The sequence below is a fragment of the Podarcis muralis genome, chromosome 9 (genome assembly GCF_964188315.1).
Source record: "Podarcis muralis chromosome 9, rPodMur119.hap1.1, whole genome shotgun sequence".
NCBI classification, from domain to species: Eukaryota; Metazoa; Chordata; class Lepidosauria; order Squamata; family Lacertidae; genus Podarcis; species Podarcis muralis.
Window position 1 is genome coordinate 40,536,843 of NC_135663.1, and position 128,657 is coordinate 40,665,499.

Consider the following 128,657-nt stretch of genomic DNA (forward strand, 5'->3'; position numbering starts at 1 on the left):
TATAACTATCCTTCCTGTAAGAGCTTTAAATCAGTGGAGTTATGTGAACTATGAATATGCCCAATTATACTTGCATTTTGAATTAATAGGCACTAGGTGCTAAATAAACTAACTCAATAAAAACAGATTGTATAGCAAATGAACTTTCACTGGAATGCCCACTTAACTACATTAAATTGCACAATTAAAGAATAAGAAATAGCAACCAGTGTGTCATGCTTAGTATTGCCTGGGGAACATGCATTCATGTTCACACACACACACACACACACACACACACACACACATCCTTAGTCCATTTTAAGTAGGGGGGAAAATTCACAAACCGAAGTTTACTTCCCCACTTGCTTTGGGAATGTTATTCAATATTATTATTGGCCTTTTAAAATTGAGATTATCAAAATCCTAAATACAGAAGAAGTTAGGCTTTGTGATCAGAATTGTTAACTGTGCTGACTGTAAGTGACTACTGCTGTGTTAAATTCACTAGGAAGAGATGGGAAGACATCCTTTTGTGAATTTCCAGTGGTTCCAGTATTCTTGAATCACTGGTCAAGAGTGTAAACTACAATGCCATACTTCTGTGACAGGACCAGGAGTGTGTGTTTTGATATGAAATACCGGTAATGCAAGGGCAGCATGTGTAACAATCAATCTGTTCTTCGTAGTTCTGACAAACATTCAAAGAGGAGCCTTCACTTTCCCCATCTTACACACTTCCCACCCCCCTCTGCACCAAGAAAGGAGATGCCCAAGCTGCCATTATACTTGGGAGTTTATTTCACCAAGATGAAAGTTCCACTTGGATTGTTCCAGCGAACTGAAAGCATAAGTGACTCACGTTTCTTGTTTGTTTTATATGATGAAGCTGTTAAAGAATTCCAAGCTCTTGTTCAAAACAATGCACTTCAGGTTCTAAGGTATAAAACTTTAAAACTTGTCTATATTTAAGACCATAAGAGTAGCCCTACTGGGTCATACCAAACACCTATCTCATCTAGTATTGTCTTCTTACATTGGCCAACCAAATGCCCACGCGAAACAAGCAGCAGGACATGGACACCATACCAACATCCATTTGTGGTTCCCAGCAACTGGAATTCAGAGCCATATTGTCACTAATACTGAGGGAAATGTAAAGCTACCATAGCCATTGATTGCCTTATCATCCATGAATTTATATAATTCCCATTTTAATTATCCAAGTTGGTGGTCATCACTGTATCCCGTGGTAACAAATTACCGCGGTTGAACTATGTGCTGTGTGAAGAACTTCCTTTCAGCTCTCCTGAATCTCCTAACATTCGGCTTCATTGAATAAGTTCAAGTTTCTTGAAGGGCAAGGGTTTGTAAAATGGGTGTTCCCAAAAATAACCATTTACCTTGCTCAGACTTTGTCCAGAAGTCACAGTGGGTGTAAAGCCTGATCTGTGTTAGCTTCTGTAGCACATCAGGTGCAATTTGTTTACCAAGACTGTATTGCATATACTCTCTTATATGCAAACACAGAATGGGACAGCAAACCTTAACGCCATTTCCCACACATTGAGAGATTATCATAAAATCTCACAAAGACTAGTCAAATTTTGAAATTACATGTATTTCTGCCAAAATATTTGGGATGTCAAAATACTCTTCCATCGGAAAATAAACAGTTGGACTATAAAAGAAAATCTTATCTACTCATTAGTAAGTCTATAAAGCTAAGATGAAACCAACCTCATGCTTTAGCTTCATCTACATTAGCAGGCTGAGCAACTTTGCTCCCTTTGAAACTGGTTTCAAATTACTTGCAGATGGCTGGAGATAGATGAAAGACTCTATAAAGGTGTTCCTTATTCTATTCTTTGGTCCCCAGACTATTGGACTATGTGCTGACACTTGGATGCTTGTTTTACAATATCGTTTGACATATGGGATTTATGTGTCAAAATTTCAGTTAAAGCCAAGAAAATGTCAACTGGTAAGTATAGCGAAACAGCAAAAAGGCTGTGTGTGTTGTTGTTTTTTCAAACAAGGAAAAAAGGCAGAAGACAGAAGTTGGCGAGTGCCAAGTCTCCTTAACCCAGTACCAAACGCACGCAAATTTGAGTTGACTGCCAGCAAACTTGGATTCCTTTGGTGTGCTCTGCTGAGATTCCATTACTGCCTTTATCATTAAGAAAATATTGTAATAAAAATGGTACCTTTTCTCTTGAATCCATTAATAAGATAAACTTGTTGGTCCAACTCCAAAACCACTGGAGCCACATTTAATTTGCTGCTTTTTATGGATCAAGGTTTTGGTATGCTGAGATGTTCACTAACATAATGGGAAATTGCAGCAGCTTATTTGAAGAGGTTTTGGGATCTGTGAGCCAGTCTTTATAGCCCCACCGTTTTTCATATATTCACAATTAAATGCGATCAAATTATTCTGTAATGGTACACATGGTGGTAGACCATCCTCAGATGAAAATAATGAAAAGAGAATTCAGCTTACCTTTCAGCTTCTTGTATGGTGGGGGGGGGGCAGAGCTCAGTTCTGTATTAAGCCCAGGACACACACCCCTTCCCCAGCCAATGCTGATGTGCTAAGGAATGAGCCCCTGTCGGCTTTTGTGTTTGTTTTTGCTGGGGTTGGAGCACAGCTCCCACCTGAGTGAGAGAAGGTGGAGTTCTGCCAGAGTCTATGTGTGCATTGCTTCATAAAATATTAGGTGACATATTTCTTTATTCAGAGACAAAGAAAAGCAGTGAGCTAAGCAAACATGTGTCTTGCATACTGCAACCCTCACATAGTTGTTCGGAAAGGCAGTTCATTTGTCAGAGTTGTCCTCTGGCTTTTCAGGAGCTTCTCACCAAGAAAAAGAACCTTCAAGGAAGCTCTGCAGCTGTGGGATTTACCTGCCAAATAAGATGGAGCTGAGAGGCTATGAGGACCACCCTGATGGATCTGGCTCCTTATAGTTCAAGATCCACTTTCCAAGAGTGGCCAGAGAGATGCTTCTAGGAAGATCACAGCCCCTTCCCTACTGTTTGCACCCCAGAAACTGTTGCTCAGAGGTTCATTGCCTTTGAAACTGGAAGTTCTGTACAGCCATCACAGCTAAGAGACACAATCTATCTTCTCATGAATTTGTCTCATCTCCTCTTAAAGCCATTTATAAGCTGGTAGCCACCACTGTATCTTATGGCAGTGAATTACATAAGTAGACTATGCATCAACACAAAGAAGCATTTTCTTTTGTTTTTCCTGAAGGTGCTTGCAAGGGTTTGAATGGGGACAGTGGCACTGCTATTCTTGGTCTCAGTGTTGTTCCACCAGTATGTGATCCCAGCAGTCTAAAAATGGGTGTGGTCAAAACAGCAGGGATGAGCTGTGTGTCCAAGCTACAGTGGCTGCCCTATAAATGGCATTGAGGGGACAAGCAGGGGTGTTAAAGAGAGAAAACTGGAAGCCTGTGTTGCAAGGAATGATGTGGATTGAGACAAGTTTTGTTTTTTAGGGACTGGGGGGAGAGTAGGGAACTAGAAGGCAGATTTATTTAGCTGGAAAGGGCCATCATGAAAGCTTTGACCACTGTGATGTGTTTGCCTTTCCTAAAACAAGGTTACTGGGTGGCCTCAGTTGATGGGCAGGGGATGGTGTATCCTGGTGTGTCATCATTAAGTCAGATTACTGACAGTCGTGTGGCTCCATCCACCTGTTAACGTTGGCCCATGGGGGTGAGGGTGGGGATCTGCACTGTATTTCTCTTTAAATAATAGCAATGGTTCCTAAATTTTCTCTTATATAAATTAGCATATGCAAACATGCATATTTATGTCCTTTTGCAACATAGTATTTTTTCTTTTCTGGCAATGCCAGTTTAACCTATCAAAGATTGTGGATGCTGCACAGAAATGTTCCTTACCAACTTTAAGATACTCATGTCTCAAGTATTTAATGACATAACTCTGCTTTATTTCTATGGATTTAGTACAGCAACCTCTGAGATCTCAGATGGAACAAGTGAGGGTCATATTTCTGGGTCTTTTAAGGCCAATAGGGAAAATAGGGACATTAAATTTAGATGCTGTGTCTAGTTCAAACTAAACTTTTGTCCAAAATGTTCTTCCTATATCTATGTCATAAATCAAGGATCCATTCTGGATCTTATATGCCAGAATTTGGTTAAATCATGCAATTTGGCTGCCATTTCTAGTTCTTCTACGATTACTTGATGAATGCCATCTTCTTCTGTTTTAGGAGCTGTTTATAACTACAACAGGCCAACATGAGCTCCTTCTCTTTACCAGAGGACTCTTCTCTTCAGAAGTCTATGCCAGCTTATGTAAATATTTTTGTGCCTTTCCATGCTCCAAATGAAACCCACTCAGGGGTTCTTCTGGCTTTGTCTGTTAGTTTTGTTGCAGCAAAGAAGTCACTTCAGCTTTTGGACTGTACCTCAGAGCTTAGTAAATCTGTCACTGAACACAGCCTCTTAAATAAGATACTACTTGAAGATACCATACAAGAGAACTACTGTCTGTCTTCTCTGCACTTTGATTTAAGTCACTCTGGCTGCAAGCCTAATCCTATCTACTCAGAAATAAGTTTCACTGAATTCAATTGGGCTTTAGGAGAAATTAGGATTGCAGCCTCAATCTATCTTGAAATATACTCCTCTTTGGTTGCATGTTTGACTTTGCGATTGAATATGAACGGTTCCATAACTCAGTTCGTCCACAGTAATTTTGTATATCCATACCACCTATGGAAGTATTTTTTATTTGTTTTGTATCTTTAGATATATGTGAAGGAGCTTCTTCTGCCTGTGGTCAACCCTTGAAGGAAGTGGAAGTGAATCAGGACTGATTCCAGGTCAAAGCCACAAGAGATGTCAACTACCCTGGCACTGTGACCTGTGTTGATGTTGGTTGTTAGCATCTGGTCTTTAGAACAGGGCATTATGAAGTGAAATCTTTCTTATCAGCTGCTGAGCATTTCATATAAAAGACATTAGAACACATGGTGAGGCTTCTTCCAAGTGAGAAAGCTACCATTACAAAGAAGGATGGAGAGAAAAAGAGAAATTTTTTGAAGATTTTTCTCTGAGCACAACTTTATGCCAAAACTAATTTTTTAGGGGAGGTTGAAGTATGCATAACATTTGATGCAACAACAAGAGAAATACTGGAGTCTGTATGTCAGTGTTTGCTGCAAACAAGAAGCCTTTGCCAGAAAGGAAGATCTGACTATGTGTTTCTTGACAAAGATTCAATGGGCCTGCTAAATGTGAAATCATATAAACAATGTGAGCAAATAAAGTGCTATTGATGCCGACTATTTTGCAAAGGGGACAATAAGCATGAAAATCAAGATAATACAATGTATCAGTTTCACGGACACCATATATTAGAAACAGAGAATTGACATGGTGTTTTAATTTGGTGGATAAAATACTTTTGCTTGCCTCAAAGAAACCCAAGTTTATTTTCAATAACACTCAGAACCTATTCATGTTCGCCATCTGAGACGCGTTCCCAAGAAAAAGTAGCAGACCATCTTGCTGCTAAATGGGCTTCCTATGGCATAAGAAGCAATTTTGTTAATATTGGAGATGGTTACAGAAGGTATGCAAAATGCTTTTCCGCACCAAGATCAAATTCACATTTTTCTATCAATTGCTTGCCCTTGGCAAGTAGTCTTGGGAAGCTGCTGATGAAAGAGAAACAGGATACAGAGTCTCCTCTTACTGTCCTTGCCTCTTAGTTCTATTCGTCAAATTTACTGCAAAGAGCCTATCAGCATAGCTTGGAAAAGAAAATGCTTCTGTGGTGACCCTCATCTCTTTACATAGGCCCCAGCCTTGAAGATATCAGTAGGATTTGAAATAAACTGAAGCCTGCCATCAAACTCCATGTAGTTACAGATTCTTGGCAGTTTTTCTTCTTCAGGATGTTTTAACCATCTGTACAAACAACCCAAAACCTGACTGTTAAAGGTCTTGGGGTATTGTTAAACTAGAAAAGAAAGAAAAGAACTCATGGTGTGAAAGTCTGAAAACATGAATTTTATATTAGCCCAATATTTAGAGCCACACAGATCCCTAAGATAGTAATAATAGCTTCTCCATTCCTGTCTATAGAAGGGGCCTCCCAATATGGTTATTTCCTAGAAGTTGTGGAACTTTGCTGTGTACACACAGCTTCCTGTGGCAACAAATGTCCCACTGGCATGCATATTTCTATGGTGCTACCAAATATTTATAGGGCATCTATGCAAATGCTCCATGGAGACATGGCTTGGCAGCAGTAAATGTGAAAATGGTCTAGATATCTTAGTTGATTACAAGCCAGAAGAGATTATGAGCCAGCATTGCAATGCAGCTGCTGGAAAGGCTAATGCAATATTTGGCTGCATGAGCAAAAGCATAGTGTCCAGACCATGAAAAATAATACATCCACTCTATTCTTCACTGGACAAGTCACATATGGAGTACTGTGTCCAGTTCCAGGCAGGTTGTTTTAAGGAAGGCACCGACAAACCAGAACATCCAAAGGAGAAGAACCAGGGTGGTGCAGTTTGATAGAAGATGATAAAGGGCAGATTCGATAGCTCATCAGATATTGTAAGGGCTACCATGGCAAGCAGTACGCTCTCCCTTGCTGGAGCTGTTTTAAGCAAATGCTGAACAGCAGTATGTGTTTTTGTGCATTAATTAAGTAGTATATAAATTGTCAAAATACATCCTATATTGCAGATCCTGTCCAAGGTTGGACTACACGCCTGCCTAGGTCCTTTCCAAATTCCAAGTATCTTCCATGTCCATTTCCAGACACCATCTTAAGCAGAGATCATTGGCCTTTGTCAGCTCAGTGAAACAGACATGAGTAGATTGCATTTTTTCCAGTTATAGCAAATAGATGAGGAACTTGCTTCTGTGGAACCTCTCTCTTTAGTTTGTGTAGCCCTTTGGAACATCTGACCACCTTAGCAAAGTTTTGGAGCTGAATTATTTCTGGGCACCGGCAATTTGTTTTGCTATGCCAAACCAGCCTTCTTCAACCTTGGGTGCCCAGATGTTCTTGAACTACAGCTCCCATAATCCCTGACCACTAGCCATGCTGACAACTCCTTCTTTGTAGCCTGCATAATTCAACACTTGGCTTTGGCAGTCGTTAAACCCTATGCTTAAGGTCTGTGCTTAACACTTATTTCCAGCTATCTTTAATTTACAGAATAGTCTTCCTGAATTTTCTGGCAGTTGACACTACTACCATATTTTTTTTTTACCATTCGGAAGAAGTGTCCCAGGGGTTGATTACTGCAGTGTGGACACATATGGAAATCTGTTTTGCAAAATGAATTATCCCTGGGAGTATATTTCTCAAAATGAAAGCTTTGGAATAAAACAAGCACCATACTTACATGTCCTGAAGCTGTGCTGATGGACCTAGACAGTTTTGTGGACAGAGCCCAGAATTGGCAAGCCATGAATCCCAGGAGTATAGTTTGCCTGTCCATCATGGGTTTTCCCCACCAGAAACCACCAGGTCAACACACTGACTATTTTCCATTGAAGCTATTTTAGCTATCATTCCCCATCTAAGTCAGTTTGAATTACATTTTTAAATAAAAAATACTATTTTCTTAAACAATTTAATAATCTTTACTTCCACCAGGAAAACATTTGCTGCCATATCATCATAGAACAGTTTTGTAGTTTTATGGACAGTGACATTTTTTTGAACTCTTTATAAACTTCTACTGCTCAGCAGTACTGCTCCCGAATCCCAGTCTCAACAAACGTATGGCTGTATAACCTGAGCAGTACTTCTCTCTTCTGCCTATCTCTCTCCTCTCAAATGCATGCTGGCCAAGATCCAGCAGATTATCCTGCCATCCTATGAGGAAGAGACAGATCCCAGTAAGTTTTTTGGGAGATAGAAAGATTATTGGTCTCATATCACAGTCTCATCTTGGGAAATGATGCTAACATATTTTAGCATTCTCCACTTAGCGAAGTCTTTCTAATAACTTGGGTGTTTGTGAACATATTCAGATCTCTAGATCCAACTCAATTACACTTTAAATTTGGTTGGGTAAAGTGGAATTGCAAAGCGGGGGAGGATGACCCCCCCCCCAAAGTCACAAGGTTTTCAATTTGAGTAATTCCAATGTGACGGTGGTTGTCCTCTATGACCAATCAAAGCATGCCTGACCCACATTTCGGCATTTGTATATGCCAAGCAATCAAACTTAAACGATATTTAATTATCATATACGATGATGATGAGATTCCTGATGTAATGAGGAAGCCAATAACAAAAACTGTATGGGATGGACTCTTCAGACTCACATTGAACATGAACTTAATAAACAATGAATGAAATCTTTGTAAATTGTTTGAACTTTGTAAATAGTTATTTGAGTATGTACTCTTTCCTGATTTACTGCTTATCAATTGGTAGTATAATTTTATTGAGCTTTACTACCATTGTGTCCCAGTTTGTGATCAGTTCACCCAATGAAAGGTGAGTAACATATTTATTTATGAAGTAAAAGAAATATACTATTCCCAAAACAATGCTCAATGGGGGGGGGGTACTCCTTGTAAGTGCATTTAAGGCTGCAGCTTTAAATACTAGCACAGAACTTTCAAACTCTTATATTCAGAGTCTTAAGATTTTTCAAAGCATGCAATGCAAATGTTAGAAATGGCAAAGCAGGCAATTTATGTTATTTATTTACTTTATCATATATCTCCCATGTGTGACCACACTCCAGCAATCAGTTATTAACTCAGTCAAGAAGATGCTGAACACTGGAATTCAAGCAAGAAATATATACCTGATTCAGGACTGGTGGGCCTTTCAGAAAAGAATAGCAATCATAGTTCAGTTTTGAATGTATGGGACTCATTTAAAGACTATAATAAGAAGCAAATTACCTCTGTGGCATCAGCTAAAAAGGACAGCTGAATGACAGATTAGAAGAGACAGAAAAGGAAATGAAGGAGTTGGAAGCTAAATAAGCAAGGTCTGAAGACCAAAAAGAAGACGATCAAGTTACTGGAATTAAGAAAAGAATGCAATTTTCCAATTATATATGAAGCAAGACTTTTCTGCATAGTCATAGGGGGATAAGAAATCCAGCAAAATAAAAGCCCACTGAATTACAACGAAGTTGTCTCTATGGCACTTATTCTGATTCCTATAGAATATGCTTTATTGTTAGAAGTCTCATCCAAAGGCCAATAAATCTATGGAAAGACCCCGACACCAACTGCATTTCTGTTCTCACTGCACTGAGGAAAAACCTTTTGATGTTGTGTTTGAAACCTATTTTGAATCAAGGTGGCATGATAAAAGTGCACATGGCTACCATATGCAATTTTATTTTGGGGGGCAAAGGTGGGTTGTTATTATTAGTGGAGACCCTATCCTAGATGACTCCCAGTTGGGCACTTTCTGTATCTGTATACATACAGAGGTCACATCCATGCTATAAATTCAAAGGACTCTTATACCACTTTAACAATCGTGGCTTCCTCCAAAGAATCTTGGAGGGACCTGCAGTTTTGTCAAAGGTGCTTGAAATACAGTGGTACCTCAGGTTACATACGCTTCAGGTTACAGACTCCTCTAACCCAGAAATAGTACCTCGGGTTAAGAACTTTGCTTCAGGATGAGAACAGAAATTGCGCAGCGGTGGCGTGGCAGCAGCGGGAGGCACCATTAGCTAAAGTGGTGCTTCAGGTTAAGAACAGTTTCAGGTTAAGAACAGACCTCCAGAACGAATTAAGTTCTTAACCCAAGGTACCACTGTAGTAGCTCTGTAAGGGGTCTTCTAACAACTCTCAACACTTTTAACCACCTTTCCCATGATTCTTTGGGGGAGCCATGACTGTTAACAGTGGTGTTCAAAATATATGGCACTGGTGCGACCTGGAGAGAGTAGGGATGTGGAACCTGCAGCCCTCCAAATGTTGCTGGATTCCCATCAGCCCCAGCCAGCCTGGCCAATAGTCAAGGATGATGGGATCTGTAGTTCAACATCTGGAGGGTCAGAGGTTCCCCATCCCTACAATAGTAAACAGGGACATAATTTAAATATTAAAGGTCTCTGGTGTATTTAAAATTAGATCGAAATGACAGTTCTTTCCCTCTGAATGTCTGCTTGCATTTGAAAAATGAACCAAGTCCGCTCACCTCTCTTGGTGCGGTGATGTTGCTGGTCAGAAGAGGCTTCACTGGGGCCCTGATGGTGGAATTCAAACGGCAGTGCCCTTCCTGATAGGCGGAGGGGGCATATGCCCCCGCCGCCTATCAGGAGCTGGATCTTAGCTTGCACCATGCACTGGCGAATGGGGATGCAGGCTGGGACATGGGCGGAGCCAGGGGCAGAGCCAATGGAGCAGATGGTGGGCTTCCCTCGGATCCGCCCCCTGCCCATTTAAGGAGCCCACAGCTGGGGCAAGGCATGTGTGTTCCTGCGCTGGGTCCCCCCACCATCTCACCCACCCACAGTTTACACTGATAGGCAATGACTTTGCTGTGGCCACGGTGGTCGTCGTTCTTACGGGGCCAGGTAGGAATTTGCCCACCAGGCTAATTGGCACCGACCTGGTGGTTCTGCTTCCCTCATAGCAATTCCTCACAACTGGTTGAGCATTGGGGCAATCCTTTGTTTTGGATGGAAGGGAGGTTATAGTCCCCGCCTACCCCTCCAAACGCTGGGGATTCCCATTAAAGGGATCATGGGGGAGTGGCCATGTCTGCGTGCCTAGGGGGGCCAGGGCCAAAGGCACTCCCCCAGACAACAGTCCCTGTGGGGGTCACCCTATTTGATGTAAGTCTTTGGAACCCCAGCTTCACTTCTGGCAGGTGGGCCGGGAGTATTTAGATCGCCCCATGCCCAAGCCAAACCTTTTTCATCCGTATTCAATAAAACTGTGGCCTGTTTTTACCCAAAACCCAGTCTGATTGGTCTCTTATTTATATGGGTTTGGATATGAGAAGTCCGATGCCTTATCCTGCAAGAGATTCTAGCTAAATCATAAGAAAATTCACTCCAATCTTGGCATACAAATGTGCACACACACTCACATTTTTCTGTGTTAGATTCCAGGTTCTTGATGTCTCTTCTTCTGAAACACATTCCCTGCTGTTTTATATCCACTACACTGAAGGGAATCATTTCAGTGTTGCCAATTACATCACTGGTACTCTGTTTCTTCCAGGTGCTGCGTATGGGCTGAATCCAAGTCCTCCTGCAGCCTGTTTGTCCTGGCAGGGTTGGTTCAAGCCACAACACTATTCTGTTCTTTGATTTGAATCAATCTTCAAGTTTCTTTGAGAGAAGATTCTGGAGAAATGTGGCCATTTAGCCTTTAAAGATGCAGCAAGTTTAAGTTTAAGAAAGTTTATGTAAAACATATTCTTCTATATTACTTAAAAAAATAAAAATCAGTGAAGACATTTCCTCAAAACAAAAGACAGATTCTTAACTCTGAACAGGCAGAACCCCCTAAACCTGGAGTAAGGAAGCCCAGCCCAGTTCAGAGCATTCTGACAAGGGAAGAGATAATTACTATGAACATTCTGTTACCCAAACTTTTGCAAGGGGAGAAGAAGGATGCAATGCACTCATGTTTTGCAGAACATGAACTTACTAAACAAACCCCTACCAAACAAAACCTAAATGTTTATGGTCAATAAAATATGCACAGGAATAAGTAGTCAGTGAGTGACTATTGCACTAGCAGTTGATTCTACAGCCATCACCTAGAGGGTTGGCACTCTTGGTGTACGACCAGCACAAAATGCTGCTAACAATTCATGTGTCAAGAATGAGTCTGAAGCCTTCTTGTTTTCCTATCTTATCATTAACAGGTGAAATTCAACTAAGTTTTGCTCAGAGTAGATGCATTAAAATTAATGACTAAGTCAGGTCCATTAATTTCAATGGCCCCACTCTGAGTAAAATTTAGTTGAAACACCACCCAACAGATTTATTATTATGGTGTATATTTTTGTGGGGCAGAGCTAATGTATTAGATGCATAAAATATCACCAGAAATAGGTTAATATATTAGAAAGAAGAAAATGAAAAATGTATATTTTTAATTGAAGCCAAAAGGCTAAGCAATGTAAGATAAATAAAAGAAAAGCTGTATGTATGCCAATGTAATACTCATTCAGTTTGGAAACCAATTTGCACATCGGATGAAGTGGGTTCTGGCCCACAAAAGCCTTTGCTGCAATAAATTACTGAGTCTCTAAGTGTCACATGTACATTATACTGCAAGCAACTCTTTGGAAATGACACTGCATTTAAATCTGAAATGCAATAAATGCAGCTAAGTTCTTTATTTGAAGCAGAACACAACTTATTTAGGATTAGAATTTATCCTATATAGGCTATATATAGGGAAATCCCTGTGGTTATTGGCAGTGCTCTAGAAAAGGTTTACCCTACCTATGTCCTTTAGGAATTAACAAAATGTGCAGCACAAGCCTACATAGGCTAACTATGAATTAAAGTTTGGCATACTCACAGGCTCACTTCACTGCCTTAGACATAACCAACTTTCTCTAGATCAGCGATATGTTTTTCTTTGTGCAAAAAAAATATTATGACCAATAGATCACATTTTCTATTCATTTGGCCCTGAATTACACAACTATAATTCACTGGCTGTTAAGCAAGTCAATTCAGAGTGGCAACCCGCCAAAACCCCCAGCAAACCATCTTATTTTATAGTTTTTGCACTTTGGGCTTAATATATTTTTCCACTAACAAATCCTGCTCCTCCATCACTAGTATATACTGATCTTTTCTCTCTCTCTCCACTGATCAGACAATAGACTTTTTCAGGCAAGTGAAAACTAAACTCACAATAACTTAAACAAATTACATTGTTTACACAGAGAATAAAAAAGTGAGGTGAAAAGAGCTGACATATGATTTACTGCAGACTCTTTCCTTGTATATTCACATTTTTCAGTCCAGCCACACATGAGACAGAAATACATCTGCTTAATGTAGTTCACAGTTTTGGACACAGAATTAGTAAATATATATATTAAAAAGGAAAATGAAATAAAAAAAACCTTGACGGAACAAAGTTTCTTAAGTCTGATTATCCCATGCAGAGTGTGGCATATATTTGCTAAAAAGGGGGGGATTGGCTTACAGCTAATGTTTTCAAAAAGGAATGGAACAATGACAACTAGATTCAAAGTCAGGAGGCAGACTGCAAGGGGCACCAATGCCTTGTTGGCTGATACATAAAATGGCCATTTTGTGATGAAAATGACTGGATAAGTCCATTGTTTAGTGTACTATCACCAGCAAATGCTAATCTAGAACATCTACCTGAAAGGGAGAACAATGAACCTTTAGCCTTGTTGTATCAGTTTTCCACCCTATTCTATAAATCAGATTTTTGAGGATCACAGCATGGTGATCCTGGGAAACAAAAAGAGCATGGGTGAAATCACTCACTGATTCCTGACAAACGTGCCTGGATATGACAATGGCATACAATGTTCTATTGACATCTTCTGTATAAAAGAACTGGCTTGTTTCTGGTTTCATCTCATGTGTTCACACGATAGAGAATATCTCGGGGACAGATCGCTGTGCATCCAAACTGGTATTCAGAATGCAAAAAGGGAGACGATGATAGTGGAAAAGAGAGGTGCAAAACCTAAGGTGTCTGGTGAGTTTCTAGCACTTGTCACCACTGACTGTTTGCAGATGGAAGGCTTATTTTATTTTATTATTTATTTCAACAATGTACGTACAGCTGAACAGCTGTGCAGTCTCTAAGCAGTGTACTAACAAGTAACAAAACATTTTTAAAAATTAAAAATATATATGCTGAAAATAACCATGAAAATCAGAGGACCTTACTGAAAATGACTGCTAAAATGAAAAGGTCTTAGGACACCTGGCGCTGCCACCATGGCGAACTGCAGATCCCATGATAGCAGATGCCATCTGTGCAGTTAATTAAGGATAATCTGGGAGTAATTATCCTTGCAAGCCCCCCCCCCCCCCGGGTCGGGGGGGGGGAGAGCTTTCACTAGCATATCGTCCGATGGAATGCGGGGGCAGGGATGCAGAGGGCACACCACTGCATGTATTGGAAACCCCCCAACGTGGTCACCATGAGTGGAGATACTTCTGTTTCTTTTAAGATGGATCTGAATTTGGACTTAAGAAACAGACACGCTCTGAAGGAGAAAGATAACCTGCTAAATGAATCGGACACTTAGTGCCAAGGTTTTGATCTGGAGTGGACTCTTGTAGTAATTGGATTGCTATGTAAGTGAAGGGGGAGCCTTTGTTCTCTTTTTACATTATATTTGCTTTGCTATGATTTGGCAAGCCTTCACTGAAGAATTAATTAATTACTAATGGAATAAAATTACTAATGAATTACAACTATATATAGAATGCAACAGGGATTCAACAAGAACTATAATTTTCTTTATGGAGTACTGGAAAGAATAGACTGCATAAAATACTGTGATGATTTGTGACATTGCCTACTAAAGAGGGCTCTGATTTTTTTACAGTTTTGGCGAAACACCAGCTTATTAGTAGATTGGAAAGGACTAAAGGAGATAAATGCTGGAAGTAAGCCAGGAGTCATGGCCGGATGCTGGAATACTTTCAGTTTTGGAAAGGCAAAATGGAAGCTGTGGCATAATGAGAATTAAGTCCTCGAGGGAGGGGCAATGTTGAAGAGGACTGATCGATTACAACATGAAGGAAAAGAAGAATGTAAACAAATATTTCACACAGAAAAGTACAAGAAATAAATTTCCTTTGCAAGTTAATGGATATGGATTTGCTAAATACGAACAAAAGTCATCACACCAGTGGCTGTTAAAATAAAGGATCAAGATCGGAATTGTTGTATTTGGACTAATTAAGAGAAATGGTGCAGGACCAAGGAATAACATCAACTCCTGATAGCCGGAACATGAAAAGTCATAAAAAAATGTTGAATTCGGAACCGATTAATTGGCCCTTTTGATTGTATTATGATTTGGTTTGATTTGGTATTGTATTAATGTGGCCTCCATTGGATTATTATTAATGAAAAATTAATTAAAAATATTAAAAAATAAAACGAAAAGGTTTCAGCAAGCCTTAGAAGTAATGAGGTCTAGAAGAAATGATCAAAATGCATCAGGCATCTATAAAATGGTTGAATTTAAAAAAATAAATAAATCCATGTCCAAGCACCTAGGTTTCCTCCCCCTTCTCTTTTTTTGGGGTGGTGGTGGTGGTTAGAACATGTCTCTGGAAATCAAATTGCTAAATAATCTACAGACAGTGATTATTTCAGTATGGCACATTCCAGCTGTGCAGAGATTTTCCAATGGTAGCTACTATGTGACCTAAACTACACACACACACACACACACACACACACACACACACACACATATATATATATTAAAAAGAGTAGATAAGCTGTGACTGGAACCAGGCCCTGCTTAGAAATGCAAAATGTGTCAATTCTCTAAAATCAGTTTCCATTCAGGAGAATTCAGGACCATCTTCCTCTCTTACCACAGTCTTCTTCCTCAACTGCTTCCTTTAGTAGGGCTGGGTCAGGAAATGCCCAGAAATCCAAAGCCCTGGGTATCCTTATGGTTTAGTACCTTTTGTACATTAAAACCAAGAAAAATAAAAACTAAGTTTTCACAGTAGAAAAAATATAAAAATTATATTTAAAATACTGTTACATTATTTAGTTATGCAATTATACAAGTCACTGCTGTGACTTTACATTTTTGGTTATACTTTGTTATATACATGTATGTATTTTGCAAATACAGAATTCATAAATTATCATCGCCTATTTCCTTTCTTTTGTTTGGTATGATTTCATATCATGGGAAAATAACTGCTATGTGAGGGAACTAGTGTGGCAGATCCTGATAAGCTTTCATGCTTCCTATAGCAAGTCAAAAGTTAGAGCAAAAGGTCCTGGCTATAATCCAATAAACCACACAAGTAGATAGATCCCACTGTGGGTATGGAAAGCAAAGAACCATGAGTACAAGCCAGTGTATCCCTAAAAGCCAGACAATCCTGGCTGCACTCAGATATCAGATAAATGTCACTCTGTCACTTTTCAAAGAGGTCCAAGGGAATGTAGAATTGCACAGGTCAGGGGCCTGAAAGAAGGCACTCCAGCGACACCGAATACTTCTTTCAGACAATCTCAGTGTAAACTGCATTGGAGATTCACTGAAATCAAAGGCAAAAATACCAGATGCAGTAGTCATTCTACATCCACTAGGAATGTATCTTTGATTTGTTTTGCCATTCTGAATCTCTGTGATTCTACCATTTACTTCCAGTGTTATCTGGAAACAATGTTAATTCTACTTTTTTATTCCTCCAGCCTTTAGTGGTGGCCACTTTTACACAGAAGTAAAGAGGATCAAGATATTTTGAACCTTGAGCACAGTTATTCAGAATAAGCAATCGGTAATGTGAGCCCAGAGGGTCAGTCTAGCAAGCATTTCATTCCATTGCTTGTTCTAGATGAGACTGGGGAGAAACCAAAACTTTTTAGGGCCTCTTTGTATTCACCAAATGCCAATTCTAACTTATCCTGGTTTCATTCAAGGTAATGTAAACGAAGGTGCAAAGACATTTACTTATATACTGAAGCAAAAGAAAGCTGTAAAAATATTGGTAACTATATGCTGATTTGATACAACAAATATGCACACTCCGAAATGTGTGCGTGTCTGTAAATATACTTCTACATGCACTGAATATTACGTAGCACCAACTTTTTTCTTTTCTTTTTTTTACTGCAGCTGAAGTGTGCTTGGCTCAGGTATCAAGAGTAGTTTGGGGGAAGGGACAAAAATTGCAATGCCTGTTGTGCCTTACTAGCAGCACCAGAGCACATGTTAGACCAGCTAAAATAGAAACTCTGTATGCTGCATGGACATCCAGCAAGTTCTACACATCCTCAACTATTCACCTGAGTTTAAGAGTCAGCATTGCGTGAAAGTTCTGTTCCACCAGCAATTTCCCCCTAGATGTCTAGAACATACAGAACACAAACAGCCAATGTAGGTAGGTTCATAATGAATGATCAAGGAGGTCCCTAACAGATCTGAAGTACATCCTGCAGTGAATTAATTAGGCAGGTAAAATGTTTAACTTCTAAAAAATATTTTTCTCCCTCTTACAGATATAGACATGACATGCAATGCTCGTTAAGGAATATGGCAAAAACATTTAGCCAAACGTTCATGTAACACTTTAAGTCAATGATAAATAATCTATACTTGAACTTCTTCATCTGCTGAAAGTTCACACTTTGCCCCACCAGGGCATATCCCCTTCAGGTTAGGATGGGAGGTCACTGGAGATGCTGTAGGGGTCTGCGTGGTAAGCAGAGACAGAGAAGGTGAAAAACTGGGAGTCATAGCAGATGGAGGATACCTCAGGTGATGGATGAGGGGTGAGCGGGGGTATTTCTTAAATGCCTGACCAGGCAACAGATTTGGAATTCGCGGGGGGACTGTCTTTAAACCAGGCTGAGCTACAGAAGTAATTAGAGGAGGAGGAAAGATGAAAGATTTCTTCTCCTTAGGAAAGCTGTGCATTTTTAAGCTTTCATCCTCCAGTTCTGCAATATCACTGAACACGGATGCGAGAGGCTTAAATCTGGGTTCCCAATTAAGCAAGTAATCCCAGTTATAGCTGCCTCTGAGATCCTCATCAGAGTCAACTAGGGTAGCAAGAGATCCATAATGGGAGTTCTGATCATCAGGTATGAAGATATATTCTCTTGTGATGTCTGTCATGATGTCTTTTTCCTTCATCCCCAGGTTGTGAAGTGTTTCAGACAGCATTTTATTGCAAGCGTACTTTGCATCACATTCTCTTCCCTCTCCTCCACTTCCATCTTGGAAAGGGTGGGCAGCCTCTATGCTTTGAGAAATGGCCACAACATCGGTCTCCTCAGACTGACACGAAAGCTGGTCAGAGTCTCTAGGAATTCCTGAGTCGGGTATACGTGAGCCTCGGTCACTTAAAGCTGATCCGGAACCCTTCCTACAGGGATGCTCATTGATCCTCTTTATTTCCTCATCTTCTGCAGTTTCTCCTTCTGCAGAGCCATGGCCGCTGGAGTCTGAATGCCTACAATGGTTGCCCATGTCCCTTCTCTCTCTGATGCCTACCAAACTTAGCCACTCCGCTATGGTGCCTACTGGAAGGTTACCGGTTGCATGGATCTGGGATTTCCGGACGTCTTTAGGAGCACTATTCTCATGGTCTAATTTCAAATCAGCAGATGAGGGACATGGCATCTCTTTCTTCATGCTGGAGTTTGCAGTGTCTTTTCGCCTGAATCTAACAATAAGCACAGCAAGACTGATGGCCAGAAACAGGAATGCTACAGTAGAAGCGGCGATGCTAATGGACACCGTTTCCACCGGCAACATGGAATAAGTCTCTGGAGCTTTAGAAACGTTCACCAGAATTGTGCACGTGCTAGACTTCGAGTCCAGCTTTGGGCTATGAGCTTTTACAAGCAGTTCAAGAGTATCGCCTGCTCTCTTCATGCCGATTCTCTTCCTGTGGAAAGGTCTGGCCAAGTAGAGGGCCCCACTGCTGTGGTTCACAGAAAAGAAGGGTGACTGTTTTAGCAAAGTGTAGTGAACAACACCATCCAATCCTCCATCATAATCTGATGCTGTGACTTTGCCAATCAACTGCCCTGCTTCATTCCTTTCAGGGAAATCAAAAAAATATTGGTCTTGGTTAAAGACAGGGTCAAATTCATCTGCCCCCTTGACCTCCACTTGAACGGTGATAGTGGCTGTTGAATCGCTTCTGTCTTTGGCCTGAGCTATGAAGCAATACTTGTCCTGGTCTTCAAAATCAAGCACTTGCTTGGTGCGGATCTCTCCTGTCAGAGGATCTATGAAAAACATGTCATGATCTCCAGGAGTTCCATGACCAGACAAACATGATGACTGGATGGAATACGAAAGGTGACCGTAGGGGCCGGTATCAAAATCCAGCGCAGAAATTCTGCAGACAAAAGAAAAAACAGGCAGATTTTCATGGATTCTGCAGTCCTGGGTGGGAAATACAAATATTGGGACGTAATTGTTAGCATCAAGGATGCTGATGAAAACTACAGCGAAGGCCACATTTTTTATGCCAACTCCTCCATCAGAAGCTTGAATGGTGAGACTGAAATTCAATGTTTCTTCATAATCCAAAGCTCTGACCAGGTCAAGGGAGCCGGTTTTCCCATCTAAACGGAAGTGCCCCTTGTCATTTCCAGAGGTGATACTGTACGTGACGTCTCCATTAGGTCCAGCATCGCAATCACTAGCTGAGACAGCAGTAACATGACTGCCTACAGGGAAATTTTCCCTGACATGAACTTTATACTCCAAACTGGTAAATATAGGTGGGTTATCATTAATATCCAAAACAGTGATTGACACTGTAGCTGTGGCGTTTAAAGGAGGAGTCCCACGGTCAGATACAAGAATTAACAACTGGTAAGATGAACTGCTCTCGCGATCTAGAATGCTCCTCAACACAAGATTTCCAGTCAGTTTGCTTGGAGATTCTGGCCCAACGATGCATTTTTCCACCTGGAACTTATTACCACCATTACCGCCAATAATGGCATATTCAACATAGGTGCTGTCATGTGTCCTGTCATTGTCAATAGCTGAGAATGTTAGCAGCATCTCTCCAATAGAGACATTTTCACTGATACTGAGATTATACGATGGCACAGTAAATTGAGGGATGTAATTATTCACATCCTGGATCTGTATGAGCACTGAAGCAACAGCAGTCAAAGGAGGATTCCCACTGTCACTGGCTTCTACGTGGAGTCGAATAACTGGATTCTTTTCCTGGTATGTCACTGTCTTAACCAGATATAGTGAGCCTAAAATAAAGTTTTAGAAAAACACATTTCAAAACAGACTTTCAGTAATAGAAGCATAATGGTTCAGTTAAAATCCCCCCTCCAGCATTTCCTAAAAGAAACAGTCATCATTTGAAATGATTTTAAGGCAACAATCCTATACCCAACTGGGAGTAAACCACAAGAGTTTAAAACAATAGCAACATGTCACCTAATTCTGCAAGGCAGAACATTTTCTTTTCCAGTTGGAGCATACCTAGGCTATAGCGTAGTTGTTCCCAAACTTTCTTCCCCGTGGATCTCTTCAAAATTACTGAGGGTCTTGGCAGGCCATTTAATGCTTTTCCTGCTCACTGTAGCAATTGTAATCCACTGTGCTAAGTACTGTATGAATCTGAACTGTACTTTTATTGTTTCTTTTATTTCTTATACTTTTTTATTGTATTACAATTTGAATTTCATAGAAATTCAAGTTGTAATACAATAAAATACAATATAAGAAATAAGAGAAACAATAAAACTACATTTCAAAATCAATATGAATATTTAACGCGATGGACGTGCTGTCTGCCATCTTTAATTACAAATCCACAGACGTGCCAGGGACCAGAGTTTGGGAAACCCTGCTCCAGTGGGCTTCCCAAAAAGTGTGTGTAAATTCTTTTGCAAAATTATTAAATGTGGCAGATCTCTTTATTCTTTATATTTCTGGAAAATCCTGTTTCTACTTGAATGCCTAAAGGTATGCTGTAATTTAATGTTTTTCTCATTTGAACTCTTGAAGTAAGTAATAGCATGGCATGTTCAACAAACAGGTAAATAAACAGACTGCTAGATGCTCATTACATGTCTTCTGTTCATCACTTAAATCTTCCCATCACCTGCTCTCTCAGTGCTGTCAATGCAATTGTATTGCAGATATGGATGACAATTTTGGCTGTGTTTGATGTGTGGATAACAAGAAGCTTCAATAGGCATCCCAGACAAAGCACTTCATATTGTATGTTCCACACTGCAAATTATTAAACATACAACGAACTCACCATTTTGTGGATCAACAGAAAATTCATCAGAGGGGGGAAGAATTCTGTAGGTTAGCTTTCCATTGTACTCTGAATCTCTGTCTGTGGCATAGACAGTCAAAAGAGCAGTAGCTACAGGCCTACGTTCCGGTATCATCACCTGAAAGGGGGTGGGGAAAAGTCCACAGCATCTCAAGGTCACATGAAGAGATGTCTTCACAACAAAAGCTTTAAATTACTTAAAGTTTTTCTTACCTGATATGCATCCTGAGTAAATACTGGTGGGTTATCATTAATATCAGATATAAATATCAGAAGTTGTTCTGTAGTTGCGTGCACAGAATCCGAAACTCTGACCAACAGTTCAAGCTGAGTGATTTCTTCAAAATCTAATGCTTTCACCAATGTGATTGTTCCATGGCATTGGTCAATTGCAAATTTCATTCCAGGATTTCCATTCTCAGCAAAACTGTAGTGAAGGGGTGGTCCTAGGTCCGCATCATCTGCCAATACTTGCATCACCAGGGAGCCAAGTGGAGCATCTACAACCATCATAGTTAAGAGTAAGACTTATTTATCACTGTTGTTCTTGCAAGCCCTCCAGAAATTTTCATCAACAAACTATGTGTACAAAAACACACAGGCATAGTTGCCAGAAATCTTAGGAATATTTTAAGGGTAAGGTGAAAGATAATGTGGATGACAGTACTAAACTGTGTATATGCTGTTAAATCCTCTAGCAAAGTTTTGCAAGAATGCCATCCCCACACTGCAAATAAGAAAACAGATTTGCTCAAGAAATAAAAGGCATAATCTTCCCTGACTTCATAAAATAGCAGTTAAAAGGGTGGCTTATTACCTAAATGTTTATGTTGTGAACTGCCCTGAGATCTATGGATATACAGTGATGTACAGATTTAATAAATAATAATAATAATACATGCTAGCTCTTCCCAGCATTTTTGTATGACTACTCAAAGCTATTCCAGGGCAGGGCACACATCTCTTACCCTTTGCAATCTTGGTCATTGGAAATGAAAAGCCAGACCTTTAACAATATACTGGCAACACAAATACTCCCATGTATGTTTGGTGTTCATATGAGACCACCATTAAAAGGAGGAAAGGGGAACTAGTAGGAATGAAAATGCAAAAAAAGAAGAAGAGGAAGTTAATAGCTTACTGGATGGAACTACTCTCTTCTTATGTCAGGAGTTATTTTGGAAGAATATAATTTTGTCCAGATGTTTCAAAACTGGTCCTTGTTTGACGCCTGAGTACAGTAATGAATATCTGGCATGCAAATTGCAGATTTTAAGGTCTAAAGTTCATCTCCCAGTCGATTGACAATTTTCATCCAGGTGTGTTCTTCAAGGTCAATTTGCCTGAGTGAAACTATAATTCTGGAGGAATAGCTACATAAACCAGATACGGATAAGCCAAGCTATTTCTGGATTATTGGCAACCCCATGTCTGGCTGGTGGGTGGCAAATGCATAAATGTTTTCCACTTCTGGGAGTGACATGCATCACCGCTGTGAGTGAAAAATCAAAACATAGGAAGAAATCTCAAAATGGACTTTATTTTTAATGGCTGATGTGTCATAACTCCTTCTTGTGCTGCTCTTTAAAGGCAGCAGTTCCAAGTCACATGGAAACTGCCCTTCTCTCAGTTCCCCAAAGTGGAGATGCTGGCATGGGGAGCCATAAGGAAGAGCCATTCCATATGACCTCAAACTTGTGGTAGAAAAAGAGGCCCTTGGAATAGCTACTGTGCCACAAAATGTAACATCAGAAGAAGGACGAAGCACTGGAACAAAATTGCTGAACGTTCCAACACAAGCCAACAACTTCAGTTGATTCACTGTGAAGTTACTTAACTTTCATAACACGAGTGCTACTTTAGTCAATAACAATAGAATTGAAAAGTTAACTGTTGGGAACTCTGGCTTAAGAACTGTGTTTCTTTCTCCAAAAGGGAAATAGAAATTGAAAATAAATCTTAGGAATTTGACATCTGAACCTCACTGCAGGGTCTTTTACCAATGTTTTGAGATTTAATGCACCAGACCGCATTCTTTTATATGCTGTTTTTAAGTTGCACACAAATATAAGCTTCCCAGCCAGCAGAAATATGCCACAGAATATGTGCTACTCATAAAAAAAAAAAATCCCATCTGAGAAATTTCCCCCTATTTATTACAAAGGCATAAAAAGACAGTGGCCCCATTTGCACAGAATTCTAAACCATAGCTTGACATGACAAACTGCAATGTGCCCCCAGGATCAAATGCTCCTCCCTCCCATCTCATTCTATGGCATGGCTGCAAGTTCAAATTCTGATTCTAATTTTGGTTGGCCACATCTTGTGATACTTCTGAGCCTTACACTGTGGTTAATTGTAACTATGGTTTGTTGAAACAAGCCACCCTTTAAAACTATGACATGAAGTTGACTTTCAATAAACCATAGCTAAAATTAACTACGTGACATGCTGTGGTTAGTTTAAAACATAAGAGAAAGCCCTTGAATGAGAGGGAGGGGAGGGGAGGGGAAAATGTGTGAGCACAAAGCTCCCTGTGGTTTATTCATGTAAGCATGAGCTAGCATTTTCTAACTAGGTGCCCTACAGATGTTTTGGAGTATGACTCCAATTATTCCTGACCATCCCAGTTGCCTGTAGTCCAAACATCTGAAGGGCACTGGGTTGGGGAAAGCTGCAGTAAACTATGGTTTAGCAGGATTAGGTCCAAACCAGCACAATCTCTTTGCTTGGTGTTTGCCATTCTTACTTTCAGGGAGTTCAACGATGCCGAACGGCTGGAGAGTTGGAGCATTGTCATTGATATCCACAACCTGTATCTCTATTGTGCTTGTAGCAGATAGCCTGGGGGTTCCTCTGTCAGCAGCTTGCACAACTAACCTGTTAAAAAGAGAGAGTCAAAAACATGCTCCGTATTTGTAAACCATGACTTTATATCTAATTAAAAGTTACACCAAAAATGATAAACTATTTCCAAAATTATCCTTCTGCAAATGGGGTGGGGGAGAAACCTTGTAACTTTAATTTTTATCATTTACATGACACTTCAAGTTAACATGTGAGGAAGGGATTCAGTTCAAGAACGACAGAGGGTTAAACGGGAACTAGAGAAAAGGAGCAGGACTCAGGGCTGGCATTAACGCTTCACGGATGTCATGTGTTTTACATATTGTAAATAGGTTTAAATTGGTAAGCAGTATTTTTCTCTATCTCCCTTTGGAAGCATGTATTTTGTAGTGAATGTCATTATAATCCACTTCAAAGCTTGGGAAAGGGCGGAATATACATTTGTTAAATAAATATGCAGAATTCATCTTCTCTTTCATCTCTGACACAATAACTTCCTTTCAAAAGTGACAAACAGCATTGTTTCCCATTATTCACATGACGGCGCTGAACACAAAAAGCTGCAATTGGATATGTGGAGTCTAATGCCATTCATCTACCACACCAGTTCTGCTCTTGAGTTTTTGTGGCTTCAAAATTGTCAGAACACATTACTTGAATTACAGACTTGCATTCAAAGTTTGTAAACATGCATAATTTCATATTTTGTCTAGAACATATATCAAGAAGGTACACATGGAGATATTTACTAAAATAATCGGTTTCTTAAGTTTCAGTTTGCAAACACACACACACACACACACACATATCCACACACACCAACTTTCATAAAAAACCCTCAATGTTATATTCAAGGCATTCAAATTAAGCTTCTGTCAGCAGTTCCCTCTGAAGCTCTTAACATTTAACATTTCCACCCAAGTTTATTGTGTAGGTCAAAGAGGAGATCATTTGAACTTTGAAAAAGCAAAGTTCATAGCCCTATTGAATAATTTCCAAGACAATAACGCACACTCACACTACAAAGAGCTTACAACCCCCTATTCTCAGCAGGTAGGAGCATCATAGCTAGAAACTGGAGGGACTTGTCAGGAGTGAACATGGACCACTGGTACCAAACTGTATGGGACACAGCCTTCTAGAAAAGCTAACCAACAAACAGAAACTAAATTAAAGGAGGACAAATTAAAGGAGGACACCTTCACCCCTGTGTGCTTCCTCTTCATTACATAAACAGCCCAACAAGACAACAAGAACCCACTGACAACATACAAATTGCTATGGCTAACTTGACCCAACAACCCCTTCCTCCCCCCCCCCCAAAAAAAAACTCACACCAGCTATAGATCTTGTATTTGTTAGAAACAAACCTATATGATGGAATGTCTTCACGGTCTAGGATTGCATTTGTTGATATAATTCCTTGTGCTGAATCAATAAGAAATGCTTCATTTGTGTTGCCAGATAAAATGGAATATTCAATTTCTCCGTTAAGTCCAGCGTCATCGTCTGTTGCGTAGATCTGTATGGAGAGAAAACCCATCCTTATGCTAAGGCACCTAGCTCTACATTCTGGAGTAGAAATGGATCTCGGATGCACATGTGGCGCTTGCTGCAGTTTGTTTGTGTTGCAACTTTGCTTCTATTGGCCGAACGTATTATTTTCCCACGTATGTGACAATAGGTGCATGTAGAGTTCAGAAGGTGTTGGATTACAGCCAATGAAACTTATTCTCAGTGTGGGATAATCCATACATGGGTCAATGTCCCCTAATGCTTAAGGCTGCTGCAATGTCACATGCAATAGCTTGCCTTGCATATAGGGAAGGATCTGAATACTCAGAACAGCAGGGAAAATTACAAGTGTTGGTAGTGAGTGTGTGCATGCAGTCCCATGGCTTCCTAAATGCTGGTTCCAGTTTTGAATTCAAGTAAGACCCATGTTTTCTCATATATGTTCAGCATATGCCTTTCTTAATTTTGTAGCGACCACAGTTCTTTTTATTGCTCCTTGTTGCAGATCAGTGCTTAATACTTCAGAACTGAAATGTACATTCATTTTCTCTACATTTCCTCTTTTTGTCCCATCAAGATGAGTGCCCTCTCTCTCTCCTCCTGCCCAAAAAGAGACAGAATATTCAGCCACCAGGGACCCTTGCGAGAAAGGATGCATTAAAAAATTGAGAGGAGTAACCCAAAATAGGTATTTCAAATGGTCCTATCAATCTGGAGAGTTTGGTTAGATAAATTAGCTGGTTGTAATGATGATAGAAGTGGACGAAAAAATACAGTATACATTAAGAAGGGAAACTTCAGACACATATAGTTTAAACACAAGTTTTAGGTTACCTGCATGATGTATGTGTTGTAGACTTGACCTTCCCACACAGATGTTTTGAAATAGTTTTGCTCAAATCGAGGTGCATTATCATTCACATCCTGTATAAATACTGTCACCCCACACACCGCCGAAGTTAAGCCATTTCCAGCTAAGACTGCAAAATGTACCTTTTTCCTCACTTCATAGTCAAGAAATTCAGCTCGTTTTACTGTGATGTCACCTGTTTTGTTTGATGAAAACAAACAGATGACTGTTATATATTCAGAAATATGCATACATAGTTAAAACGGCAGTGCATTCTACATAAAAAAATAAGTAAACAAGGTAAATAAAATTGTAAATGAAAGAGAAGACAACTGTATGCCTGATTATCTATTTTAACCACTTTAAATTGTAGATCTAGAGTTTCTTCCTTCACTTCAATCACTCTCTAAAAAGTGCAGAAAAAAATGAAAACCATAATGGCAATTTGGCAAAAAGTATTTTTTATTTTTTAGAGAATCTTAATAAAAGTAATCTAACCAAGCAATCTACATTAAAGTGGGACTGCATCTGCTTTTTATTAGTCCAATTCAGGATCCACAGCAGCCAAAGAAAGGCTAATGGAAGAGGTCTAGATGAGGGCTGGTGGCACACACTTATCTTGGTGAATTCTTACTACCCCAGAAGCCAACATTTACAAGGCAGGACAATCCTACCCTTCTGCCACAAATATTTGTCTATGCCACTACCAATGCAATGGGTACAGTTTAGAGCTCTCTCTGTGAAGGAGACTGCGTTTCAAAGGCCTAATTAATGACCCACTGCCAGTTTTTCTGATGTCTTATTTTATCATTTGCACATTCCTTTCTATATTACCCTTGCATCAAGGTTGCACAATGGGTATTTGAAGAAAATTCCTTATTTATGTACTGCATTTATTCCAGCATGATATTCAAGGTGGTATACAAAGGACTCCCATCTAGGAAATGGACCAAACCCAGTCCTGCTAAGCTTCTGCAAAACCTGTCATGCTTCCAGTGGTTCTCAACCTGTGGGTCCTCAGATGTTGTTGAACTACAACTCCCATCATCCCTGAGCTCTGACCTTGCTAGCTAGGGGTGATGGGAGTTGTAGTTCAACAACATCTGGGGACCCACAGGTTGAGAAAGGCTGCTTTAGACCATAACCTTGGACCCAGGTATCATACTCTGCAGCTACTGATACAGTGAAAACAATGAGGAGTCTTAACACTTTGTTCTTTTTTTGTATCAATGGTTGGGTCCACAGTTCTCTTCTGCCAGCACCCCCTGAACACAGTTATGTTCCTGGTGCTTGTATGCTGGCATGGGTAGGGAAGGTGGGAAACAATTTTTCCAAAGTCCTCTCTCCTCCTCGGCTAAATGACACTGGGAGCTGCAGAGGAATGGGAGAATTGGCAAGAGTTACTTCCCTCCTCCAACTAGTGGGACTCCTTTCAATGGATGAAATGCCTCCCATGGTTGGAATGACTCTTTCTGTCTGCAGTAGGTGAAGTCTAGATTCAACCATATTAATTTTTTAACTTTTCATAAAAGTATCAAAAACTATGCATTGTTGGAACTTACACAGCATCTGGTTTGCAACTTGCTGACAAGTTTACTTCCTGGAGCAATCAAACAGATAACTGGGGCTGGATAGCTTGATCTTACTCCAATAAGCAGAGGCTTCCTAAAGGAACATCCTAAAAAGGCAGAGTACTTATAAAGAACCCCGATAAACCTTGCCACTAAGTTCTGCCAGCTGAAATGCAAGAATGCACTTAGGATTTCTGTGGCTGTGCCTCTTCTCTCCCACCTGCCCTGAAAAACCACTTGGATGCTGGGGGCTGTTAGAAGCGTCCTACTCTCGTGTAGGACCCTGGTAGAGACACATGCCCAACTGGCATGTTCTCTCCCTCCTGGTCGGTCATTTGGGAGCTTCAAAAGCAAACCCGAACATCACAGCGACTGATGCACACTTATGGATCCGCAGAGTATTCACAGTTTGTGTAACAGAACCGGTAGCACAGCATTTTGGCTAATCTACGTTTATTTACATATAATACACTCGGAGCATTCTGACTTTGCTCCTTCTCATCAGACTTCAGAGAGAGAACAAAGGACAATAGTCCCACTTCACGGAACACAGTAACACAAACATCCTGTCTCTGTCACTTCCCACACTGTGGAATAAAAACATACACTGACATGTGGTAGACAACAATCCCATGACTGCAGACATGGGGAATGAATCTCCAACAGGGGCTTCCCTGTGCTGGATTGCAGGCACAGCAGTATCCTGGTCAAGAAGAATTCAGTTATGTTCCTATAGTACACATGCTGGTACTCTGGTGCCACATGCTAATCAAGGCTTTACTGCACAACAAAGTACAGGATGAGGCTGTGTATGTGTGTAAATAGTGGCACTGAGCACCTATAAGCTCCCTCTCTCTAATCATGCCTCAGAATCATCCCAATGGAAATGGATCTTGGGTTGGCTATGATTATTCTGCCAGCACAAGTAAACATATGTGTACACACACAGAGACAGACATATAGCTTGACTCTCCTCTATTAACAATCCAGTTGTTGAAAACATCTTATGTAAACGTTCCCAAATGCGTACTTGATTGAGATTAAATGAGACAGTCATGTTAATAAAATAATTGATTATTAAAAACATACTTGAGGTTTAACTAAGCAGTAGATCTCTTTCCACAGCCAGAAGGAAGTTCTTTTCAGCTATCAGATGGTATTCATTTAGCACACAGCGACTTTACTCATAAAATCTAGCCAGTGGATGGTTTATGTAAAAATCTTTTAAAAATACATACTTTTATGTTTCAATGGATTTTCCACAAATATACAAAAATGTTTACAGCCCTTTTCACATCCATATTTGAAACACTGTTGAAGTTAAATATGAAATATGTCACATTAAAGCTGGCTAATTAAAATTGATGTGAAGTTTGCAATCACTTTGCCTGATCACAATTGATGTTCGATGAATTTTCTTTCTGATTATTTTAATGAGAAACATAGCAAACCTAAACTGCAACCTCCACCCAGGAAAACAGCTGGTATTATCACAGAACAAGGCCATATTCTAGTCAGGCAAAAACATTTGAGGAGTTGCAGAGCAGGGCCAGTAAGGGATGTAGCTTGGGGAGGGAACATAACCAAGTGAGGATCCTGAGGGTCAGACAGAGGATGCCTGGAGGGCTGCATTTGCCCTGGGCCTGAGGTTTCCTACCCTTGCCTAGGTGATAGAAAGAATGACACCTGAAGGCTAACAACTGGCTGTTACTCCGTATAGTTAAAGCTATGGTTTTCCCAGTAGTGATGTATGGAAGTGAGAGCTGGACCATAAAGGAGGTTGATTGCCGAAGAATTGATGCTTTTGAATTATGGTGCTGGAGGAGACTCTTGAGAGTCCCATGGACTGCAAGAAGATCAAACCTATCCATTCTGAAGGAAATCAGCCCTGAGTGCTCACTGGAAGGACAGATTCTGAAGCTGAGGCTCTAATGCTTTGGCCACCTCATGAGAAGAGAAGACTCCCTGGAAAAGACCCTGATGTTGGGAAAGATGGAAGGCACAAGGAGATGCGGACCGCAGATGGTTGGACGGTGTTCTCGAGGCTACCAGCATGAGTTTGACCAAGCTGCGAGAGGCGGTGAAGGACAGGGGTGCCTGGCATGCTCTGGTCCATGGGGTCACGAAAAGTCGGACATGTGCTACTATTAGCAAAAATAAACCTTGTTTCAGAGGATAACTTTGTGGAAATCTATTCTGATCATTTTCTCACCTAGGGCAAGTAAATAATGTCTCAGATCTCAGTTCCGCTGCTAATATTACCATGGAAGAATGAATCAGGCCCTGAATTTGTTTTGTAGAAAAGCAATCCTAAGAAAGTTTGATTTTAGAAAACACATCTTTGTTAGATTTAAAGGCCAAAAGCCAGCTTCCACTGGCACTTAAATAAACTAACACTAACCACTGAGATAATGTTTATACAAAAGCAATCATAATTCAAGTGTGGAAAATATTTTACAAAAGCCTCAAATGGTTTTAGAACAGATGCAGATAGATAGGCTGATTTACCCATGATGGGATGGATGTAGAAAATATCTCCATGTTCACCGATGATTGTGTGTTTTAAATTCTTTCCCATCAGACTACGGTCATATGCAGCCACAGTGAAAACAGAGGTGCCTAGAAAAACAAGAATATGTTGCAGTGACTAAAACTTGGAAAGATTTTATCTTAACCAGTTATTAATTTATTACATGTGAGGTCGAACTATGAAAGTTTAGCCATCCGTCTCCTATCTGGAGAACTTTTGCACGTTGTTTATATAGTCATATAATAACGACAGGTATTATTCTGTTCTCTAGAACAGCTCTTGTCAGCCTCACCAACCGGTCAAACCTATTCATCACACTAATTCATGAACATTACCAATCCACATTTTGACCGTGTAAGAAAGTGGCCTAAAAACTGCAGAAGACATTGGAGAGCGTCAAATATTGCAAAGGGGTGTGGAACTCATTTATTCTAAGAACAGGACACACGTTATGCTTAAGAACTTAATGAGAGCCAGAGGCCTATCTCATTCAGCACTCTCTTCTCACAGTGGTCAGTCAAGTGGCCACAAGCAGAACATTAGCACAACAGCATGCTTCTACTCATGATCTTCATGAAGTGGTATTCAGAGACGTATGGCATCTGATACTGCGTACAATATAGACACCACGACTAGTAGCCTTTAAAAATCATGAATTTGTCTAACCCCCCTTTAAAGACATCCATGTTGCTGGCTATCCCAACATCCCATAGTTTAACTGTGCGCTGCATGAATCAGGTCTTCACTTTGTCTGTCCTGGGTCTCCCAATGTTAAGTTTCATTGGAAGACCACTGGTTCTTTTACCATGAGAAAAAATGGGGGGGGGGGTCCACACCACGCACAATTTTATAAAGCACTATCATGTTCCCCCTTACCTTTTCCATAAACCTCAAACTTTGTAACCTTTTGTCATATACGTGAGATGCTCTAGGCCCCTTTATCATTTTGGCTGCTCATTCCTGAACCTTTCCCAGTTCTACAATACCCTTTTTGAGGTGCAGCAGCCAAAACTTTAGACAGAAATTTGGACAAGGATGTCATAATAGCATTTTTTTTTTTCAAATTACAGTACATAAGCAGCAGGAATGGATGTATTTCCCTGGATCTATTCCTCTGTTGATCTGTGAGTTCATCTGTCCCTGTATTCTGCTTATCTTCCTTCTTTCCAATTTAAAATAGGGAAATGCTAAAATTAATTCACATCCCCAGTTTGTTGCAGATTTATTTCCTTTCATTTGTCTTTGCCTCCCTTCTCTTTGTGAGTATGTACAAGCATCCTGTGATGAAAGACAGCATGTTGAAACACAAGATTGTAGGGATAGAGGAACACACGAGGGCACAAAACAAAGATTTCCATTTTGTACCATGTTTAATCAATGCATGCGAATGTACCAGTAGAGTAGAGGGAATGTTCCAAAATCAATATGAAAGTATGGCAGTTTCACAATGTACTAGTGATGATCCACAAGCAAGACCAGGTCATTTAGAATAAAAAATATAGAGCAAAATTTGTAGGATGTTCTAAACAACCTGATCTTGCTTGTTTTCTGGTGTCTGCTTCAAATCCAGCTTGTTCTTCATTTCAAAAAGTTACTCACTGTCACCTAATTTGTGCAACAAGTACCTTGCATAACGTCTGCTACAACATTAAGACTAGCTGGTCCTTTTGAAGGAAGCTTGCGGCCCCTGATTTCTTAAGCAGCCCTATGCTTTCTTTCTTAAAAGAAAGAAAATGTTTCTCACAGCACTACTGAGGAAAAGAAACGAAAAACCCAAATAAACAAACAATTAAAAAAAACCAAAATATAGTCATGTTTCAAAGAACCAAACTAAACACATTTACTTAAGTTTCTCCCAAACAGAAGACCCCCACCACCATATACCACATGGCAAATGCCTTTTGAAAATGAGGTATTTCAAAGTCATTTTGTGATACGTTTTGGGTGAAAGGGGTGTTCAAGCTGGTCAAAGGAAAAAGTCAAACATTTCAGTGGGTTACACGTTTTTTAGTGTTGCAAGAATTAGCCTCAGGATGTTTCACAAAGATTTGCACAGTTTGTTATTAACATCAAAGAGAGTATACCGTTGTTCATTGAGATCCCAAATCCAGAAGAGAACTGATCTATCATAGCAAAAGGCATGAAATAAACAACCATTCTGTTTGTAGCAAAAGTAGGAAGAACAAACAAAGCACGAGGCATTATCCTAACCAAACACATCACATCTAACTGTGATTAAGTTTAGAAAACAGTTACCAACATAGGTTTTTGTTGTTAAGGTTTCCTCCAGATCTAACAAGATTAAAGCTATGGGAATTTTAGCCACTTGTGAAACCAATTCTGTAACATGGCAATTGATTTTAATCAGTTGTGATGGATTCAGGTTACTGTATATTGACCTTTTCCAAATGAGATTTTATTATATTACAGGAAACATTCTGTAAATACAAACAGACCCAGGGGTCAGGAACATACCATCTCTATAGTTTGGCTTGATGCTAGTACAAAATTCTCATGTTTGTACTTTACACTGTAATTTCTAAAAACAGGAACAAAGGAAATGTTAACTGCCTTGTTATTTGCTGCCTACCTGGCCACAGAAGCAACAATATCCACGTAGAAACTACACATGATGTTATCGCAAGGGCTCAGCTGCTTCTGGGAAGTTCCAAACAAAGCAGGAATGATTTGAAGTTCTACAGAAGTAAAAAGGTGGAACTGACAGGTATGCAAAAGCCGAAATTAATCATGGGAACAGGCGTTCTGATTGCTGGTCAGTCATCACAACTACATTCTTAGAGTCTTGCACTATCACATAATAGAAACTTTCAGACAAAAATGAAAAAGGGTACATTCAGATGTGGTGATTAATGCATTTTCCTGATAATACTAGTGCTTTTATCCCAGATTCAAATGTTCCTTTTAAGCTGCATCACCTGTTGTGTTGTAAAACAGTGGCTTTTTGATCAATATATCACCACGTCACACTAAATTTAAATGTCATCACATGAAATTACAATGCATGCAATTTTCCCAGGTTAATGGGGTTGCAATGTTTTTTTCTGGAAGCAAATAACCTGCTGGATTCGTCTAGTTTTTATGTTGTGTGAAAGATCACATGTTGGCATCCATCTGTCTTGGGAGACAATGGAGGAGTTGGGAGTGAGGTCCAACTGTTGGAAGGTTGCAGAACCTGCTGTGGCTGTAGACATGTTTTGTTGCAGCTGGGGCAGATGAAGGCATCTGGTTGTGCTGCTGCAGATGCACCATGGCGTTTCTTCTCTCTGGACGCCTCCCAGCAGTCATTCCTCCTTTGGTCACTGCTATGGCTACACGGCCTGACTGTCTGTCTGTCTGTCTGCAGGCACTGCTGTTGTCTGCAAGGGATTCACACATGGCAGGGTAGATGTTGTCACATTTGCAGACATCTTTGTAATACAGAGTTGGTCTGCCAATGGGCCTGGGGATCCTGCCATCTTCCATTCTGTAGACATGACCAAGCCTGAATAGATGTTGCTGAGACAGTTGTGTGAACATGCTGGGCAATACGGCCTTGGGAAAGCACGTATTTGTTTGAAACTCTGCCCTGCCATGTGATACCCAAAATCTTCCTGCCACAGGACATTTGGAAGGCATTGAGGTGCCGTGCCTGATGGCTGTAAGTTGCCTACGGCTCACTTCCATAAAGCAGTGAGCTCAACACGCAAGCCTGGTAGACCTTCATCTTGGTATTGGACATTAGCATCACATTTTCCCATACCCTTCTAGAGAGCTGAGCCATTGCCACAGCTGCCTTGCTGATGCACTTTTCTAGCTCAGCATCAATGGAGATGTTGCAGGTTATGGTGGAGCCCAGGTAAACAAGATCACCTACCGTCTCAAGTGTCTGGCCACTAATGCTGATGCATGGAGTGCTGGCAACACCCTCACCCAGAATGCCAGTCTTTGTCAGGCTGATGGTAAGGCCATTTTCCTAATGTTGCCCTGCCTGAGAATTTCCATGCTGGATATATTTGGGAGAAGAAAAGCCTAAGGAGTAAACCCTACACAAATCCAGAGTGGAGTCTCTAAGATGGTTGGATGGCATCTTGTACGTCTTCTTCTGGCTTCCCCCATGATTAAAGTGGCTTCCCCCATGATTAAAGTTTTGACTAAGGTTCTGGTTTGCTCAGAAAAGCTGTAGGCTCCCCCCCCCCCAATCTCCTCTGCTGCCCACCCAACCTTTTTAATAATAATAATAATAATAATAATAATAATAATAATAATAATAATAATAATAATAATAATAATTTATTTATACCCCGCACATCTGGCTGGGTTTCCCCAGCCACTCTGGGCAGCTTCCAACTGAATATTAAAAACAATACAGCACCAGACATTAAAAACTTCCCTAAACAGTTGTCTTTTAAAAGTAGACTAGTTGTTTATTGCCTTGACATCTGCTGGGAGGGTGTTCCACAGGGCAGGCGCCTCTACCGAGAAGGCCCTCTGCCTGGTTCCCTGTAACCTCACTTCTCGCAGCGAGAGAACTGCCAGAAGACCCTTGGCGCTGGACCTCTGTGCGGGCTGGATAATGCGGGTGGAGACGCTTCCTCCCCGCCACCTCTGCTCTTGGTTTTTGCTTTTTCTTCCCCTCCTTTTGCATCTTTGTTTTTCCTCTCTCACTTGAGCTATGCCTCATCCATCATCTTCCAAAGCTACATTTAAAATCTTGCATTTCTCCACTGATTTCTTATAGGTAGGCCTCACTTCTGTTCCTGGAGAAATTTTAAAATATGTGTACCCAGAAATTACTTCTCTAAACAATGAGATAGTTCTCTTTGCTTTCTTAAAATATCTAATGCATCTCTTTCTCCACCCTCTTTTGCTGTTTCGACTCTCTTCTTTGTGCTTCTTGCCTTTTCTTTCAGCTAGGCTGCTGGCATCTTGAAGATTACCAGGAGGCTGCGACTATGCATCTTGTCCATTCAACTGCTTCCATTCAACTGCCCAATTTCATCTCTCCTTTCTCCTCCAGCAGATGCTCAATGTTCCATAGCTACTAAGCAGCTCAACCCTTATGAGGCTGTTTGTTTGTTTGTTTGTTTGTTTGTTTTACCCTCTCAGGTTCAATTTCTGAACCTGTTCTTCTGCAAGTATCTTTGTTTCCCTCAGGCATGCTGGCTACTTCCTTCTTGTTGCTCAGTGGCCCCATTTGGGATAAAGCTCAGCATTGAAGGAGTGGTGGTAAAAATAAATGAATGCGTGTCGGCCTGGGATGATACTGCCTACCCCACTACACATTCCCATGAACACAGTTTGCCATGTGTGGGAAAAGGTATAAAGAATGATTTTCTTAATTGCTGACTTTCTCCCTTTTGGTTGCCCATATGAATGAGGGCAAACCAAGTTCAAAACAGAGCAAATAAAAAGTCTAAATCTCTTCAGAAGAACTTCCAGATCCTATCCTGCAAACTGTTTCTCTCCAAGAGCCAATTCCCAAGTTAAAGCAGGCAGACTCCCACATTTCCACTCTAAATATTCCCTCAGTGTGCTTTAATCAAAACTATCCAAATTTATTCTTATTTATGTTTATTACTATTTAGCAGCAGGCTGTTTCTATTCTCTTACCACAACGCCTTAGGGAATTTCCATAATGTCAAACTACACCCCTTACAAAGCCATATTTGTAACAGACCATTTCAATAACAGATTATCTCATTGAATTTTAATAATCACATGCATATTTACTAAGAGCCTTGTTTTTAAAAAAAACCATGAAAGATGAAAAAAAAAAATCATTTGTGAGAGAATGCTGCTAGCATTGAGCTTAGGAAAGCACCATACATTTTCGCCACACACATGCACAGAGATTAAAGAACTACAGATCTCTGCAATCAAGAAGTTGGAAATCCCAGTTAACAGCACCTTGTTTCAAAATGAACAAACTCACAGACAATCTGCTGATTCAGGTAGGTAAGGTAATGAAGCAAATATTGTGCTCAACTGATGTATAGAAATGCAAAACAAAATTACTGCATTTAACAGAGAAAGTGAAATATATTTGCAAACTAGAAATCATAAGAAGGGCCTTCAGTGACTACCACTTTTCTAGATGACCAACACTACTAGCTCCAATTAAAGCTGCTTAGACAAGCTGTCAATGGAAAGACACTGAAAAAATAATTTTCCCAAGTGCTAAAATTTACACAGCAAAAGGTATGATAAAAATTGTACCTCCTATCAACTAGGTTATTTAAATAATACAAGATCCCCCCACTTTTTTTGTTCATAGGTACACCTACTGATTACTGATACATAGTAACATTAAACCATAATTGCGTGATCTCAGGCAGTTATGCAGCCTAATTTATTTCTAACCTGGTTTGTATGAACACAACTCCCCCCATGTTCAGTACTTAAAATTGGAGTCTGTGTCTGATGCGACACCTTTCTTCATCTAGAATGAACAGTACACACACACAGAACAGAAAAATGAGATAAGATACCTGAGCAACAACTCAGGCATGATTCCATTCAGACTCAGTCCTCAAGAACATAAAATTCTTATTCATATACCAACAATTAACTCATGACTGCATTTGCTGTAAGATGTTCTTCATGTCCCTTACACAAACCCCCACAATGACACATTTTTGGCTGTAGAACAAAAGCAAAGATCATGACTAGGTACCCACCTATTTCACTATTTTCAGGAACTGCTGCTTCATATTCAGTACGGCTGAACGAAATAATCTCTGCCTGTGCTTCCGAATAGACAGCCAAAAGTGCAGTCGCTGTTCTAGCTGGGACTCCTTGATCAGAAGCCACTATCAGGAGGTGTGAAACGAGGCCTTCATGAGGTACAGGTTCTCGAAGAAAAATTTCTCCCGTGCTTGGGCCCATCTGAAACATGGTTTGTGGTTTCAGGAACCTAAAATTCACAACTCCATTTAGTCCTAGGTCAACATCGCTGGCTCTCACAGTAGCCAATGTCTGATTTATAGGTGTGTGAGAAGATACGTGAACTATGACAGGATTCTGTAGGAAAAAGGGACTATTGTCATTGAGATCCTCAATATGCACAATTACAGTAATACTCGTGCTTCTTGGTCCGAGGATGCCAGAGTCTGTTGCCAAAGCCTTAAATACATACTGAGATTTTAATTCCCGGTCCAGCAGTTTGGTAGTAAATATCACACCAGTAATCCTGTCAATGGTGAAGGCTCCAAGGATGTCCTCTGAGAGAGAGTATGTGACCTCACCATTGGGACCCTCATCTGCATCTGCTGCAAAAAGTTCAAGAACTGCTGACCGTTCTCCGATATCTTCTCTCACTGACACTTGATACTGGTTTCTTGCAAACAAGGGACTGTTGTCATTTTCATCCAGGACTTTGATATGCAGTTGGGTCACCGAGCTTTTTGGTGGACTGCCCAAGTCGAAACACTCAATAACCAGGGTAAAGTTACTGTCACTTTCTCTGTCTAAGCTGCAAGTGGTGAAGAGCTCTCCTGACGTTTTGTGTAATGCAAAGTATCCTCTAACATTTCCACCTTTAAAATGGAGCAAGAAAGAAAAAGAACACATTGGTTGAACATTCTCTTTAAAGGACCACTTTTTAAAAAAAACCACCAATCAAGATAGTAAAATTTTTGCAACTATGGGCCCCAGGTATGCTTTCCTGAGACCTGCATTTCATTTAAATCAGGTCACAGTAGTAGATCCGAAGCACCACCTGAATTTACATAGCAACTGTTCCGTCAAATGGATTCTCTTCCCCTCTGTCCTCCTCAAATCAAACTTGCAAGATCTATTGCTCCTGAGCAAGGTACTCTTTTGCCAACTTCAGTTACACAACGGAACCTACAAAAATTGTTAACCAAAAGGAGTTATTTTGACTTGCTTCTCTACCAAAAGTTTACCTATGGGAAGCAAAGATATTTAGTGTTGTAATATCTATATCTATCGTTTCTTATATTCTGGGTTGTTCCTGTTTATGCTTTGGCTACTAGGGACCCTTATAGTTATTTTTCCTTATCCAGACAAGAAGAACACCACCCCTCCTCATTGCAGGCCTATTTCCCATTTTGTTTAACCATGCCATTGCAAGATAAATACCATGTGTGTGGGGGGGGGATTAAATAATAAAATAAATTAAAACCTCTAAAGAGATCAGAAAATATTACACTGCGACATTTTTAATATTCAGAGTATAAAGCAATTCAGCCTACCAATGATGTGATATTGCACAGTCCCATTACCACCAGCGTCCTTGTCTACAGCCAACACAGTTGATACTGTTGAAGGCTCTTGGTTCTCCATAATTTGGATCTCAGAAACTGGAAGGACGAACTTGGGAGTGTGGTCATTTTCATCCAGTACTCTGAAGATTATTGTCGCTGTACTGGATAAAATGGGAGTTCCACTGTCTTGAACCAGCACTAAATAGAAAAGCACATTTGAAAGCTAGTATACAAAAGCAAGGTACAGTAGACTGCCTGCCAACAACGTGAGAACAACAAACTTTGCATGCTGTTCCTCCTAAGACACAACACAACTTTATGTTTCTGAACACACTGCACTGCTTTTGTTTCATTAAATTTTGTTGCCCTGGTGTAGAGACAATAAGTAACAACTTCTATTAAAATCTCAGTTTTTTAAAAAAAACAACCACTGATTTACTTGCAAAATTTTGTGCAACACCCATTAAACTGAAGTAGATTCTTACCTTTAATAGTAAATTTATCTTGAGCCTCCCTGTCAAGCGAGGTGACTGTTGTAATCTCTCCAGTATCTGGGTTTATTTGAAAAGTTTCATATCCAGGACCTGGTAAAATTTCATACTGGAGTAGAGAATTGATTCCTTAAAATACAATGGGAAAATCAATAAAACATCTAAGTGTATCAAACCTCAGTATTAACAGTTTGTTTGATTGACTGATTGCACTTATTGATTGCAATAAGGAGCTCAAGGTGCTTCTCCCCTCATTTAATCTTGCCCCCTCAATTCCACTACAGATTCAGTCTTTCACCCTACACATGGACCTCAGCATGAAAAGACTGATAACTCTGATCTAGAATGCCCTTGTCATCATCCAGCAAATGCCCAGCCACCTAAAGGAGGTGTGTTTCGCTACTTGAGAACCCCGCCTTCTTGATTGTTATTCGTGCACCTTACTTAAGAATGGGGTAGCTGCAACTACAGTTTATATGGCGTTCTGTAATACTTCGTTACCATGCAAAATCAATACCACTCTCCTCAGTGCTGCGAGAGAAAATGTTGTTTATGAACTTTAGCAGCTGTTTGCTTCTTGCTATAGCTGTATGCCTTCTGTAGTGGGAGCTCTGTTTCCCATTCGCATCCTTTATTGCTTCAGAATAAATTGTTCCCATATTTCTTGTGGTTTCAGTGCTCTCCCGAGGAAAGCATGGCACCATTTTCATAACGTGTTATACAGCAAAATAACTGGTGCTATTAAGTATAATGGATTTAATCCTACATTTTGCAGAGAGGATAACAAGTATGCATCTCAGGTTATTGTATATGACTTGCAGCTAGGTAAAAGTTAAATATTTGTCTGTATTACAGATATAGACAGACAGATTCAGTTTGGGGACCAGCTTGCTGAATGCTACACTGGGTTGGAGGAGGTTTTCCAAGGGAGATACTGAGAAACCCCACCTCTTGCAAAGTACAAAATGGCACAATTAGGCCATTTTAGATTCTGGATTCAATGCAGCTTATTGGTATGGTAGGGGTTCCTCTTTGGAAGTTAATTTCAATTGCCTCACTCAAAAACTGGTAAGTCAGCAATGCTGTGTCTGGAACCTGCCTATTCTTTTAAGTGAGACCCTGGAGACCTGTCCAAAATCTTGCCCTGATGAAACCACCCGAAAATGCATCTCTTTGTACTCAAGCCTCCATCTTTTAAGTAGTCTTGCTTATACTGCTGTAGTTAACAGCAACATTAAAAACAATGCAATACAGTGGTGCCTCGCAAGACGAAATTAATTTGTTCCGCGAGTTTTGTCGTCTTGCGATTTTTTTCCTCTTGCGAAGCACAGTGTCGGGAAAGTTTTGGAAAAGCTTCAAAAATCACCAAAGTCTTTAAAAACCTCAAAAAAGGCTACCACACCGCGTTCTATGAGTTGCTCCTCGAAGTCAAGTCGCAACTGTATTAACAGTGTTAAGAAAAAGGAAACAAACTTGCAAGACGTTTCCGACTTGCGAAGCAAGCCCATAGGGAAAATAGTCTTGCGAAGCAGCTCAAAAAACAAAAAACCCTTTTGTCTAGCGAGTTTTTTGTCTTGCGAGGCATTCGTCTTGCGAGGTACCACTGTATGATGATCTGGAACCACACAGGTCCACCATGTAGCTGTTCCACTTTAAGTTTACTTGTACATAACTTACGATCCAAGTCTATGTATAAAGTTGTGGTGCAAGTTTTTCTGTTATCTCTGCAAGCATACATATGAAAAACATGACTTAGGAACTCTTCATGGGTAGTGCTATTTCATGGAACCCCAAGAGCAAATTCCTAGGTCCTTCCTGGATTCTTGTAATAACATCACCACACAAACATTTTCATGGACCGCTAATTCCAATATAATGTTTTCAGGTGCACGCTTCTGTGGGGGAAATTACAAAAGCATTCTTCAGCAGAAACGGTAATATTAGACATGAAGCTTACCGGACAGGAGAGGAGCAGAGAGGCAAATACCTTCCTCTTTGGCTTGATTTACTCAGGAATTATGAACACCTATAGCCAATTTCCTATCAAGTCCTCTGTCACTCAAGCTTCTTTACAAGACCAGTGGATGCTCTGCCGTCACTGTCATTGCATGCCCAGCTAGGTAAACTTAAATCTCACTAAAATCCATGGAACATTAACAGATGCAACCGATCCTGTACCCTAGAATTTTGGAAGTATTTTTGCTTAGGGAAAATTCCACAGGAGCTGAACCTCTCCTTTTACTTCTAACGTTAGTATTTGGGGAACATTAAAATACAAAGGAAGTGTTTGTGCTGTTACTTTTTATGTTTAGAAAAGGTTTGCTCCTGTAGGTCACAATCTCTTTTTCAGCTATAATGGAGAAAAAAACAGATGCTGGGATTACAGTGCCCCACTCTGGCCAAATGATATTAATGCATGCTTCCAATTTCTATTAAATGTGTCACTTTTTTAAAAAAAAATGCTTTTGAGATAGAAAAAAATAAATGGCCAAGAAGAATGCTCCTCAAAACACTAAATACCCAGTTATGCTCGGAAATTTAGTGTGGCTCACTAGTACTCAACTGCTGGAGGCATTCAATCCATCCAAAGCTTGGGTAGGTAAAGGTAAAGGGACCCCTGACCATTAGGTCCAGTCGTGACTGACTCTGGGGTTGCGGCGCTCATCTCGCTTTATTAGCCAAGGGAGCCGGCATACAGCTTCTGGATCATGTGGCTAGCATGACTAAGCCGCTTCTGGCGAACCAGAACAGCACACGGAAACGCCATTTACCTTCCCACCGGAGCGGTACCTATTTATCTACTTGCACTTTGACGTGCTTTTGAACTGCTAGGTTGGCAGGAGCAGGGACCGAGCAACGGGAGCTCACCCCGTCGTGGGGATTCGTACCGCTGACCTTCTGGTCGGCAAGTCCTAGGCTCTGTGGTTTAACCCACAGCGCCACCCGCGTCCCAATAAAGCTTGGCTACTGGTGGATAAAAGACAAAACCGTCTTCCAGATCATCCCACTCTTCTTCATTTACTCCTTTCCACAAATGCCTGGCCTGTAGTTTAACAACTACAGTCCCTAAAGGATGGGCTGTAGCAAAATGGAAAGCATATTTTGCATGCAGAAGGCTCAATCTTTGATTATTTGCATGACTAGTTAAAAAAGAATCAGACAGCAGGTGATAAGAAAAAACTGAGATCCTTGAGAAGCACTGCTGATCACGGCAGACAATAAATGGGGGGAATCAATCTTCAACTTAGGAGCTTGTGAGCGCATATATCAAAGCACAGGATTGTTGCCGTTGTTTCAGATTCAAAGGTTGATGTCAAAATAATGTGAATTTGTCATTATTATTTTAATTTTTTTGGAGAAAGCAAACTACCTGAATCTTTATCTATGGCTTCAACTTTAATGACAACTGCTCCTGGATCTTCATTTTCACAGATGAAAGATTCATATAGAGATCTGGTAAACACTGGCACTTCGTCATTCACATCGACAACAATTATTGTCAGACTCTGAGTTGCAGACAGAGCTGGGGTACCATTATCAAGGGCCACAATGGTCAGGTTGTAATATTCTTGGTGTTCATGATCCAAAGCAAAGGCAGTAGTTAGCAGTCCTGTTGTGAGAGGGAAAATTGTCGTAAGGATATAAAATTTCTCCCAATGCAGTTGGTGTTTCAGTAAAGCTTTGCTATGGCTCAGTTCAGCTCTCGTGTCAAATTGATGGTTTGTGCAAACTATAGTTCAGATGCCAAACCAAGGTCTGAGTTGCTAAAGTACAGAGAAAACATTACCATAAAGAAGATTTGCCTTCGCCTGCTATATCCACAATGAAAAAGTCCTCTTTAAGGTATCATTTCCATTTTCATCAAAATGACACCCCCCTTCCTTGAGCCACTCATTCTCCACTGCAGCAGAAGAGATATTACATAAGACTTTCTGCCTCAACTTCTCCAGGTCAGCTGGAAAAGCTGGCCTCAAGGGAACAAACACCTATGCCTTATTTTCACACACCCTGTGCGATACGCTAGATAGCTCCCATATCCCTGCTGACCTCCTCCATTTGTAACCTGCTTTTTGTTTGCACAAATCAGAGCTCAAAGCATAGTTTGCAAATGTGCTTCAAACCATTGCTTCCGATTCTGCATTGTGGGCAAGTGCTGCTAAATAAATTACAAGTATGTGCCTTTTCCCTTACAGAGGTGCTTAACTTGCCTGTTTGCTTCTTTCCTTGACACTTTGTCACTGGGGCTGAGACTGACACTCAATTGGACCATGCATTTCTACAGTCCTTTAATATACCATATTTTTCGCTCTATAAGACCACAAGACACAACTAGTTTTTGGAGGAGGAAAACAAGAAAAAAAATATTCTGAATCTCAGAAGCCAGAACACCAAGAGGGATCACTACGCAGTGAAAGCAGCAATCCCTCTTGCTGTTCTGGCTTCTGGGATAGCTGCACAGCCTGCATTCACTCCATAAGACCCACACACATTTCCCCTTACTTTTTAGGAGAGAAAAAGTGAGTCATGGAGCAAAAAATACAGTATGTTAAATTCTGTGGAAGCTGGTGAATGTTTACAAGTTTCCACAACACTTTTGCTCTATGTTCAATCAAAAAGTTGCTTTCAAGAGTTCAATTTTTTAAAAGGAGATGGAAAGAATCCCCAGTGCGACTTCTATGGGGCTAACTTAGCCCTTTTTACCCTTACCTGCAGTTTTATCTATTACAAATGGATGGTCTTCTTTATTCGAGAGAAGATGGTATGTGACTTGTCCATTCCTTCCTTGGTCTAGATCTCGTGCAAGTATGTGATGCACTAATGAGCCTACCTCTGCGTCTTCTCTAATATAGGAAAGGGGAGATGAAACGAAGCTAGGGTGGTTATCGTTGACATCTAAAATGATGACTTTTGCTGTCAATGAACTCTGCCTGCGATCAGTCATGTTTGCAGCCTGATCTGTTGCCGATACTGTCAGGACAACAAATGGAGTCATCTCTCGGTCAAGAGGAACTGCTGTGATTAAGCTACCGTAAGAGGGGTGAATGAGAAATGGATTTTCAGTGAAGTCATTCCCGTGTATAGAATACTGAAGGTTGCTGTTTAGAAAACTTCCATCTCCATCTTTTGCATTAAACGTGTACACCAAGGTGCCAACGGGCACATTCTCCTCTATCCCAATCACAACGAAGTCATCCTGGAAAGATGGTGAGTGGTCGTTTTCATCTTTGACATCAATACTGAGGAAAAAAGTATTATTCTGTGGAGAACTATTAGGGTATTCATTCACAACAACTCTAAGGAAGTAGTGAGATACTGTTTCATAATCAAGTTCCTTGGAAAGAAACAGATCCCCAGTAGCACTGTCGATTTCAAATGGAGCATCAGAATCTTCTTCAAATATGCTAAAATGCTGTTTTCTGTTGGAATATGGGTGCTGATGAGGCAATTTTAGAGAGCCCAGCATTTGCGCAGGCCTAAAATTTTCTGGTAGGACAAAATGTCTGATGTTTGGGGAGGGAACAGATCTCCCTTGTGGAAGTGGGATTACCTGAAACAAAAGGACAAAGTTTGAAAAGCAAACAAGCAAACAGCACTAATACTGCTCTTATTTATTGAAAATATGCTTTACTTTTTCTAGGACATTCATTGTTCACAGCCTGAGCACATGTACTTCAGCTAATGCTAATATACCTCAGGAATTCAACAAGCAGCACAAGTGTTTACACTTAGAAGAGGCTTCTTGTCGACGCCCATTCCTCAGCCACAAATTTATCATTCCCTAATAGCCAAAAGAGTTCCTGTGCTTGTAAGAATACAGCCCACACAAAACACGATAAATGGTTTAATCTATCAATTGATTTTGCAGAAAGGTTATCAAATCACAGCAGGAATTGCTTTGGTGCAAATCTTTCTAACAGTCTCAAGCACTTCCAAGAATCATAACCCAACAGTCGCATAATCAGGAAAAACTACTAGAGGATTCTTTAAAACTAACTAAAGTTACCTTCTTTTTGGCAATGTGCTATGAATCTTATATTTATCTGGCAACAGAGGTCTTGATGAAGGCCCATAATTGAGGAAGGAATATTGGGAAAAGGAGGCTGCACCATTTAAAAAACAAATTAAAAGTGGCAAACTACAAAAGGTGCAAATCTCCTTAATACTATGCAATCTTGTGCATAACTTGCACAGTACTCACTGTGCAAACCACAAATGTTATCTCAACACAGTGTGTGTGTGTGTGTGTGTGTGTGTGTGTGTGTATTACAGTGCTCCTACTAAAAAACTTAAAGGTATTTATTCAAACTTTGTAAGGTATGGTCTTTCTACACAGGAGCCAGCAAGTCTCCTTTACTGAAGCTAATCAGTAAGTATATCCCCTGACAGAATAGCAACTGTGGTTTGAAATGCACCAGGTTAAATCATGCTCAACACTGCCTGCATTTGCACAATTCCAATTTGTCACTTTTGTTTGGTCATAATGGCACAAACCAACAACAGTGATGATAAGTGAGTGTATTCAGAAAAGCAATCTCAGGAGGTTCCCAGGGTTTGGTTCAGAGGACAGTAAGTTCTCTTTAAAAAGTCTCTGATCAGGCCAACAGTGTCAGGCAAAGGAACAATCTGATAAAGACAGAGAGTTGGATCCTGTCTAAATTATTCATAATTAGGTCCCACTGATCACAAGCTGTAATTAATTACAATGAAATTTATTTCACATTGCTTTCAATGGGACCCAAGTGCAACTAACTTAGTTTGCAACCAAGACACACACACACACACACACACGTGTGTGTGTGTGTGTGTGTGTGTGTGTGTGTGTGTGTGTGTTTCAGAGTGTTTGCAAGTTTCTCACTAATTTCTCTTTTTAAAAAAGTGTATTGCCTTTCTCACTCTCGCTGATGGCTTCCCCTTATTGAGGCAGAAATGTTTGGAACAAAATTTGCAGTTCCTATATTTAAAATTGAGTGAAACATTTTCCCTTTCCAGTATTGGCTCAGCAGAGAAATATATGGATTGTGGGGGAGAGGGTGCTCCAGGCATGTTCTAACTGGTTTGTGCTCCAGATACTTCAAGAAAACAATGTCTATTTCAAATCAATACCTCCACAGTGATGACTACTTGTCCTTGAAGAGGAGGGACTCCCTGATCAGCTGCAGTGATTGCCATTTGGTAGCTTGAACGCCAATTGTACAAAAGAGCTTCAGTGGTCCTTAACTCACCACTGCTGCTGTCAATCTGAAAATGGCCTAAACTTTCCCCTGAAAAAGATAACATCACTATTAATATACTTGCACATTAAGAAGTGCTATAGAAACAGCACATCACAGAAGAAACTTAAGTCCTGAGGTGGAATCAACAAAGTAGTCCCATTAGTTTGATTTCTGGCTGCACAGTGGAACTGCCCCTCATATTCCCCTCCATATGCATCCCCTAAACATGTTATGGGAGTTCCCTGAACCAGAGCAGATCTGGGGAGGGGGAGAAAAGTAGCGGGAGAACTATCACAGAACTACTTTGTCTAATACAATCCTGAGTGACTGCAACAGATGACTTCAATAAACATTGGGTGTATACTGAAGATAGAACAGATTGGTTACACTGCATAACTATCAATATAAATGCCCATGTGTATACTTACGGACCATAAAACAAGATGAGAAACAATTTTGGTGAAAAATTGGCACAGAAACTACATAAAAATAGTTTCTGTTGCTTTGGAATTGTCAGGAAAAAAACCTGACAATGGGGATAAAATATAATTTAATGCAACCATTCTGCACTTGACTACATTTTACAACAATTCCCAAATATTGATTTTCATAAATAATCTCCTGTTAAATGCTGAGTTTAGGCTATTGGCATCAACTGACACCTACAACTTTTCTTCAGTCTGCGAAGGAACAATTCTTGTCAGAAAACCTCCACTAAACAAGAGATGGGAGCCAGTAAACCAGTGCAGCATGTTCTGAAAGTTACTGGCTGCAAAAGCTAGAGTGAACTGATCTTCCCCCCAAGAACCTTATGGATGTACAGTACTTCTGTCTCTTGTCCTAATAAGAAGTACATGCACAGTTAAATGGACAAGATGCAAGGATCACAGCTGCAGAACACACATAGAAATGATCCAGAGCAGCTGCAACAAGGTGTGCTTGCATTTGCCCCTGCAAAGGCACTGTAAGAGCCACTCCAAAATACTTGTGTAGCATCCATATGGATTTTAGGCCCTCTGGAAACACAGAGGATGAGGTAACAGCTTTGTTGGCCTTACCAAATATTAAGGGACATGGTCTGAAGAGCAGACAGAATGCCTGAGGGAGGCCTTCATTATAAACTTTTAAGTGCCAGGCAAAAACGTTCCTCTTCAGCCAACCTTTTGGCTAATTAACACCCAATACTCTTTTAAATGTGTTGTGAGTGTGTGTGGGGGGGTATTTGTTTTTGTTTTAATTATGTATTTTGTTTTTTATCTTGAATTTTTTATGCTGTGAACCACCCTGAGATCTATGGATGAAGGCCGGTATACAAATTTAATAAATAATGATAATAATAACATCCTACTGCCCAAGGACTTTGCAACACGTGCCTAAGTCAAAACCATTTTACTCACCTAACCCAGAGTCCAAATCAGAAGGAAAAGTGAATGGTAATTGTCAGTGAGTTAAGTTTATCATGAAGAACAATGGATATTCCCCCCCCCCTTTTTAACCTAAGGGCCAGAGGGATTTCTTGATGCCTGCACCCAAGAACAAAAACAGGAAGAAGAAGGACCAGTATCTGACAGCCCATTCCCTCAGGAGCCAAACAATAATGCTCTGCACCAGCTGTATTCTCTGAACAGTGGTGCTATTTTATAGCATACCCTAACCCTAGCGGTTCAGGAAGGCAATCTCCAACTTCCATGGTTTACTTCCATGGAGAGGCCCAGAAAACGTGTTTCACATATCCAGTTTCTCACAATTAAGAATGAATGAGCTAGTCATTGTGGGGTTAGTGAAGTCTGGATTTCTTGCTTTCCCCCAAGATATCACATGCAGGATGTGAAAGTATGTTAGGCTTCAAGTCTTCCTGGGAGGACTTTAGGAAGTAGTAACTGTTCTTTCTCTGTTAAGGAAAAGAGGTAATTTGGTTTTCATGGTACTTTAGTTTGAGTTCATTCACCAACAAATAATTATGACAAGTATAAGCTGACTCTGGGATGCAAATTGGAGCTATGTTGAAGCATAGCAGTTGAGAAATGTAAAATTCATCTGTATTAAGATTGCATTATTCTCTACCAGTTTTAAATTTAGTGACACGAGTTATTCTCGATTCAAATGGGCTAATAATCACAACTTTGCTGAGGAAAAAAAAGCCAACATTTAAGGATAAATAACAATGATATTTGAATGTGAATAGTGTAAAAAATGGTTGTTTCAAAAATGAAGTTCGGCCATTTGTTTTATGTTGCAAAAGTGAATAGTCATGTTTCAAAGACTACTATTAATGTATCAAGCAGTATTAGAAACTGAGATATGAAAGCTAGGAGCTAAATGGCACCTCAAATCTAAGTTATGGGCACAACAACAGAATGTCTAGGCAAACTTTTTTATAGCAAAAATACAAAGCTGAAAATGAATGAACTGCAGCTAAAATGTTATGTTCATTTTTCACATGGTCTGGTCCTTTCGCTGCCCACCCCCCTAATATTCTTCAGAGTGTCTCTTCTCCAGTCTTCAGAGAGTAGCTGGAAGTGGGGAGGCAGAAAAAGCTCCTCCTTTCCTTCCACTCTGCAGTTTTAATCCAAAATCTTAGGCGTACTAGTGCACTCAGAGCTCAGAAACTGCTCACACTAATGAAATTCCCTGCTGCAAAATGCACCTAGAACAATGAGAGTTTCGAACACTGGTATAAAGGCATGAATTTTAATAGGCTATAGCCTAACTCATAAGACAGCAATAAAATATTGGTCTGTTAGGTTTCCATGGGACTTTTTTCTTTTTAAGCTTCCTCCTTTTGCTCTTTTTAATAAGGACTGTAAAAAGCTGGAGGCTCTGTCACTGTTTTCTGTTCAATGACTCCAGAATAAATGTGCAGTGCATGATCACAAATCGTTAGCACTAGAGAGGGTCATTTTAGACCTGCAATTTTTAATTTTTTATATAAATAAGCCAAAACTAGGACCCAGTAAAAGGAAAGATAAGAACACTTCAGGATTAGACCAGCATACTGCTTTCAGAGTCCAGTGTCCTGTTCTCAAAGTGACCAACCAGAAGACTGTGGGAAGCCAATAAACAGGACATGACTGCAAATACAGTTTTGCTGCAGAATTCTCTCCAGCAAACATTCGACCCAACAAAGGATGAAATAGGATCTACACAAGCCCCCACTGTTTGCTCCCATTATCTTTTGATCCCTGTCCCAGACTGTCATGGTCAATTCCTATAGGAAGAAGATTTCCAGTTAGTCATGGGAAAGGAAAGGTCATTTTCCCACTGGGACGGTGAAAGCATCTGCCTATAACAGATGAAATCCTAAACTATACTGAACATGTTTTACTTAGTATTACCAACTTAATCCTGGGTGTGCTAAGTGAGTGCTTTCGATTAAGAATTATAAACGCAACAAAAACAAGCGTGGAAGGATAAAAAGGTAAAGAGAGCTACTCCCGATATTACAAAGATCATGAATGCATGAAGAGAGACATGTCAATAATAATAAGTTTGAAAATCGGACATTTTTACAACTCTCACATTTAAAACTGAATATACCTCATAATAAACAGGCAGCATGCCACATGTGATGGAGAGACGTGGGAATTCCACTTAATAAACTTGAATCAGTGTTTGATTCAGAAAAGACAAGTTTCCAAGAGCAGCCAAGAACAGATCTTTGCCCTCAGTTTATGTTGTATGGTTACAACTTTGCCCAATGTATCTGGATATCGTGCACTTTCTTATCTGTACTTGAGAAGTAAGGATTTTTTTACCTGAGGACAATGAATATAACACAATCCCACTGTTCCCAGAATCAAGGTCCTTGGCAAACATGGTGGCAACCAGGGTTCCTGCTGGTTGCCCTTCCAAAACCTAATAGCAAGCAGATTGATTAAAATTAGACTTTCCACAGAAGAAAGACCAACTAAATTAATATACATTAAAGAAAAGTTCAAAACTAAAGCGCTAAGAAGGACTGGCAGAGTGCAAAAGGAAAGGCTTTTTAATGGGCATCCAGACCCAAAAAATGGGCTTTTAGAGGGTGGGGGAATGGGCAGCTCAAAAAGAACATTTGGGCAGTTCAAAATTCCAAGTCATGCAGAAGTTGCATTACGTTAGGCAATGTGAAGAACTAATTGATAAAAATGTGAAAAGTAAATTAAGTAGTCTGGGTCCCACAGACCCTGATCAAGCATTCCCATTGTGTGGGATAAGCAGCTGCATATAACCAACATGTCTATGAGCTAGTAGCATGTGCAGTAAATGTAGGCTACAGTAAACTGAAAATTAAGTTTAAACAGATTTTATCTCAGTAGTTTGATATATTAGAATCATGCTTACCCTGATTATGTGCCAACAGTGCTTTTCAGCCGTTTCCCCATATTCTAACCACAAGATGGTGCTCAAAACAAATTTTTAAAAAATTATTGTGTGCTGCAGTAAGACACTATGAGGTTTTAAAGGCCTTTTTGCTTACAAATGGTCTGTAAAACGCAGATTTAACACCTACACTGGTTGGAACATGCGTTTCATTTAAAAACAACTCTTTCAAATTCTGTCACACATTAATAGCATTCATACGCGACACAAAGGTGCTTCTTTAAGTTACACATGGATAAGAAAGAAAGGGATTTCAATCTGTTCAAACCTTGACATGTAGCTCTGCTCCAGACAGAAGCTGCGGGAAGCATGGGTGGTTGTCATTGAGATCGGTAACAGAGATATAGACTGTTATTGTGGCATTATGTTGCGGGACCCCGTGGTCAGTCACCAGAGCAATCAGGTAGTGGTGAGCCTGCTGTTCATAGTCTAATGCAACCCAGTTTATAATTTCACCTGGTGGGGGGTTGGGGGAAACAGTGATAAAAAAAAGAGCATTATGGGCTGCATATAACAGGTTTTAACAAGCTGCGCACGCTTTATAGCACACTCTGCCTTAACCATGTCAGTCACTTGATATGCACACTGCATACTACAGAAAGCCAAGAGAGATCCTGTCACTCAGCATATATTTGTGTACCCTGGGGTCATTATAACTTCGCTGGACTCCAAGTGACTCCACTTCACACAGAAACAGCTAACTTTAAAGCCAGATGGCTGCTCTAAAGAAGCCAAAATATTTCCTTCTTCCAGCCAGCAGAAAAGAGCAAAATTACAGTATTTTAGTTGTTAGCCAGCTGGACGAGACATCATATACCAGGGACTTCTCATCACAGACCCTTTGGGGGGACCAGCAAGCATTTTCTTCACTTTCCTGTAGGGGCTGAGGATATTCTGCAGCCTTGCAGCCCCTTACCACGACCAGCTGGCCTTCTTTATCGCAGGATTTTGGGTGCTTCATAAGAAATCCATTCCTATGGAACTGTGCTATATTTCTTTGATCTCCACACTATCTCTCTAAACCCAGCTATATTAACCATTCTGCTTTTCTCGTTTTCCAGACGGCAAGCAGTGGAGAGTAGTCTCAGATTCCACATCTGTGTAGTACAAGGCCTCTCCCGCCAGCTAGCTCTGTCACTCGTGCCTGACTTTTTATTACACAATCCCTTCTGATTGATTTTCAACGTTTCATTTTATCTTGTTAAAATACCTGTCTTTGTTTATCCTGGGTTTTGGCATTCGAATCATCCAGCGACCTTCACCTCCTCAAATGCTAATCCTACATTTCACATACGAGTTGCGATACAAAATTATTAGACATTTTCACACCAATGTCCTTGAATCGTGTCCAAAGCCGCAAGAGTTCCAGCTACGGATATAGTACAGTGGAAGGGAGCAAGCAGTAGGTATAAATTGAGATCAGGGTAGATCCTTCACCAGGAAGAACAATGGGAAGTCAGCTGATAGCAACACAACAAACTGAAGGCCAGTGGATCAGTTAAAGGAGAAGAGATGTCAGGTATGGTAAGGATGGGATAGTATTAGGAAGAGAAAGACGTAGGCAGGTCCCAGGGCAGGCCTGGGAAGATACAAATGGAAGATTGCAAATGTTTTAAGAAAATGTTTTAAGATTCAGAGATGGGCATGAAAAAAGAATGGAGATATCAGACTGGTAAGTCTGACCAGCATCTGTCCTGGAAGTCATCTGCTCAGACAATATGTAATGTATGTGTGGAATGGTGGAACTGCTTGCCATCCAACTTTGCACTTTTGCAGGGGTTTGAGTGTTGTCCCTGACAGTGATATGTAGTTTTCACAGATACTTGTGATGGCATCAGCAGTACCATGCTCGTTCCTTTGAGCTGCTGATCACTGCTCAATAATAGCTTGAAGGTAAAAGAAAGAAAGAAAGAAAGAAAGAAAGAAAGAAAGAAAGAAAGAAAGAAAGAAAGAAAGAAAGAAAGACGATTATGTGACCTGCAGGTAATATTATTTACATATCTGACTTTTTAATATACTGACAATTCACTTTGCAAAGCCTATCATGAGTTTTGAGTGTATGCAGAAGCTAGATCCACCAGTGGAGAGAATTCAGTTGTTCTCTCTTTTGTCCGCCTGTTACATCCCACTGTTTTCACCCTGAATTTGGACATGCAAATTATATTCATACACACAACACACACACGACAACACACACACGACAAGCACTCTAGTTTAGCAGAAAGCTTAACATGCCGCAAGGAGAACAGGGAAGATTATTAAAACATATTACCTGTATTGGAATTGATTTTAAAATATTTTCCGTCTGATAAGAGGAAATAGGAGAGCTGCGCATTTCTTCCAGAGTCCTTGTCAACTGCGGCTATTGTGCCAACCACACCTTGGGCTAACAAACTCTCCTCCACGTCAAAAAAATAGGCATCACGCAAAAACACGGGAGAATTGTCATTTTCATCCATTACGTTAACTATCACTGATGTACTTGCATTCTGCCCTGACTTATCTGCTGTGCTAGAGACAAAGGCTCTAAAACTATGCATTTGTGTAAGTTCGTAATCTAAAGGATTCCGTAGGTAGATCACACCTGCTTCTGGATCAATTCTAAATGAAGCAGAATCCGTGTTATGCTCCAAGGAGTACACAACATTCCCAGGGGTACGCTGGGGATCTAACTTCCGGGCTTGGATTTGCAGAATTTTGACACCTATGGGTGCTGCTTCACTAACTTCCACCTGATACACCAAATTTTCAAAAGTCAGCATGGGGCGTCCCTTATGCTCGTCGATCACCACTCGTAGGATCAACAGAGAACTCAAGGGAGGACTTCCATGATCTTCTGCTGTAATGTGCACCACCGTGTGTTCATGCTGTCTATCACTATCCAGAGTTCTGGCAAGGTACAGTACCCCAAGAACGGGATCAATGGTAAAAATACTTGATCGATTGCTTACAATGGTGTACCGGACCGCACCATTTAGCCCACTGTCTTTGTCTTCTGCATGAGCGATGTAAAGAGCTGTGCCAGGCACCGTGCTTCGCGATATATTAATCTGGTCAGATTCTGACACAAACACTGGAGGGTTGTCATTGACGTCAATCACGGTTATGTTGACCTGGGCGCTGCTGTAGACAGGGGAGCTTCCCAACTGGGACTGCACTGTGAGAAGGGTGTGATAATGGGCTTCATGGTCGAGCTGCTTCTTAGTGCGGATGATTCCATACTGCGGGTCAATGGAAAACCTTCCGTAGGGATCACCGGAGGAAATTCTGTAGGAAACCGTTTCCAATAAATCTGTAAAGAAGATTAAAAACAAAACACACCCCCGTGTCAAAGAAGAGGCATCCAATTTGTTAGAAGATCCACTTAGCTGAATATGCTCTAGAGCATTTGAGAAATGTATGGCACAGCAGCGTTAAGTGAGTTGAACAGTTTAAACGCCTCTCTGGGTGTTTGTTTCCTAAGTTTTTTTGCGTTTTCTTTCTTTCTTTTTTGCTGTAATCTCTAGGGTGTAGTAGGAAAAAATGGATGCTGTGCAGACTAACTTAAAGGCACGCAGTAAGCCCATTTACGAGATCTGTATTTTCACCCCATAGGTGTGATTAAATTTTATGAAGAAATAAATATCATTTCTCACATTTAAAATTATACAGGAACTCTTTCCAACTAGGTCAGGTTGAACAGATGAATTCCACTCTAAGCAGACACATAAACGTTCCAGTATAGCCTAATTTTAAGACTCTAGTATAACTGTTGTGAGAACTAAGGGTCAAAACCTCAACCCACTGAACAAACCAGGAAGCTGTAACATATAGAGAGCACGCACGGAGTGGGGGAAGGAGAGGCTCTCAAAGCCTAGGGAAATTGACTTTTCCCAGGAAACCATGGAGAGTCAGTATCAAACCTTCCTAGGCCACTGCCAGGCCACATCCTGTAAGGGTTGCAATGTATTAAGTAATTAAAGTGTTTGCTTATATAGAGGAGAATGGCAGAATATGTGAAGCCACAGACGCATCTTTAGTCTCTCACTGTGCTTCTCAATACATATAGCGTTCAAGCTGCTTAAAAAAGAACAAGAGTCTCATGGCACTTTAAATACCCACAAATTTATTGCTAAAAGCTGCCATTTCAGTTCACCTATTCAATTCAGTTTTAACAGGCTTGTTTGAACATAACACTAAGCCGCCGTTTAGCAGCTCAGTCTTTGCCAACCTGGTGTTTTAGACCACAACTCCCATCAACCCTGACCACTAGTCATGCTGGCCTGGGATGATAGTAGTAAAGTCCAAAGCATCTGGAAGGTTCCAGATTGGGGAGTCTGATCCAGGTTTGTTTGAAAGTGTTAACCCAGCCCAGCAGACTAACCATGGTTTGTTTTCTGGCATTAAACCATAGCACAAGCCCACGGTTTGTTTTTTGGCTTATGAACCGTGTAATTTTTAAACTATAGTTTGGTGTTTTGTTTGAAAACAGCCTTGCTTCATCATGGTTTGCTGTGTGACAGAAATTCCTTTAAACATTCAGACTCATTTCCCCCAATTTTCATATATGCCATAAAAGATAAAGGGACCCCTGACCGTTAGGTCTAGTCGCGAACAATTCTGGGGTTGCGGCGCTCATCTCGCTTTATTGGCCTAGGGAGGCAGCGTACAGCTTCCGGGTCATGTGGCCAGCATGACTAAGCCACTTCTGGCGAACCAGAGAAGTGCACGGAAACGCCATTTAGCTTCCCGCCGGAGTGGTACCTATTTATCTAATTGCACTTCGACATGCTTTCAAACTGCTAGGTTGGCAGGAGCAGGGACTGAGCAACGGGAGCTCACCCCGTCGCAGGGATTCGAACCGCCAACCTTCTGATCAGCAAGCCCTGCTAGTATTTGAACACTAACTGTTTCAAGCAACTTTGCCTACGTATAAACAGTACTCATCTTTCACTACCACAATTTCTCCTAGTCCATTTCGGAATACACACATAGGGCACAATCCATTTGCATGCTAGTTACAGAGCTCACACACTGAGGATTCCAATAGAGCCTCCTTCCCTCCCCTCCTAAACCATGCACACATACAGCATGACAGCACATTAGGAAGCATGGAGGAAGGGGGCCTGCAAGCCTCCCCATTTCGACCTAGCAATATCCTACCTTGATATGGCTGCATGACTCTCCATGCGTGCAGGTGAGGAAACAATACATGAGCCAGTGTACCTTGTAAAGTTTAACTGTTATAATGGAAGTACTTATTTTTTAAACATACTGTATGTATGTATGTATGTATGTATGTATGTATGCATGCATGCATGTTTGTTTATATCTCTTTTAATATCATCTCCCAAGAAACCACATGGAAACACTCAAATGTGGGAAAATGCACTAGTTTCTTACTATTACACTACAGTGGTACCTCTGGTTGTGAACGGGATCCATTCTGGAGCCCCATTTGCAAAATAAGCAGAACGCAACCCGCGTCTGCGGGTCACGTTTCGCCACTTCTGCTTATGCGCGTGACATCATTTTGAGCGTTTGCGCATGCGCGAGCGGCGAAACCCAGAAGTAACCCATTCCATTACTTCCAGGTCACCGCAGGACGTATCCTGAAAGAATGTAACCTGAACCAAATGTAACAAGAGGTATGACTGTAATTCAAAACCTAGTTTCACATTTAGTTGTGTGCTTTTCTCCACTGAAAGAGTAAAAATAACATTTAACACAATACTGGCTGCATATGTTTGTAGCCTGTAACAAATCAGGGGGCACTGGAATCTGTCTGAATGTCTTCCAAGGCCACTTACTCAAGGGCTCCCTTGCTTTCACCGTTCCGACCGCACTTCCTTCAGGTGCATCTTCAGGGATGGAAAAAGTGTAACGTGATCTCTCAAAAACGGCAGGAGCCACAGCCGTCTGCAGGATCTTCACAGTCACAACTGCATTAACAGTGGAAGCAAGGCCACCTCCATCCCGAGCAGAAACAGCCAACAGCACACTGGTATGTTCCACGTTACTGAGAGATGCTATCAGGTAGATGATTCCTGTAAAGGAGAAGAAAAGGTGAACAAATGGGACAAGAAAATTATTTCTCCCTGTCATTTCTGAAGTTCAGAAGTGTTAGCCATGGAATTGATGTGTACTTAAAAATAAAAATGTGTTAAGAGCACCACTGCAAGAGTAGAAAAAATGAAAGTTCACCTATATCATGTATATATTTTGGAACACGGTTTCTGTTTGCTATGGATTTGGACACCTCTTGGGATAGCATGACCAAATTTGGCACGATGGTTCCTGAGTTCAAGCATGAGGATAGAATGAGGTGTTTGAGTGTAGAAACAAGCCTATGGTGCAAGAGTAAATTTTACATTCGCTGCTCTGCACACCTTTGCCTCTTGCCCAACCCACTGAAATTGCCCAACCCATCCTGGACTAGAAGAAGGCAATCAAATCTAGCTCTGCTCATGTCTTTAACAATTTTCCTGATTCTTCCAAGCCTCCTAACCATAAAAGAATCTGCAATGCAGTCTATAGCTTCTTTGGAAGGGCAAACCATTATTTCCATTTTGGATATGTGAGAAGTGATTTAAATCCAGTTCCTCCATTTCCCAATACCCTATCCATGGGACAAGGGTGGCGCTGTAGTCTAAACCACTGAGCCTCTTGGGCTTGCCAATCAGAAGGTTGGCGGTTCGAATCCCCGCAATGGGGTGAGCTCCCGTTGCTCAGTCCCACCTCCTGCCAACCCAGCGGTTGGAAAGCATGCCAGTGCAAGTAGATACAGGTACTGCTTTTTATTACTTTTTTATTCTGTCATGGTGTTCTGTTGCACCAGAAGTGGTTTAGTCATGCTGGCCACATGACCTGGAAAGCTGTCTGTGGACAAACGCTGGCTCCCTTGACCTGAAAGCAAGATGAGCGCCGCAACCCCAGAGTCACCTTTGACTGGACTTAACCATCCAGGGGTCCTTTTTTTAACTTTTACTCTATCCATCCACAGGGTCACATGAATGACCCTCATCCCATGCATTCCCTCAGATGGAATAAACCACAAATTAATTTTAGAGAATCCAAGTTTGTGTGTTTGTTTCGTTACAGTCCATTAAGGGATAAAGTTGTTACTAAAAACCTAGATTTCACCCATTTTCATAATCAGGACTATCGACTGCACTTCAGTATCATACCACTCACACAGATACCAAAAGGAATAAACTTCGGGGGGCGGGGAGTGAATGCCAAGTTGGTGGAAACCACAGGAAGGCAGAGTGCTCTTGTGCTTGAATCCTGTTTACAGGATTCCCACAAGCATCTGATTGGCCACTATGAGAGCAGGATGTTGGACTAGATGGGCCACTGGCCCAATCCAGCGGGCTCTTCCTATGTACTTAAGACCACAAGCATATAAAAAGCACTTTACTTTTTCTTCAGGATATCCAATATCTGTCTCATTTTGTTTAAAACATAATCATATACATATGCTTGATTCTAGGTGGTGTGTTTTCTAGCCAAATGCTCTTGCGCGTGTTTTTCACTTAATACGGTTCAAACTAATACACTATTTCTTCTGTTTTGAGCATTATTGCAGAAGATACCATGTTAGGGCTGTTCTGCTAACACTTGCCTAAGACAAAACAAAAAAAAATTCCTTCCAGTAGCACCTTAAAGACCAACTAAGTTAGTTCTTGGTATGAGCTTTCGTGTGCATGCACACTTCTTCAGATACACTGAAACAGAAGTTGCCAGATCCTTCTATATAGTGAGAAGGTGGGGAGGGGTATTACTCAGAAGGGTGGTGGGAATGGGTGATTGGCAGATAGCTGTGATGAGCCTGTATCTGAAGAAGTGTGCATGCACACGAAAGCTCATACCAAGAACTAACTTAGTTGGTCTTTAAGGTGCTACTGGAAGGAATTTTTTTTGTTTTGACTATGGCTACCTATCTGTAACTGGAACTTGCCTAAGAGTTCACCCTGTGCTAGAATAAGCAAGTTCTCACACTTCTGTCTGTGCAAGGGAATGTGCAAGTGGAAGAACATATTTCAGCTAGGCCCTACTTGTGCAAGCAGCCCATCCATGAGTGGGAGATGCCTTCAACATCTGAAAGGGGACTTCGGGAACCAACCTATTACCTTTAATTCTCATCTGTTATAGACTGAGGCACAGGACCAATGACTTCATTTATTAAAGTTTAGTGCAACTCAAGGAGGCAAGATGCTCACAAGTGCTTCTCTTCAATAGCAAAGCACAGCTTTTCAACAGAGAATGTAGGGCAATAGAAGGCATGGAAATTCCATGAAGGATCAGGTGTAATGAAGAGGAGGAAGAGGAGGAGGAGGAGGAGGAGGAGGAGGAGGAGGAGGAGGAGGAAGAAACCACCCTATATGTACTCGCTGGAGATCAAAACCACTTCATAGGCCTCATGCAGTCAGACCATCAGTATTTTCTATACTGACTGACAGCAGTTCCAGCATTTCAGACAGGAGTAGGAAGAATGGTGAATAACAAGATCTGACTTAACAATGTAGAATTGTTTAATCAGCTGAATGACTAATTTGGGATAAAGCGTTAAGGAGGAGAATGGAAAACAGATGAAGCAGATAAATACTTACAGACAACCAAAAGGTGCAGTTCACAAAATTTCCATTTTACACTGCCAGACCACTACAAAAACAAACTGCCTCTTGATCACTTTAAGTGTGTGTGTGTGTGTTTTATAGCAAACACAGAAAACAGCAAATATTGTTTACCCAGCGTGAAAAAACACTGCAGTAATTCAGCAGGGATGGAGTGAAAAACACGGTTACCTTTGCTTTTCCATGCCTTGGAGAGTAGCAGAAAACCCCCTGGGTGGCATGTGCAACAAAGGGAAGGTAAGCTGAAGAGGGACTCTGCACTTTGAGGATAACATCCCACCCCCAATATGGTACCCCCAACCAGTAGGTAATACTACCCAGCTTGGCTTCAATTGATTCTTTCACCTAGTGCACCATCCAAAACTGTAGTGGACGCTACAGTATACATACTGCCAGTGTATTCGTGTCATTCTGCATCTAGTCTACTAAACCATGGAAGAGGCATGTCAGCTAAGGCGCAGGTGTGCCCATAGGCTCTCCTGCTCCTGCTAAGATGTGACCTCAACACCTACAGCCTTTGCTGCTTCTGCCACTCATTTTATAAGGGAATCTCAGAGATCTTCTGCTGCCCTGGTTCCTAAGGTTCCCCTCTCCCCACCCCATCAAGCACTTGAAAATTACTGAGCATCTTGGTGGAGCACTTAACTATTTTTCAGCCTGTTGCAGCAACAATAGTAATGCACTGTGTCAGATGCTGTATGATTTTTTTATTGCATTTGTATTGCTTCTTTTATTTCTTATATATTGCATTTCATTGTCCTCCTTGGAATTCAAACACCAATAAAATAAAATACATAAAACGAGCAACTAAAATCAGTCTATTGAATGCAATGGATGTGCTGTCTCCCATCTTCAACTACAAATCCACAGACAGTGAACCACCTCGATGAAGCTCACAGACCACTGGTGGCCCATGAACCAAAGCGTGGCACACCCTGCTCTACTGAGACTTCCACATTCATTTCAGGAGCAGAAGAACTTCCATTCTGAAGGTAAGGAGAAAGCTGTGGCATATAAATAGCTCCATTTGCACACTGGTGCTACTGAGCACATCTGTCTTGTTCATGAGGATGTTTGAAGGTGAGGGGTTTTCTTGAGCGTATAATATTGAAGGAATTAGATCTGTTAAACAAGATCTACATAGATCTTTCACTCAAAATGGGAAACTTATACTCATATTTCATATTCAGCTGCAAGTAATCAGAGAAACCCTATACTAATAATAGGATTACTCTCAGTGCGCATACACACACACACACACACACACACACACACATATATATATATATATATTTGCAGCACCTGCTGCACAGAAAATAAGATTTTACCCTATGGTACATGCACAGCCCCCAGTGTGTTTCTTTCTGGTTTAAACTGTAGGGTGGATTAGAACAAATCAACGGAATTACCTGTAGCCTTTGTTAGGCATAGGCTTGCATTTACCTGGATACAAATCGGCTTACCTCCAGGTAAATAACATGTTGATTGCTATACTAAGTTAAGTACTGGTAACCTGACCTTTGGGCAAATGCGGAAACCACAGCCCACATTTCCCAGCATGAGGCAAGCTGACAGATGGCTTCTACTTTGCCACCAGCAATTAATACAATGAAGGGCACAGATCACCTCAGTTGTGAGCAGGCAACTCATCAGTTCCTTCCTGGTACAGAAACCAAGAATAAACTATGAGGTACAGGTACACCCAAGCCATAACTGGGGAAGATTCTTCAGGTGCTTGACTGGTGGGTGAGACTCTCAGCTGGCTCACAGGGAAGGCAGATTAGCGATCCAGCACACCCACCAGATCCCACCCCTTGTGTAGAGCTTTGATTCATTCTTGCTGTTCCAGAAGAAACTAATTTACAGCATCCTCTGGCCAGCAGCCCTGTGGCTGGCTGGAAACCAAACTTACTGCAAACCTCAAATTCATCTGTGCCTGCTCTGCCACCACCCTGCATCACGTAGCATTGCATTCTGGGCATTCGAGATTTGCTTTCAATCAGCTGCATGGTGCAAAACAGTGGCCATCTGCCTACAGCTTCTAATTGGTTGACTTGGTTTTTCTGGCAATTCATTTAACATTTCTGATACACAGCTCTTTAACTGCAGGTAACTAAAGCGTGTGTGAAGTATGCATTTGTTAGTAGTCAACAGCAGCAGGTAGAATGAAGCAGATCATTCAAATGGACTGGTTTACTTCTAACCATTTAAAGGTATAATTTTCCAGATTTCTAGGCTCTTTCAATTAGTAATCACCTGCAGTAGAGCAAACCTGCACTGAGAGTGTTGTTTTGAGGGGGGGGGGGTTGTGTGTGTGTTTTTGAAAAAATAAGCTATTAAGAGGAAAAATATAGATTAACTATACCCAGATGGCTTCCAACTAATACGATGTGACAGCCAACTCAGACAGCAGGCAGATGGCTAAAAAGGTATGCACAGTTCGTCACCCAAACTCACCTTCAAATCTGGCAGCTGAACCAACTTAACACTCAGGCAGGTCAATGCTGATTTCCAGTGACCTATTCAGAATGAATTTTTCTCCAACCTGCCTATTTGTCTGATCTATGAACTAAGAATTAAGTACAAAAACTTCAGTCTCTTGAGAAACATGAGTCAGCGGTGCACAAAGCCTTTAATCCTGTCCTGTTATTATGCTGCTTTGCTATACTGTTTTTTAGCATTGCAATTTATTAATGTTTTAATTACTGATTGTATATTTTATGTTGTACATCACCGGAAGGGCAGCTTATCTTGGTTTACTGGATTTTTGCTTCCTGTTACCTTTAGGACCTTATGCTCTGGATTGACTAAGGCCACTTTTCCTGATGGTAACCACAGCAACACATAGAAAAAGGCTGGACAAAGAATACAGAACAGAAGCTTTACCTCTCTTTCTTATGGCAGACACAACCCAGTAAGATAGTTCCGTTCAGACAACAAGCCAAACTCATGGTTAAGGAAGCTCATCTACATATTAGCATAATGGTTTGCACACCATAAATAGGAGTTCTCAGTTGGTAAATTATGGTTTATGTTAACTATAGTTTGACTGATGTCTGAACTGGCAGACCAAGGGGATCCACAGCTTACTGATCATGTAGATGCTTTGTATATGGTACCTCAGGTTAAGAACTTAATTCATTCTGGAGGTCCGTTCTTAACCTGAAACTGTTCTTAACCTGAGGCACCACTTTAGCTAATGGGGCCTCCCACTGCCGCCGCGCCGCCGGAGCACGATTTCTATTCTCATCCTAAAGCAAAGTTCTTAACCCGAGGTACTATTTCTGGGTTAGTGGAGTCTGTAACCTGAAGCGTCTGTAACCTGAGGTACCACTGTACACCAAAGGTACTGGGTTCAATCCCTGGCATTCCTACAAAAAGGCGCAGGTAACAAGGGAAATGTCTCTAACTGAGACGCTGAGGAGCTGCTGCCTGACTAGACAATACTGGGCTAGATAGCTGGACCAATAGTCTGACTCAACAAAAACGCTTTTGTTATTCCTATATACAGACAATGTTCCAACACTGTAGGCCACTGAGTCAAGTGGTTGGAGTGCTGTGTAGACACAGATTGAAAGTAGACAAATGGCATTAAGCATCTATAATTGGAAGCTCGTATCATGGTTTGGCATGATGTCCAAATTTAATCATAAAGGAATGGAATATGTACATCAAAATATTAAATCATCTCATACATTTGCAATAATTGATATACAATGGTGCCTCTAGTTACGAACTTAATTCGTTCCGGAGGTCCGTTCTTAACCTGAAACTGTTCTTAACTAGAGGTGTGCTTTCACTAATGGGGCCTCTTGCTGCCGCAGCACCGCCAGCACACGATTTCCGTTCTCATCCTGGGGCAAAGTTCTCAACTCGAGGTAACTCTTCCAGGTTAGCGGAGTTTGAAACCTGAAGCATTTGTAACCTGAGGTGTTTGTAACTCAAGGTACCACTGTATTGATCAATCCCAGCAATTTCTATATAAAAGGTCAAATGCTTTCCCTTCCACCTATCTCAGGAGTCACTGGCCTCTATGTGAAACATTCCTTGAACGGGCTACTTTATGTATTCACTTATTTATTTAAAATAATGTATGCTGTCATTCCAGGGCAGATTGCATAACAATTAAATGATAGAAAACAAAATACTGAAAACTTAAACAGCAATTAAAATAATCAAATTTTTAAAGGCCGAAAGCACCAAAAAAGTTTTTTCCTGATGGCAAAGGGAAGAAAGCCTCCCTGGGGAAGGAATTCCACAAACAGGGCCACCACCAAGAAGGCTCTCCTCCAGTCATAACCCACTTAATTTAGACAGAAGGAGCCCTCCAGACAGCTTCTGAAGAAGATACCAGTGATCCTAATGCACAGGCAGGCTGTTGTGGAAGCAGATGCTCTTCAGGTAACTGAGCCCTGAGTCATATGAAGCTTTAACAGTAGGCACCAGCACTCTGAATTGCGTTTGGAAGAAAACCACTCTCCAAAGAAATTCTTTGAACACTGGTGAGATATGTTCCTAATCACCAGTCTCACTTGGCTACCTGTATTCTGAAGCAACTGCAGTTTCCAGAGAGTCATCAAAGGCATCTATTTATACAGGAAGTCTGGTTTTTGAAAAGGAGATGCCATACTGGAAACTACAGACATTTATACTTACTGCTTAACATTTGATATTAACATACTTAATATTAGTATAACTGTGCTTGAATTCAGGAAAACTGCAAAATGGAGGAAACACACAGATACCAAAGCCATAAGGATGATGCAAACCTTGTTTTAATGTGTATTGTTTTATTATGTTTTTATATATGTTGAAAGTTGCACAGAGTGGCTGGGCCAACCCAGCCAGATGGATGGAGTACAAATAATAAAATTATGATGATGTTGTTGTTGGTGGTGTTGTTGTTGTTGTTCGGGGATACAAATGAAGTGTCCCATAATTTGCTCCATGCTTAGAGAAAGGACCAAGAGAGAGAGAGAGCATGCAAAATCATTCTTGAGGAATCCTAAACTAGCAGAAAGAAAGGTAGCAGTACACATTTTATGGAGGGTTTTGAGCTGTGATTTGCTCAGTCAGTTAGGTGAGCTATTGGATCATTAGAACAAGTCCCCATCCTCCAAGGTGCTCAGTTACTGGCTCAGGTTCTAGCCAGTATGAATAACTCTCATACACAAAAGTGCTTTGGATTAGTTCCAGAAACCTCTACTGCAAATCCCCCCTGAGCCATTTTAAACCCTAAATGTTCCCAGTATTCTCCATACCTGAAAGTTCCACTCAATCTTACTTAGGTTAAATTCTGTGGTGCTTTTTAACAGAGGCATGAATCCATTAGTGGCTAAGTTCAGACCACGAATAGGATTTCCGTTACTGAACAACTAGTTCTCAAAAGGTCAAAGCCAAACGCATTAACCTACTCCCATTTACTTTCAGTGGTCTCAATGTGCTATCAATTACTTATGCAGATTGGACAAAAAACTAAGGAAGGCTTTCTTCAAAAGGATGTGGTTTCAGAATGTTCCAAAATAAACGATTTCAATCTCACAATCTGTCTTTACTCATGTCAACCCTTTCATGTGTGCATTGATTTTGCTTTATTACACACCATATAAAAATGCCATGTGCAGTTTAGAAATTAAAATGGATTAATTCTTCCTGTAATAAAGTGTAAGACGAAATCACATTTGCAGTCAAATTGGGATTAAAAAAAGAAAACTCACAATCCAGTGTTATTTTACTTCTGCATTTGTCAAAACCTGTGACAGAATAGGTCTTCTACACCAAATGTTTGCTTTGCTAAGCAGAGCCAATGATACAAGCCACTATGATTGAGGTAAACCATGATGGGCCACAAATAATGCCTTATATCCAGAATGTTTCACCACTTTAAACACCAAAACCTGTTCTGAAGCAAGCTCTTCTGAAATGATTTCAGAAATCCAAGCTGGAACAAGCAACAAGCTGCATGTTACATGGAAGCAGTCATGACCCACATGCAGGAATTTCCAAGCAAGTTAAATGCTTTACTGGAGAAGATTAGCTTCAAAGATAAACAAAGGAATCACTCAAAATATCTTTGCCATATTCATGGCTGCACTCTTCATATTCTGTGTGTACTTTCACAAGCTCATCTTTAGCATATGTTACGATTTCAGCAGACCAACTGTCTCCTCACAAAACCCAGGGAAAATCCATTTATATGCTGCATAAATGCATAGGGAGAACACGATTTTTCACTTGATGAAGAAACAATGTTCAGTAGGACATGGTGGGGGCCGGGTGGGTGAGGAGACACAGCACCTTGAAGACAGACTTCATCCAACACAGAATTTAACTTGCTTAACCCCACTGAAACTGACAAGATTAAGCACACCTAATTCTGCGTTGGGTTTAGGCCTAAAGTCACACTCCTACGCACACTTAACTGGAAGGAAGCCTTGTAGAACGCAGCAGTAACAGAAGAGTAAGCACTGTAACAAGATTTATTAAAGCCCAGGTTTTCACGGTCTAGGTTCCTCTTCATGAAAGACATTCTACTGAAATACATTCTATGTCATTGGATACGAACACTAAGCGTGGAATTCCATGTAGCGATATGGTCCCCTCTGAGCCAGCATTTCAGGTTGCTCAACAAAACCATCAGCCCTCTCCTCCCTCTGCGCAGTGTTCTGGGAGTTATCCTGATCTGTACCAGCAGAATATGATTTTAAATTGTGGGTCTCATGCACCTTGTATCATACCTGTAGATGTATCCACTGTGAACAGGGAAGAGAAGTCACCCGGTAGCAATTCGTAAGTCACAACTCCATATATTCCAGAATCCTTGTCCGTAGCAACGACACTGATTATTTCTGTTCCTGGCTGCGTATGACTGCTGATGCTTGTCGTGTAAGCCGCTGGGTCGAAGACAGGGTGATTGTCATTAATGTCTTCTATCTCTATGCGGACGAAAGCTTGAGCACTCAGGCCACCCTATTGAATGAATCACAACAAATGCCAAGTCAAATTGTCAGTTATAACAAAGCACGGAAGACATGAATGCAATTAGACCTGTTTCACCTTGCTGGAGCTCAGCCAATCCCAAGATAGCCGAAGGGAAAGTGTACAGACTTAAAGGACCTCTGGGTAGCAATGTAATGTAACTGAACAGTATAAAAATTATACATCTGTTTACTTTAATGTATCTTGTCACAAAAGAAGGCATCATAACCACTTGTTAATTTCAAGTTACTCCGAGTTCTGATCATGCTGTGCTTTCTAGATCAACTGGCTGGGGGCTATTTCAGCTATGTCAAAGGAAGTCCCATATCTCATCTCCAGAGCTGTAGAGGAGGAAAGGGTACTGGGGGACTTGGTGATGTCAAAGCACTTGGAGTTCTCTGGAAGCACAGAGCCACACGAAAGACCAACCCTCTTACTCAGCTTGAAGCTAGAACTGAGGCATGTTTTCACACGGGCAAAATTCAAAGGAAGGAAGAATTGAAAATACACATTTTAAAATTATTTTTCTGCATCCCTTTCAGTTTGAAGGTCACTTTGTTACTTTAGGAACATAACAAGTACTGTGTATAACTTAGATAACCAGTAATTTATCATGTCTGGTAGATTTAAATTTGTTCAGAGAATAATTATAAATTTAATTTACTTTTTTCTTTCATTGATAGAGTCAGAGCTAGTAGCTGCTTTACTGAAAGGATCCTAGCATATATATTTTTTTCATTTTTCCAGTTTATTAGGAGTAGGCAAAGAACAATAAAAGCAGAAAAAACATCATTATAGTTTTTTAAAAAAATATATATTCTGAAAACATATGTCTCCTTCAGTCCTTCACTTGTCAAGCAGACATAAAGCTCTCATCTCCATAAGAAGATCATAGCAAGTACAGCTAGAACCCACATTTATAATGCAGGAACTTGGAGGGCACACCAATCAATTTTCCTGCCACATGGGGAATGGACAGAGATTCTCCCCCTTGCAGTTCAATATCAATTAACAGTAAGTTTGCAAAGCTAAGCGGCCAGCCACTCATAAAATCAATAAATTATACCATTGCTTATTTGGGAATGTCCCTATTCGCAATTCAGTAGATACTTCATCTCTGCCATGAACGGTGACAACCAATCATGTTTTGACTCTGCCACGATCTTGCATCATTCCTGCTTCAAAACTCTTTGATATACACAAAGTGTCATTTCTCCTACAGATGTCAGCTTGGAAGTAAGACTGACTATGTTAAACAGCCTTGCAGGAGTGTTTAGGATTGCTGCCTAACTGCTGTAAGAGACTAGAGTTCTACCATCCTCAGATACACAGTTCTTCTACAACTTGGCATCGGCGTTCTGCTACAACAGCTGAAACTGCTTCTCATTACTCTCAACCATGAACCTCTGCCCTGCTACTCAAGCAGAGGACTTCATACAAAATCTACTGTATAAAGCAACATCACCCAGAAAATTATACTGGGTCTTTTGTTTATTGTTTGCACATCTTGAGCAGTGATTGCTGTGGAGTTGAAGCATCCATCAACATTATTTCTCAATGAGCCTTTCATTTCTCCCAAGAATAGCTCATACGGCTGTATTGTCTATTTAGGCTGGCACCGAGATTGTCATGCTGCAGTTACAAGACAGCATCATGAAATGCCTGGGAAGAAATAAAGGGAATTAATGTACAATGAAGGCAACCTGAGTCTGTGCATGCTATGAATATATTTGGTGCTGGGCTTCACAGAAAAGTTTGTTTCACACGTGAAGGAAGAAGGAAAACGATGTTATTTCTTTTCCCCCAAAAGAAGCGACTACTACTGCTAAAAGCCTAATTCTTGGAGTTGTAAACCTTTCCCATGAACGCTAGGTGATGGTGCTTTACATTGCTGGTCCAAAGTGTTTTCTTTTTCAGATGATTTTTGGAGTTGGGAATGGGATGAAAAACGATGCCAAAGAAAGAAATGTGTTTTCAGGAGAATGGGTGAATGCAATGAAAAGCGACCTCCTGCCTCCTTCCTTAATACCTCAAGCCTAGGAACCGACAGCAGCAGAGCCTACACAATTCCACATCCAAATGTTTGTGGACTACCCTCCACTTCTCTCACACAAAGACTCAGCAAACTATTAATTAACAAAAATGTAGGAAACACCTTAAAGACACATGGTCACTTCAACCTATCCAGTTGCAGCATGTGAATTCCCACCTCCTATTAATTAGTCTACTGCGCTCCCTAGAGACACCTTTCCAGGATCTAGATTGCCAGATTCTCTTTGGCTTTTATGCCATCGGTGTAGAGTCAAAGCCTGGCTCTGTTCCTACAAAAAACAAGGTAAGCGTCCATTTGCCCTCAGTTGCAAGCTGCTTGGAAATGTCAGTAACCAAATGTTAGCTATCCTGATAAGGAAAATGTAGCTAGTCAATTATGTTTTATGTTCTTTTAAAAGAAACTTTCAGTTTTTAAATCTCTCTGCTAAATGCTTAAATAAATGTGCTTAAATGGAACTCAGGGGGTGATGAAGTCCTTTTGCAAGGTCTAACAAGGTTTCACAAACTTTAAAAGGAAACCCTGTGAAAAAGTATGTCTTTCTCCATAAGTTTAAACCATAAATATGAATTGTCCACTGCTCCACACCAAGGAATAAGTGGTGAACCTTAATAGCTCCACAGGTCCTTATAAAGATCAGTGTTGCAGGCCAAATTTGGCAGGTGTGCAGAGCTGCCCACCTGTTGATCGCTTGATGTTATTATGTCTCTATGGTGCCACACAAATGACAGTAGGTTTGTCCCACACACCTGTCAAAATCCCCTGCAGAAGTCCCACAAACTCACTGCTACTGAGGTAAATCCTTACATAATACAGCTGACCTAGGGAACTCCCTGTTGCCAGATGTAGTCACAGAAAGTGGCCTGGTTCACATGTAACCCTAAGCTATGGTTTATAAACAATGGCTTACTAAACTATATTTTAAGTTGCACGACTGCATTGATACAACTGATCTAGGTTACCAGATGTAGTGACAAACAGTGAGTATTACCTTCACACCTGACAAACAAATGGTTGCTAAAGTGGAATTATCCAAGTGTGAAACTTACCCCATCTACCGCTTTCACCAGGAGATCATATGTGGATGGGTCTTCTTCCCTGTCAATGTCCTGTGAGACACATATGTGGCCGCTGCTCGGGTCAATCTGGAACGCTTTTGATTTTTCATAGTTATGGAATCCATCATATAGAAAATACTCAATATGCCCGAAATTCCCTGAATCTCTGTCTGTAGCCTTGACCTGCAGTAGCACAATGGATACAAATCCATTAGTTATTTCATTATTATTGATAGATCCCACAAATTCATTGTTTTTCAAATAAGATGTATATTTTTTCCATCATGACTTAGTCTGGAATCCTATATATACTTATTATGGTCCAAGTCTCGTTGAACCCAATAGGACTTCTTTCCTGAAAAGATATGTCTAGGATTATGTTGTTTATTTTCAAAAGTATCATGATGAAAATTTGAACAGTGCTCTAGTACTGAGACTGAAAAGACTACCATTTACAGGCCTAGGCTGGCTGAATGGTATACAGTCTTGCTTGGCGAGGCCCCGGACACTGCAGTTCCCCTCAGAAATAAACACACAGACACAAGTATGTTGGGTTAATGGGATAAATTAGGCCACCACTTTATTGGTTACAGATGTGAGCGGTTTGGCTTAGGCATTTAGGTGAAGCCAGACTATATCCTGACTCTCCTGTCTGTCTGCAGGAAGTCTCTCAAGGGTCAACCACCGATAGGGGGAGCCCTATGATATACATCAATTAAGAGCATCCCCCAGGGTCACCGATGGGGTCGTGGTATGGCCCTAGCCCATGCCCAGGCTTCAGACAGGAACCACACCCCTGGATCCCTTTAATGGGGTACCCTTAAGGAAGAGGGGCAGGCAGAGGCAACAACCTCCCCTCCACGGATTAAACGGCAAGTGGCCACGCCCCCGGTTAACCTAATTGGTCAGCCGGGGGGGGCATGACACAACCGGGAGCCCTAATGACGTGGGCAGCATCCCTCCACCCACTCCCGGGTCACTGTGAGGTCCTGGATGTCTGCCAGCAATGCCACACCCTCGGGGAAGGGGAGCGGTCATAGCAGAGCAGTGCATGTTGCTTGGGGTAAGGCAATCTAAACAGTCAGCTTCCCTTTCACTCCCCAATACACAAGGAAGTATCTGGCACGAAGGGAGAGAGAGATTTCCTCAAGTTGTTGGCATAAAACTGAATGATTTACCTTAATAACTATAATAGTGCAACTAGAGGAATACTTCTTAGTTATTCCAGAAGGCACACCATCAGCTGTGTTACTCTTCCATGCTCTCTCTCCATTCTTATGTGCTGTAATCTTTATCTCTTAAAATCATTAATACATAAAAGAAGCTTAGGGGCACATGCAGTTACACAGAGGCAGTTAATAACTATGCTAAAGCTTGGGCACATTAATGGCAAATCGTTTAATAATTAAGATTATAAATGATAATTTCTATAGCACTTTTTGGCATACAAACTCAAGGTAGGAAATAATGGATATATGTGTGCCCATTGATTACTCTTAATTCCTCACTGCAGTCCTTGAAATGCAATTAACTAATCTTCTACTAGATCCCTCTCCATTAGGAAGGGCTGATAGCCACTGTTAGGAAAAGCACGTGGAGAAAAGCATGTGGTAAAGTCAACCAGCATTAGCACTATACCGCTTCCGAATGCAGACAAGAACTGCATGTTTGATGGAAGAAAACATGTTATGGAGACGGCGAAGGGAAGGCACTTCTTCCCAGCACATTCCTGGTATACCACGTGGGGGTGGGGGGGTTGACACAAGAGGACATTAATTCAAAAGTGGTATAGATCAGGGGTCAGCAAAGTTTTTTCATCAGGGGGCCAGTCCACTGTCCCTCAGACCTTGTGGGGGGCCGGACTATATTTTTGGGGGGGGAGGGGGGAATGAACGAATTCCTATGCCCCACAAATAACCAAGAGATGCATTTTAAATAAAAGCACACATTCTACTCATGTAAAAACATGCTGATTCCAGGATCGTCCATGGGCCGTATTTAAAAGGCGATTGAACAGGATCTGGCCTAACCATGGTATAGATCTAAAGAGATATTTAGCCACATGCAATTGCCAAAATCAAGAGTGTGCTACTCCCTGACGGCAGCAATTTTATGCACCAATGTACACATGTCCTTCAGGTTCACACCAATATATATGGGACCCTGAACGTGTGGCTGGTAACCTGTCCCACCAACATACCAGGATTTAGAACTGAAATTACTAAACAGCAAAATGGTCAATGAAATACTCCTCAGGAAGCTTTTGCAGCTATGCGTAAAACTTAAGACCTGAGTTACTTTTTCTGACTTTTAAAGCCATAGAGATAAACTATGAACCCTTTCTAATATCCCCCCAAGAGCCATTGCAGCTCTTTCAAAAGCTTAACTTAGTACAACTCTCCAGAGGTTCATTCTGAATCTCCTACTCTTTTAAGGTATGAAATCTCCATCTTCTGAAAGGAGTACTTCCCTCCTAGAACTGCTGTGAAGATAAATGAAGTAAGAAGTTCCATACATTATATAAAAATATTGTAATATTGTGATACTTTCTGTCTGCAGTATAACAGATGGCAACTCGCAGTAAGACTACTGTATGCTTATCAGCTTACTTTCCAATTAACTGCATTTGAAATATTGTCTCTTAAACACACTACATCAACGAGGAAATCAATATGGTTATGCAACCTTTTGCATGTTACAAATTAGTGTTTTATTATGCATTGAAAGGAATAAGCAAATCCATATGCATACAGTTTTCTCAAAAATGGGAAAACTACCTTTTAGGTATCTTAAGGGTAATGTAGAGTGGTTAATGTGCATAACCAATGGCCATTGTGCATATTCCCCTGCACACATGTAATTCCTCAGCTAGAGAAATCCCCCCTCCTCTGTGATTGCCATAGCAACTGACCTCATGCTGCTATTAAGCTTTTTCCTTAGCTTAGCTTAATAAGGGCGTGGAAAAAGCAAGAGTTCACCACTAAGGAAATACTGAGAAGATTACCCCCCATGTACTTTAGGTTAACCAGAACTAGGAAACCCCTGGTTCCAAGTTCAGAATAGCTGAACCAGATTAGAATCCTGCAGTACATCCATAAGCATCCAGCCCAAATCTTAGCTGCCGCCACCCCAACCAAAAAACGGTTCCAACAACATGGAAGAACTGGTTCAGAAGACAACTTCTGAAGTCACCACCTTGCTAGAGACTTCCATGGAGGAGGTAGAAGACCTTCAAGAGGAACAATACCTCCACCCTCTGTGTGCCTGAAGAGGTTCCCTGGACCTTATCCTCTGCTTCAAATGACCTTCTTAAAGAACAATTGCAGCTTGGGAAAGCACTGTCTGCTGCCATATAGTAAGTATATTTCCCAGGCTGGCTATGCAGCCCCTTCAATTCTGAGTAGTTTTCTCCTTTGGCTCCCAGCCAGCACTGAAGCAACGCTCCAAGCTCCCTACTTAACAGCTGGTCTTACATCTGACTATCTTGCATCCAGCCACACTGTGAGCTGTCAGCAGACCTCACCACATGCTTATTACCCTGAACTCTTGCAGGTTTTGCTATTACACCACTGGGGGCTTCAGCCTGGAGCAAGAGAGGAAGTATTAAAAGTGGCATGAGTCTTGTTGAATACAACCAGAAAGTTCATGGCTGTTAGAGGATAACTAATCCATGTTAAGTGATCTTGAGTTTGGTCTCAGTAATAAATTACTGTACTGTGGTCAACACAAGAGGAAATGAAGGACAGGCTTGCAGGTGTATGGGCAATAGAGCAGAAAAGTCAACTGCACTTTGAGATGTGGGAGGAAGATGGATTCTGTCACATACCTTTCATCTAAACGGTTTGGATGAGGATGGAAGTATTGTATTGCAGGAAAATAATGGGGTTAAACTCAAGGTTTCCCTTTCAGCTGGGGAGGGGGTGGGAGGAAGAGAATGAGAATGAATTATATAAAGTACAGACACTCAAGTTACATTTCTAAGTTAAGTTTGCCACACCAGTGTTTGCCCCAAGTCCAACCCTTAAAATAACGGAACCAAGAAGTTGGCTGCTAGAAAAATAACTTTATTCTGCTAACTTTTAGTTTGTCCCACATTTTGCACAATAGCTTGGTGGAAGGATAGAATTATATTCTGCTTATACCGCACTAGCCTATATATACCCAGATGTCAATGCTTCAAATAGCTACATAAATATATTATAATTTTGCCTGTTTTCAATTATGCATGAAGCCTTTGAACTATAATATTTTACAGTAATGACTCCAGAGTCACTGCTTTATTGTCTTAGGCAACAGGGTGAGTGCCGACATAATCCTCTTAACCATTCTTAAGAGACTGGAAGCAGGTCATCGTATCACATGCTTTAGATATGGGCTGCATTGCATAGAAGGCCACATCCTGGCTATATGGCTGGACAGGCTGTTTTGTGCTCCTTTGACAACATTCAAATACAAAACTGAATCATGGATATGTGTTAAAACAACATGCTACAGCAAGACTAGAGCTCACACAATTCACCCTTCCCTTTTCACATGTGAGGAGTGGAAACTGAACACTACTGACTGCAGGTTCGAACAAATAGCAGTTTTCTATTGCTTCTGATTAGAGAAAACTGATGTACCAACCATCAGTAGTTAACAAACAAGAATCTCACATGTGGTACAAACTACTTTTCGCACATAAAAAAAAAAAATTAAAAGAGCAGTAAGTCAAATAGAAAGTACCCACAGGGTACTTAACACAAACTCTATTGTCAATACACATCAAAAACAATCAAGTCATCAGTTGGCATTTAAATGATTTGACCATCTGGAAGTTTCCTGGGAGGGCATTTCACAAATGGGGTGGCACCACAGAAAGTGTTTTTTCTCTCTCTCAAGTACACCCCCCCCCCCACGCAAGCAGATCACCTCCTGCAGAATGTTAGACTGGGGAGATTGGTATTGGAAGAGAAGCACTAACAGATACTTGGGCCGAAAACTTTTTAGGGCTAAGAGCAATACCTTGAAGTGGGTCCAGTACTAGTGTAAGAGCATAACATCTGTATTGTGGTGAAGCAGTCATCTGCATTGTTCTTCGAAATATGGCTAAGTATCAGAAAATGTAAGTGCTGACACTTTTCCAATATGATGACCACTTGCTTTAGTTTAGAAGTGCTACAGACTTACAAACCACTGCAGGACAAACGTGTAAAAGAAACATATGGCTCCCATTAATCACATTTTCCTCCTTGGCATTTCTTTTTTAAAAAAAAAGTCAGAACTGGTTTTTGTTTTTTACAAACACCAGTGTGGCTGCTGAAGTTAATTAGGACAATTAGAATGTTTTGCTTAAAAGAACTGAAGCCATTATTGCATTTAGAGAGTGATACACAATACACTATAGCTAATCATGTGTAAATTATAAGCAGTGCATGTGTCTGCCTAGTATTGAATACCAAGTAGGATGCGACTCCTGCTACGCTGACAGAAGCTGTTGGAACATATTATCCATTGATTTATTCAGTATAAATCCTGAAGGAATACACAACCCATGTGCAAACATCAAGAAGATCTGGGCCAATGGCCGTAATAAATCAAATCAATCAATCAAAAAGCAGATGCTGGGAATCTAGTTGAATGGGTCTATGACGGTCTCGTACCATCACTGGAATGCCTTGACAATGACATGATCACCCATAGCCAGTTGGGTGCTTTCTCCCTGTTTATCTATTCTAACAACACATAGGAATTCACAGATCCTGTGATCCAAAATAGATTATAAAGGTAAAGGTAAAGGTACCCCTGCCGGTACGGGCCAGTCTTGACAGACTCTAGGGTTGTGCGCTCATCTCACTCTATAGGCCGGGAGCCAGCGCTGTCCGCAGACACTTCCGGGTCACGTGGCCAGCGTGACAAGCTGCATCTGGAGAGCCAGCGCAGCACACGGAATGCCGTTTACCTTCCCGCTGGTAAGCGGTCCCTATTTATCTACTTGCACCCGGAGGTGCTTTCGAACTGCTAGGTTGGCAGGCGCTGGAACTGAACGACGGGAGCGCACCCTGCCGCGGGGATTCGAACCGCCGACCATGTGATTGGCAAGTCCTAGGCGCTGTGGTTTTACCCACAGCGCCACCCGCGTCCCAAAATAGATTATACAATATAGTATACTTTTAGTACTTTTCTACCTGCAAAAACACATGCAAAAGTCTGCATATATATGTTAGTACAAAGTGGGGAGGGAAACATAATACAGGCAACTTCCCATTTACGCAGAGGTTACTTTCCAAAGCACAGCACGCATCAGTGAAATCCAGTATATTTGAAACACCATCAGTAAAGCCTGCAAACCCCACAATGGCATCCTCAAAACCTCCTTACGCAAACTCCAGCTCTCTACCTTAAAGATCAATGCATTTTTTATAGCACAAGCCGCTTCATCAGATGTTTGAAGTATAATACCGAATTGAGGAGAGGGGAATGTAGAGCTGTTCCTGTAATATGTGATACTCAAGTTTGATGGAATTTATATGCATCCTGTCTTTACTAATTACTAATATTTACAGGCTTGATCACATGTCATGTGAAGCCAAACCATGGCTTAGTGCAAATGCATGAGCATGCAGGCTCCTCACGAGGAAATAGTGGCTGCTCTGCTCCTCTTTCTGCACTGAATTAACAGAGTTTGGCTTGTTGGAGTAACTGGACATGATAAGGAGTTAATTTCCTTCATGAGTGTAAATTAGCTCACCCTATGGATGAGCAAATCGCAGGTGCAAGGTCAGCTAAGCCAGTTGCTATGGTAATGGCCCAGTGCCCTGACTATATGTGTGATTAATGCATGTCAGCTCAGTGTGGCAGTCTGTAAGTCTGCTGTTAGTCTGTCTGTGTTACTGGTCTGGTGTTATGTCTTGAATTGCTGAACTTGTGTAGAGCAACAGAGATACTTTGTACTTGCATATATCTGTATATCTCTATCTGCCCAAAATCTACAAGCTATATATATATATCTACATCTAGAACTGTTTTACTGAGCCTTATCTTCCGCAGCAGTAAACTATCTGAACCTTTCTCAGCTTCCGTATGGTGACTGGTACTGGGAGCAACTTCCCTACTGCGTATCTCACATGGCTTAGTGTGTCATCCAAGCCTGATCTCATGTGTTAGCTCTCTCCAGACTAAATGCAAGATGGAACCAAGGTCTGTTCCTATGGTTTACAGCTTGTGTTTTGTGCAGGAGAGCTAAACCACAAGCTTGGGTTTGGATGACACACTTTAGCTCAACACAGCATCTGAACAACAAAGAAGAGCCTGCACACTCATATGAAGCCATGGTTTTGCTCAGCATGACATGCAGGCTAGACCAAGTGCTTTTCAAATGTGATTCTGTAACTATCTGCTGAAATACCCACATTTGTTTATTAGCAATTGATGCCAAATTGCAGAGAAAGATTTAAAGAAAAATACAGAATGATTTACCAGTTCTAAAAAGATTTGAGGAGGATAGCTACTTTGATGAGCCTTAAGAGATATGGCCTTCTGCATGTAATGATACTTTTGTATAGGAAAACAGCAATAATTTATAAAAAAACAACAAGTAATGCTTTATAAGTCTCCTGCCACTATCACTCTTTTGTAGTAAGATTTAATATTTGAAAGTGAAAAAGAGAACCACATTTGTACCTGCAATAGAAGCAGATGAGTTGTAAAAAAATACAGAGTCTGTAAATCACAGCCATAATTACACTAAGAAATCAAGTGTGTCATAAAGCACAGGCTGTTTGGGTTAATCTTTTTTGCCAGGGTGTATGGAAAATTTAAAACATGGCCAACCTCACAGCTTGTCTCATTTATGCAAACTGCTTTTTAAAAAGCTCTCCCATTTTCTCAACATAAATAATAATGCAGTTGGCAACAGATGATATTTCTTCCAAGACATCTTGTAATCATATAGATTCATTTTCCTTGCCCCTTCCCCCCATGACAAACTTTACCTACATTTGCCCTGACCAAGCATCACGCACATTCTGTCAAAGAATGTGGAGCTGTCAGCCTCCTTTTCTGGATGGGACTGTTCTTCATAATCAAGCAGGGAATGAAGAAAGCTCTGGATGTGTCACAAAGCCATCCTTCACTTCTGCTTCTAAACCAAAGTTTATCTCTGTGAAGCTTCCTGTAGCACGCAAGCGGCAGATCCCAGATTCTCACGCTTCCACTAGAAGCAGAAGTCTTCAGAAGAGCATGCTTTCAATAAAATGAATGAGTGTGGCGCTTCTTTAGCAGAAATGAAAAATTGTTTATTCAAGGGAACTCAGATTAACTGAAGCTGAATGCGACTTGCTGGCTCAAGCTGTCAAAAGCCAATTCTCTTATATATATAAAAAAGTCCAAGAAGAGAAAACACACAACTGCAAAACCTGAAAAGAAGGCGACTATGTAAAAAGGTCCATGTGCACCTCCTTTATTGACAACCAGCAGAATAAAGGACATTTGCTGTCATTTACCTGTGGCTGTAGGGACGCGGGTGGCACTGTGGTTTAAACCACAGAGCCTAGGGCTTGCCGATCAGAAGGTCGGCAGTTCGAATCCCCGCGATGGGGTGAGCTCCCGTTGCTCGGTCCCTGCTCCTGCCCACCTGGCAGTTCAAAAGCACATCAAGTGCAAGTAGATAAGTGCTCCGGTGGGAAGGTAAACAGCGTTTCCGTGCGCTGCTCTGATTCGCCAGAAGCGGCTTAGTCATGCTGGCCACATGGCTCCCTCGGCCAATAAAGTGAGATGAGTGCCGCAACCCCAGAGTCAGCCACGCTGGCCACATGGCTCCCTCAGCCAATAAAGCGAGATGAGTGCCGCAACCCCAGAGTCAGCCACGACTGGACCTAATGGTCAGGGGTCCCTTTACCTTTACCTGTGGCTGTAGATACAGGACAGCCATGGTCAAATAAGACGGGGGTGGGGTAGGATCTTTTCATACCTGTTTTTCTCATCAAGCCATAACGATGAGGACCGCCTCTTTCCATATGAACCTACCCAGACCCTGAGATCATCTTCTGAGGCCCTTCTTCGAATGCCTTCTCCTCAAGACGTCCGGAGGGTGGCAACATGAGAACGAGCCTTCTCTGCAGTGGCTCCCTGTCTGTGGAGTGCTCTGCCCAGGGAAGTTCACCTGGCGCCTTCATTATACACCTTTAGGTGCGAGGCAAAAATGTTACTTTTTAACCAGGCCTTTGGTTGATTTGATTGATGTGGGTTTTTTTAGGGGGGTTGGGGGTTGTTTTTATTTTGATCATGTATTTTGTGGTTTTATATTTTGATTTTATTCTATGAGCTGCTCTGAGACCTCCAGGTATAGGGTGGTATATAAATTCAATTAATAATAATAATAATAATAATAATAATAATAATAATAATAATATCAATCACAGAGGCTGAAGACACATGGAATGCTCTTTGCAAAGCAGGAATTCAGCTTTTAAACTTCAAACAAGATGTTCTGTACTGCCTTTCTGATTGTGGAAAGTAATCCCAAATTACAACTAGAGCTGCGCTAAAATGTTGCAGGGTATTCCTTCTCCCCAAGAGCTCCTGTTCAGGGCTCCAACCAAACTGGAACAGGATTGAAGGCCTTGTTTGTGAGTCCAGAGGGGAAAGCAAAAAGAACTTTTGTGTTGTAAAGATAGTTCACAAGGTTCTGTAATATTTGATATTCTGAGTTTTGGGAAAGGGAAATCCCAAAGCTCCCCTCTGCTTATTTTGCCCCTTGAGATGAACTGCTCATACATCCCTTATATTGTTAAACAGATTAGGGTATGGCAGGAGGCTTTTATGGCCTGGAAGCACCTTATTGCAATTCTGTTGCCAGGAGCCGTACAGGCAGCGTATAATGGAACATGTAACGAATCACGTTCACTTAGTTGCAATCCTATATACACAATCACCTGGGAATAAGCCCCAAAGAATTTAACACAGCTCACTTCTGAGTAGACATACACAGGAGTACACTGTTAGTTTATTTAGTTGCACAGATTGCCAGACTTGACTTATTCATTCCTTGCATGTCTTAGAGCTGCTTTACTATTACCGGTTTAGCAGCAGGCAATAAATTAGAAATCATAACTCAATACACTTTAGGTATGTTTGGATAATTAAAAGCATCATTTTGGTTTCCAATATTAGTTCGTATCTGATCATCTTCTGAATACTATGACAAGAACATGATGTATGCCTATGTGCTGCTAAACCATACGTTCAGCAACCATGTGAATTGTTCTTACAAATTTTCTTTGTTTTCCCCCAATCTCTAATATCAGCAATATAGCTTTCCCAGCATTTTTCTGCATAGATAGGGAGCCTCCAGAGTATTCAGAATCCATTACAGTATTTTTTTAGTTCTCTTTGACTACCTAAGGTTGCTATTAGTATATAAAAGTGGGAGCTGAAATTAACATTGCAGTATATTCTCTTTGAAAAGAGTTCAAAGTTGCAATCATTCAATCCCTTCAAGAAGGGCTTCCCTCCCCATGTTCTATTTTTCTTCTACATTATTATTATTATTTATTGTGTTTTATGTTGCCCTTTATCCCATAGAGACCAGGGTGGTTAACAAGAAGAATAAAAATACATTCATTCAATAATTAAAATCAACATCAGCAATAAAATACAACACAGCAGAAAGCAATACTTGGGACACTGAGCTCTATTACAAGTATATCCCAAAGGCCAAAAAAAAAAACAAAAAAACCTGTATGTATTAAGTTGTCACCTGAATGATAGCATTGTGTCCGATCTCTACAGCGCAGTAATTTCACAACTGGGGCACCACCACCAGGAAAGCTCTGCCAAATGTCACTATTATGTGGGTCAAATCTGTCAAAGGAACCACAAACACGGCCTCCCTCCCTCCCTCATCTCAGAGCACAGACCAGTACATACTAGCAGAGTATTTACCACCATCTGGAGTTACCTGGTCAATGCCTCCCTGCTGGATTTCACAAGCCAAGATGTGTAAGGGTCAAGAGGACAAGTGGTCCACAAGACCTGCCTCAATTGTGGCACAGATGTGAAAGACTCTGCCCTCAAATAAGGAGAGAGGCAGAAAACGGGATTAGAAGAGAGAGAGAGAGAGAGAGAGAGAGAGAGAGACCAGTAGAGATAATAGATGTGATAAAAGATTGATTTACTGTTTACAAAAGTCAAAATGTTTTAAATCTTCATATATATCATTACAAATCACCGTTTATGATACACCAAATCTTCAAAAGCACTTTGTATCCATTAGCTTGTCAGGCTCTCAAAAACCTTGAAATATAAGGCAGCTTTACTGCATATAAAAGCTGAGGCTAGCAACTGTAGGTGGCGAAGTGAGATTAGAACACTGAATGCCAGCAAACTTACAGCGCTGTGCACTTACAATATAGCTGTGAGTTGTTGCTTTTTAGTAGCTCTTGTGTTAACATAAGCGAACAGAGTTTGGCCATTTGTATACTTTTGCTTACTTTACAAATAAGAGGCTGCACAGCTGTTCCACATTCTTAAACTGCCATTACTTGTCATGGTGGGAAAGGGATATCTGTTGCATTTGTCTTGAGTTCGACATTGCGTTATTTGAGCTCTGTCCCTTTCCCATTAACACTGCGTACACAATATACCCTGTATACCCTCCGCCTCCAGCACACTCCGACAGCTGGTTTGCCAACTTGTGTACACACATCATTAGCCAGATGCCACCTGTATCCCGAAGCTTCTGAAATACTGCGTTTCAATGGGTATCCCCACAAACGGGCTTTGATCTGATTGCAAAACATGCACCATATGAAGACATCCATGCTCACTCTCTGCCTGCTAGTGTAGACAGACAGCAGGCAACTTGGAAACATATCCAGCTATACCGATGTGCACAGGAACGTGCAAATGCAATCTGAAATGCAGCAAAACAGCCCTGCTGCCCTTTAAGCCAGTAAAGTGAGCACAACCTGAGACCACAACAAAAAAAGCATTTTGGGGGGTTATTACTATTATTATTAAGCGGTGTATAAATATATAATTCCCGTTAAATAAAAAATGAACCCTGAGTGCCTTTAGGCATCACATACAAGAAAGTCAATAAGCAAGCTTATGGCAAAGGAAGTCCATAGAACTAAATGCTTCATTCATCAATAGAAAAACACATGTACTGGCTCAAATGCAGGCATCTACTGAAGAAAGCAGCTTATTAACCACTGCACCTTGGCAGTTGCTCAGATAAATAGCACTGCCAAGCATCAAAGGACTGGTGCCAAATAGGAGATTACAGTAATTAATTATGCAATGGCTCAGACTACTAGGCTCAAAAAGCTTTATCAGCAAAGTATAAAGAGTTTACTATCAGTATGTATTTATTCAATATTTCTGCCCTTCCTGCTCTTGCCTGAAGGAGGGGAGAAGAAAACTTCTCCATGGTCTAAAAGGTGGCTTTATTAATATTTATTTAAACAATTTATATACCTGTTAACCAAAAAAGTCACAATAGTTTCTAAAGCAGCTTACAAAGATTTTAAAAAAATCAGTTAAAACTACAAAGTCAAACTGCAATTACAGTTTGAAATTACTGCAATTACTACAGTGACTCCCCCTCCCCCCCCAAAAAAGTCCTCAGTGATTGGGGAGGGATAAAAGGGATTACATAGTCCTTGAGGTATGCTGGACACAAATTAAGGCCCTGGAAAATTAATGGAAGAAACCTGAACATGTCCCAATAGCATGTGGGCAGAAACTGCAGACTTTTGAGCATGGGATTTATGTGCTGGTGATAATATGTCCATGTTAGCAGTCTAGCCACAACATTTTGCACTAGCTGGAACCTCTGAACCAGGCCCAATGGCGCCACAACCTTTCTTTTTGGTGGAGAGGTATACCTCAGATGATCTGTCTGAGGCCAAATCTCCAAATTCTCTTCAACTCCTGGTTGTAAATCCCAGCCTACACTCTGAAGTGGTCCAAACAAAATGCAGATTTAACAAAGAGAGAGAAAGAAAATATTCATAACCATAAACACGACTGAAAAGTCAAGGACGGTGGACAATACTGGAAAGTATTTCAGTATCAATTAACTTTAAAGGGTAATAAAATAGGTTGGATTTGGCTTGAGAAAGCAGAAGACCACTTACGTATCTCTGCTGGCCTCCTGCCCACAGAGGTCTATTGCATCCCTGAGAAGCCCCACCTGAGGGTCAGGGGCCCTTCTAAATAGTGTAAGTGGTGGTGGTAGTAGTGGCCTGCAGTGGAAATGGGGAACTCACCCAAAAAAGTGTTCTGTAGCAGTCAACTAATCAGCTCATTGTCAGGCCTTGCCAAGTGCTCTGCAAGACCTGACAATCAGCTGGTCGCTGGTTCTTGCAAAAGCCCTTTGGGTGTCTCCAAACACCACTCAGCTGAGCCAGATCTTTATCTGACCCACCTCTTATGCCCTCTGATGATGATATCAAGGCTGGGGCAGGTGGATATGGTTTGGCTGAAATGGCCTGACAGGCCAAATAAGGAGGCTTGGCAGGCTTAATTCAGCAAGTGGGCTGTAGGTTCCCCACCCCTGCCTGAACTGAAAGCAACAAATAGAAGATCAAAGAGCAAAACACATATTGACATCATAATCATCTTAAGTGTATAATGGATTGGCTCCAGAGCGGCTGTCAGCCCTAAGGAACTGGTACTGGTGAGATGAGAGAGCACAGAAGAGGCCAGGGCTGCATCCTAAAAGCTCTCCAGCTGTGGCAATGGGCTCCCCTGAAGATTCGCAGCAACTCCTAGCTGGTTTTGAAGCAGCAAACAGACAAGACGTTTTGCCAGCAGCCGTGCAGCTGGCACCTACTCAATAAACCTATGCTGTTGTGGGTATTCTGCAGCGACACAGAAGAAATATGCATGCTCAACCTCCAAAGCGTTTGTGTGGGAAGTCAGCCATTCCACATGGATGAGGGATCTTCCAGCTTGAAGACTGCAAAGGTGGCAAATGGACAAATAGCAAATGGATGTTTGAGCCTTAGGTAAAGGTAAAGGGACCCCTGACCATTAGGTCCAGTCGTGACCGACTCTGGGGTTGCACGCTCATCTCGCTCTATAGGCCGAGGGAGCTGGCGTTTGTCTGCAGACAGCTTCCGGGTCATGTGGCCAGCATGACTAAGCCGCTTCTGGCGAACCAGAGCAGCGCACAGAAACGCTGTTTACCTTCCCGCCAGAGCAGTACCTATTTATCTACTTGCACTTTGACGCACTTTCCAACTGCTAGGTTGGCAGGAGCAGGGACCAAGCAACGGGAGCTCACGATCGGGAAGTCCTAGGCTCTGTGGTTTAACCCACAGTGCCACCCGTGTCCCGTTTGAGCCTTACCCACTGCTAAATTGTTAATAAAGTTCTACAAAACATAGTCAAAATATATTGCCTGCCAAACAATACAACATTGTTGTGTTTAAGCTTTCCTAGTTCCAGCTGCTGTTCTGTGTTTCAATATCTTTTCCTCTTCTGTTACCACATTTCCAGAGGGGTTCCCTTGGGCCTCTGCCTTTTGCCCCTTCCTTTTTTCCACTGGCGTTTTACTATGGATTATTTAATTCATTTACTTGACATCTGCTCCTAGCACTACACCAACAACTCCTGAATCAATTGCTTTGGGTCGCAGAGATCCTTCTGTCCAAATTATAATTGTTTCAACATGTAAAAATCAGAGAGAAATATAGTTTAGTTCACATTCTAACACATAGTGTAGCTATTCTTCAAAATATGCTCTTCTCTGAATTTTAGTGACGCATCTGTCCAACCCCCAAAAAGTGTATATTAGGTCAAAGTGTGCATTAAAATGCAGAAATTGGTGAAAACAACATACAAAAATGCATTCTATTAATTATATTCTTTAAAAAAAGTATTCTAATTACTTATACAGATGTATAGGAAAAAATAAAATCCCAACCAGAACTGGGAATGTGGCAGACTGAACTTAAGTTTTGAATAATATGAAATGGAGAGACACCCAAATTGACATATCCTTCACCAGCAAAACTTTAGGAACATCCCACAGACACCTTACACCAATTTTCTACATGCTACTTGACACATTATTGAAAAGCAGTTCGCTAACAAACTAAGGTGGGGGTTGGGTTCCTGGATCTTTTTTGGCTGAAATCATTAGGTGGCATTTAAGTCAGTCATGCCCACTGAAATTAGTGGGTCTACTCTGTGAAATATCCCATGATTCCCCTTTCATAAGTTTCATCAGATGCTGGAGAAAGAGAAATAGGAGTCACTTCTCTTTTACAAATCCTATGTCGCATTTTAAAAAAGGATTTTATCCTTTAAAAACCAAATGTGTATCTAAACACCCTGTTCATTTATGTGGGGCAAAATCCTAAGACATAAAGTTTAAAGGGGTAAGAAGAGGAATCCAATCCCCAAGTTTATAAAACATTTCTTGTAACTGCTTTTGTGCACTATGTTATAGATTACTAACAAACTGAGGACTCTGTGCATTCATTGAAAATGACTGAATGCAATTAATATGTCTAAGCTTTTATTCTTAGGAATTTCATTGTCTTTAAACTGACCACAAAATTAGCTCTTATTAACAGGCTAGATAAAACTTTGATCTGTGCCTTTAATTACTCCTAATCACTCAGCATCTTAAATATGGCATGACAAATTGTGTCACTGGCTGTTTAATAGCTGTGTCAAATAACACTGTGATGAGCGAAACATGTGATTCCAATCCAGAGAATTCAGCTGCTACGGGACTTTGCATTTGTCTTCAGAACATGAATACATCTGATGATGCAAAGGGCAGTTAAGTGAATCCACAAAGAACAATGTAACAAATTGACCCATGATGAAGTTGGAGAAACAGCTCTAGTATAGGATGGAAATATCTAGATGATATTTTGGGGCTTGAAAAGTAGTTGTGTGCCTCAAAAAGTCCAAACTGCAGGGAGAGGGGGTGGGGAGGAGGATGAAATGCAGGGATCAAATGAGAAAGAGTTGAGAAAGTGCGCAGAAGGCAATTTCATAGAACTGAAGACTTGGAAGGGACCCTGAGGGCCAGCGAGTCCAACCCCCTACAGTGAAGAAATCTCAGCTAAAGCATCCATGATAGATGGTTATCCAACCTCTGCTTAAAAACCACTAATGAAAGAGAGTCCATCACCTTCCAAGGGAGTCCATTCCACTGTTCATAACAGCTCTTACAATCACAAAGCTCTTCCTGATGTCTAGTCAGAATCTCCTTTCTTGTAACTTGAATCTGTTGGTTTGAGTCCTACCCTCCAGAGCAGGAGAAAACATCCTTGCTCCATCTTCCATGTGCCCGACAGCCCTTTAGATATCTGAAGGTGGCTATTATATCTCCTCTCAGTCTCCTCTTTTCCAGGCTAAACATATCCAGCTCCCTCAACCGTTCCTCATAAGCCCTGGTTTCCAGACCCTTTATCATGTTGGTTGCCCTCATCTACACACATTTCAGTTTGTTGGTCTGTTCCAGGTGCAGTCTGACAAAGGCAGAATCGAGCAAGACTATGACTTCCCTTGATCAGGACACTATGCTTCTGTTGATGTAGCCTAGAATAGCATGGGGATGTGTTGCTGCTGCATCTCGCTGTTAACTTCTGTTAAGCTTGCGGTCTACTAAGACCCCCTAAATCCTTTCCCCATGTGTCCTCCATCTTATATTTGTGCAGCTGGTTCTTCCTGTGTAAGTGCAGAGCCTTACATTTGTCCATATTGAATTTCATTCTATTAGTTTGGGCCCAGTCTTAATAGAGTTTTAATATTAAGAAGTGGGGAATAAATAATCTGCTCTGCACCTTTGACATCCCATTCCCTTCAAACAGCCTAAAGATGGATCACAAAAATATGTTCAGATTGGTCCAAATACATATTTTCCCCAACCACCTTTAGGAGACCATTTATCACCCACAAAAATAATGCAGAATATTGGTAATTTTCAGGGGAAGGTGAAAATAAAGAACTCTTGGGAGAGGCAGGAAGACCTTTAAATGTGTGTGCGTGGTTTCCCCCCCTCCCTCATATTTAAAGATTGTTCAAGAACTTCATCACTTCTTTAAGTGAGCCAGTGTGGTGTAGTGGTTAAGAGCAGTAGTCACGTAATCTGGGGAACCGGGTTCGTGTCTCCGCTCCTCCACATGCAGCTGCTGGGTGACCTTGGGCCAGTCACACTTCTTTGAAGTCTCTCAGCCCCACTCACCTCACAGAGTGTTTGTTGTGGGGGAGGAAGGGAAAGGAGATTGTTAGCCGCTTTGAGACTCCTGAAGGGGAGTGAAAGGCGGGATATCAAATCCAAACTCTTCTTCTTCTTCTTTAAGTGGGGGCTTGGCTGCCATTCACAACATTCTCATTGGAAGTTGGGACAGAACAAGATGTTCTTGGGGACAGGGATGGAGATGGCTGCACAAATCTTTGGAGAGAATTTTCATCTGAAGATACTGAAATTGCTGGGTGAAATCCTTTAGCCCAGCACCCAAATACATACATATAAAAGAAAGTCTGGTGAATGAAGCTTCATAATGTATGTTCTTCCTGGTACTTTATGCAGCAAAATATTACTTTGCCGTTGAAATGGTTCTTTGTAAGGATCATGTGGCAGCACCAAGCAAACAACAGAATGGTCTGAGCCAGAAACTGGCACCAACGCTTGCTCATCCTACGAAAGCACTTGCTACAATATGCAGGTCAGACACACACTGTCTCAAGAATTTGCCAACACTAACAGCTTTTGTGCTTAAAAAATATATATACAGAATTCTGTCATATACTGTAATTATTTCTGCCATGCTCCTAATTGCAACAATGAACAAAAAAAATCATTTGCACAGTAAAGCAGGGGCGGGTTTTCCATGAATTAAGAAAAATGTTCACTTTTGTAATGTGGACAACAAAGATAACATTGCTTATGAATACAGTGCTTATTAGGCTATATTTTCCACAATATGCAGTAACTGGTTATCTCGTGGAGAGACCAAAACAAGAGAGTATGGCATTTTGATCTTATGACCAAGCCACTCCGCATGCAAAACCAACGACTGCAAGTCCCCTGGTGGTATGGGAAATGTCTTAGGGCCGGAAAAGCAGCTGCTGAATTTCTCAGACTCTTCCAAGCCCCAATTTCACAGTGAGGTATCCTGTTTTACGATGGAAGTGGTTGTGTGGTTTCCTCTTTCACTGCAGAACCTGAACTGTTTGTTTTGGAGCTTCCCAGATGAAAGCAGTTGGACACGCTACAGCTGCAGCGCTCAGGAAGATAGTGAATGGAATGCCGCAATAAAATGCTGCCCTTGGTTGCTTCGGTGGCATAAGGGTCTGAAGTGGAACTTTATATTTGGGGGGATTGCATAGTCATTACGTTTACGTGTTACCCAATGAGCCTTCACAGTTGGCTTTTGACCACTTTCTGCACCGTACAGACAGAGGAATGGGAAGCAGAGAAGAGTGGCAGTTATACTGTGGGCCAAAAATAAACTTTTACAATGCTTCAAGTCCTAAAAAAGAAACACAACAACACAGCTCCAAGTTTTGCTTCTTGCACTGTTAAAATTTGGTTTGGGGTAAAAGGTGGTGGTTTATGATACACACAGACTGCATAGCCACCACATGTTTCAAGCACATGACTTCCCACAAGAATCCTGGGAACTGAAGTTCCAGAGCTACAATTCCCAGCAGCTTTAACAAACTACAGTGTGCTCTGAAATGCATGGCACGAATGCTGCCACACACATTGTCACTGCTCGAAACAGTGCTCCCAAATACGTAGTTTTATTTCCCAAAATTATAGCTATGATTTAAAGGTCAAATCAAAGGCAATCCAGTTGAAAATATATATTCTAAAGTTTAAAGTTCTAAATGTTTAAAATATTTGTTTGAAGTAACACAAGCATATGAAATTCATATATTAGAAAAGTGCCAGTATCAAGACTGCTCTTAGAAGACATAAAGACTGACTTTGCATAAGCGAGTTTATTCATTCTGGATAGAACCTTAGACAGTCCCACTCAATGTAATAACACAGTGTGTTCAAACAGCCCTAGTCCTATGAGCTGATGTTGTGGCACAAAATGAAGACAAAAATGACAGGGCAAATTCAGGAAAAAAAATATTGACTTATTTGTCATTATAAAAGCACGGAATTTTGAATATTTAGTCTTTTTTTGGATTAATCTTTCACAATTTATAAAACAAATTTCAAAATGGATATAGCTTGTGCTGTTATTAGAACTGACAACTCACTGTTTATTTATAGATTGCTTATGTAACCTTTGGGATGCAGGTGACGCTGTGGTCTAAACCACAGAGCCTAGGGCTTGCCAGTCAGAAGGCTGGCGGTTCAAATCCCCGCGATGGGGTGAGCTCCCGTTGCTCGGTCCCAGATCCTGCCCACCTAGCAGTTCAAAAGCACACCAAAAAGTGCAAGTAGATAAATAGGTACCGCTCTGGTGGGAAGGTAAATGGCGTTTCCATGCGCTGCTCTGGTTCGCCAGAAGCGGCTTAGTCATGCTGGCCACATGACCAGGAAGCTGTTTGCGGACAAACTCCAGCTCCCTAAGCCTATAGAGCAAGGTAAGCGCCGCAACCCCAGAGCCATCTGCAACTGGACCTAACAGTCAGGGGGGTACCTTTACCTTTACCTTTATGTAACCTTTAATTTGTATAAGAACAACAACAACAACCACACATACACAAAGAAGATAGACTGACACTAGAATCCTATGCATGTCAACTCAGAAGTCCCTAGTCCCCTGCAACACACTCAGGCTACTAACCTTGTGCCAACACCTTCCACTGCCAGTTGTCTTACACCCCCAAAGTGGCTTAGTAAAGCAACCTCAGGAGACGTGCACTGTGGTGCCATAGGGAGGGTGGGGAAATAACTCATCCCCTTGCACAGCATCCTGCAGGATTTTCAACAATGCTGCTGCACACACAGAAAGAGAGAGGTGCAAATGCTTAGTAGAGAGGCACAGCTGCTGCCATCAAGAGAAAGGCTCCCTAGTTTCTTGATGTGTATTAAGAAGACATGACTTTAAAGTGCACTCAGTATGGAGGCTTCAGATGCTGTCTCAATCCCTCACTGAGAAGTGAAAGAAATCTCAAATCATCCTACATTACTGCACAACTACCTACATGAATCAGAGCTTTCTCTGAATTTCATGAAGCTTTCAATAACATACACAGGAGCAGGACAGAAATCTTTGGGAGATAAACAACTGAACCATTTCCCACTGAAATTATCTCTCTAGTGTGGTGAAAATTTTCAGGTTTCATTGTTTTGTTTTCAACATTATTATTTTTTAACATTCATTATGCCCAACGAAACCCTCTCTTTTCCCTCTGCATATGATTCCACTATATTTCTTTCAAGCGTGTGATGAGGCCATTTGCATTATTAAAAGCACATTCCTCAGAAGTAAAAACCAGAATATTCCAGCCGCCTAGGTTTTACTTTGTACTATCAGAAAAATCTCACGGTGACAGCTGCTCCATCCCTCCCTAATTCACACATTTCCCCACCAGCTCTCCTGGGTCTGCTTATGGGTCTGCTAAACGTGGGCATAGAGAAATGTACTTTAAAATCCTGATAACTCACTCATGTGGTACCAGACCCAGAGCTGTTCCTGGTGGAGAGAGTGACTCAGAGTTTGGGGGTTCTACCAAGCTGCAGCCATTCCTGGAATAGGCTGACATTGTCACAATCATTACTTAACTAGGAACCTCCTCCAGGCTGGGCAAGTTGTGGTGTGTTCCACTCCACATGGAGCAGTGCTAGAACCTCAGATATATAATTGCCAAATAGCACCTTAAACCTAGGCTACAGTCGCCACAATGGAATGTCTCAGCATCCTTTCCCGCCTTTTTTGCAATAGAGGTTGTTGTTGTTGTTGTTGTTGTTGTTGTTGTTGTTTTGTTACTTCTATACCACTTTATATTTTTAAAAGAACAAATCTCAAAGAGGTTTACAACACATGAAAACATCAAATAAAACAATCCAGAATAAAACAAATTAAAGCTTCAAGGAAAATATTTCAGATCCTTCTCTAAGCGACATTTTGCTTTCCCCAGTCACCAACCTGGTACCCAGAGATCTCCACGTGGTCACAACTGGACCTGCGCTAGTTGCAAAAAGCGCCTGGCACCTGGTTAATTTCTAATACTGACATGGGGCTGTCTTTCAAAAGCATCCGTAAACGTCCCACAGCAGCCTTTTGGGGTATAGACTACAGTGTGAGAGAAGATGTAGGTTAAACTTCCCCACCCCAGTTGCTATCCTTCTAATAATCACCCCTCTCCACACAACGCAATTCATATAAATAGGACTCCACACACATCCTGCAAGTCTAATTGCCTCAAGATGGAACCAAGGCAGCGAGGGGGAAGGCCAGGTACAACAGCTCCCCAGGTTGTCTCCACCTACGAGCCAGTCATTCCCCATCACTGGTCATAATGCTGCCAGCAGACAATTATCTAGAACTGGCCAGACAAAGCCTACTGCACCACTCCATCTTCGTTAGATGCCTATTTGCTTCCAACTGTAGTAGCTAGTTCTTACCTATCTAAAGCCCTAAATGACTTTGTCCCTGCTGCTTACCTTAGGGCAGGCATGGCCAAACTTGGCCCTCCAGCTGTTATGGGACTACAATTCCCATCATCCCTGACTACTGGTCCTGTTAGCTAAGGATGATGGGAGTTGGAGGGCCAAGTTTGGTCAGGCCTGCCTTAGGGATTGCCTTCTCCTGCTTAATTCCCCACTCCTCCGGGTTGCCCTGCCACACTATCCAAAGGTTGAGTGGCAGAGCCTTTTTCGTATTAACAGGAGTCTCCAACCATGTGGGGCTTGTGGGAGCATTTGCAAACCAAATAAACTGTCGTGGGCACCACACTCATACCAGAACCAAGCACACACCACATTAATTTACTGGCTAAAACAGAATGCTCCTTGGAAACCTAATTCCAGGAAGGAGAGGGGAGGGGACCTTGTGGGTGTCAGGAAAGGTTTGTGCCGAGGCCTTGTTGATTACCCCTTCTACAGTGTGGAGGGCTGTGGTGGCCCCAGGATGCCTGTCTGGCCCCAACCCAAAGTTCACCCCACTGTAAGATTAAGATATACTTTCTAGCTAGGCTTTTGGCAAACTTGTGCTTTGTTTTGCATAGGTTTATTTTTCCGCTGTTACACTGACAGTATTAGCTGGTCACCTGCTTTTATTCATTCCCCCTGCCCCTCCTGATCCTGTCCTTTGCTATTTTTCCATCTTCTGTTGTTTGTCCACATTTCCACTATTTATATACAAAGTGAGTACCGAATTTACATGAAATGAAGTACACAAATGAGGAGGGCGAAAGCATCCCCACCACCTTACCTCACAGCACTTCATTTCTTGAAGTACTTTTATCCCAAATTAAGCTCCGAGATCAGAAGTGAGATCAACTCACCTGTTTGCTTCTTCTTAGATGTTACACATCTCACCTCATATCTTTCATATAGGTTTTGGAACCAATATCTTATGTACTACTCAAAGCGCTTGAGGTTATAGCAGAATGTGTACAACAATATTTTATATCAACACAAGTGGTTGGGTTGTTTTTATGACAAATGGTTGTTTTTCTTCATGACTGGTTCTTTGAAATCAGTAATTTTGTTGTGATTTAAACAAAATAAAGTCTTACATTGTAACATATGCTTCCCAGATAGTTGCGCGCTCTCTCTCTCTCTCTCTCTCTCGTTTGCTTATATGCTAAATTATTTGCATAAGGAGAAGAAAACATGATCTTCTTGTTCTAGGAAACTGCCACACTTTTTTGGCAGCTACAAAAGTTCCCTTTTAATCCCACTAGTTTAAAATGTTTACAGCTATGAATATTAAATACTGTCAGCATGTATTTAATTATATATTCAGTGAAGCAAAAAAACCCCAGCTGATTGAACCAATATACATTCAAATTTGGACCTTTCTTGAGAAGGCTCTTCATCGCCTATGTTAATAATAGCAACCTCATCAAATACTATTAATAAGCAAATAAATTAATTCAGGTTTTTTTAAAAAAAAAAATCTGTTCTAAAGAATGGCCACTATCAGTTTGGGTATAATGTATTCAAATGCATCCATTTACGTATTATTTTCACTGCAAGCTTTTCCAGAGCTCCCATTCCTTTCGCTTGTTAGGGAGTGAACAACTTTCCTACCTACAGATTTAAATGACCTCCTATGATGTTTATAATTGCAGTGTGACCTGGGGAAACTCGCAAAAAGCAAATCAGGAAGAGACCGACCAGACAAAGAACAGCCAAGGAGAAACATGCTCTGGTTCCCACCAGCAGCAGCACAATGCATTTCACATGTTAGGCATTACCCTTAATTCAACTATATTTTGCAACAGATGGGGAAGGGTGGAAAGGTGAGGGATTAGGCCACAACAATCATTTAATTCCTCCATTTACAAGCTCAACAACAAAAACTTACAGACCTGAGGGCGCATGTGAGGCATCATATATCTCTCTACCCACCTCACCACAACCCACATTTATGTTGCATCAGAAACCTCTTTTGGCACTTCTGAGATGCTTGTCAAGCGGCTCGGAAGACTCCTGTAAAAGAACTGGGAGAACTCTCTCACACACTCATACACATGACTCTCTGGATCTCCAAATTAATACTTAGCTTCCCAGTTGTAGAAGCAGAGCTGTTCTCCCTCAATTTTTTACCTGTCACTATCTGGAGGTTTCCAGCTTGTCAGTTTCTAAAAGTTTCTACTTATGCCGATACCCAGGCGGAATGCCAGATTCTGGGAGAAAGCATGGTGTGCTCCATGAATCCAATCAATAACTCTTATTAGTGTTTAGAAAGGCTACAGTAAACTAGGATCAATAAGTGTTTCATGTAGGCCTTCATTATTCACTATGTCTGTGGGCATGATTTTGAGAAACAGTGCAAAGTAATGCTACTGTAAGCGAATCTTCGGATATATAAAATTATTTTGGCAATTGTTGATCATGGTTCCTTTTCCTTACAGGTTGAATTATTTATGGGAGAAAGCAATAACAGTATTTTGATGACCATGTTCTGGTCAAAATTGCCTTGTAGACCAGAAGCAGAAACTAGGGTCCCCGGCACTGCACATGTACCCACAGAGGCCTTTTCTGGCACACAGAGGATGCCCTCCCCCTGCTGAAAATAGGCTTGAAATAAACATTCTGTTGCAGGCCACAGAATCACCTGCAGTGTGTGCTTGGATGCTTTGTGTGTGCTGCCCAGAACAGCTTCTCTGATTTGCAAATGAGCCAACAGGCCCAAAAAAGGTTGGTAATCCCTGTTTTAGTCTGTACCAGTCATTTCTGTAATCAATTTTCAGTCATGCAACAAGAGGTTCATATCATATGAAATGATCCCCTTAAACCTACTGTCTACTTCCTTATGTACCGAGCCTCTGTCTGGTTGTTGTTGTTGTTGTTAATTGAATTTGTTAGTCGCTTTATCTTGTCCAGGAATTTCATCCAATCAGACAGACAAAAAACCTCACACTGATACATTAAAACCAAGAAGAGAAAGAAATACATTAAAAACATCCTGCCTGAATCTAAAGATAGTTGCTAAAAGCCAAAGTCCTGGTTATAGAGGAAAGTTTTTGCCTAGTTAGTTTTGCAGTGGTTATGGCATGGACAGGACTGGCACCTCTAAGTGTAATAAATATGGAATTAAGTTGGCAGAGCTGGATTTTCCCATCTAGATCCTGCTGAACTTGGAAATGCATGCCAGAGTCCATTTTGGAGTTTCCGTGTCCTGGCTCCAGTAACAAACTCTGTGTATACTTGCTGGCTGTAGGAGTAGCAGAGACTTCGTGTAAGTGCTCAACATTTTTATCACCTGGACCTGTGCAAGCAAGACTGGCCACAGCAACAAAAACTTCAAATCTTTGAAGTTCTCCAAATTCTAGGTCTGTTCTGGAGAGTTTTTGTCCCAGGGCGAATCATTAAAACTCCCCACAAAATTTGACCTGCTTTCAAATCCTCCAGCATCTGAAAAGGCACTCAAGAAACCAATCTAGGCTTAGACAGCTCCACATTTGACAGATTGCTTTCACACAACTAGAACAGCTTATCAAGTGCAGATAGAAGCCAGCAGGAGCTGGGGGCTGGGTTAATGTACAGAACATGGAACGTAAATACAGAGATGATGGTCTACATTTGGCCTAGGTTACTTTTGCCACCGCCTGACGCACACTAGGTAGACTCCAGTTACCTGGGTGCTTTCACTGACCACGCAAAAGACCCTACAAAATGAGCTTTCATTGAAATCAGCACATGAAGGTAATGGGAGTAGCAACCTAGCGTTCCGCTTATCAGATTGAAGCACGTGTTGCTTAGTTCCATGTCGCAGCCATTTAGCGTGAAAACGCCCCATATGCAATTTTTTCAACTACCAATGTAAATTGGGAGATCACTGGCAACACCACATTAATGACATGCACATTTGAAACTATGGTTTTTAATTTAGAAAATCCATAGCACTCTCTTGTTTTTGACTTGCTAAATGAAAACAGAATGCTCAAGCAGCCTAGTAGCAGCATAAAACCATTATTGGAGCTATAGTGACGCAAAAACAATACTGCAGGCTGGAACTTCAAAGGCATCTTTAAAAAGAAAATGAATAAACAAAAATGTTATCCTGGAGAATGGAGCCTTGCCTCGAGTGTCATCAAAGGGAACAAACAAAAATACTGACCAAATATATTTTTGTTTTGCATAAATGTTTTGGTTTTGAGCCACTGCGAAAAAAGCTCAAACACAGCTTCGAAGGAAATTATCTGTGTAAAATCAAACTGAGAGACCAAAGACGTTACCACAGCATGAATTAGTTCTCCTATGCAGTTTTTAGGAAAACAACTTCTTTCCGCTCTCATGCCCTTTTTTCCATGCATACATGGTGTTTCTACATATTGGGGGCCAGTTAGATTCCTTTTCGTTTTTCTACTTTGCTTTCCATGCTACTAGAAATCAAATGTGCATCACTTTACAGACTTGCAAACATGCCTCCATCGGACTATGGTTCAAACCTAATGCAATCAGATAAATGTTTCCTGAATACTGCAGCGACTCGAGATAATGCTCATCCAACCCAAAATTAGTCCTCACCATCATGTTTCATGCCAACAGCACATAGCCTTAACACTACTCAAACTGGGAAATATTGATGCCTTACCTACCAGTTACATACCAATGTAAGTTAATCCACTCATGGTTGCAGAGTTCAGCAGGTTACACAGCAAGGGGCATGCAGTGTTATTTCTACACAAGGATCTAGGACAGCTTCTTATGGGAGCTAGAGGCAAGGCTAAAAGTCACCTGCAGGGCGTAGGACAGAGATCAGGTAATAAGGAATGTTGTTTCAGCTTTGTTCTGCAGCTTCCAGAAGTCATGGGGGAAATGCTGCAGAGAGGTACATCTTCCAGGCCTTACCTCACTGGTGGAGTTCAGGTGAGGTCTGTCAGTTAAAGCAGAAGCAGCCTGTTTCTGAGGCATGCAGCCCAATAAGACTGATGTCCCCTTCCATCTAGGACTGTTGCAGAACATGCTGGCTCCTTAAAGCCAGAGAATTTTTTGGGGAGGAAATTATCATGATCCAGGATGATAATTCTTCATCCTTAGGGGAAGAGTGAATGAATACAAAGGACATCTTGGACTAGGCGGGTGATTTGTCCTCAGAACCAACCTTTGATATCTCCACTTCTTTGGTAGTTCTAGGATCAGAGGCTGCCAGCCGGAAGAGCTTGCATTGCCTTCCTCAGACTCAAAGGACTTCCACTTAGAGGCCATAACAGAACTGTGGTCTCTGCTGAACCACCAGAGTCAATCACTGCTAAAACAAGCAGAGCTCCTTTAAGAACAGAGGCTTCACTTAGTAGGGCCAGGGCTAGCTTATCAGAGGAAACTGCTATCCTGCTTAAGGCTCAGTCTGGTTTGCTGGCTGTTGGAACAACATGCAAACCTGCCTTCTCAGACTTCCAATTTAGACACCACTTGGAGCTCTCCAGGGTGCTAACTTGGGTTGCATGCCACACATTTAAAGCACATTGCTTCCTTCCAAGAATCCTGGGAACCATGGTTCACTCCTCACAGAGCTACAATTCCCAGCACCCTTAACAGGATTCCCAAGTGCAAGTTGTATGCTTTAAATGTATGCACCTTTTTGTTTTTATTTTTGACCTCTTCTTCGCCTGGCTATGCTTATCTGGGCCTAACCTCTGCTTTTGTTTGATTGACTTCACTAGAACCTAACCTCTGCTTTGTCTGCTCCTGTTCAATGGACTCTGTCTTGTTTGACTTTGCCGTGCTGCAACTCAGCCTCAGATTGACCTGATTTTGCATATTGGTTCCTAAACTATGATCAATGGTACGTGATCTTGTTCCATGCCTAGTGCATGCCTCCCCTCAAGCAAGAAACCCATCTCCCCAACTGGGACCACTGTATAGGACATATTGTATTCATCACTATGAAGATATTAGCAAGCAATTATTCTCAAAAATTAGAGAATATCAGTCCTCTGTAGGTTTCAGACCAGAACTGCAGCAATGGGCCCTTGTGATTCTTTTTCTTATACAATGATATCTGATGCCCACTCCTGATTAAATACATTATTACCTGCCTCTGTCAACCCTAAACTCTTCTTTGGGAATAGCCATAAAATAGCAATGCCTGTGAAAATACAGACATTTAAATGTATAGATAAATACAGGCAGTCTATCTGTCCAAAGAGGTATCTAAACAAAATTGAGAATTTATAAGTCATGTGTTCAAACATAGAAAGGGCAGTGAGAAGTAGATGGTGGGAGTTTATCCTTGCAGCATGTCTTTTAGATACCATAAGGCCTAGCAGAATCCAGGCTATTATGAAAAAGCAGGGTACTGGGACTTGCTAGACCAAATAATTTGGTGCCTTTGCCACAAATGGTGTGTGCTATCCATCTACCCTTTTCACACCTTCCCAACAAAATGTATGCTTGAAAGCTATCTGGCCCTTGAAAAAAAGTGAGACTTTTCGATAAAAGTGTCCCTTTCTTACCATGTACTCACCTGATGCAGCTATTTGAGGCCACTGCCTAACAACGTGGCCTGCACATTCTCCTACTGCTTGCAGATACCTTGCAAGCAGCAAAGAGCACAAGAGATTGTTGCTAAGCAACAATCCCAGGTGCTTATAGTTCTCCCTGTCTCAACACCACTACCTACCGAAACATGCCATGACAGCAAAGCAGGTCCAATCCTGTCATCAGATTTAAAGTGCACCAACGCAGAATAAGAGCTTTTTGCATCAGTCTATGTCTTGCACCATATCATCCAAAATCACCGCAGATTCCGAGTTTGGTATAATGATAGTGAATGCTATAGACAATTCTATTTAGAATAATTTCTGGACGGCTATTTTCAGGTCTATCGGCACTTTCAAAGCAAAGGACAAATGGAATGTACAGAAAAAACAACTCAATGTGCAACAGCTTTAAATAGTTTCTGTGCGTGGAAATGTACATCCAGTACTTTGGAAATTACATTGAACCATATGCATTTGTTTTTATTGGTAAGAACAATAAAGCATACACAAGTTGTTTGTCTCAAGCATGTCTAGGAGGTTTAAATAACTGCCCTTCCCATCACCCTTTTCCAAGTACCAGATGTAAGTACCGTCACTGGAAGTGAAGCAGACACATGCATGACAATCCAATTCTCTACATAAGGGGGGAAGAAAAACATGATAGAAAAGCCTTCCAAGGTCACCGCAGGAGACTAAGACATGTGTCAGGTCTGGAAATTCATACATTTGCTTGTTCTGTATATAAAAAAGGAGTTGCAATACTATTAACAGCTTCATGCTTAAAATAATCCAAACTTCAAAGTGAAGAGACTATTTCAAGTACACAGGTCTAAAAATATTCTGACCTTTATGGAAAAGTTTGGATTGTAAGCAACAGAAATCTTAAGAATTAGCAAAGTGTGGTTTACATTTTTTAAATGTTTTGTTTGGCGCCAAAAGAGGAAATGGAAGAGACAAGAAAACCAGAGATGAATGGCCACAACCATTTTCAAACTTTGATAAGGGACAATTTTTCAAAAACATCTTTTTTTCTTAAGAGGAAGTAGTTTTCAAAACTAGTGGTCTTAATTTAGTTGCACCCATGGTTCTTCAAAGCTATGTAAAGGGTTTCCTACCAGCAACGGTGTTTACATGGCAAAGTTTCCAACAGACAAAACTAAGAAAAACAATGTAAGGATTTTCATGGCTGGACAAAAAAAGGGGGGGCTGGTAGTCCAACGTTGCTATAGCAGGATAATGTAAGATTGGAAAGAAATCTCCCAGGACAAAACTGCAGTGCTAAGGACCATATATGTCCAGGGTACATAGACCAGTAGAATATAAATACTTTTGTTTTATACTGATCATTGCAGTGGGTGGTGCTGTGGTCTAAACCACTGAGCCTCTTGGGCTTGCCGATCAGAAGGTTGGCGGTTCGAATCCCCATGATGGAGTGAGCTCTTGTTGCTCTGTCCCAGCTCCTGCCAACCTAGAAGTTTGAAAGTATGCCAGTGCAAGTAGATAAATAGGTACCGTTGTGGCAGAAAGGTAAATGGTGTTTTCGTGCACTCTGGTTTCTGTCACAGTGTTCTGTTGCACCAGAAGTGGTTTAGTCATGCTGGTCACATGACCCGGAAAGCTGTCTGTGGACGAACGCCAGCTCCCTCGGCCTGAAAGCGAGATGAGCGCTGCAACCCCAGAGTCGCCTTTGACTGGACTTAACCATCCAGGGGTCCTTTACCTTTACCTTTTACTCATCATTTTTGGTCAGCATATTTCATAATTCCATAATCTTTACAAGGCAAAATAGCTATAAGATGGTGTCAGGGCCACCCAAGGTCCCAGCTCACAAGAGACCAATGCCAAGTCCAGCTTATGTACAAAAGCTTTTATTGAAGAACATTGTTAGCTCCACATCCGAGGCGCGTGACCCCACGTCTGTTAGGCTTAGACCGCTGAAGTCCCTTCTGAATCAGTCCCGCCTCTACACCAGTTTAAGAGGCTTGCGCTGGACCACCTCTTCCTCTCCTTCCTTTTCCGCAGGGTCTTTCTGCCCCCCTGGGTTCCCTCCCTCCGGGATTCCCCAGAGGCTGAATCCTCTGACGCCTGCTCCCCCCTCCTCCGTGCTTTGGGACCAGGCTCCTCCTCCGGGCTCTCCTCACTTCCGCGCGCCTCCACATTTGAACTTGGCGCGCGTACGCTGCTTCTGACCTTCCTTTTGACAGTTACACTGCTCTCGGTACTACTCTCCGCCCCTTCCGGCAGGACGTCTTGCCCCGATCTCCTTCCCCTCTCTGCTTCCTGCTCTGCTCCGTCTGACACACTGGGAACTCCACCCCCTTCACTCCGTTCCGGCGGAGAAGCCGGTCCCGATCTCCAACTCCCACTGGGGGTTCCCCTGCTGCTGCCCTGCTCCTGACTACTCCCCCCTGTGGCTCCCCTTGGCCTGACCAGGGGCGCTCCCTTTTGGGAATCCTCCGATTCACTGGAGAGACTCATGGAACCCCTCGACTCATTGTCATCTTCTTCCTCGTCGCCCTGGGATCCTTCCCCCTCGCTCTCAGTCTCCTCCCTCCTCTGCGCCTCTCTCCCTGAACCCCTGACAGATGGCATTTCTAAAACAGCTTTTTTTAATGAAACAAAACATGTCCAATCCCACATCCCTATTGTGAAGATGCAATTGTACCATATTCACTTGACATCTAAACGAATAATATTAATAAAAAACTCTTTAAAATAATTAAATACTAGCAGCATTGCCTTAATTAAACATTGTTTGGCAAGATGCCTAGGGTGTGTGAGTTATAGGTTTCTTCTGTCAACATCTGCCTTACCTTCTAAAGGCTGGTGGTAAAAGGTTAAAAGATCAGAACTACTTTGGGTGTTGTTGATTTTTTAAGGCCTAAGTACCAGGCAGGTTGAAAGGGAGCAGACAGTCCTTCAAATAATCTGAGGTCTTGGCCATTTAGAGCTTTTGGTTAATACTTAACATGCTAAATTGCACCTGGAAGACGATTCTAATTTTTCAGAACAGATCACATATAACCACCACCCAACACAGGTTAAACAGCATCCTCCTGACCCACTGATCCCTGTATTGGATATCCATTGCTCTCAACTCTGGATCCAGTGAAAAAGAGAAACAAAATAGGATGTAATCAGCATATTGATGGCACCACTTCATTCCAAATCCCGAAGCAACCTCCTGAACACAAATGCGTGTGAAATAGTGCTGTTAGAATTCTTAAGAGATCCAATACTCTTCTCTGCTAAATCAAAGCAAGTACCTGACTCGGTCCATGAAATGTGAGAGGCAATTAAAGGGGGATAATTCCTGAGCTGGAGAAGAGTGACTTTAAAGGCTGAGCAAATGATCCAAACCCCACACTTGCAGAGCTAATGGGAAATGGGTGGGAGGAGGGTAATTAAAAGCATAGCATTCATGTAAGGAGCCCTGTATTTTTCCTAACAATGTCTACTTGCACCTCCAGATAGGCTTGAATACCCCCATTCCCCCCCCCCCCGAAAGAAAATACTTGCTACAATCTCTGAACTCATCCACCCCTGAACTCTTCTAAGGTACATGTTGCTAAGAGCTCAAAGATTTGTTGTTTAGTCGTTTAGTTGTGTCCGACTCTTCGTAACCCCATGGACCAGAGCACGCCAGGCACTCCTGTCTTCCACTGCCTCCCGCAGTTTGGTCAAACTCATGCTGGTAGCTTCGAGAACACTATCCAACTATCTTGTCCCCTGTCATCCCCTTCTCCTTGTGCCCTCTATCTTTCTCAACATCAGGGTCTTTTCCAGGGAGTCTTCTCTTCTCATGAGGTGGCCAAAGTATTAGAGCCTCAGCTTCAGGACCTGTCCTTCCAATGAGCACTCAGGGCTGATTTCCTTCAGAATGGATAGGTTTGGTCTTCTTGCAGTCCATGGGACTCTCAAGAGTCTCCTCCAGCTCAAAGATTACAAATGTATATAAATAAATTAAAAAAAAACAACAGCTTTTGACTGCCTATTATGCCTCTTGGGGAAAATATAAATATAGGAAAAGAATATTATCACTGTTACTCAGTTACAGAATTCAGCCTTCTTTCTTTAAGGCAAATCTAGGAACGTTCCATACTATCCATTTTCTGTGGTCTCGACTGCGCCTGACATTTATGGCACACTAAAAGAATGTGGAATTCTCCAGGGAGATTTGTCTTTTTTAAGCGCTAACTGTGGAAGACTCATCATCCATCGTATTTCCTCTTCTTCACCTAATCAAAGCCTTTCCTGCCCACTTCTCTCAAAACTCTATTTTTAGCCATTAATCTAGATTCACTAAGTCAGCAAAATATTTAATGGACACTGAAAACTTTCGTCTTAGGAATACAAACGAATATGCTTTGCAAATTCAGGCTTTATCGGTCCTTTGCTTCTGCGGGCAGAAAAATAATAATGATGATGAGTTCAAGAATTCCTTCATCTCCAAAAAGTCTGAATAGTCTAATTGCTAAAAAAAATAAAATAAAGCACTTTGCACTCTCAGAAGCACAGCAGAAGTGATAAGGAAGAAGAGTACAAAGAATATTGGGTTTGGGTCTACATTTTCAGGAAGAGAATTCTTTAAAAACATTCTAATTTCATGAATAACTGAACTTTGCTGAATCCATTCTGGTAGGGCACACATTTGCAGCATATTTATATAAATAACAGTGTCCTAGATGCCAATGCATTAGAGGGGAAACAGTGTGAAAGCTACTTTGTGAGAAGCACGCCAACAGTAATGGTAACACATCATCACCAAAACATGATGTGACATGGGCTGCACAGTGATCTTGTGCTTATGTCATGAGCAGACATAACAGAAGTCACAAATCATATACCATGAACTGAAAAACATGGCAACCTAACAGGGCTATGTGAACAGTGAGAGAAATGCATTAACTTATCCCGACCGTTTTCGACCTTTTTGACTTCTGGACCCTCAAAATAGCAGCTAATGTCAACAATTTCACTGTGCATAAAGCAATCCTTCCATGGCCTAGAACAGGGGCTGGAAACTTGGGAGTCCAATAGCAACTGAAGGACCACAACTCCTGCCATTCCTGACCACTGGCAATGCTGGCAGACAACAAGTGGGTGACTATAGGTTCCCCAGCCCTGGCCTAATGCTTTCTTTGCCCCCTGCTCTCCTAGCCTCATCCTCATATAACTGCCCTGCCCTCCAGCAGGATCTGACTGGCTATTGGAGAAACATATAAGCCAAGGTCAGCGAAAGTACCATCAAATGATGGGAAAAGGCACTTGTGCCTTCCGCTCCCTTCACCATAGTGCAAGGGCAGCTAAGCGAGAGGCTTTATCACCACCGATAAAAACCCCCTTAACTATGTATAATATAAACCAGGCATAGGCAAAGTCAGCTCCCCAGGTGTTTTGAGACTACAGTTCCCATCATCCCTGACCACTGATCCTGTTAGCTAGGGGTGATGGGAGTTGTAGTCCCAAAACATCTGGAGGGCCAAGTTTGCCTATGCCTGATATAAACTCTAAACACAATAGGCAAAAGAAAATCATACCAAAATAATAAAAATCTTAGGTTTATTATAGAGGAGAATTGCTCTGTCTTCCAACTTAAGAATGGATTGGATTCAGAAATATACCAGTGGAAGAAATTCTAGTGGTGGGACTGGGGAAGAGCCATAGCTCTGTGGTAAAGCACATGTTTTGGTTGCAAAAGATCCCAGGTTCACTCCTTAGTGCCTCCAGGTAAGCCAGGGAAAAACTGCTGCCAGAGAACCCGGAGAACCACTGCTAGAATCGCTCCCTATACCAACCTGCCAAGGTGCTAAAATCCTCCGTTGAGCACATTCTCTCAGTCTCATCAACATCAGAAGCATGGCTGGTGATGACACAAGGGAGAGCCTCTTCTGTGGCTCATCCCGTATTATGGAATTCCCTCCCAAGAGAGGTTAGACTGGCTCCCTCTCGGTTATCCTTCTTCCAGCAGCCTAAGACTTTCTTATTCAGGCAGGCCTTCGACAATTAAGGTCAGACAATGCTAATTTTAAGTGCGTTTTGATGTATTTTAATTATTGTTTTCAGCTAGTTTGTTTTTATTGCTTTGTATTTTACACATTGCAAGGCACCTTGAATCCCAATTTGGGAGAAAGGTGGTATATAAATATATTAATTAATTAATTGCATGCTTTCTTGACAGGGATGGTGCCTACACATTTTCCTTTTTAAAAAAACCAAAAACAGATTCTGGAGCAGAATCACATTTTTATACCAGCTCATAGGCAATTTCTCCAGTCCTGATCTCACATGCTAATAGTTCAGCTTTAACAGTTTTGTGGGCTGGATCCTATATAATACGTCTATTCTATCACGGAGTTTATGATTCCTTAAATTAACTAAACCAGTATTAAAAATCCATGTGTCATACAATACATTTTATGGTTGCCTTCATACAAAAGCTATCACATCACCACATACGTCATTAGACTGAGTGGTTATTGGCATAAGATAAAACATGTTACTTTTTACTGTGTCTCATAACATTTCAAAGACTATTCAGAAGTGAAAGTATATCACAGCCTGTACATAAATTACTTTACAAATGTATAGTAAACATCATTTTACCAAACTACTCCATACAGGATTTTGGAGTATGGAGGAAGAACAAGATTCCCAGATGCTGGTTTTTAATGGGGGCGGGGGACTTGTGAGCATGAGCTATTTAGTTGAGAATTTATTTATTTTCTCCATTTTTAAAAAAAAGAAAAAAAAGCATTTATTTTTGCTATTTTACTAAATTTGTTTTAGAAATGAAGCAAAATAATTTTGTGGCTTTGTTGCTGGTTTAACATGCTCGACTTGTGACATCATTATGACTTCACGTGATTGATAGGTAGCCACCCTCACCTGTCATACTTGACCTGCAGGAGATGGGGGAAGATAAGGATCCAGCCCACCAGTCAGATCTACTTCCCTACTCCTGCTTTAGGAATAGAGGTGAGATGCAGAGTCAAACTTACTTAATGAGTCAGTCAATGCGTCTATGTGCTCATCAAACATGTCACCAGAAGGACATTGTTTTCCTATTGATCATATACTCTGTCCCACAGCTGCAGAACAGCTACAGCAAATGTTCTGTAGCCCTCATTTAGAAAGAATAATAGCTTTGGGTTTCTGCTCAGGCTGTCAATCTAGAACAAATTTCTAAGATAAAAGGCAAACTTATTACCCATGCTGACCTGGCTGACATTAGCATTATGAACATCAGCTGCCTTTATTAGAAATGTTAATAAAGTCTTATTTGTTGTTTCTGTGCATACCATGAAATGTTCAAGAGACCATCAATTTCTGTTTATTATTTGGTGCCATTGCTGTTTTTCCAATTCCTCTTTTTTATTTCTGTTTGTTTACCTTCTAAAGTGCTGGGTTTAATTTGTTCTTAGTTCCTTTCCTCAGGGATGAAGTTTATCATAGCTTATTTCGGGCACATGAAGAAGAAAAAATGAAGTACTTCCCTCTCACACACAAGCTTGCAGAGGTTGCAAGGACACATGTTCAAGTGGAATGCCTGTCTCAGATTTGGATCAGGTAAATAATCTTGAGGCAATGAGGACATAAACAGTGTACAAAAGATGCTCAGGAACCCAGGGTTGGATTCTGTTAAATGAAGCATACTGTTAATCAGTCCAGTCCAGCAAATACCTATGGTCCAGACTACAAACACTTAAAAAAAGAAAGATCTACCCATGCCTCTTCTCTCTTTCCCCAGGTTATGACAGACGAAGCCAGAGCTTGTCATCAACTGGGGCAGAAATCAACTCAGAAAAAGTTGAGGGGAGGAAAGAGGCCCACCATCTGTGTGCCTGTGAACTCTCCAATCTGGAGTAAAGATTAAACAGAGATAACTGGAGATTAATGAAGGTAGCATTGTGCCAAAAATGTCTCCTGCATTCTCCCCACCAACCATTCTGCATCAGTTAGTAAACAAATAAATTGCATTTTAAAAGTATCAAAGAGGAGGGGGAAATTCAGTGAACTTCTCATGAGTGGAGAATTTGTGGGGATCCTTTATTTCATTTTACAATTCATCCCACTACTCTGCAGCCTCCACAGATGCCCCTACGGCAATCAAAGTGGAGGGGAAGACATCATGAGTTAACTACTCTCACAGGGCTTTTTTTTCTTCAGTTCAGGAAGTCTGGATAGCCAAGAAAGCTACAGAGTGCTAGAGAAGTATTTACTAGAAAGAAAGAAAACACGCACACCACTTTTACCCACCTCACATCATTAAGGCAAGTTCAAAACTCAGTGCCACAAGAATGAGGTACGAAAATGGAAGCCCCTTTGGCCAAGGAAGAAAATTTCTAAGAAACTGGAGGACAGATTTCTTAACAGCCCTAGAAGAAGACGGGTTTCGCAAGTAGCAGCTGACTGAATATTCCATTATGTTTTTCTTTTGGAAGCTACCCAGAGTGGCTGGGCCAACCCAGTCAGATAGGTGGGGTACAAATAAATTATTTATTATTATAATAATTATTATCTTTACATGTGTGTGCAGATCATCCTAGTTTATGGTTCATGGAGTACTGTGGACAATTGTCTCTGCCTCTTGAACCATGATTTTGCATCTGCTCATGTTCGTTTGCACCTGACTTAAGAAGGTGGGCTTGGAGTTTTAGGAAGAAAACAGGTCTTTGTTCCGGCCATGCCTGCCCTGTATAGCTTATCAACAGAAGCATAGCATAATATTGTTGAAAATCCATGTAGCAATTACTGCCCATGAAAAACAGAGTCAGAAAGAGAGGTAAAAAAATAGTATCAACTAAACTAAAGATCAATCCTGAATCCTATTCAGCTTTCCCATTCCCCTAAGCTGCATTTTTTAAAATCACTGCTCTTAGACATAGAGAACATTTAACATGAATTTGTTGCCACGGTAGGAGTGACAATAATGGCAAAGCTTACAAAGTGTAAAGCTGAAATTTCAGGAAACAGGCAGATTTGGACTAACTTGTTGTCAGTAATTGCCAAAAATACTGCTTTAAAGAGCATCCCAAGAAATGAAACTGTCATACCTTTTGCCAACATCCAGCTGTAGCAGCCAACAATCCAACCTGAAGTCTCCCAGACCTCACTACCCCCCAATCCAAACTAGAGACGAGGATGTAATATCTCTAAACCAGTGATTTCCTTCACCACCCATGGACCACTTGAAAATTGTCGGCAGACCACTTGATGAATTTTCTGTCTATTGTAGCAATTGTAATGCACTGTGCTGAATGCTGTAATTGAATTTTTATTGCCTCTTTTATTTCTATTGCATTTTGTTGGATTAGAATCTGAATTCTGTTACACTGATGCCATGAGTATTTACTTGGAAATAGGCTCCACCAAGATCAGTTGTAGGTGTGAATAGGACTGCAGCCTTAGAAGCTTGATCCCATGCACCTTTCCTCAAAAGGAAGCCTAATAGTTGTTCTATAGTGCTTACTTGCAAGCATCAAGGTTTGCAGCTCTGAAACCTCTCATTAGTTTTATCCCTTGTTATCTTAGTCCCTTGACGCAGACAATACCATTCACATTGAGAACATCCGGACTCTTGAGGAAGAAAGGAGATTTCCACTTTGAAGTGCAGGGGGAGAACCATGATACCTTAAAGGGGGCTACAAAATAAAGGGAGGACACTTTGGAGATTAGAGCGACCACAGTTGCAATTGGGAATTAACAGCACAGTTTGTCAAGCCCTTGCTTGTCTGAATGACTGACTGACAGGCCCCTGGCAAACGTGCACCAACAGTGAAAGGGAGAGTGGGAAGAGCCACCAGAACCAGAACCACCAGAACAGATGCCACTCATGGAGAAAACATGTAAATACAACCTTCTTGAATGCCAGCTACCTGCCTTCTAGGGTTAGATGGCAAAGGACACTGCTACCATTTTCGCTCCTCTTAGGGACTTTCCACGTCCAGTATTCTTCCCTGCCTTCAAAATGAAGTAGACTCAGAAAGAAAAAGCAGCATGAGACAAGGGGAATGCAGGCTGCCCTGCCAACTGCAGTGGGGAGGATGAAAACCTAGTTCTATCCTGCAACAACATACAGTGCAAAAACCTTAGAATGGTGGGGCTGCTGCTGCTCCCCCCGTTCTTCACTCCACAGACCACCAGCATGAGGCTTGCAGACCACAAACCCCTGCTCTAAACCAACCATAACATGGTATGGTTACATCTGATGAAGCAGAGCTATAGTGCAAAATAACAATAATAATAATCTTGAATATATAAACGTAAGTTTCCAGCACAGCTAACAAAGTAGTAAGATATAACAGAAGTAGCATAAAAATAGCAAATAATTAAATAAATAATACATACTAACACAACACACTATATAGCAACAGTCAATGCTGCTCTCAGTTAAAAATGCAAACATTAGCCATACTTAAAAAGCTGGGGAAACAGAAATGTGTTCTCCTGGCATCTAAATGATAGTAATGAAGGAGCTTGGTGGGCTTTCCTGGGAAGGCCATTCTGAAAGTGAGAAAGGTTCCTTACCTGGTCACCACCCACTATACTTAGGTAGTAGAATTTCAATCAACAGGTGGATTAATGCAGGAAAAGGTGGCTCAACAGGAAATTGGATCCTGGGCAATGTAATTAATATTTAAAGTACAACAAGACTTTATTGTTTCTACTGCAACAAATTACACCTCTGGAAGTTGTAACAACGAACCTGAAATCATATCACAACTACTCCCATTAAATTTATTGTATTTTTTAAAAGAACACTGCCTGAAACAAAATGAATCAGCTTCAGCACTTTTTCCTCAATACATGGTCGCTAATGCCAAGCTGAAACAATGGGTCAAATGTCACTGTACCCGTATAAAAGCACCACAAGAAAGATTTAATGCAGACGTGGAAGATTTATTTAAATCTGAAAAGCCACATTAACTTCAAGGGGGGGAAATGCTAATGAGATATATTTGGCTGTCTTTTAATTCCACTTCAAAATGTGTGTTTATCAAGACTACGGTGACAAGAAAAGATTGGCTTGTAAGCAGAAAACAGAATGACCTTGGGAAGGTCATATTGCCGCAGCCAATTGATTGAACCTTAATTCAAGTCATGGACCAGGGAATTCAGTAAAATGTAAATTAGGGTACCAAGTGACACAGCATAGAATGAGCAATGAGCAGAGCATTGCCCCACACCCATTGGAATCAATGATTTCTCCCTGTTTAAGTATTTGCATTAGTTTGGCCAAAAAAACAACAACACCCAGATATTTCATTATTAATCCGATTAACATTATTAATCTAATAGTAATAGTAAAAGTTCAATGGAATTCTGAGATGCTCAGGGGGGAAATTAATAAATTTGCCATTCATCCAAAAGGCTTGGTTTTTTTTAAAGTATAAAAACTACAAAAGCAAAAATGCTCAATTTTTAATTATGAAAATCTACAAACAAAAAGAAACCCCTACTTATTGTTCAAGAGGTACAATTAAAACCTTATTGCACAAAGGCATGGCACAAAGAGGCTACAAAACTGTTACCCGGGGCTCTATTTCATATTCCATGAGTCTCCCAGATTCAGAAACCTTTCCAATACATACACACACATAATGACAGGAGCAATAAGCACAAGTATCTATGCTGTCTGTCACTTAGAGGTTCAACAGGTTCTTATGCCTCTCACAAAGATGCTCTGGACAGTTGTCCAGTCACTAGGAATAGGGGTGACGAAATACATTTACAGTGGTACCTCGGGTTAAGTACTTAATTCGTTCCAGAGGTCCATTCTTAACCTGAAACTGTTCTTAACCTGAAGCACCACTTTAGCTAATGGGGCTGTTGCCACACCGCCAGAGCACGATTTCTGTTCTCATCCTGAAGCAAAGTTCTTAACCCGAGGTACTATTTCTGGGTTAGCGGAGTCTGTAACCTGAAGCGTATGTAACCTGAAGCGTATGTAACCCGAGGTACCACTGTACTGCTGCGCCTGGGCATAATGGTTTTGACAGACTAGGAATACCTTGAGCGCAGGCCACCTACAATCATCTGCTTTCTTGTCTGGAACATTTGCAGCCTTTCAACAATTAAAGTTTGTCCAGTTGCTTTTAAAGAAAAAAAAAAGTATTTTAAATCTCTTACACCATGAAGGGGTTCTAGCAACAAGATAGATAAAAATTATAAATTATAAATTTGGGAGGTAAAATAATTAAGGATAAAGTAGTAGGATATGAATTTGCTGAACTAACTGTCAAAAAGGGATACAAAAAAGGGAGGCGTGAGGAAGTCAGGAAAATAAGTTAATCAAAGATGAGCAATTAGAAAAGAGTGATTTGTGTTTTTCTTTTTTGTGTGTTTATTGATTTTTTTCTTTTTTCCTTGTTAGGTTAAATGTTTGTATTTTTGTATTGTGAAATTTTGTATTGTTGTGTTTTATATTTCCCCTGTGTTTTCACTGTTCTTTGTTTGGTTGTTTTTTCTCTATTGTTAAACTTAATAAAATATTATTATAAAAAAAAAAAAATCTCTTACACCATGGAACCCAAATGAAAATAGATTATATCAAAATTGCATGCAGATGGAATCTTTTCTGATCAGAGGTTTCACCAACAGCAAGCACTATGCATAATTTGCATGTTTTTATTTTATTTTATTTTTAAAATTATTTCCATTGGTGCTGCTCGAAGCTTTGAGCGCTGCCTATTGGTAAAAACCCCACACTATCTTCATGCTGAAAGACATGCCTTCTTTTTCAGTAGACTGCAAATGTTCCATTCTTATAGGAGGAACAAGGGTGGATGCCAGAGCAGCTTCTCCTTTCCTAGAGTTATAGAGCGGAATCTTAACAAGATTTCAAGGTCTGCTTACAAGAAATGCTGGCCTGAGTGGCTTCAGATGTTCTAAACAAGAGAAAGTGAGCAGGAGCGAACTGTCCTTTCTGCATGCTTATTAAGGCTATCCCAAGCTGAGACCGTCTCCCCCCCCATAAAGGACTGTGCTTACAGCATTTCCACATCTGTAGCACACACATCTCTCCATGGAAATACAACACTTCGGCTTTGGACAATGAATGTGGGCAGCAGCATCTGAAGTCACCGAAACTCTGGCTTATACCATAAATTAGCAACTGGCTTCAATACTCCTCAGATCTACAACACTGATATTGATCTCTGGAATCTACATCAATTCTTTTGTTTCCACACATAGATCTAAATCCAGCATTTAGAGACCTGGGGATGGTGTAATTCCCTATTCCTAGCAGTTTCCCTATAAGCAGGGGAGAGGAACCTCAGTTTCTGGGCTTCCCTCTTTTTAGCCCTCAGGACTAAACCCCTCACTGGTCCAGTTTTGCATCCTCGTCAAGTGCTTTTGCCTGGTTGGAAATGTGTCCTTAACCTGTGACAATGTGCCTTGTGTAACAGCACAGATAGATGGGGAGGGGGGGTAGAGAGACCTCTGGCTTTTGTCCAGCTGGAATGCGGCCTAGTATTTAAAAAAACCTCACAGTTGTTGCCCCTCCCATCTTTCACCTCTGGCCTCACCCACTTTTACCGTTGTCCCTCTGCTCCAACAGCTGGCATGCAGCCCCTTGAAAGTTGCCCATCATAGAAAGATGCCCTCAGGCTGAAAAAGGCTCCCCACCACTGCCCTATAATTCTGTATGGCAGCACACTTCATAAAATCAAACATATTATCTACATATCACCAACAGAACACTCTGGATCCATTGGCGAACTTAGGAAAGATTCTATCAGCTCACACAAAGCAGGATAAAGTACTTGGTACATTAAATCATAGAGTTTTATGGGTCATGAAAGATCTACAAAGCGATTCTGAAAGCAAAAAGCTGAAGGATCTGCCTGGGGTTAAGCACAGAAAATATTTAACAATTTGCTAACAGCTTATGGCAGCAGCAGGGAACTTCTTTCAATCCAAGGGCAACATTCCTTTGTGGGGAACCTTCCAGGGACCGTACGCCATTGGTTGGTGAAGCCAGAGGCAGAAGTAGGTGGAGCGATGGATGTAACGCTTACCTTTGTACAATATGAATCTGAGGTTTATACACACACACACACACACACACACACACACACACACACACACACACACCTCTCTCCACCCAAACAAGGAAGATGCATCACTACAGCTCAAAACCACATGACAATCAGGCAAAAGTTTTCAAGGAAGGCATGGAGCAGGACTGGCCTAGAGAAGGTCCCAAGAGATGCCTGCAAAGCCACATTTGACCTCCAGGCCTGAGGTTCCCCACCCCTGGTTTATAGAAAAATTAAAAGCATATTAGAAGACAGAACAACTGATTGCTGGATTCACTGATGTCACAAGAAGCAAGATTGAAGTTAACAGCCAGGTAGATATGGGTTGAATGCTAAGAAAGTTCCTGACAATAGCAACTAAATATGTAGATTTTCAGGGAAAGGCTAAAAAGATCGTCAGATCTACATTAAGGTAGGTGAAGCCATACATGGAGGACACCACATCCACACTAACAAACAATACAGTTCACCTGAAAAGATAAGGAAATGAGGCTCAAATGACATTCAGAGGCTCCTAACAAACCTTTCAAAATCTGAAAATCTTATCACATTTGTCTGGATTGCTTCAGAGCAGTGCTCCACCTTATCAAACTTAACACATTAGGAGAACACTGTTACATAATTCACAGCACACTAGAGCCTAATTATTCAATTACTACATCTGTATTTGTTTATATCAGTTATTTGTTAAATTTGCACCCCACCTTTCTGCCAAATGGTGCTCATTAATTACAGACAAGGAAAATATCTGGCCCTTTCAAAATGCGTAAGAACAACTAGCATGTGGCTGTGCTTATAGAAATTACTCAGACTTTCCCTGTGCAAGTAATGTGTTTGTCTACTGATGAAATATTTCCTTTAGAGTGCATTGTTGGCCTGACTTTCTGCTGTGGTAATAACTCCACTCGGTTTGGAGCCTGTCCAGTCACATATATCTGCTCCATTCATGCTGTTGCTGATGTAGTTTCTACTCCATTCTATTGATCCAGTGCCCTGCACACCTCTTGCCAACCACAAGCTTAAGGGCAATTCCGAAGACGAATCTGACAGCCATACATTAAGGGAGACCAAGTCAGCAACCCTATACACGCTTACCAAGGAGTAAGTCAATAGGACCTGCATACAATGCAAAGGGATGACCAATAATAGGAAGGTCTGTGGAAGACCTCCACAACCAAACAGCATCATTACCATCAAAGCATTGAAGACTGATAGCAGAATAAATGACAATAAGTTCTGTAACACCACCTGTACAAGTGTTTAGCTTCTTCAGACCCCAAGTTGTTTCTCTGTATTTAAAACTTCAATAAAATATTTTAAAAGAAATCGATAGCATAAGTCACATTCTTGGCCAATGCACACCTCTTGTCCAACAAGTTCCTTACCTGCTAGGATCACACTGCTGCTGGCATTGTGACAAAGCCTCAACTAGAGCCAGGGCTTTTTTGGCTGCGGCTCCAATCTGGTGGAACGCTCTGCCACAATAGACTAGGGGCCCTGCGGGACTTGACATCTTTCCACAGGGCCTGCAAGACAGAGCTGTTCCACCAGGCTTTTGGTCAGGGCGCAGCCTGACTCCCTCCTTTGGCAATCTCCACAGAATTTTAGCTTAATGGTTGCCAACAATTTGATTTTAATTAATTTTTATAATGAAATGTTTTTAGAATCTTGTACTATTTTCTTGTTGTTAGCCGCCCTGAGCCCAGCTTCGGCTGGGGAGGGCGGGATATAAATAAAATTTATTTATTATTAAATTTGTCCCCCGAGAACCAGGAGCTCATTGTACCAAGCCCACACCTGTAATTTCTGTCCACCAGACAGGTACACTGGATAGCCTTCGTGCCCAGTGCTTGCTTTCTACCTTCACAACTGTTTGTTTATTAGGCTTGTTCACATGCAAAGTTGGGGTCTGTAAGATGGGTTACCTCTTCTTGGAAAGGGCCTTAACATGCCCATTTGCTAAACTGTTTGCCTTGACACTTTGTCAGCTGCGGCTTCCCTTAAGCACAGTGAAGTACAGTCTCTCATAAGCTTGCCTTACTTTTATACCCCTGGATACCTCCTCACAACCTCTGCTTACCACCAGTTAGATTAAGAGGACCTCGTTTAAAAATAAGAGTGTGATCTACTGAGCTGCTGACACCTGTGATTAGAAATTTAAAGGTGGCTTTAGGTCAGCTGAGTCCTGTGGGGATAGTGATTTTTATCAAAGCAGAGGACAATGAATGGCAATTACATAGAGCATCTCTGCAAATGCAAGGATCTGACTCAATGTACTCTTATTCAAACTCACACCCTAGATTTTAACACTGAACTAAACACTGAGCTTTTAAATGGAACTGAGGTCTAAACCTCCACTTCAGTTTGTAAACTGCATTTAAAGCCTAATTTGAGCTTAGGCTGAGCTTGAACTGATGGCTACACTTTTCGTTTATAAACAGAGGTTTCCACAAGCTAGGACCGAAACATTGTATGCAGTGCTGATACTGTAGTGCATAACAGAAGAATGAAGAGAGGCAACAGTAGGTCACCATCATAATCATCATATGAGCAGAACAAACTGGGCCATTTTGACAGCCACAGGACTCCCCAGGGATGCACTAAGGATTCAGTGAATCGTCTGAGAGCACATAAGTGAACAGTTAACACTTGCATGTATCTCTTGCAAATTGTTTGCCTGAGCTTGTAGGAGGTGGGAAATGTAAACGCCAGTACAGTACTGAACTTCACTCATTCAGTCCAAGTCCCTGGGACTGAGCTATGCAATTAAGTCAGTTTCAGCATTTTGTACACTTAAAAGTCCACTACAACACTTGTTTAAAATTACAGTGTCAAAGAGGCTGTCATCATGCCAAACCAAATCATCCCTTGGAGATGTCACCCTTTTCTCCTCTTTGTTTGAATCCAGCTGAAACTGTTGCATCACTGTCTGCAACCATTCATCCAGGAGTGTTGCTAGGTACCTCGGGGGCACAGGCCCACAACACAAATGCCAGTCAGCTGTGCTTCTCTGCTGCCACACACGGGATCACACTTTGCACATATCCCTGCACAGACAAAGTAAGTTTGGGCTGCTATGCAAAAGGGGCAATCTGCTCTGCAATGGCTGCTGCACATGACAAGGGCGGGCCAGCCCTGCCAAGAGGGAGATTGAGGCAGAACGTCACCTCAGGAGGCTGATTTGGAGTGTAATGAAAGGGCCAGAAACAGTTGCAGTGGTACCTCAGGTTAAGTACTTAATTCGTTTCGAAGGCCTGTTCTTAACCTGAAACTGTTCTTAACCTGAAGCACCACTTTAGCTAATGGGGCCTCTCGCTGCAGCCACGCTGCCGGAGCACGATTTCTGTTCTCATCCTGAAGCAAAGTTCTTAACCCGAGGTACTATTTCTGGGTTATCAGAGTCTGTAACCTGAAGCGTATGTAACCTGAGGTACCATTTTATTTGTTTATTGTGGTATTGCCAGGGCCCCTGAGGAATTTTCTTCCAGGGCTGCCAAATAACTCCATTGGCATTGGGTACCACATGCCGCTTGAGGCCCCAACTGGCTGCTTATGAACAACCCCCCCCCCTAGATTTCCTTTGTGGGGTTCAACCCTGCAAAGGCCTCTCAGATGCAATGGAGAGAAGGGCTTCTATCCCTCGACTCTCCACAGCATCTGAGGAGACTTTTAGGGCCTCTATGTCATTTATTTATTAAATTTGCATACCGCCCTATACCAGCAGGTCCTCTTCCTTTGCAGAGGAAGGAATTTCAACAGGTGCACCTTCTCAGGCTTCAGGGCCTTGCAGTGGCGTAGCGTGGGGGGTGCAGGGGGGCCAGCCGCACCGGGCGCAACATCTGGGGTTAGGGCAAATCCACAGGTTAGGGGGCGCAAATCCACGGGTTAGGGGGCGCAAATTACTTGCCTTGCCCCGGGTGCTGACAACCCACGCTACGCCACTGGGGCCTTGCAACACCCCCCCCTCCAAACAACCAAGGAGCCAAGGACGCGCTTCCTTCCTCCCGTTACCTGCAGGAGGCAGTGGCCGGCCGGGGCGTGCTCGGCCAGGCTGGCGTTGTAGACCTGGTGCTGGAAGACGGGCTCGTTGTCGTTGGCGTCCTCCACGGCGACGCTGACGACGCAGGAGGCGGAGAGCGGCGGCTCGCCCAGGTCCCTGGCCAGCACCAGCAGCTCCAGCGCCGCTTGGCGCTCGTGGTCCAGAGGCGCCCGGACGCTGAGGGCGCCGCTGAGCGGGTCGAGCTGGAAGAGCGCGGCGGCGGGCGCCTGGTCGGGGCCCAGCGCGTAGCGCACCTGGGCGTTGCGCGAGCCCGGCTGGTCGGCGTCGGCGGCGCTGAGGCGCAGCAGCACGGTGCCCGGCGAGGCGGCCTCGGAGACGGCGGCCCGGTAGCGCGGCTGCGCGAAGGCGGGCGCCTGGTCGTTGAGGTCGGCCACGCGGAGGAGCAGCGCCCGCTGCGAGGAGAGGGGCGGCGCGCCCGAGTCGACGGCCACCAGGCGGAGCTCGTAGGCGTCGCGCCTCTCGCGGTCCAGGGGCCCCTCGACGCACAGGAAGTAGACGCCGCCGTCGGCACCCGAAGGCCGCAGCGAGAAGGCGCCGCGGCCGCCCTGCAGGCTCAGCGCCACGCCGCCCGCCGGCTCGTCCGGGTCCGAGACGGAGACGCGGGCCACGTAGTCTCCCGGCTGCGCCCCCTCGGACACGCTGGCGCCGCCCTCGCTGAGGTAGAGCAGGTGGATGGTGGGCGCGTTGTCGTTCACGTCCAGCACCTCGACGGCCACCAGGGCCGTGGCCAGCTCGGGCTGGGCGCCGCCGTCGCGGGCTTCCACGGCCAGGCGGTGGAGGGCGCGGGCCTCGCGGTCCAGAGGCCGCAGCAGGCGCAGCAGCCCGCTGCGCTCGTCCACCTCGAAGAAGGCGGCGGCCGAGGGGTCGCCCTGGCGGCGGGCCAGGCTGTAGCGCACCTCGCCGTTGGCGCCCAGGTCCGGGTCGCTGGCCCAGACGCGGCACACGGAGCTGCCCACCGGCGCGTCCTCCCGCAGGCGCGCGCGGTACTCGCTCTGCCCGAAGGCGGGCGCGTTGTCGTTCTCGTCCACCACCTGGATCTCCAGGCGCAGGCGGCCGCTCCGGCGGGGGCTTCCGCCGTCCCAAGCCTCCACCAGCAGCCGGTGCGTCTCCGCCCGCTCCCGGTCCAGGCGGCGCAGCAGCACCAGGTCCAGGGTATCCGGCGGGCTCCCGTAGCGCAGCTGGAAAAGCGGACCTTTCTCCCGGTCCTGCTCCTGATCCAGCGGCAGCAGCGAGTAGCCCTGCGTGCCGAAGCTGTCGGCGTCGGGATCGCGCGCAGCCGGCAAGCGGAAGGCGCTGCCGGGCGGGCTCAGCTCGGAGATGTTGAGGCGCACCCAGTCCCGCGGGAAGCGCGGCTCGTGGTCGTTCACGTCGCTGACCGTGATCTCCACCTGCACCATCTCCCCTCGCAGCGTGGCCGCCACGAAGCTGTAGCGCGCCCGGCGCTCTCGGTCCAGCAGCCGCGCCGTGCGGATGATGCCCGTGTCCGTGTGCACGTGGAAATCCGCCAACACGGCCGACTCGCCGCTGCCTTCCGAGAGGAAGAAGCCGCCGGGGTGCCCTTCGCCGGGGGGCAGCCCTGCGCTGATGTCCCCCACCAGCGTGTCCGCGGGCAGCCCTTCGTCCACTGCCAGGCTGAGCTTATACACCTGCCCCCTGCAGCTCCCCGCCGCGCACACGCAGAGCCAGAGGGGGATCAGCCACTCCCGGGCCCTCCTCCGGGCCCCCCTTCTGCCCCCGGGGGCAGGTGGCCGGGGCTCCATGCTCCTCTCACGCCGCCAGTCTCACCAGCAAACCCAGCCCGCGTCCCGGGGGGTGGCTTCTTCCTGGGCGCAGCGAGTCCTCTTCCCAGCAGGCAGGCGCGCCTGTGGCTGAGCCAAGTCACAGTGACCACAGCCGGTGCCGGGCGCTCCTTTGCTCCCTGGCCGCTTTTCTTATGCCATGCCCAGCTTCGACCGGCCTCATCGTTTGCAATCAGGTGCTCTGCAGCCCTTCTGCTCCGCTAGAAAGAAACCTCCTTCCTCACCCTCCTTTCCAGCACACCCATAAAAGTTCAGGCTGGGAATAACAAGTGCCGGAGGCAGCCAGGAGAGAGGACAGCTCCCTGCCTTTTTGCTCAGGCGGCTGCTGCTGCTGCTGGCTTCTGCTTGCTGCTGCTGCTGCAGCCTTGCTCCGGCTGCTCCCCTCCGCGTCTCTGAGCTGCTAACACACCCCCTCCCCATGTGACAGCAGGCAAGGGCAAACTCCGCGCCTGGGAGAAACGGCGACAGCCACTTTGCAGCAGGGGGCTGTCCCTAATTACCCAGCCGGGAGCAGCGTGACGCGCGGGGGGGTGGGGGCAGGCGCCCAGGCGGTGAGCAGGCAAACCCCAGCTCATAATAACAGCAACGCAAACGCGAGCCGGATCTCCCCTGGAAAGATCTCTCTGCGAAGCAATGGTGTGGAATACTAACAAAGCAGCGGTAGGTCTGTAGTCATTCCTGAGCCCATTAGGAACTTATGGATTAGATAGGAAATGATGGCATGTGAAGGTACATCGCACTGGCTGGAGAAATGTACCCTCTCTGCACACACTGTACATACACTCCATGAATCTGCTGTGCACAACCAGTTTATTGAATCATCGTTATTATTAACATTTGTAAAGCACTTTCAAGGATTGAAAGCATTTTAGATGCCTTGGCTAGTTAGCAGCCTTAACAATAGCCCTGTAAGCCAATATAGAGGAGGGAGAGGAGAGGGCTATACTTACATTCTTATAAGATTGAATACTTGGGATGGGCTGCTATGGAACAACAGAACATCTGCTTCTATGCAGAAGGTCCCAAGGTTGGCCAGTCCCTGGCACCTCCAGGTAAGGCTAGAAGACAACCTGACCTGAAACCTGGATGAGCTGTTGCCAAGATGGCAGTGTTGACTTGGCGAGAATATGTGGGATTCATAGAAAAGGGTTTTTTGAAATATGGCATTCAGTGGTGGGAAGAAATATTGTGACGCCCCAGGTAAGAATCTGGCTCTGAGCAGCTTCCATTAATGAACTATTCTCAGCTGCTTTTGCTGGTGAAGAACATGAAAAGTCCTATTACATCTTGGGAGTTGTATCACTGCTTAGTGGTAGAGCATCTGTTTTGCATGCAGAAGGTTTCAAGTCCAATCTGTAGCATCCCCAGGTAGGGTTGGGGATATTCCTTGCCTGAAACCCTGAATAACTGCAGCCAGTCATTGCAGACCATCCTGCATTAGAGGGCCCTGTGATCTGATGGTGTAAGGCAGCTTCCTACAGTATTATTCCCCATATTGTGGATGTGGAGACTGAGGCTCACAGAGTGGCTCACCTAGTGCCACCTAGTGAGTTCATGCCAGAGGCGACATTTGAATCAGGGACTTCCACTATGTATAATAATAATAATAATAATAATAATAATTTATTTATTTATACCTGGCCCATCTGGCTGGGCTTCCCCAGCCACTCTGGGCGGCTTCCAACCAAATATTAAAATACAGTAATACATCAAACATTAAAAGCTTCTCTAAACAGGGCTGCCTTCAGATGTCTTCTAAAAGTTTGGTAGTAGTTGTTCTCTTTGACATCTGGTGGGAGGGCATTCCACAGGGCGGGCGCCACTACCAAGAAGACCCTCTGCCTGGTTCCCTGTAATTTGGCTTCTCGCAGTGAGGGAACTGCCGGAAGGCCATCGGCGCTGGACCTCCGTGTCCAGGTAGAACAATGGGGGTGGAGACACTCCTTCAGGTATACTGGACTGAGGCCATTTAGGGCTTTAAATATCAGTTCATAAAAAGAAAAAAATAAGATGTAGGTTAAATGTTTAGCCTGTGATTGGGCTATTTGTGCTTTAAACTCACATCTCTTAATTCTGCTGGAGAAAAAGCCACACTTAATGTTAGCTGTGTGAAGGTTTCTAACCGTCTCTGAGTCCTGTCCCGTCCCGTCCCCCCACCCCCCGGTACCTCAGTTTCATTGAGATGTAGTTGGTCTGTGATTTCTAATCCTCCAGACTAAGCATGTCCATAACGATAAGAATCTTGCATTTTTAATATAACCTCTCAACCACATCGAAGCCAAAGCACTTTACAAATTTTATTAAATCATTGTACAGAGCCATTAGCAGACTCAAACTGCAGCTCCCTCCCATAGTTAAGATCTCTTCCATCCTTTTAAGTGATTAATGTGGCCCATATTGGCATGGTTTATTTATGAAAACCCTAGAAAGAGAAACTCCTGCTGAGCATCGGAAACGGCACACTGAGGTAAGTGTGATATAACAGTATAGTTAACCAAATAATAGTCCAAACCACATAAAGAGAATATATGTTCCCCAGCTGGGAAATTACAATACTTTAAAAGGAGAGGGGGGGGTTAAGGGAGGGTTTTGCTTGACTTGTACAAACACACCATTGCAAAATTATGCGTTCTGTAATATTAGACTGCCATTGCAAGCCCTGTAGTCTTTAAGTGCGTGAATGAGGCTTCATTACAGTAATTAGTTCATTCAGCCTTGCTAGTATAGGTTGTAGTCCCATTTTAGAGATGGGAAACTGAGGTCAAAGTTGCTGCCCTTTGCACATTTCTGGGAAGTAAATTCAGTTAACATTGGCAGGACTTGATGCTGAGTGAATGTGCTTAAGTTTGGGTGGCAAGGGGGTAAGTGGTCATTGAAAAGTGTTCCTGGTCCAGCCGGGATTTAAAATGCAGGAGGAGGAGTATCGGGAAGAGTGGATTAAATTTAATGATTATTTAGTTAAATATGTTAAATTAACTGAAAACAGCTTGCAGATACTTAATTGGCTTAGGATTTTATTTATGTTAAGTGATGAATTAATATGTTTAATTTCATAAAGTGAAGATTTAAGGATGTTAATGTTTAAGTTAAATTTTATAAGAATTGTGATTTGGGAAACCGTTAAAAGGATATGCATTGAAATTCAACCAAGGGGAAGCGGGGAAGTCACTTAACAAAGTTAATAAGTGTAATTTTCAATAAGGCTATGATTTATGTTTGTCTGTCTTATGTGTCTGTTTGTTTATAATATTGTGAAAACCAATTAAAAAAATTTGAGAAAAAAATAAAATGCAGACGTCTGTAGTGCAAATCCATTGTAGCAACTTGTCAATATTGTGTGTCATGCTGTGTGTTGCATAAATCTGTCATATTTTCATGAACAATTGAAAATAAATGTGATCTATCCTACACATTTCATTGACCAGAGATACCTTTCTGGAAGTGCCAAAGAAGATATGTATGAATGGAGAACTGCTGCAAATCAGTCCAGGCAATACAGAGCTAAATGAACCAGCCTCCTGTTTTCCTATCAGAGCTTCCTGAGAGTAGATGCACACAAACACTTTGACAGACTGTAGCATAGCATGCTGGGCAATGATTGCTCGCTCTTTTAAACGGCAAGCGGTTATTTGGTTCACTCTAATCAGAAGATACGGGTAGCTTGTAAGGCAGAGGGCATTGCAAATAAAGTCCTTATATTAGAAAGGTGGGCAATCAGTTTTAGATGGTACAGAGTCAATATAAGTAAAAAAAATTACTTTATAGTTGGAGAACATATTTTCCCCTCAAGACAAATCCTACCACCAGGTGATGGAAGATTATATTCCTTCAGTTCTCCCGGTTTGTCTCTTGTACAGCTAAATCTGATATTTTCCCAAGGTCAGTAGACATTGTAAAGCATTATATGGAAGCATTTACTAGCAATAATAGCCACATTAAGTGAAATCCAATAACTAACACAGTCCTTTTCTTCCATATTGCTTTTTGGTTTTCAAATCCTGGGTAGGATTCAGTAAAAATGATTGCCTTGTGTGAGTTGTTGTTTATATCAAAATATAATTTTAAGAACATTGATTTAGGGAATTATTTCCTATTTATGTGCCACATATATGTGCTACGAATTTCCCATCTACGTGCTACATATATAGCACATTCAGAAATGGCTGCATTAGTTCCAGGTACTGTATTATCCTTTCCAGACACGCCACACACATTGGGGTGAAACGTTCCTCCTTTCTCTGGTTTTGCTCCCATTGCCTTGGGAGTGGAGATCCATCTTTAAAATGCAATGCAATTGAACGCCAGTTGCACCTATAAATAAATATAGTGGCAGGATCCAAAGTTAAGATCAGTTCAGTGATTTAAATTAGGAATATAGAAAACTGCCATATACTGAGTCAAGCTATTGGCTAGTCCAATTCAGTACTGACTACATTGAATAGCAGTGACTGACCAGAGTATCTTTCTGAGCCCTTTCAGGATTTGAATATCACAAAGCATGTTTTTTGTTTGAGGAACAGTTTTCTAGAATCCATGTAGACTGAATACTTGTTTTTTCCTACCTATATATACACAATCAGATCTGTTGCATATTTTTTTGCCCCTCAGAGATGCTTATTCAGGAACTGGTTTCATTCCAAAAACAGAAGGTCATTGCAGATTGATTCTGTGTTACCATATAGTGTGTCCTTTTGAAAACAGATATGGGTGGTCCCAGAAATGAGTGTGTGTGCAGCCACAAGGACATTGTGAATGGGTGTATACCAGGCATAGGCAAACTTGGCCCTCCAGATGTTTTGGGACTACAACTCCCATCATCCCGAGCTAACAGAACTAGTGGTCAGGGATGATGGGAGCCGTAGTCCCAAAACATATGGATGGCCGAGTTTGCCTATGCCTGGTGTATACCAAGATTAAAATCACCACTTTCTTCTTCAGTCACCTGGGCAGGAAAAGGTGTGCATCACCTAGCGAGGGGTGTGTTTTCAAATGCATTTCAAGTAATTGCAGGCATCCTTGTGGATGACAGGATCTAGAATCCAATCTAGACTGAAAGTAGCACATTGACGGCGAACGGGAATGGTTCCAGACTGAGAAAAACTACGTTTTTTTGTTACAGCTGGGTCAGTGTGTACTCAGCCATGCCTTTAGAAAGTAACTATGATTGCAACACTGACACATTTGTGAACATCTTAGTAGCACAGTTTGAAGAAAAGTACACAAGGTTCTAGAAATTGTACTTGCCCTCCCAGCGTTCAGAGCTGGATACTTCTTTTTGTAGAGACAAGAGGGTTTCAAAGAGAAGAAACCCTTCTCTTGTCTGGCTTTGTTAGTTGTGCAGACCCAGAGAGCAACTATGTTGAGATAATCCTAAACAGGAAACAAGCCCTTGGCAGGTTTACTAATACAGACATGCGTTGTCCCTAAGTCACAGATGTTTGACAGGAAAGTACCTGGATCATATTGGTTCATAACATCATTGGGGGGGTGGGGGGAAGCCCCACATCCTGCTTATTCCATGATCATTAAGGAAATAAATGAAACATGTTTTTTATCGAGATGTGGTTACTACGGAACTAAACTTAAACCTCCTGGAAGCAAGTGCAGCGAGCCTCTCAATAGTAACCATCTGCATTTTTATTTAATCAGTGCAAAACGCAGGGGTCACTGCTGAGGAAATACACAAAAATGGCTGGGTTAGCTGGATAATCTCTGGGTCCATTAGGATTTATCTCAATTTTACTCACACTCTTGTGTATCTGGAACCATTTATGTGCGCAGAATTTCTTAAGGAGCTGGATGTTTCCTCAAAGCTGTATTTATATTCCACAAGCCCCTGGTAGGTAAGGAAAACTGAACCTATATTACAATGATATCCTAGTTACTACACTATTTATCCGTGAGACTTTTTTGTTTTCAAGAAATACCAAATCGTGAGGGGCCTTGTCACTGCTTCTTCATAGCTTGACTCCATGCAAATAAGGAGTTGGAGGCCTCTGTCCGCCTGCCCTTGGGTACAGTAAGGTCTTCAATAACCTCTGCTTTCCCAACAAACCATAGTTAGCCATTGCATGTCAATGTGGAAAACTGTGACTTGCTCAAACCATTGATTCCCGGAAAAGCAGGATGATGAACGTAGATTTAACTGTATGAACCATGTATGAAACTTGTGTGATGGCCTTAGCTGATAATTCCACCCTAGAATCCTGACCCATCATGTTCTCAGACACCTTTGTGGTTTGTCAGGAACCAGACTGCAAATATTACTCATCACATTTTTAACCAAAGGACTCAGGGTAGCATACATAGCTGAGATTGCTCCATCTTCACAACACCCCTGTGAGGTTACTGATTGAGAGAATGGCAGGCCCAAAATCACCCACTGAGCTTCATGGCTGAGTCGGAATTTGAATTTGGGCCACAAGTTCCCCATTCCAAATTTGACTGCATTCTAATCTAGGACGGAGATACATCCAGAGCTCAGATGTGGTCCTTGGCCTACTTTCATCCTATGTGGCCTAATTTGTGTTCCCAGACATTTGCTAGTGCTTAGTTCCAGCAAATAATGCTAAATTTGACACTGGCCTGGATTATCAAGATTTTTGGTGGAAGGTGATACAGACATGTTTTCATAAATAATTGGCAGGCCCCTGGGGTAAGGGGAGAAGTCTGGATGAGTAGAGTGGTTTAATAATCAATCCCTCTTCACTGGAAACATCTGTGAAAGGAATAGAGGTCTCCTAATGCGGGTGGCTCTGTGGTTTAACCGATTTGCCGATCAGAAGGTCAGCGGTTCAAATCCCCGCGACAGGGTGAGCTCCCGTTGCTCGGTCCCTGCTCCTGCCAACCTAGCAGTTCGAAAGCACTTCAAAGTGCAAGTAGATAAATAGGTACCGCTCTGGTGGGAAGGTAAACGACGTTTTCGTGCGCTGCTCTGGTTCTCCAGAAGCAGCTTAGTTATGCTGGCCACATGACCTGGAAGCTGTACGCCAGCTCCCTCGGCCAATAAAGCGAGATGAGCGCCGCAACCCCAGTGGCCACCACTGGACCTAATGGTCAGAGGTCCCTTTACCTTTTAACAACTCTCAATACCCTCAACGAACTACAGCTCCCATAATTCTTTAGGGGAAGCCATGACCATTGGATGTGGTATCAGTATCATAGTGCTTTAAATGTATGGTGTGAATGTGGCCTGACATGGAATTGGATTGCACTGTTAAGGAAATTCACAGAAAGAATATTTTCCCTATATTCCTCCCACCACCATCATCCTATATTGTTCAGGAGGGTCCCCAACCCTGTGGACAGTCTTCTGGAGGTACAAGTGGCTGCAGGCGGGATCAGGCAGCATTCCTTCCATGAAGTTCATGAAGCTAACTTGTCTTCAGATCCAAACCATAGTGACAACATCTGGTAATCACTATATTACTGGCTTGCGAGGATAATAGGCTTGCGTATTTGTTGGAAGTGAGCTGCACTGATTTTAATGGACTGTCCTTCAAAATCATGTCATTTTAGTAATTTGCTTTAAAGTACAGTCAATTCCTAATAAGGAGATAGTTTTAAAAAGTAGATTTCAGTTTTATATATATATATTTTATTCAGTGTCTTCTCCTGCACAAAGACACATTTCCCAATGTAAAGAAGTTGTATCAGATTGGATTTCTAGCCTTTTTCAAAGCATTAGATAACCTCAGCTTTGCTCGTTTTGGAATTGTGTAAGTAACACATCACAACCAGATGTTGAATCTGAAAGGAGAAGAGAGAAAACACCACCCCATCTTTTTCCATATAGTATACAGCATAGAGTAGACCACTGGATACCAAATATTCTGATAATGTCTAATGAATATTCATCTTTTGCAGTGGGGAATTCTGAGCAGCACATTTGTCTCCCCTCTAATTCAAACAAACCTGCAGACTGCTTTGAAGTCGACTGAGCTTTGATGGGAGCCATTCCCTTTTTAATTGCAGGTGTGTCCCGCAATGCAGAGCCTTATTAGACGTCTTCATGTCTGAAGCTAATGGAAGCCTCTTTGATTTGGGCTCCAGTCCAAACCATGCATACTTGGAAGTGAGTTCTAGTGAAATTAGTGGGACTAGCATCCAAGCAAATGTGTTTAGAATTAGGCTGCTTATTTATTTTTCTGATCCAAATATATTTCACACACTTTCAAGGACCACGCGGTTGAGGGCCAGAAACCGTTTTCTGAAGATGTAATTATATGCGAATGCACTTGCATTTCGTTATTATTGTTGATAAAATTGACCTTGGTCTTTGAAGCAAAAAATCATCCCTACTTTAAATTCTCAGAGAGCCAAAGCAGACGTGAAGTTTGTCACATAGTTTGTCTTGCATATGTTTTACTATCATCATCATTATTTTAAAAGCACAGGAGCCCCTCAGCCTGATAAGTATGGGGAGAGGGGGCTTTAATCTTTTGCAGCCCCACTGGCCAGATCGTAGCCATGGTAGGTCAGACATCTGAAAGAAGCACGCAACACAGAAGATGCACACATGGCCCACATTTTTTGCTCGAGTGTGCAAAGTAGATGCTCAAGCACTACCCTACCCCAATTAATGGTGGGGCCATCTTGAGTGATAAGATTACTTCTGAGCTTTTACATTCTCCAGTTTTCTAGTATGCAGGCAGTCCCTTGTTTGTGCCTGTTCAATAAGTGCACGGCCATGTATATGCGCACCGCACTGAACCCTAAAGTGACCCAGTAACGTCATAAAGATGTCACAGAAACATCATGAAAGGGGCTCGGGTGGAGCAGGGTGTTTGCAGGCTTTTTCATTGGGTTTCAGTTATACACAAGTTCACCAACGTCTGCTGTGCCTTGGGATGTAAGCCCCGTGTAAAGGGAGGGCTGCCTGTATACACAGCTCTGACTTTCAAGGTTCTGTTTTCACCACGCTGAATATGATGATCAGTCACCGCTGAGTTCTGATGTCCTTGCTCTTTTGTAATACTACTGATGTAAAACAGGACAAAATGTGAACAAACAGGACAAATACCACATTACATTATCTCCTTTGCAAGAGATTAGTCTTCTTTTCAGCAGAACACTTCACTGTTATCTCAGCCAGGCAGGCTTAGACTCTCCTACAAAACAATTTTCTTTTCTCTTGAGATCTATATATTATTTACTACTCCCACTATCGCTCCTTTGGTTGTGTTCCTCCTGACTGCGTTTGTTTTTATTACAGGCAACTATGCTCTTGGAAGATGCCCTAGGGATTGCCTTGAGAAAGGGTATTGGCTCTTACACTATCCATCCAACTTTCAGGTTAAAAAAAATGCAAACTTTTGGAAATGGCGAATTCATCTTTGTAAAAATGTTCAAAAACTCCACAACTGCCTGCTGCCTCTGGCGCTTCTGCCACTGACATCAACTCAATATGATATTATTATTATTATTATATCTTTTTATGATCTTGATGAAGTTATTTTGATTATATCTTGTATGTCACACAGAATTGCAGGAGAGTATACAAAAATGGCACACAGTGCACATCCAGCCCAACTTCGAAGCCTTAGGCAGAATCATAGATAGCTCCTAAGAACATACTGTAGCCCATGTTCGTATGGTAATGTATGGCAATGAACACTGTGAAGCAGTGAGCAGATTTAGCTGAGGTTTAGTAAATTTTAGATGGGGTTTAGTAAACTTTAGATGGTTAAAGCATGGTTAGGCAATAGGTAGAGAAGGGTAAAGTGTTAAATCTTTGGGTGTAGATCTGAAATAATTTGTTAACAATGGCAACAAAACAAATCTCCCCCTCCCCTTAATTATACTGCTGAAATGGAAAAATGTGGGTGGTGGGCTAACAGGAGTGGATTTGTGTGTGGAAAATCTGTGATCTTAATGCAGTTCCAGTATTTGTGCCTTCAGTATTTCACCTTTAAGAAACTTACCTCCATCTTGGATCCATTCTCTGAGTATTTCTGATCAGGGGATCTCACCCAATATTTCCTTAAGCTTTTTGAAATCAGACTTCTTAAAGTCCAGAGTGCATGTCTGACCACACTTAGTTTTCCCTTTCCTTTGTAAAATGAAACCTAAAAAACATGATCATTTCCTCCCAAGGTTCCCAGTTCATGGAACCTTTCCTGCCTGTTGGTGAGGACCAGGTTCCAAGAGGGATGACCCCCTTGTTGCTTCTTCCACCTTCTGAGAATAGATGTTCATTTGTCATATTTAAAACAGCTATTTTAATTATTTAATTCCCGTCATGGCTTAAATTTTAAAGAGAGAGAGATTTTAAGCTTTATTCTTATTAGTCTCCCCGGATAGCCTTTTACGTGTTCTAATGACTTGAGAAGATTTACATTTTAATGAGCTAAATTAGCCATTTTATGCTGCTAATTGTGCCCTTGGAGATAATTCTCCCATCTACAATATCCCAGATAAAATTAACTAGTTCTTACATTTACCTCTTTCCCAGCTACCTTCACCCATTGGACTCAAAGGGGAGAGAGACACTTCCAGAAACAAGGTCTGGGGTGCAGTTATGGTTTCTGTTGCTCCACTGATTCCTGTCGTCCAGTCCAATTATTTTCTGGTTTTTAATGAAAAATATACACAAAATGTTCCTAGTATATTTAGGAATATACTAATTCCACAACTGTAGCCTAACAGGAGCCAGTGCAATGATAAAGTACTTTAAAAAAAAAATGAATCCAGGATAAATGTCTATATTGATACCTAAAGAAAGTAATATTGTACATCAGCAGAGCGATCAGCAACAAATTCTGAAACACTGCCATCTTGTGACAACAGGCAAGGAAATAGAATTAAGCATTGTGCGGTTTGTTTGGTTCTTTGGGGTTTTTTTGCCCCACCTGTTTAATGCTTTGTGTGTCCAAAACGGCTTAGCTTTTCTGGGTTTTTTAGTTACTGATGTGTGGCTTTCAAAGGCTGGACTGGCTCTCATATACATACATTAGAGATCTGTTAATGAGGTTCTGCTCAGTGATGCCATCAGAGCAGAACTTTGAGGCCAAAGTCCATGGCCCCAGGCAACAGAAGAGGAGCAACGTTAACTCACACTTTCCACATTTTGAAGTAATGCACATTATCATCTAAAGAAGGCCTTCCCCAGGTAAGAGCATCAACTCTAAAATGCTTTAATTACACCACTGGCCCTACAGAACCTACATGGGTAAAATTTACATTCGTAAAATGGGTATTTTGTGCTACCCAGAACAGTTTCTTTGATGTGTCCCCGGTCCCCCCAAAAGTTGGGGACCCCATTATATAAATGAGCCAGTTCCATCCTCTCCCTTTCAATGCCATAGGGGGCTCCAAGTCATCAAGTTGTTCTTAGTTCCAAACTAAAGGTAAAGGTACCCCTGCCCATACGGGCCAGT

The 128,657-nt window shown here is 41.9% G+C and overlaps 1 protein-coding gene across 1 annotated transcript; it reads right to left on the reverse strand.

Annotated features, from left to right (window-relative positions):
• Positions 1–15,704: 15,704 nt before the first annotated feature.
• DCHS2 (dachsous cadherin-related 2) lies at positions 15,705–117,755 on the reverse strand. Its single transcript, XM_028743465.2, has 20 exons — positions 115,432–117,755; positions 69,287–69,478; positions 65,947–66,178; positions 56,384–56,620; positions 52,867–53,886; positions 50,863–51,050; positions 49,988–50,087; positions 46,123–46,280; positions 43,726–44,566; positions 42,389–42,628; positions 39,013–39,147; positions 38,516–38,725; positions 36,980–37,837; positions 30,281–30,391; positions 26,186–26,397; positions 25,207–25,358; positions 23,739–23,869; positions 21,203–21,489; positions 20,969–21,107; positions 15,705–19,946 (listed from the first exon to the last, which is right to left on the reverse strand). Exons 1-20 carry the CDS (start codon positions 117,238–117,240, stop codon positions 17,302–17,304), a joined length of 9,897 nt encoding a protein of 3,298 aa, XP_028599298.2. The 5' UTR covers positions 117,241–117,755; the 3' UTR covers positions 15,705–17,301.
• Between the last annotated feature and the right edge of the window lie 10,902 nt (positions 117,756–128,657).

Coding starts and splice junctions, on each gene's coding strand:
- DCHS2 (XM_028743465.2), bottom strand. CDS start 117,240: ATGGAGCCCCGGCCACCTGCCCCCGGGGGCAGAAGGGGGGCCCGGAGG. Junction 51,051..52,866: donor TAAAATCAATTCCAATACAG/GTAATATGTTTT, acceptor ACCCCCCACCAG/GTGAAATTATAAACTGGGTT. Junction 44,567..46,122: donor AAGTAGTCATCACTGTGGAG/GTATTGATTTGA, acceptor CTTTTGTTTCAG/GTAATCCCACTTCCACAAGG.